The sequence below is a fragment of the Sorex fumeus genome, unplaced genomic scaffold (genome assembly GCF_029834395.1).
Source record: "Sorex fumeus unplaced genomic scaffold, SorFum_2.1 ptg000061l, whole genome shotgun sequence".
Classification (NCBI taxonomy): Eukaryota; Metazoa; Chordata; class Mammalia; order Eulipotyphla; family Soricidae; genus Sorex; species Sorex fumeus.
In genome coordinates, this window is record NW_026606118.1 from 26,496,825 (window position 1) to 26,620,483 (window position 123,659).

At 43.3% G+C, this 123,659-nt stretch overlaps 1 protein-coding gene across 6 annotated transcripts; it reads left to right on the forward strand.

The window, feature by feature from the left end:
• Nucleotides 1–34,436: 34,436 nt before the first annotated feature.
• REPS1 (RALBP1 associated Eps domain containing 1) lies at nucleotides 34,437–121,276 on the forward strand. 6 transcript variants are annotated; one of them, XM_056126150.1, is made up of 20 exons: nucleotides 34,437–34,671; nucleotides 79,379–79,502; nucleotides 82,361–82,560; nucleotides 82,690–82,846; nucleotides 83,543–83,667; nucleotides 84,192–84,354; nucleotides 84,647–84,710; nucleotides 85,956–86,110; nucleotides 95,550–95,671; nucleotides 99,035–99,115; nucleotides 103,704–103,791; nucleotides 104,836–104,937; nucleotides 108,679–108,751; nucleotides 110,068–110,186; nucleotides 110,987–111,051; nucleotides 113,955–114,140; nucleotides 115,097–115,192; nucleotides 117,517–117,665; nucleotides 119,097–119,202; nucleotides 121,011–121,276. In XM_056126150.1, the coding sequence occupies exons 1-20, from the start codon at nucleotides 34,519–34,521 to the stop codon at nucleotides 121,077–121,079; spliced, it is 2,397 nt and encodes a 798-aa protein (XP_055982125.1). In that variant the 5' UTR covers nucleotides 34,437–34,518; the 3' UTR covers nucleotides 121,080–121,276. The 6 variants fall into 6 exon arrangements, with proteins under 6 accessions (XP_055982125.1, XP_055982126.1, XP_055982127.1 ...); XM_056126151.1 differs by having other exon boundaries at nucleotides 108,682–108,751; XM_056126152.1 differs by having other exon boundaries at nucleotides 99,038–99,115.
• The last annotated feature ends 2,383 nt before the right edge of the window (nucleotides 121,277–123,659 follow it).

Below are 123,659 nucleotides of genomic sequence, written 5' to 3' on the forward strand. Positions count from 1 at the left end.
TAAAATTCTTTTAAAAATAGATCTGTCTCCATAGAAAGATTGCATTCATCTGGGGAACATAAAGTAACAAAATAAGAGACTAACACCCAAGAATAGCCGAGATAAGTACCAGGAGGTTTACTCCATGGCATGGAGGCCAGCCGCACATGCTAGGAGAAAAGGCAGCTCAGATAGAGAAGGGAGCACCAAATAAAGGGTGTTGGGAAGATCCTCCCAGGATGGGAGAAGCATGCTGAAAGTAGACTATAGACAGAACATGATTGCCACTCAATGCCTCTTTGCAAAACACAGCACCCAAAAGGAGAGAGAGAACAAAAGGGAATGCTCTACCACAGAGGCAGGGTGGGATGGGGATGGGGGGTGGGAGGGATACTGGGATCAGTGGTGGTGGGGAATGGGCACTAGTGGAGGGATGGGTACTCGATCATTGTATAACTGAAACCCAAGCACAAAAATTTGTAAGTACACATCTGTACCTCATGTTGTTTCACTAATAAAATTTTTTTAAAAAAAAATCTGTCTCATATGTGGGATATAAAGAGACAGTAGGGGAACAACAAATGACCAAAGTCATCAGCACTTGAGATTCTGACTATAGAACTGAGTTTATATGAGGGAGTCAGGGGTGCGCAACTGAAAGGGGCCCTGGGAACTGGTGGAAGAAAGCAGGCAGTCTATGATGGATGCTGTGTTGGAGTGATGCATGCATGAAAAGTATAATTGATGGTATTATAAATCCTGGTAGCTCAATAAAAAAAATGGGCTGGAGCAATAGCACAGCGGTAGGGCATTTGCCTTGCACGCAGCCAGCCCAGCCGAGCCGGGTTCGATTCCTCTGCCCCTCTCAGAGAGCCCAGCAAGTTACCGAGAGTATCTCGCCCGCACGGCAAAGCCTGGCAAGCTACCCGTGACATATTCGATATGCCAAGCACAGTAACAACAAGTATCGCAATGGAGACATTACTGGGCTGGCTCTAGCAAATTGATGAACAATGGGAGGACAGTGACAGTGACAATGAATACAGAAATTAAAATGTTCTCTTAAATTCAAGCTTAATTTTATTTATTTAGTGTTAAAGTAACATGGTTACAATAGTATTAATAGTGTGTATATATATATATATATATTTTAAAAAAGACTATTGGAGGGAAGACTAACACTTGCTTTGCAATGAGTTAGTGACCACAACCCTGGCTGGGTCCCTGACACCACACATGATCTACTAGGCACCTGCAGGGGTCACTTCTGAGCATAGAGTCAGGAATAGCATCCGAGCAGCTCTGGGTATTGCCCCAAATCCAAGATGAATAGACAGATAAAACAGATTGCAAGTTCAAATGACTCAAAAAATAGGGGAAAATAATCCGAGTCACAATTGAGGGAATGGGCACACCAAGGAGCTAAGATTTATTTCAAGATAGAAATGCAAATTCAAAGAATAAAGTTCCCCCTTTACATTTGTTTTTAATAAAAGGCCCTCCCGTTGATCGTCGATTTGCTCGAGCGGGCCCAGTAACGTCTCCATTGGAGACTTTGTTGTTACTGTGTCTGGCATATCGAATACTCTCGGTAGCTTGCCGGGCTCTCCGAGAGGGGTGGAGGAATCGAACTTGGGTCGGCCATGTTGGCCGTGTGTAAGGCGAACGCCCTACCCGCTGTGCTATCGCTCCAGCCCTTTAATAAAAGATTGCATTGAAATATTTTTTAAAAACATCATCTCAGCAAAATGCAATTTTCCTGCAGGCTACAAAAGTCCCTTCCCGAAAGGGAAATGTCCATAGAAGTGAGGCTAATTTCTCTCCTGTTTCTGCAGGAGCATTTTTGGCTTGCAGTTTCATCCTCCCCTTAGTTGCTTCATGATTCCTTCACTCAATCCTGTGGATGGCTTGAGCTTCTGTGGCTCTTTTTCTCAACCAATCCAATTTTTTCTCCCCACCCCACCCTCTTTTAATGGATCTATCACCAGTTTACAAGATCCTAGAATTTCAGGGGTTTAACTTCAGACTCTCCATCAAAATTTCAGCACCAATCCTCCACGAAGGAAAAAAAAAAGATCCTCTCACCAGTTCCTTCCTCATACTCCTCTTTCAGTCTTGTAACCACCCTCATCTTTACTGATGGCCAACTTGCCTCAAAGATCACTCATCACTCAACTGACTCTTGACCCTTCACCAGCTTCTGCTCTGCAATGTGATTTCTGCCTTTGTTTGGTGAAAGGGAGTCTCTAGTCACTCCTGTTCCCAACTAACTGACACAATGACCCGCTCCAGGTCGCTCTTTGCATTGTCACCAGTCCCTGTGGTCACAATCATGACCCAGAAAAGGAAAGGAAGTGACTCAAACTTACCATCTGCTTAAATATCTAGGCTGCTGAGGACCAAAGGAGCACGTGGAACTCTCAGAGATAAGACTGTGGGGGAGGCTGGAGAATGCAGGAGTAGTTGGGACTGGAGCAACCAGTAGGGAAGGAAGAGATGACCTCAGTCAACCCCTGAATTTAACCCAGCGCAGCTGAGACAGTTGGGCTTATGATCTGGAGGTTTCGAGGCTCGGAGGGAAGAAGGGAGCCAATTGCATACCCTGGACAGAGAATTCACTAAACCAACAGACATTGAATAGAGCCCATCCCCATCTCAGGCCCTCTTTGGACCAGAAGCAGGACTACAGGGGTGAGCCAGGAAGCAGAGATGGAAGTCAGGACCCACATGTGGCAGAGTTATGAGTCTGTGCTCCACTGGGGACCTCTAAAGCTCTCAGAGGGACATGGGTAGATATTCCTAGACTTGGTGGTCAGAGTCCCTTCCAGGGAACTCAGAGAGAAGCTAGAGGCCCTGATTCTCCACTAACTCTCATTGAGATGCGGGGAATGATGGGAAACAGCCACTTGTGTTCATGGAGAGGCCGGGGATGGAGACAACAGGATTTGTATGTGTGAGAACTCCCTTTGCCCAGTGGAAGGGGCTCCCCCACCCCAGGGTCAGTAGTCCACCAGGATCACTGCAGGGATAAAGCAGTAATATCAGTGCTAGTGTACATGATGATGTTGCAATGATAGTAACTATTCTTTTTTAAAATCAATTTTTAATTAAAACATTGTGATTTACAAAGTTATTTATAGTTGAGTCTTAGACGTACAATAGTATAGCACCAATCCCACTAGCAGTGTCATCTTCCCTTCACCATTGTTTCTAGGCTTCCTTTCTTATCCCTCCCCCCGGACCACCACCAACTGCCCTCTTGACTAGCACCTTTCTAAGTTCCTTTGTTAAAGTTTTGGTCTCTTGATTTTAGTGTTGTTGGCTCTGTTGTTTGGATATTTGTCTCTACCCTTGCTTAACATCTTGTACCTTAATCCCCTGACCTTGCCCCCGTTGCTTCTCAACTGTCTTTTCTCTCCCTCCCCTTCACTCTCTCTTTCTTCTTCCTGTACTCTGGGTTCAAGGTTGATCTGGATACTTCTCCCTTTGAAACATTGCATTTCCCCATCCAGTTATTCTAAATACCATGTATAAGTGATATCATCCTGTGTTTATCCTTCTCCTGGCTTACTTCACTTAAACTGATGTCTTCCAGTTCCATGTGTGTTGCAGCAAATTGCATGATTTTATAATTCCTCATAGTTGTGTGGTATTCCATTGTGTATATATACTACATCTTCAACACCCACTTATCTGTTGTTTCTGTTATTGGACATCTGGGTTGATTCCGAATAGTAGTTATTGTATTGAGTGCTGAAATAAATGATGGTGTGTATGCTTTCTTTTGAATGTTTTTCTGTCCTGAAGGTAAATACCCTGTCACTGTCACTGTCACTCCCATTGTTCATCGATTTGCTCGAGCAGGCCCAGCAACATCTCCACTGTGACACTTATTACTGTGTTTGGCATATCGAATACTCACAGGTAGCTTGCCAGGCTTTGCCGTGTAGGCGAGATACTCTCAGTAGCTTGCCAGGCTCTCTGAGAGGGGCAGAGGAATCAAACCGGTGTCGGCCAGGTCAGCCTTGTGCAAGGCAAACACCCTACCCGCTGTGCGATTGCTCTAGCCCTATAGAGTCCAAAAATATCAAGTGCCTAGGAATCAATTTAACAAAAGAGTTGAGAGACCTATTCCGGGAAAACTTCAAAACACTTAAGAAAGAAATTAAATAAGACCTCAGAAAATGGAAAAACATTACATGCTCATGGATTGGAAGAATTAATAGAAAGAAGAATTAATTGGAAGAAGAATTGTCAAAACGACCATCTTACCTAAACTACCATATAGTTTCAAAGCAATCCCTATCCAAATTCAGACAACATTCTTCAAGGACTTAGAACAGTCGATTTTAAAGTTTGTGCATTATCATTTAAAAAAAAACTCATAGCCAAAAACATACTGAAAAATAAAACTCTGGGAGGCACTCACAACCTAACTTGAACCTATACTGTAAACCATAGTAATAGTAATAAAAACAGCAGGGAATAAAAAAAGACTCTGACTAATAGAATATCCAGGGATAAATATCCAAGGGTCAGAATAGAATATCCAAGGATAAATTCCCATATAGAATTTTTGACAAAAGAGCTAAAAGCATGAAATAGAATATAGACAGCCTTTTCAACAAATGGTGTTGGGAGAACTGGATAACTACATGTAGGAAACTAAAGTTGGATTCATATCTCACACCTTACACAAAAGTTAACTCAAAGTGGATCAAAGACCTTGAGATCAGGCCTGATTCTATAAAGTACATTGAGGGAAATATAGGCAGAACGCTTCAAGACCTAGACCGCAAAGTAGGCTTTAATGATACAACGACATTGACAAAGGCTCCAGAATCAAAACTAAACAAATTGGACTACATCAAACTTAAAGTTTCTGTATGGGTTGGAGTGATAGCACAGCAGGTAAGGCGTTTGCCTTGCATGCGACTGACCCAGCCGACCTGGGTTTGATTCCTCCACTCCTCTCGGAGAGCCTGGCAAGCTACCAGGAGTATCTCGCCTACACGGCAAAGTCTAGCAAGCTACCCATGATGTATTCAATATGCCAAACACAGTAATAAGTGTCACAATGGAGACGTTACTGGGCCCACTTGAGCAAATCGATGAACAACAGGAGGACAGTAACAGTGACAGTGATAAGAAAAAGAAACATGTGCTAAAACTAAACAAAAGCTAAATGGGAAAAAATATTCGCACTCAACATATCAGATAAAGTATTGATATTCAGGATCTATACTCACATTTTTTTTAAATCTAAGAGTCCCATTACAAAACAGGGAGAAGAAATGAACAGACATTTCTCTGAGGAGGACCAATGGCTGGCCAACAGGCACATGAGAAAAATCACTTATTATTAGGGAAATCCAAATCAAGATGGCAATGAGCTAATGTCTTACACCAGTGAGAATGGAATATATCAAAAATACTGGAAACAATCTCTGTTGGTGGGGATGTGCTGGAAAAGGAATCCTCACCCACTGCTGATGGAATGTCATCTGGTCCAGCCTCTATGGAAAACAGTATGGAGGGTAGTCGGTAAACTCGGAATTGAGCTTCCTTATGACTCACTATAATTATTCTTAAGGATGGTGGTTCAAGAATCTTAGGTATTTTGTGGGTGTTGGAGTTTAGTAACTAGGTAAATCAAAATCATAATTATTTGGGCTAGGAAGTTAAAGAAGTTAAAGCTCTTACCTTGCACACAGATGACTAGGTTCCAGCCTGGGCACCACCTGTAGTTCCAAGTACTTCCAGGAAGGATCCCTGAGCACAGTATCAGGAATAAGCCTTGAGCATAGCTGTTGGTGGCCTCAAAACATAATCCAAAAAAAAATGAAGATTATTAGTGCAGAGAGAGCAGAATGGGTTGGATCACCTGCTTTGCAACATAGGAGGTTCAACTCAATCCTCAATTCTACATGGTTCCCCAAGAGTGGGAGTAGCTCCTGAACACTGCCAGGTGCAGATTAAAGACAGTAACAAAAAAAAAAAAAAAGAAAAATGTAGAATCTCAGACTACAGAACAAGTCAGCATTCCATTCCAGTATGTGCTTCTAGCTTCTGAGCCAACTTCAGATCACGGACTCTGGTCCAGCTCTAAGGATGCTCCCCCAGCTCAGATCCATCAGTGTTTCCTCATGAGCAGTTCAATCAAACAGACACTTTCCACTAGGTCTTTTAAAACCTTCCTCTGCTTGGCCCCTTCTACCTTCCAGATTCCTAGCCACACAACACCATCTGTCAAAATCATGAGTCAGGGGATTGAGCTCCATCCTGTTCCTGCATCTGGTCTGGAATACAGTGTGGGGAGGAAGTAGAGATTAGTGTTTCAATAAATGTTTAATTGGTGCTTCCTGTGAGCACTGCATCCATCTTATTCGGTCTTCTCTCTCAGGCCTGAAACCACCAAATCCCTTCCCCTTTGCTTTTGCTCAGACCATTCCCTCTGTCTAATGATTTCTCCTCTCCAACCCCAGCCCCAACATCTCTTTGCCTACTGAAATCCTGGGCCAAATGCAAAAGTCAGCTCTTGTCCAGAGTTCTAGGTATTGCATCAAGCAGGGACAAGCTCATTGCCTAGTCTAGCACCTGGCCTCTTTGTATGTGTCACGTTGAGAAAAGGATCAGCTGCAAATTTCTAATCTAAAAATAAGTGATACCAAAACCTTCTTGCAAGATTATTGTACAGATTTTCTCAAATGTCTCTTTATTTCTCTTTTCTTGTTTCAAAATGATTTGAAGGGATAAGAACTATTGTATGCAACATGCTTCACCTTGCTCTCTTCCTCCCTTCCATTCCCCTTGGCATCTACTGCCACATTTGCCTCTGCAAATCCATCCACACTTAGATTATCTTTTAGGACAGTTATCTCATGCCTCTTTTTTTGTTTTAATTTAATTTTTATTAGTGAAACACCATGAGGTACAGTTGTAGACTTACAAACTTTTTTGCTTGGGTTTCAATTATACAATGATCAAATACCCATCCCTCCACCCGTGCTCATTTTCTACCACCACGGGTCCCAATATCCCTCCCATCCCCCATTCCCTCCCCATCCCACCCTGCCTCTGTGGCAGGGCATTCCCTTTTGTTCTCTCTCTCTTATTGGGTGTTGTGTTTTGCAAGAGTCATGCCTCTTTTTTTTTTTTTAATTTATTTTTTATTAGTGAAACACCATGAGGTACAGTTGTAGATTTACAAATTTTTGTGCTTGGATTTCGGTCATACCATGATCAAATACCCATCCCTCCACCAGTGCCCATTTTCCACCACCAAGGATAATATCCCTCCCCCCCATTCCCCCCATCCCCCCTGCCACTGTGGCAGGGCATTCCCTTTTGTTTTCTCTCTCCTTTTGGGTGTTGTGATCAGAAAAAGAGGCATTGAGTGGAGAGTCATGCCTCTTTTTTAAAAAAATTTATTTTATTTTTTATTTGGACTGGAGCAATAGCACAGTGGGTAGGGCGTTTGCCTTGCACGCGGCCAACCCGGCTGACCCCGGTTCGATTCCTCCACCCCTCTCAGAGAGCCCAGCAAACTACTGAGAGTATCTCACCCGCACGGCAAAGCCTGGCAAGCTACCCATGACATATTCAATATGCCAAAAACAGTAACAAGTCTCACAATGGAAACGTTATTGGGCTGGCCGAGCAAATCAATGAACAACGGGAGGACAGTGCTACAGTGATATTTATTTATTTATTTTATTTTATTTTATTGCTTTTTGGGTCACACCTGGTGATGCACAGAGGTTACTCCTGGCTTTGCACTCAGAAATTACTCCTGGCAGTGCTCGGGGGACCATATGGAATGCTGGTAATCAAACTCGGGTCTGCCGTGTGCAAGGCAAAGGCCCTACTCACTGTACTATAGCTCCAGCCACTATTTATTTATTTATTTTATTGAATCACCATGAGATACAATTATAAAGCTTTCATGTTTGAGTTTCGGTCATACAATGATCAAATACCCATCCCTCCACCAGTGCATGTTCTCCACCACCAAAATTCCCAGTATCCTCCCCCATCTCAACCCTTCCCCCACCTGTGTGGCAAACAATTTCTACAATACTCTCTCTCTACTTTGATTACATTCAATATTTCCACACCAGTCCCATCATTATTATTTGGAATTCTCCCACCACCACTCAAACCTGAGTGTAAGGCAATACTAGACAATTTGTTTTGTATTGCTTGTTATGAATAGCATATAATGTCCTAGAATTCTAAAATTTTAATAATTAGGGTCTGGAGAGATCTCCACAAGCAAGCTGCTCAGTTCCAAGAGTCATTTGTGTGTCTCTGGATCATGGCCATTTAGTAACTTAATAATTAGCAAGGGGCAGTTCATGGGCATCATCTCAGAATCCCATCGGGGCGGTGGGGAGGGGAGGAAGGAGAGGGACCAGCTCCATCCCTGTCCCATGAGATCTGGCATTTGCTGCTACTGCTCCTGCATACCTGGGCTTTTCGTTGAGTTCTGGAAGATGGCGGCTGCCAGGATTCCTAGGGGGCAGGTGGATCTCATGCCTCTTTATGCAAGGCAAATGTCACCATCATGTTTAGAACTTTAAGAAAATTAATTCGGGGCTGGAGCAATAGTACAGCGGGTAGGACATTTGCCTTGCACGCAGCCGACCTGGGTTCGATTCCCAGCATCCCATATGGTCCACAGACACCACGTGGAGTAATTCCTGAGCAGAGCCAGGACTAACCCCCGTGCATCATCGGGTGTGACCCAAAAAGAAAAAAAAATTAATTCAAGGATCAGGGATATAACAGAGGATTTAAGGTGTGGACCACGTTTAATTCCCTGGTGTTGCATGTGGTCCCCCAAGCACCACCAGGGGTTTTTCCTAAGTGTAAATCCAGGAAATACCCCCAAGTATCACTGGGTGTGGTCCAAAAAAACATATTAGTCAGTTCAAGTTCACTTCTACAATCCTCTGAGAAGTCCGGTGCACTTCCTCTTGCAAATTCTCAGAGAATGCACATTCTCTTGCTTTCCACTGGTTCTCAGTTCTGCAATCCTAATTACATTGCACATTTCAAGGACGTTCAATCACTTCTACCCAAAGTAGGTATGGGAGAGCTCCATTTCTTCCCCCCACCCCCTCATCCCACCCCACCTTGTTTAAGCCCTGAACTCCATTTCTTTAACACATCACGCTCTAACCCCTTCACGTTCTCCCCTCCAGAAATAACATTTGAGAGATTGTCAAAGGCTTAAGAGTCAAGATGCATTCACATAAAGCAAGTAGCTTCTAATGGAATATGAAATATAAATGTGAAAAATTCCATCGCAGTCTTGATTAAGTCCTCTTCACAGAGCTCCAGCTTCTCATCTGCCGCCGACTGGCTTTGTCCACACATCCCCAGTTGTTTTGCAAGATCCTCAGGCTCCAGAACTTTCTGGAGGCCCTCTTCTGTGAAGCAAAAAAGATTAGCTATCCAGCCCAAATTCCAATGTCTCATTAGCATTGCACTGCTGAAACACAAACCTTCTCAACCCTCAAGTAACCTGGAAGAGTGGACAAAGGCTTCAAAACTTTCCTTTTCTCTTGTCTAGTCTTCTCTTATCTCTCTCTGCTCTCGGCTCTCCCCCTTGACCACTAATTTGTCAGTTAAAGAGAGTCTACAGTCATTTATTTTTTCAGTGACATGAATTATGCAGCCCTCTCAAGAGGACAAAAGTGGCTACAGCCTGTTGTCTGAAATACCACACTTATTAAATTTGTTTTGGAACTTGGACCACAGTCATTTTCCCATCCAATGGCTGTACAGTTCTTGAGGATGGACAATGGCTTCATCATTTTATACCCTTTGTGAGGGCTTGGCATCAAGCCTGGCAGCGAGGAGGCCTTCAACAATTGTTTAGTTGACTATCAAACCTCTTGACTCCTCTCAAAACTATTTAAAATGAAATAATGGATGTGTGTAAGTCCATTATCTAAGCTGCTGTAGACAATACAAAAAAAGACAAATGAAATTAATTTGATACATTGGCTGGAGCAATAACACAGCGGGTAGGGCGTTTGCCTTGCACGCAGCCAACGTGGCCGACCCGAGTTCGATTCCTCCACCCCTCTCAGAGAGCCCGGCAAGCTACCGAGAGTATCTTGCCTGCACGGCAAAGCCTGGCAAGCTCCCCATGACGTATCAGATATGCCAAACACAGTAACAACAAGTCTCACGATGGAGAGGTTACTGGGCCCGCTCAGCAAATTGATGAACAGCAGGAGTACAGTGATATTTCAGTGGGATAAAGTGACAAGCAATCAATGAAAGTTTCATTGCTCTTATTATTCACAGCATGATGTGAGTGTTAAATGTTATTATGGGTAAAATTCCACATAATCCTTGCTTTTTTGCTGCCAGTTACTAGTAAGTTAGTAAGGTGTTTTGGGATTTGATTTGGTTTGGTTCCCTGGGGAAGGGTCTACTTAGCAGTGCTCAGGGGCCAACCAGGCAGGAGGTGCCACTCAGGCCTGGTGCCAAGGGGGCTAACATGTGTCAGCATCCAGGAATCCTTCTTCTGGTGGGCCCAAAGGTAGATTCTCAGATCACCTGGAGAAAAGCATTGCTCCCTTAGGTCCATTCAGCTTTGGAGATAAGCTCTCAGTCACCTTTGCCCTTCCACCAGCAAACAACAATTGTTTGTAGTATAAACAACAGATCTTAAAAAAAAAAAGCCAAACATAAGCCCTGAGCACTGTAGAGTGCTCCTTCCCCTCTCCCCCCAAAAAAGACCAAAATTCTATATTTTTATAAAACTCAAGTAAAAATACAATATTTATAAACTGTAGTCATCACACACACACACACACACACACACACACACCAAGTGCACAGTTATCAACAGTATACACTTCAGGAGCTGTCAGTCTATGCAGGTCTGCTTTGGCCTCTCTCTCTGCATGGTTATTCCCACCCTAGCAATTATCAGTTTGTTTCCTGCTTCGCCCTTTGAGGACTTTTGGATCCTGTATTGATATCAAAAACTGAATTAGTATGTCATTTAACTTTGTGTGAGTGCAAAGAACCACCCTCTCCCCACCACCCTACACTGCCCCCGAGTCTTTTTCCCTAATGAGCAAATGAGACATTCAGTCTTACCAAAGAGTCCTTTGCAAACCATACCTGAGCTGGACAGTTTAGGGATCACCTCCTAGTCTTGCAAGCAACTGGTCCTGGTTTGGTCCCCAACATTTTAGACCTTGTGCTCAGGCAGGAAGTGACCCTTGAGCACAAAGCCAGGGTAACACTGAGCACCCCAATATGACCCAAAAACCAAAACACACACACACACACACACACACACACACACTCGCACACACCAAGAAAAACTGTAACAGGTGCTCGTAGACAAGTCCGACTCTGGCATAAACCCACAAGTCCGAGCTCTGAGTTCCACAGGCTCTAATTTTCTACCTTCAGAGAATACCAAGAAGTTCTTCCTCTGAAACTGCCATATAGTCCAGAAAGTTCAGGAAACTGATTTGCCTGTAATTTCGCGGGAAATGACACAGGGTTTTTAACTGGAGAGTGCATAGATTGTATATGAGTTAGGGTGCATGCTAACTTGCAGTCACCCCAGGATTGATCCCTGGTACCACATAGTTCCCCTTCAGAAAATGTAGCTCTGGAGGCCCCCTGAGCACTACAGGAGTCTGGCCTGGTTGACCAAGAATCACCAGTGGGGCCCTTGGGCCTCATGACCCCTACTCGGAAGGTCCAATCAAAACAAAGCAAAGCAAAAGGACAAGCTTAAGTGGAAACAGGGCACTAGTAACAATACCCAGACTTAGTCTCAGGGACAGAATCTCAGTCTCCCCCTTCCACCGTGCCAATAGCACAGCCCCATCAAGGGGAAGTAGCTGGCCTAGTCTCCACCGTGACAGAAAATACAGAAGCTATTGAAGTAGGAAAAGTCTTAAAATCACCCAGCATAGCTAAAACTCAACGGATAGAAGTATAAGGAGCACCAAATTGGGAGGTACAGTATCCAGGGAAAATTCAGATAAAAGATGCGTAATATAAGAAAAGATAGGCTGGGCAGAACTAAATGTCTAGAGGAGAACAGCAAGCAAGAGAAAAGAATGGAGTTCTAGAATATCTATTTCCAGTCCTAGAATATCAATGTACTTTAGAGTTTCTTATGATGGGAACTGAAGGGGTACTGGGGACACCCAGCTCAGAGGCCCAAAGGGAAAGCAGACAGGGGACAGGGATGTTAGTGATGATCTCAATGGAGCCCGTTGCAAAGATGTCTGATGTGATTGTAATCAAATATGAGAACCATCCCACCTCCTCCCAGGGCTAAGTATAGAAGCCTCACTCTCTTCTCCCGGATATGTGGGCCTTCTGGGTGATTGCCCAAGAGGCATGTGATTATACAGGGTGAGACTAAGTGGCTTCACGCTGCTGGACGGTATCTGGGAGAATGAACGGTAGTGTCCTCATGCCTAGAAAAGGGAGTCTTCAGTAAAGTTGGATTCTGAGACTTGCCATTTTACAACTCAGGGCTCCTCAAACAGTACCCAGTTGGTCATCTTTTCTGAGATCTGCTCACCTGCAATGAATGGCCCAAAACTGTCTAGGATACTTCTCTAAGATCAACCCCCTATGCTCCCAAGTAAGCCCTTCTCCCTGAAAAAAAAAATCCCTTCTTCCACTTCTTGTTTCCCTCCAAACTGTTGTCAATTTTATGCCATCTTCTGCAGTATTTTCACACTAGACCTGGATACTTGGTAAGTTTACTTATTCATTAAAAACAAAACTGTACCTTTCCTTGTGAGTAGAGTTTGCTTAATTTCAAATACTCCCAAGAAATGAGGTGGAATACTGATATTCCGTCTTTCTAGTGCAAGAAAGAAAGAAAGAAAGAAAGAAAGAAAGAAAGAAAAAGAAAGAATGGGGAACTAGCTTGCATTTGTCTCCTCAGGCATTTCAGTATAGTTACAACACAGATTAGGAGATCAGTAAATGTTCGCCTGACGTGAATTCATCTTACCCAACTGTTTTTATGATAGAAATGTATAAGTATGTGCAAGCTCCAAGGTGTCTTAAAGTACCTACCTGTCAGCTATTTCTTGAACCTTCAGAGGTTTATAGATGTAGTAAAATATTAAATGTATGCATATCAGTGGAGTTTCAAGGGACAGTTAAAGAGAAAATAAAGCAATTATGTAGAAAAACTCGAGAGTGTTGAAAACATAGTAGGCAGTATCTCTCTTATTCACTTCAGATAATTCATTTAGGGCTGGAGAGAGAGTACAGGAGTTAAGGTCCTTGCCTTGCAGGTAGCTGGTCCGGGTTCAACTCTCAGCACTGCATATAGTTCCTTGAGCACAGCCTGGAGTGGCAACCAGATGTCTTCCCCCCTGATCCCCATAACATTTAAAAAATTGAGTATTGAAGGAGGAGGGAGGGGGAGAGTTGAGAGCAAAGAAAAAGGAAGAAAAGAAGTAAATTGGTTGGGTAGTTCTGTTCATAAACAAGAGAAAAGTGTGATGCTAAGTTTGTGGAACTTTTAATTCCCAGTTCCTCTTATAACAAAATCATCATGACCAGCCCTCGGTCAGGCACTGGAATGAGTTGGCTAGTTAGTCAGGTGGGGTTGGGGAAGGGAGACAAGAAACAATTTTATAGGAACAAGTCATGTTCCAAACCATAAAGTATGAAACTCAAGCAACTGTTTGTTGTTTCAATGATGCCGCATTCTACAACTATAACCAACATGAAGCCCCATTAGCCAACCAAATAACAAACTTCACTTTGGTCATCAGGCAATGTCAGGGATGTTTGGTTTTGCCTATCTCTATTTTTTTTTCTTATTATTCTTTGTATGCATAATGATCTCATTAATTGATTTCCTCATTCATAATCCTTTGAAAAGTATTCTCTTTGAGTGAATGAACTGGTTTATTGTACTAACTTGACAAAATAGTTTCTAGTCTTGAAACCAAAGGATTGTTCCAGGAAAATGTGAATATTGTCCCTTTTGGGAGATCCAAGACAAAACTCCCAGAGTATTTAACTAACTTTTTGTTAAACTGGCCTGTCTGAGTTTACTTACTCTCTATAAAAAGTAGCTTACAATTAATTTTATAGTTTATAGTTAAGAGTCAACTTATCTGGGGAGAACCAACGTTCCTACTGACTAAGCAATAAATACCATTTTCACATTAAGCATTAAGGGCTGGAGAAAACTCCCAATGGGCTGAGTACATGTGATGTCCAATCACTGGCACCACGTGGTCCCCTCAACACCACCTGTAGCGACCCTGAGCACAGATCCCAAAGGTACACTCACTGGGGCTGGAGCGATAGCACAGCAGGTAGGGCATTTGCCTTGCCCACGGGCCAACCGTGATTCCCAGCATCCCATATGGTCCCCTGAGCACCGCCAGGAGTAATTCCTGAGTATAGAGCCAGGTGTAACCCCTGAGCATTGCCGAGTTGACTGAAAAAGCAAAACAAACAAACAAACAAACAATGAAAAGTACACTCACTGCCAGGTATGCTCCACAACCAAGCCAAACACACAGTGATGATTGAAAAGAAATTAGAGCAGTGTGAGTCTCTACTTATTTTTTAAGGGTTCTTTGCCTGTGCCCCTTCCCTTCTTTGTTACTGTTTCTGGGATGGCAAGGGTGGCACACGCCAGCTGGTGGCCCAAGCACAGTTTTAGCCGTGGCACCTGCACTTCTGGCCAAGGTGCTCACTGAGGTGTGCTCTCCTTTACATGTGGAGGTCATAAGTTCTGGCTGTGGTTTTCTTCTCCTCAGAGCTTACACTCCCTGGCCTCAGTGCTTGCATGACATTTTAGTGGCGCTGCCTGCTAGGAGGCACACACTTTTTTGTTTCTAGGCGGTGCCAACGGACGCCTGACTATGGTGCAGCTGGAAACTGCTTGTGGTGGGGGGGAGAACAGACCAGCATAGCCGCCAGGCTCAGCGCCTTCAAGTCTTAATAGAGACTTGAACTCATGACCCTCTACTTGCAAGGCAGGATGTTCTAAACTTCTGCACTACTATTTCTCCAAGTCCGTACAACTATAATAATAATTATTGCTGTTGTTATTATTATTATTTATTTTTCCCAAAGTCAAAGGGTTCTTTTAATTTTATTTACTTTTTTTTATTGAATCACTGTGAGATAGACCGTTACAAAGCTGTTCATGTTTAGGTTTCAGTCATACGATATTCCAGCATCCATACTTCTACCAATGTATATTTCCCAGCATCAGTGTCCCCAGCTTTCCTCCCATCATCCCATCACCACCCAGTCCCCCCCAAGCCTGTCTCTATGGCAGGTGCTTTTCTTCTCTCTCTCTCTCTCTCTCTCTCTGTCTCTCTCTCTCTCTGGGGCATTGTGGTTTGTAATACATACATCTGTTTTAGATCATCAAAGTAAGTAGTTAAGTTTATCTTCTACCCTGAAACTTAATTAAAAAGTTTTCTGTTCAGAACTTTTTTCGATCATCTTTAGCAGATTATTCATAACAAGCAATACAAAATAAATTGTTTAGGTTCTGCTTTGGGGAAAGGCTTTGGGGATAGGATTAGAACAATTCAAAATATCGTGGTGGGAAGGTGTAGTAGTGGTGGGATTGGTGTTGGAATATTGAATGAAATCAATTATTGTGAACTTCACTTATCACTTAATCACTTAATCACATAATCCCCGTTATTCATCGATTTATTCGAGCAGGTGCCAGTAACGTCTCCATTCATCCCGGTTGCGTGCTAGCGTAGCCCAATGGTATCTGTTCGTTCTAGGAACATGCAGAGCCTCAAACCGATCATTTAGGGTCTTGACGAAGAAGTCTGACCATCTTATAGGTGGGCGTCCATGTGATCTTTTGATGTCCCGTGGAATCCAATCAGTAATGGCTCTAGTCCAGCGGTTGTCTGTAAATCTCATTACGTGTCCAGCCCATCTGATTTTTGATGTCTTGGCAAATGAGACAGCGTCCCTGATTCTTGAGCGTTGACGAAGATCAGAACTCCGGATTCTATCTCTCGTTTGAGTGAATCGTGATATTCCAAGCATAGTTCTTTCGATTCCTCTTTGAGAGACCCGAATAGCGTTCTCATCCTGTTTTCGTAGGGTCCAGGTCTCTGAGGCATATGTTAATGCAGGAAGAATAGTGGAATCAAAGAGATGTGCTCGTAGCTGGAGGTTCTTTGTCCTTTTAGTTATTTCTTCAATGCTCTTGAAGGCATTCCAAGCCGCTCTCTTCCTCCTGCGCAACTCAGGTGCCAGGTCATTCATCATGTTGATTTCTCGACCTAGGTATATATAACTGTTGCATTCGGAGATGGTGGTTCCGTTGAGAGCGAATGGAGCATCAGGAACAAGGCTGTTTCTCATAAACATTGTCTTCGTAAGATTCAGCTGTAGTCCGACCTTTCCACATTCATTGTGGCCAGAAATTGCACACGGCACTGGGGAGCGAAGTGCCAGGATCACCATCAGCACCTGTGGGATGCTGGGGATTTTGACCTCTGACTAGATGCCTTTGAAAAGGACACTTTAGGCCCCTGTCAACTCCCTCGGGGTCCTGTCAAATAGTTTTCTAGGCTATTCATCCCCAGGGTAAATAGAAAAAGAGGAGTTAACTTGGAATCTTAACCCTAATCTTGATAGGGAAGTGATAAGAGCACAATATCCACAGAAAAATGTGAGACTGTTTGACGGAGAACAACCCAACCAATGTAACAACCAGTTGTACAACCGATGTAACCCTCTGGTTTGTTGCTTTTGTTTCTTCATTTCTCTTTTTGTCAACGATAGTATGTAAGGTTTGAAAAGACAAATCCTCTAACATGGACTTAGTCATTATAGTGAAAAACACAAGGTGGAATATATTTCTCCTTGCAGTAAAATCAAAGCTGGCCTCCATGATTCACCTATAATTAACAGAATACACTGAAATGATGCTGTGTAACTTGTCTTGATTCCATGGGATGCCCGCTCTGCAAAGTCTTCTTCAGCCACCGTGCTGTAAAACTCCCCAGCTAGCAGAGAGACCGGGAGATGCTCCTGGAACTGGCTCTGAATTGCTGCCAGGTGGCTGGCATAACTCGTTCCCCACCTGCACCTGCGTGACTCATCCTGCTCTTTCCAGCCCCTGTCAAGCTCTCAGGTGACTGTCCCCGGGAGATACCACAGCAGATAACTGCAGAGGCAAGTCCCTCCCGAATTCCTGATCCACAAAATGACTTGTGTTGCTTCATCGTAAGGGAGACATGCTATACAACAATAAATCACCAAACCACCTGCCTACATCAAGTCTCAGTACTGAGAAGCAATTTCCAAATTACCCCTCACCTCAGGTTCCTCTCTATGCCAGGGTAACCACCAGTGCCCACGGCGAATGGCAAGGTAGTGACATTTTCACTGGAGGTTAAAAGCTACAAGTGATTTCATGAGCCCATCTTGATGACCCCCAAATCAGATGGGACCAGCCCTTCTAGATTCCTCAGGCTTGACCCGGGGAGCAGGCCCCACCCGTCCTCTGGCAGGAAAAGTCAAGAAGAGCATATCTGCTCCTACCTGTAGATTTTCAGTTTTCTCTCCTGCAGTGTGGAAATTATGAGAACTGGTCGCCAACCCTCACCTCCCCACCCCGTACCCCTGAGATATCTGGGAGAAGAACAGAGGAAAAAAGGAAGAAAGGGGGAAGGCTGGGCCTTCAAATGAAAGCAACAAAATGACTTAAATGATTGCACTTTAACAGAAAGATCCTGAGACTTGATAACCAGCATGATTACGTCCCCACCCCCTACCACTACTGTAGAAATTATATTCATTAGAGAACATTAAAAAGCCACATACGGTGTGTAAAATGTTTGATCCTAAAAAAATTAAAAAGTATGCAGCTAAGTGTATACAATACCCCCCCATTACAAAAACAACAAAAGGGAAAAACAGAAAAAAATTAGAAAGCAAATTCTATGTTCCCATGACACTTATGTACCTGTATTAAAAGAATTATTTTTACAAAGACAAGTAAAATTTATTGATTTTTTTCTTATTATTGTTTCGTTTGTTTGATTTTGGGTCACATCCGGCAATGCTCAGGGGTTACTCCTGGCTATGCACACAGGAATTATTCCTGGCTGTGCTCAAGGACAATATGGAATTCCAGGGATCAAACCTGGGTCACCCGTGTGCAAGGCAAACACCCTACCCACTGTACTACCTCTCTGGCCCACAGCAAGTTGAATTTAAACCCAAAATAGTTGATGGCTCTATCCCATATTGAGCACACACATATCCCTAGATACACAGAAAGTTTTAAATCACAAGACACAGTTTTCTTTGATCAGAAGGTTTACAGTAGAGGAATAATAAAGGATATTTACAGTATAGTACAGTAAAGGCAATCAGAAAATAGGTATCAGAACTGATAAGAACATGTAAACAATTATTCCAACCTTTAATAAAGGATATCCTCTCTGGTTGTTTGAATTATTTGGACAAAGAGCAAAAACAAATAAGAACAGTACACATTTTGTTAATTTTTTTTTTTTTTTTTTTTTTTTTGCTGTTTGTTTTTGATCCACATCCAGATGTGCTCAGTGGCTTTTCCTGGCCCACTCTGTGGGCCCTGATGGTGCTCAGAGTGCCCTGATGGTACTCAGAGGACCCTGGGTGGTGCCAAGGATTCAAAAAGGGGTCAGGTTTAGAGTCTCACAGCTACAGGTTAGGCAAGTGCCTTATCTCCTGTATGATTTTTTGGGCCCCTAAACAATCCACATTTTAATTCTCCATGGTTGTCATTTGATAACAGCGGCCTATTGTTAAACACTAGTGAGGTAACAATCATTCACAATTCATTCTCTTAAAAAAAATTGTGGGAGGACCACACCTGGCATTATTCAGAGCTTACTCCTGACTCTGTGCTTAGAGCTCACTTCTGGAGGTCCTTGAAGGACTACAAACCTGGGTCAGACTCGTGCCAGGCTAGTGATCTACCCTCTGTACTATCTCTCTAGTTCCCATCTTCTTTTTATTTTTGTACAGGTTAAATAAAGCATCCCCTTTTACAGAAGGAGATACTGTGGCTGCAAGAAATTCAGCTTGCCCTATTTACATTGGGTTCTAGATGTCAGAATTAGGTTTCCAAGTCAGGTATATTTGACCTCAAAATAGGATTATTCTGCTTCTATTACAACTTGATACCTGTCTATTGCTTGTAGCTACAAAGATTTATATTCATTTTCACTTTACACCGTCTCGGTTTTTACAATTGCACAGACATAAGCTCAAAGTGACCTCTAGAATTGAGATATTGACTGACAAGAACAAAGCATGTCATAAGGTTAAAATGGAAAAAGACTTCATAAACCAGAAAGCCTATAGCTTTTCAGTACCCTGAAAGGTAATGGAACCCATGACACTATGAAATATTTTCATGGTAGGGTCACCAGAAAGTAACTATAATAAAGATTATAGACATAAAATAAAAGACAAAAAACTTTGTTTTCTTTTTGATAACTAAAAAGTTTAAAGAACTAAAGTGCTTGGAGAGAGCTTTGACCAAGCGTAAAGTTTTATTTCATAAAACACTACTATGGGACTGGAGAGATAATATAGCAGCTAAGATGCTTGCCTTGCATGAAACCGACTCAGGTTTCACCCCTGGCAGTTCGTATGGTTCCCCTGAGCCCCACGAGGAGTGATTCCTAAGTGCAGAGTCAGGAGTAAGCCCTGAACACTGCCAGGTATGGCCTCCAAACAAATTAGACCTATTAAAATAATAGAAAACAACATGCTTTTGCCATTTATTTTGCAATCTCTTTAGCATTGTTTGTATTAAAATGACTTAATTTCTATTTTTTTCCCCAAAAGTTAAAACTATCAAAGGCATGCTAAATTAAGAACATTTACAAAGGACACTAGAAACTACTTCATAAAGACAAGAATCTCTGGCACAAGGGAGATGTTCAATGGGCTGGAGAACATGCTTTCAATGTGGGAACCCTAGGTTCAGTCCCCAGCATGGCTTGGTCTCCTGAGCATTGAACCAAGAGTAATTCCCCAAGCATCATACAGGTAGCCTCCAAAACAAATCGTTAAAAAAAAAGTTACTTGTTAGTTTGAACTTTATTTGCAGGTTAATGTTTTCCCATTTTGGTTTAGTTGTTCCTCCTGAGAATTTTATTCATATGAAAAGTTGATTTACTTTTGCTGCACCATTTTAAATAGGTTTCTTTGCCTTTGCTCATAAACCAAATGCTAATACAAGAATTTTCATTTTTGTGGCATTTTCTCTCTCATTAGACCACTGATTTATAACTGAGGCATCCTCCAAATAATAATTTTATGATTCTCTCTTGGTTAGATAATGAAAACAGATTCCATAGATAACATAAGATTGCTTCAAGAGGATTCAGGAGGATGCAGTTGTACTTTTTAAGGTAATTTGATCATATAACTTATACTGACAATACCAAGAGGCAATGAAATAAGATTCATATTGAAAAAAAACTTTTTGAAGGACATTTTCTTTGCAAGAGCAAGCTACCGTTGAGTCAAAATCACCTGCCTCATAAGGTATTACAAGATGCAGGCGTAAGTACAAATATGCATGTATATGTTTATATAGAATCCATCCATTCATTTTCTGGCTTTGATTATATCAAAGCATTCATTTATAAATTATCTTTACATGTATCTTTGGCTATACAGTACAATGTACATGCATTTAAATAGATTAGAGGCATCCTTGTATTTGATATTTTATGCCTGCCTATCTTTTTCTGTGTATTTCAAACAAATAGTGTCAAGAAGGATGTTTTAGCAAAATGTTAATAGAGGTTTCCTGTGAATGGCAGGATTGCAGGTAATTTTTCATTTTCCATCATTCTTGTCTGAATTACTTTGTTTCCTTTTCATGATAACTTTTACAAAAATAATAGATTTTTTTTTTTATTAGTGAAGCACCATGAGGTACAGTTGTAGATTTACAAATCTTTGTGCTTGGGTTTCGGTCATACAATGATCAAATACCCATCCCTCCACCAGTGCCCATTTTCCACCACCATGGATAATATCCCCCCCAAACCCCCTCCCACCCTGCCTCTGTGGCAGGGCATTCCCTTTTGTTCTCTCTCTCCTTTTGGGTGCTGTAGACTGCAAAAGAGGCATTGAGTGGCAAACATGTTCAGTCCATAGTCTACTTTCAACATGCATTTCCCCTCCTGGGAGGATCCTCCAAACACCCTTTATTTGGTGCTCCCTTCTCTATCTGAACTGCCCTTTCCCCTAGAATACCCGGCTGGCCTCTAAGTTATGGAGTAAACCTGGTGTTGATCTCAGCTATTCTTGGGTATTAATCTCATATTTTGTTGCTTTATATCCCCCAGATGAATGCAATCTTTCTATGTCTATCCCTCTCTTTCTGACTCATTTCGCTTAGCATGATACTTTCCATATTGTACCACTTGTATGTAAATTTCATGACTTCATCTTTTCTAAGAGCTACATAGTACTCCATTGTGTAGATGTACCAAAGTTTTTTTAACCAGTCATCTGTTCTTGGGCACTCAGGTTTCTTCCAGTTTCTGGCTATTGTAAAGAGTGCTGCAATGAACGATACCACATTTGGATTGCTTTTGTCCCAAAGCCTACTCAGTCAAACAAGAAGCATGTATTCAGAACACCGTGCCCGGGCATTCGGGGTCTGTGTTCCTGGCCTTTCCATCTGAGTTAGCGCTAATGCAATGACAACTGTTTCTGAGCAATTTGCATCTGCATGTCTTTCTAAAGCCATTCGTCTTGGTTTTCATCAAAATATAAACCATCTTTGTTTTCATCATTAATTTTTTTATGTAATATTCAAGCCAACTCGACCAGTCAGTAATAAGCATAGCAGGTGGGGAAGCACTAACTGGCTCAAGTTAATAGGAGCAGAAGTCTGTGGGCGGCTGGGCTGAGGCTGGCTTCTCCAGGAAACGCACTGAAAGAAAGATTTGGGTACAGGAAGTTCACTGACAATGCTGTCAGGAGAAAGGCATCACCAGGGAACTGAAAAGAACTCAGAATTCAGTGGTGGAAGAGCACGCTTAGAGAGCAGAGGCCTGGGGCCAATCTCTGGAACAACTCTGAAGCCCAAATGACTCTTCAAAGTTGCTTCCAGTAATGCAAAGATCTTTAGGCACCCACATCAGCTGATGCCTTTGGAGGTGGGGTGCCCACAGGGCAGGGGCATAACATCCAGTGAGGCAACTTCCTTCTCCAGGAGCAATTCCAGGAGAGGGATTCTGTTCTGAATAACTGACATTTCAACATTCCCAGCTGCTGAGAGAATGGGAGGCTCATCCAGGATTAGGGGAGAGGGCAATGGTAAATTGAGTTAAGACTCCGCAAACACCTCTCTCTCCCAGCTCTCCCAGAGTTCTTCCTCACACTATTCAAATCAATTCCTTCATAAAAATCCATTTAACCAATTTACTTAGATGGGTGGAGGGCTCGCTCGGGATGGTAGAGGCATGCTGAAAGTAGACTATGGACCAAACATGATGGCCGCTTAGTACCTATATTGCAAACCATAACTCCCAAAAGGAGAGAGAGAGTAAGAGGGAATGCGCCTGCCACAGAGGCGTGCGGAGGGAAAGGAAGGGGGGTGTCGAGAGGGATACTGGGAACATTGGTGGTGGAGAATGTGCACGGGTGGAGGGATGGGTACCCGAAGATTGTATGACTGAAATGCAATCATGCAAGTTTGTAAGTCTGTAACTGTATCTCACGGTGATTCATTAAAATAAAAAAATTTTTTTTTTCTTAAAAATTGATTTATCCCAAATGGGACTCCAGGATTCCCGAGGTCTTGTTTTCTGGACAATTTTACAAGAGGAAGGCTGGGAGAATGAAAGAAACTGCCACCATTCCAGCTCATTTCAACACCACATCTGACACTCATTATCTCTTCTCCGCTTCTCACTGGGTTCCCCTCACTCTCAACTGACACCTCAGCTGTTGCAGGGGACTTACCTGGAGAATGACACCTACCTTCTGCTCTGAGAGGTCTGCATCCATTGTCACCATGACCTTCTCAGACCATAGCAGCTATACTTGTCCATTAACCATCAGAACTCAGCCCACGTGGGGCCGCCGAGGTGGCTTGGACAGACTTGCTTTGTGTGCTGGAGAAGGTTTCATTCCCAGAAGTGCATGGTCCTTCAAGTACTGTAGGAGTGACTTCGGAGTGCCAAACTGGGTGTGTCCCCCAGTCAAAAGCAAATGAATACTGAGAAGAGAGCACCAAGTGACACCCCAATAGACTTTCTGGGTGGGAAACATTATTTTCTTCCTCAACTGTAGCACTGTCACACTGTCCTCCCGTTGTTCATCGATTTGCTCGAGCGGGCCCAGTAACGTCTCCATTGTGAGACTTGTTGCTACTGTGTTTGGCATATTGAATATGTCACGGGTAGCTTGCCAGGCTTTGCCATGCGGGCGAGATACTCTCGGTAGCTTGCCGGGCTCTCAGAGAGAGGCAGAGGAATCGAACCCGGCCATGCGCAAGGCAAACACCCTATCACTGTTCTATGTCTCCATGACTTAATTGTGGAAGCAAGGAACTATCTCCTCCTCAGGAGGAAGGAGGTTAATTTACCCTTCAATCTGTTGTCAATTATTTTGTTGTCTACTAATCTATTGGTCTCTGGGGCTGTCAGTGGTAGGATGGCATTTACAGCTTTAAGTTCAGCGGTGCCACTTCTAAGCGTCCTAGTGGTAGAACTCGCTTTGAGAGCCAGATTCTCTTGATGCTCAAAGCCTAGAAATAGGAGACCCCCTTATGTGCCAGCTTTACTCTCAAAGCTTTTTTGCCTATCTCATCCATGTACTCACTGGGGACAGAGTGGCATACAGGTTGTCCCATGCAGGGCGAATGTCACATCTTGGAATATGGGGTCCTTCACAGGATACCATCTCCATTCTGACATACCAACAGCTTCTTCGTATATTCTCTGAGGTCAGCTACTTCTGACAGAGCCCATGGTTATCTTGTAACCACAAATATCCTGTTCTGCTGCCACTCAAGAGTTGGTCAAATAAGACATGGCTGTAGGTGGAGGAAGAGTTTTATTGGTAGCAAGTCTGATGACTGGAAGATGACGACTTGGGCCCCCAAAGCAACCATCTGCTTTACACTGTCACAAAAGGTTTTTACTAATTTGTTTTGTTTTTGAACCACATCTGATGGTACTAAAGGCTTACTTCTGGTTTTGTGCTTAACAATCACTCCTGGGTGTGCTCAGGGGATCATATGCAATGCCAGGGATTGAACTGGGGTTGTTGCACGCAACGAAAAATTCCCAGTCTCTATACTATCTTCAGCCCAAGAAGAGGTTTTTCTAGGGAATAAATGGCAAAGAAAGGATAGGTTGCAGACTAGTGGACACCAAGATAAACCATAAAATCTGTTCCTGAGCTGGTTCCTTGAGCTACTCTCCTAATCCCATACTATCTTCAAGCTAAAGTAAAGAGTTAGACTTTTGGAGAATGACAAAATGAGGAAGGTGGCCCTGATCTTTCAGCATTTTGGAGAAAGGGTAAACTGAGGACAAACATCCTTATCTTTAGGTCTTTCTGGAAAAGGGAAGTAAACCTTATGTAATACTGAGGGTTTTATTTTTATTTTTATTTATTTATTTTTTTAGTTTTAGGTACTGTGGTTTGCAATATTGATAATGGCAAGGTTTCAGAAATAAATTATTCCAACATCATACCCTCTACCAGAGTGTCAGCATTCCTTCACTATTGTCCCGGTGAGGGAGTCCTGCTGGTCCTATTCCCTCCTTCTTACCATCTCTCCTACAGTGATATGCTTTCTATTAAAGACCAGTTCTCAGTTCAATTGTCTTTGGGTATTTGTTTTTTTCTTACTATGTTTCTTTATATGCCACATATAAAGAGTTCATTCTGTATCTGTCCTCCTTCAGACTGATTTCGCTCAGCACGATACCCTCCAGATCTAGCTACATCACAGCATGAGTTTTTCTTTTCTTATAGCTAAGTCGTATTCCACTGCATAGATGTACCATAGTTTCTTTATCCAACTCATAAGTTCTTGGGCACTTGAGTTGTTTTAGATCTGACTATTGTGAACATTGCTGCAGTGAATGTAGGAGCGCAAATGTCTTTTCTGAGTTGAGTTTTTGGGCCCTTGGGGTAATTGCTAAGAACTGAAATTGTTGAATCATATGGGAGATGGATCCTAGTTTTTTGAATAGTGTCCCTATTGTTTTCTCACAAGAGCTCCTTTCCCCCCATATCTCTGCCAATACTAGGTGTTTCTGTTCTTAGTAATGTGTGCCAATCTCACTGTTGATTTGACTTGCAGTTCCCCAATGATGAGTGATACAGGGCATTCTTTTCATATACATTTTTAGTTCAAGAGCTCAAGCCTAATTCCTCTCAATTTAGAGAAAAACACTTAATTCAATCTTACACTTTTTCCCTTCCCAGAGGCCATAAAATAGTGTTTTTAGGTGGCTGTGATCCTAGAGTGGGAAGTTACACCACTGACCTCCTTCCAATGGAAAGTGGATTGATTGAAAAGCAAGTAAGATTTGAATTCAAAAATTTGAAAAATCCTGAAAGATCTTTCAACAAAGGACTATTGTCTGGTGCCCCCCCAAAGCCTAAACCCCATGCTCTGGAAACTTGCTGTAGATTTGCAGATTAGATAGAGTGTGCCTCAGGGAATTAGCCTGGGGGGGAATTTACTGACAACTGTGGTGCCCACTGCTCTGCAGCCATCTTTCTAATCACATGTTTCTTTGACATAAAAACCACTTCTTGTGACCACGTGGACATGAGGGTTACTTTGAACACCAGAGTCTGCCATCTTCTAACCTGCATGCATCAAGCTCCTCTCCACCCATCTCAAGGTCTTTTCATTGATTGGTCCTTGAGCAGCAGTGGAACTGGACCTTTGAGGTCACAGTTGATTCCACCACATGCTTTTTCCCAGACCTCTTTCTCCCTTATCCTCCAAACTGTTTCCTGCCAAGCCCTTGCCCTAGCAGCCATTTGTCACTGTCCCCAGGCTTCATAAACACTCTTATTTGGGCAACTTCCTATTCCTGCAGTGAATGACTAGATGTACTAACAGGAACTCTTCAGAGATGTTCCTTGATGCCTTTTAGGGTCACCCCAGTTTAATTCAAATTTCAGCAACTGTGTTCTATATGAGGCACTGCTAAGTAAGCAAAAAGACAAGTTGTGGTCTGCGGAACATAACTGCAAACCACTGTTTGACAAAGAGCATATAGGAAGAATCTATAAAGGAATTTTAAGACTTAATTATAGGAGAGATTGGGATGAGCACATGCTTTGCATGCAAGAGACCAGGTTCAATTCCCAGCACTACATTGTCTCTGAGCAACGTCTGAGCACTGAGCAGGAGTAGCCCCTGACCACTGCTGTTGTGGCCCTATGTCTACCCCCCCCAATATATATATTATTTTGAAATAAAATAATGAAGCACTATATAAGCAAAAATATTGATAGCTCTTAAATGTATTATGCTGTTTGAGTTTTAGTTCGGGGATTTGGGTTTTGCGTCACAGCTGGTGATAGTTGAGAGATATGCTCAATAGTATATGATGCACTATAGCATTGTCCTCCCGTTGTTCATCGATTTGCGCTAGCGGGCACCAGTAATGTCTCACAGCAGATTGTGAGACTTGTTGTTACAGTTTTTGGCATATCGAATACGTCACGGGTAGCTTGCCAGGCTTTGCTGTGCAGGTGAGATACTCTCGGTAGCTTGCTGGGCTCTCCATGAGGGGTGGAGGAATCGAACTCGGGTCGGCCATGTTGGCTGCGTGCCCTAAGGCAAATGTCCTACCCACTGTGCTATCACTCCAGCCCAGTGATATCATATTTTCATATTATCAAATATTATCATATTTTCATATATGATGCTATATGAAAAATAGTTCTGACTCAAAAAGCTTCAAATCACGCAAGTCTATTTAGATGGATCTAAATGGACTTGCGTGATTTGAAGGCAAATATCTAGAAACATTAGGGTGGTTGCAAAAAAGGTTGGGGGAGATGCACGGTGGGAAAACAGTGACCGAAGTGAGGAGAAAGGACAGGATGAAAGAATCAGTGAATCATAGAAGGGTTCTGCATCTTGATTTTGGTGGTGGTTGGTTATAGGACTAGGTGCATCTATCAGAACTTGTAGACTGATGTATACCAGAAACAGCAAATCTTCAAATTACAAAAATAAATAAATAAATAAATAAATAAATCAAACCACTAGACATTTCCAGTTAAAAAAAAAATAACAGTTTGTAGGACCACAGAGATAGTAACAGCAGGTAGGGCATTTGCCTTGCACTCAGCTGACCTGGGTTCAATTCCCAGCATCCTTTATGGCCTCCTCAGCACCACCAGGAGTGATTCCTGAGTAGAGAGCCAAGAGTAACCCCTGAGCATTGCTAGTGTGGAAATGGAAAAAACTGAGAAAAAAAAGCAAACCAGTTTATACCAGTTTATAATTGGCAGTAACCAACTATTCAATTTTAACATAAAAGCAGCATCTTTAACGTTGTAGAGACAATAATAGTTTCTTTTATTCCTTTATTTTTCAATAAAGGCTACTCCCAGCAACGCTGGGGTGAGGGGGTGACAGCAGGAATATTGCCAGCAACACTTGGTCAGCTTCAAACATATGCCAGGCATATGCTGTACCTCTTTGCGTGAACTCTCTGGCTCCTTTGCTCATCTATTTTAAATAGTTTTCTCATAAAATTATTACCTTTTTTTGAGTTCTTTTTCTTTATTGATCACTGCTAGCAATGCTCAAGGATCATGCAGTGTGAGGGACGGAACCAGATCCTCCCATATGATAACCCTTTGAGCTATCTCGCCTAGCTCTGACATTGCTATTATTATCATTATTTTGGTTTGGGGGTTATACCCATCTGTGCTCAGGGTTTATTCCTGGCTCTATGCTCAGACATCACTTCTGGTGCTACTTGGGGGACCATATAGAGTGCTGAGTATTGAACTCAGGTCAACCATATACATGCAAAGCAAGCACCTTATCCCTTAACTATCTCGCCAACCCCAAACTGTCACTATTTTTTATTGTTATGTACAGGGGATAAATTGATATGATCTCAAAGAGCCCCATAGTTCATTGTGCTTCTTTTAATTCACACCTGAAAATTGAATCTTAAACGATAGATACAGAGAAAACAGCTGTGACTATGAAACTCAGAAGTCCTCCTTTGTCAAGGCCCTCCCAGAGACAGCAGGGGACAGGGAAGAGGGTGGTTGGGTTGGGGCAGCCTCCCAGTCTCAGTGCAGTGAGCGGAGTTTGTTTGGGGAAAACACAGATGCAGTATCCCTCTCCAGCCACAAGAAGCTCAGGACTTCTCTCTGCCCGGCTGAGGTGTAGAGGCGGCGGGACTGACCGACGACCATTCAGTTGCTTCTTAGTAGGTCCTGAGAGAGTCTTGACTTGGTTGTTTGTTTCATTTCAGATCAGTGGTATTGGTGACTGTTTGTCCTGACAACAGGAAAACTTTTACTCAGTGCCCTATTACATCCTGAGAGCCTCCCAGAGCAGTAGGCCCACAGGAAGAAGCCCCCTCAACACCCTGGAACTCACACACACTGTCCACTGTCCTCCCCTTATTCATCGATTTGCTCGAGTGGGCCCAGTAACGCCTCCATTTTGAGACTTGTTGTTACTATGTTTGGCATATTGAATACATCATGGGTAGCTTGCCAGGCTTTGCCGTGCGGGCGAGATACTCTTGATAGCTTGCCGGGCTCTCTGAGATGGGCAGAGGGATCAAACTCGGCTCCACAGGGTTGGCTGAGCGCAAGGCAAACGCCCTATTGCTGTGCTATAGCTCCAACTCACACAGGGTGTGCAATTCAGTGTTCGCCTTTGACAAGGTGTCTAGAAGGAAGACAACACAAGGAGGACACAGGGCTTGAAGAGTGTCTGACTGGTTGCTGACATGCTCCCTGGAACAGCTATGTCAGAGGACAAGAGTGTGCTGTCCACTGCCCACTCGCTCAAGATGCTCCAAGTAGATTTTTGAAATATAGGAGTGAGTCCTGCAATGGAGACAAGAGCCTGGAGGTGATAATGAATGCACAGGTGTGCTAGAGAAATGGAGGTGACAGTCACCTACAGCACGTAATGGACTGAGAGACTCAGTCTTCCAGAATTCGGAAGGGACACAACCCTATTATCATGTAGATAGCTAAAGGGTAGTGGAACTAGAGATTTGCCAAGGTAAGGGGTGCAAGCTAGGAGATTAGGTTGCCAACAGTCTTCTTTCATCATTTTCTCATTGAATACATCACAGGTAGCTTGTGATGTATTAACAAATAATTCTTTTTTTAACAAATAATTCTTTTCTTTTGGGGGGGGGAAGGGGGCACACCCATCTCTGCATAGGGTTTACTCCTGGTAGTACTCAAGGGACCATCTATGGTGCTGGGGAATCAAACCAGGCTCAGTGGCATGCAAGGCAATACCTTACCCACTGCACCACCTCCCTGCCCCAGTCATTCTTTTGTTTGTTTGACTGTTTGTTTGGCACAACCTGGCGATACACAGGGGTTACTCCTGGTCCTGTGCTCAAGTGCCCATATGTGATTCCCCGTGCAAGACAATCACCTTAACCCCTGTACTATCTCTCTGGCCCCAACAAATAACCTTTTTGTAGTGCATGGGATAAAATCCAGGGCCTCATCCACATGAGATGCCACTGAGCTATATCGCTGGCTCAAAAAATAACTTTAGAAAATTTTTTACATTTAAAAAAATGTAGGGCTGGACCCCGGAAGCACAAGGACTTAGCACAGAAAGCCACCCGCTTGGAGCAGAAAAGCAAATGGACTATGTGTTAAACCGCGCCAGCATGCCTGCCCGGAGGGGAAAGGGTGTTACTCCATTCGCCCAATCCTCTCTGGAAAGAAAGATGGCGGCCGCACGGGAGCCTTGTGGACAGCAGGTTTGAGCCGGGGGTGGGGGCGGCAGGGACTTCATGGGAAGGGGGGCGTTCTGGGCCGTCCTTCACACCCGACCGAGGTCGCCAGCTGCCCTCCATGAGTGGCTCTCTGGCACGGCCATGACTCCAGAGCACAGAAACCAATCTCTTAACTATCTAACTTTTAATAGAAATACTTCCAGGGTTAATAAGTAAAATAGCAGAAATCCAGAACAATAGCAATAGCGGCCGCGCGACATCATTTTATTCTTAAACCAAGTTGTAGAAAGCAAATCATTTCACAACGCCGTTTCAGCATGTCTGATTGGGGGGGGGTCGTAAACTCTAAACAATAATTGTACATCTTCTATCGAAACAATGTATCTAGTCAAAGTAGATAGAGTATTAACTAGAACTCATCTGCCTCACAGGAATTGGGAGGGGTGGGAGGTGGGGTTCTATTGGGGTTCGCGGTTAAAAATAAGTATTGGTAAAGGGAAATGTGTTTGATACTTACATGACTGAGACCTAAACCCGAAAGCTCTGTAACTTTTCCCACAGTGATTAAATAAAGAAATAAATTATAAATAAATAAATAAATAAATAAATGTAGGGCTGGAGTGATAGCACAGCGGGTAGGGCATTTGCCTTGCACGCAGCTGACCCGGGTTCGATTCCCAGCATCCCATATGGTCCCCTGAGCACCGCCATGAGTAACTCCTGAGTGCAGAGCCAGGAGGAACCCCTGTGAATTGCCGGGTGTGACCCAAAAAGCAAAAAAAAATGTATTAGAGTTTAGGTAGTTACAAAGTTACAATACTGTTAAAGTTTTTGATATCAGTATATAAAATTATTGCTCCCCCCTCTACTGCCGAACTACCCACAATCCTCCATCACTGTCACTTCTAGTCTGGTCTCTCTGCATCTGCCTTCAATCAACACTTTTTTATGAACACCATCTATCACATAAAAATCCTTGGAAGAGAAAATCCTAAGCTAGAGAGATGGTACAGCAGAGAGGATGCTGGCCTTGCACGAGGCTGAGCTGGGTTTGATCCCTGACCCCACCTCAAGTCATTTCAGGAGTGATCTCTGAGCACAGAGCCAGGAGTAAGCCCCGAGTATAGCCAGGTTTGGCTCAAAAGGGAAAAAAATATCCTTGAAATTACAGTAAAAGAACAAATATTTTCTTGTTAATGCAGTGATGGTAGCTGAAAGAACTTGATAAACAGACAAGTAAGTCCCTCGAATATAGTAATCTTGGAGTTGAAATTGCTGGATTTAGAATCCCAGACTCAGTCACTGAACAGCACTTAATCAATTACTTAATCCACCTGTGCTTCAGTTTCCTCAGCTGCCAATAAACATACTAACAGTACTCAATCCATAGGGTTTTTGTCATTGACGTATTTACCATGACATTTCTGAACAGTGCCCCAAAACACACAAAAAGTAGAAACTCTAATGGAAGATGGAGAAATATGCCATGGAGATCTTTCAGATGAGGAGCTGGAACATGGTTTCAGGGCTGTTTTAGATCAGGGACTGAGGGCTGAGCTGTCTGAGGAAGCTGTGGACACACACAGGAACCGGGATGGCCCATGTGAGGCTGGGCTGTGCAAAGGTCTGTGGGAAGATTCCTGAAGGTGGGAGGAAGAGAGGCCCTGAGACCGGAAAGATGTCATGGCCCAGGAAAGGGCTGAGGATACCTAAGACCAGTTCCTTCCACTTGCAACTCTGTGGACACAGGCTGGCAGGGACAGGGGCTCTATATGGTGGCTCTAGAAAGCTGAAAGTTTTCTTTAGAGATGGGGAGTGTTGGGTTCCAGAGATCGCTTAGAGGGAAGCCAGTTTAATACCAGGTATCATATGGTCCCAGAACACAGAGTAGCTTCCAAGCATGCCAACACCCGCCGCCCCCCTCCCCCAAAAAATAGAGGTAGAAAAATTCTGGCATAATAGTAATGTGAGTCATAGGTCTCTAAAACTGCAACTAGGTAAGTTAGAAAATACTCAACTTCCACAGAACCTCCACTTTTAAGTCCATGCCCTGTCTCTCACTGGGAACATATTAACAACCCACAAAGGCCTGGAATAAAATGAATAAATATTGACACAGAGCTGCTTACATAGAGAGTACGTACGGCCTCATGGGAGTTTAAGATTGTGTTGCCAAAGTGTTATCCCTAAAAGTGTTATCTTTTGAGTTTTTCTTGCTCTTTGAAATTCAGGTTGAAAACAAAATGGTGAGTTTGTACTAATTTCTCCTGAAGGGTCATTTGTAGGATCAGCACTACTGGGGGGTGGGGGGGGAGGATAACTATGTATAAAAGAAATGACCAAAGGGAAAGTCTGTGAAATGCGGCCTGAGCTGGTGTATCTGAAATACATTCCATTAGCATAGAATAGTCCAGCATGATTTTCTTAAAAGAGGAACTTGGGGAGCAGAAGCTGGTGGGGTGGACTCCAGGGGCCACATAGGATTCTAGAGCCAAGGGTGCACACTAATAGCACGGGGGTTTCTGGAGACCCTGTACAAAAACGGGGTGGGAAAAATCCTTTCTACCCAGAGAGTTTTGCTTTTCCGTCAAGTGTCTTGGGGGTAAAAGTGACTGTGAGTGTTTAGGATGCAAGTCCGCCAATACACTGGATGCCCATCCCGCCTGAGGTCCTCTAGTTCAGAGCTTAGAGAAACAGTCCATTTCATCCTGGCTAACAGCGGGCACCCCAAAAATGACCTGCACTGTTTTCTTTTTTTCCAATCAAATGTTGAGAAAAAGCCTCTTGCTAGAAGCTTTGAAACAAATCCACAGGGACCCTATGGAAGTTCTGCAGATCTTCAGGAGATGTAAGCCTGCTAAGAACTGGGGGAGGTGGTGTGTGTGTATGTGTGTGTGTGTGTATTGGGGGAGGCGGGAAGGTGGTGTGTTTGTACTGGGGGGTGGGGAGGTGGTGTGTGTATGTGTGTGTGCATGTGTGTATGTGTTGGGGGAAGCGGGAAAGTGGGGTGTGTACTCATGTGTGTTGGGGGAGGTGGGGTGTGTGTGTTGGGGGGAGGCAAAGTGGGGTGTGTGTGTTGGGGGGCGGGAGGTGGTGTGTGTGTGCCTGTTTGTGCTGGGGGCAGGGAAGTGGTGTGTGTGTACAAGAGAGTGTGTGAGTGTGTGTCGGGGGATGGGAGATGGTGTGTTTGAGTGTGTACGTGCTTATGTGTGGTGGTGCGTGTGTGTGGTGGTGCATGAGTGTGCGTGTGTGTATGAGTGAGTGAATGTGTATGAGTGTGTGCCTGTGTGTATGCGTGAGTGTGTATGAGTGAATGTATGTGTGTGCTTGTCTGTTGGTGGGGAGTAGTATGTGTGTGTGAGTGACTGTGTGTGTCTGCGTGTGTGTGCATGTGTGCGCGTGTGTGGTAGTTGTGTGCGCGCGTGTGTGCTCGCGCGTGTGTGGTGTGCGCGTGTGCGCATGTGTGATGTACATGCGTGAGTGTGCGCGTGTGTTGGGGGTGAGGAGGTGGTGTGTGTGCACGTATGCGCGCGTGTGTGCGCGTTTGTATGAGTGTGTGGTGGTGCGTGGGTGTGCACGCGCGTGTGAGTGTGCGCGTGTGTTGGGGCGGGAGGTGATGTGTGTGCGCGCGCGTGTGCGTGGTGGTGCGTATGTGTGCACGCGCGTGAGTGTGCGCGTGCGTCGGGGCGCGGGAGGTGGTGTGTGCGCGCGCGCGCGCGTGTGTATGAGTGTGTGTGGTGGTGCGTGTGCGCGCGCGCGAGCGGCGGGTCTCCGCGCGGCCGGCTCCGGCCGGCAGGGGGCGCTGGGGCCCGCTCTCCGGGCCGGCGGGCGGCGGGTGGGTGTCTCTCTCTCCCTCGCTCTCCCTCTCGCGCTCTCTCCTCCCGGCCTCACATCCGGGTCTGGAGCGCGGCGGCGGCCGCTGTCAGTGCCGGTGCGGGAGCGTCGGGGGCCGGGCCGGGGCGCAGTCAATGGCGGCGGCGGCGGCGGCGGGAGGCGGAGCGGGGGCCGCGCTCTAAGCCCGGAGCCCACCCCTCCCCCCCACCGCCACCTTCTGCAAACCGAAACTTTCCGCTCCAAAAACAGAGAAAAGAGAGAAAGAAAGAAAAAACCCCACCCCCTCCCCTTCCATCCCCCCTCCCCGAACCCCGCAACTTTTCGGGAAAGTGCGGCGGCTCCGGGGGCGTGGACGGAAGGGCCCGCCGAGGCGGGAAGTCTGGGGGTGGAGGGGAAGCGGCGGGGTTGAGGGCCAGGCTCGAACCCGCGGCGGCGGCGGAGGAGCAGCCCGGCCGGACCTCGCGCCCGGGGCCTCGCGGCCGCAGGAGCCGCGGGAGCCGCCGCCGGGCCCTGTGCAGGCTCGGGCGCCGCCGCCGAGGAGGAGGAGGAGGAGGAAGAGGAGGAGGAGGAGGAGGAGGAGGCCGGGGCTGCGGGCGGCGGGGGAGGAGGCCGCGCGGCGGCGGCGGCGCGGGGGTCGTGGGGCCCGGGCTCCGCGCTGCGCCCCCAGCCCCGGGGCGGGGCGGCCCGGGAGCCCGCGGCGAAGATGGAAGGCTTAACGCTGAGCGACGCGGAGCAGAAATACTACTCGGATCTCTTCTCCTACTGCGACATCGACAACACCAAGAAGGTGGCGGCCAACGGGCGGGTGCTCGAGCTGTTCCGGGCCGCGCAGCTGCCCAACGACGTGGTCCTGCAGGTAACGCCGCCGCCCGCCCGCCGACCCCGCTGCAGGCCCCCGACGCGGTGTAGTGGGGGGTGGGGGGGTGGGGGGTGGGGACGGTCCCTTGCAGGGGCCGCAGGTGCCGGGGCGCCCCTCGCGGGGTGGCGGAGGGGGTCGCTCTGGGAGGACAAAAGTCGTGCATGAGCGATCGTGGGGTGGGGGTGTGCAGGGCTGGTTGGGAGTGGTTGGGGGGGTGTCTACGGCTGAGGTCGGGGAGGACCTAAGTCCCGCACGATCGATTTTTTTTTTTTAAATTTATTTATTTATTTATTTTCCCCCCCCCCCCCCCCCATGAGCTCTGGACGAGCAAGTTGAGGGGAAAGGAGGATCCGGGATTATTGTTGCAGTGGCTCTTGGAAGCTTAGCTGCTGGGCACCCGACGCTGGCCTCAAGCGCGTGGGTTCTTGCGGGAGCAAAGTTAAGCAAGCAAGCAAGCAAGCAAACAAGCAAGCGTCGGGCAGAATAGGGGTCCCAGTTGTGGGATGAGCACAGAGGCGAGGCCGAGTGGCTCTGGTCGCTGGAGGAATGGCCAGGAGTCTTCTTACTCTTATGCATTATTATTGTTATTCTATATTTTAAAAGGAAGCCAAGTTCTTAAGGGAGGTGAGGGGGTGGGGAAAGGAACTTTCTAGCGAGGAGGTTGCAAGTTCGATAGGAAAAAGGGACTTGGGATGAACTCTAGAGCTTGTCGCTGACGTCAGGTGGACGGTTCTGCGCGTGGCGTGGTGCGCTGCGACTTGTGGATTCCGGCGCCAGGTGGGTCTCCTTGGCAGCCCTGGAAGGCCAACGTGCCCCTCTGCTGCAATCTGGAGTACTAGAGGAGCAAGCCGAGTAAGTTTTTTTTTTTCTTTGAAGGCTTCGCTATCACGTCCGTTTTTAAAATAGGCTTCCTCGATATTCTTATCTAATGTATGTGGTGGTGCGCATTAATGTTCCTCTTGAATGATTCATGGCTGGTAATAAGAGTCTGTCTAAACAGCACATCCGGAACAGGCTTTAAGCTTTCATCTCTGTGGTGATCCAAGCCAGTTATCCAAATCTCCCAAAGTTAAGGCCAAGTGCCCATCTGTGATGGAGTGCCAGGCCGATTCCGGGGACGCGACGCATCAGTTTGGAGGCCCTGGGTCCCTGACCCTGCTCCGTCCTGCTCAGCTAATGGTGCGGCGTCTCCGAAAAATTTTCTGCCAAATGTGAAGGCCACGTAGGCCTCCGTTTTAGAACTTACCTGTTGTAACTCGGACTACAGGGAGTGAATTCTTTTTGCATACTCCTATGTGTTTTATGTTGCTGGTTTTCCAGCCTGGAGAGAAAAAGTGGGGTGTCTTAACGCTACTACGCAGCTCAAATCTATGCTGCTTGAAGGGGCCGGAGAGATAGTACAGCTGGAGAGATAGTATGGCCTGTAGAGCATCAGCCTTGGACGTGGTTCACCTGAGTTCCATCCCAGGCACCCCGTATGGCCCCCTCTCCCCTCCCAGCCCACCTGGAGTGATCACCTGATCACAGATGGCAGAGTCAGGAGGAACCCTGAGCACCACCAGGTGTGTGCTCCAAAAACAAAAACCAAAATGGACCAGAGCAGTGGGACAGCGGGTAGGGCAGGGCGTTTGCCTTGCATGTGGTGGACCTGGGTTCGATCCCAGCATCCCATATGGCCCTCGATCACCACCAGGAGTAATTCCTGAGTGCAGAGCCAGGAGTAACCCCTGACCATCAGCGGGTGTGACCCCAAAGCTAATAATGATAATAATAATTTAAAAAGGAACCCCAAAAGTTTAACAAAGTAAGTATTTTAGGTTTTTCCAGCCACTTAGGGTTTGGGTTGCATGTTTTTTGTTTCTACAACTCTATGAAAATGTGAAAAGACATCCTTTGCTCAGAGGCTTACAAAATAGGTTCAGTAATTTGCTGATCTCTTCTGAAATATGGTGGTGGCCCTGAGTGCGAGCTACAGCGTTGGGAAACCCCAGGAGGAGGTCTGGTCCAAGGCGCTCGTTATGGACACTGCTCTTCCTGGTAGAAATAAAACACTACTCAGGTCAGTTGGGAAGGAACATTAAGGGTGGAGCGCCTGTGTTCTGTTTTGGTTCATGCCTTTGGTGTGGGGGAGAGCTGAAATAAGATCACTTTACCATTTGTAGTGGGCATGAAGACTTTAGGACTTTACATGTATTATTTAAGATAGAGAAATTATAATGCCCTTTGCTTTATACATATTTGTTGAAATAGGTTTAATCCACCTTGTTTTCATGTGTTGGTCAGTTCCTACTAGCGTTCAAAAATGGATGACTGCCTTTTTGTCTAGACAGCGGAGATAGAAATGTGATGCAGAATTCGGTTACAAGTTGTAAAGTTTGGGAACTCCCTGAACTCTTGAATAGATATGGAAAATATCATCTGTGTATCTTGAAGGCTTAAACACTGACCTTGGGGCTGGAGAAATAGATTGTATAGGGGTTAAAGTGTTTGCCCTGCATCCTTGCCAACCTTGGTTAGAGTTCCCGGGGCACCTCATTTGGAACCCCGAGCCACACCAGGTGACAGTCCTTAGTTAGCACAGAGCCAAGACTAGCCACTGAGTACCGCCAAGTGTGACCCCAAAACAAAACAAAAAAGGATACGGAAATGTAAGACAAAAGGGAATATGGACTGCATTCCTCCCATAAGGAGGCTTGAGGCTGTCTCAGAACAAGGTCTTCCATTTGCTTTCTCAATGGGAAAGATTTGGAGCAATTAATATACAACGAATTATCAGCTTAGCCCTGAGATAGAGCCTTGCAGGGCTTCAAAAGAGGAAGTTCTCAAGGACCTTGCAAGCTCCTGAGATACACATATGTGAGAGCCTCAGGAGAGGTATAGAGAAGCTCGTTAGAGCAGTGTCCATTGTCCACTGTCCTCCCATTGTTCATTGATTTGCTCCAGCGGACCTAGTAACATCTCCATTGTGAGACTTGCTGTTACTGTGTTTGGCATATTGAGAGCAGTGTAGCTTTCCTAAATCAGAGCGGGTTAGGTAAGCCTGAAGGGACCGAAGGTGGACTTGGAGGCAGGAAGAGAAGATGACAGAAGGCAAACTGTAGGAGCCCTTTCAAGGACAGCAGCAGAAGGACTTCACTGACAGTGTTGCTGGTGTGATGAAACAGCTTAGAGAGCCTATTACTGAAACACACTCACAAACTGAAGATGTCCCATTTCAGTAGCGGTTAGAGACCCACCGAATAGAGTTCTTGGCTCTGAGAATGAAGGCAGAGGCCGGGGAAAGCCACTCGCACAGGGTCTGGAGTGGATTGTGGGCCAGGCTGTTCCAGCCGTAGGCGAGCAAAGGAGTGGCGTGTGGTCCAGAGGGCTGCCCCGTGGCCACTTAGCCAGGTGTTTTGTGGGATATTGTTTAATTGAGCCCAGGATTACCAAGGCTAGGAGAAGAGCTTTGAATTAATTCGGAAGATAATAGGGTGTTGTGGATGGAAGAGAAGTGACTCACCAAAGCAGTGGTTTGGGAGGCCTGTGGAGGATCAGTGACAGGCCTTCTGGGGAAATACTGGAGATGGAGTTGGGGACTGCTTCTCTTGCCATCATGGAGTGACGACTGGGCACTCAGGTATGGGGGGAGGGGCGGTGGGGAGGGTAGGGACCCCCTCAAGCATTTAGCACTCTGCAGGCATATTTGTTTGTCTTAGCTGGGGAGCAGGGAGCATTTCTGCTGGCATCTGGTGAACAGAGGTGAGGGATGCTGCCCAGCCTCCCAGGACAAACCCGACAACCAAGAATTAGCTGACCCCCAAGATGTCAGTAGCACTAAGATTCTTTGGATTCTGGTGGTGGTGGCCATGGGTCAGAAATTGAGGCTAGAGACTATGAAGGTAGACTCAATGGGCCTGGGTTGCCTGGGGTTATTTATGAGAGAATTGTTAGGATTTATTCTTTGTTGCTACCACTCATAGAAAAAGGACTGGAAGAGGGTTTTTTTTTGGGGGGGGGGGGAGTGTGTGGGGAAGTTGGGACGCATTCAGTGGTGCTTCAGTGCTTCTGTGCTCAGTGGAACCACTGGTCCACAGTGCTCATTGGCACCAGGGGCCGTGAGGGGCCAGAGTTTCTGCTTTTGAGCTCTTTGGTTTGTTTCTTGTTCATATCCAGCGGTACTCGGGGACTGTGCTCAGGGGACCACATGTGGTGCCTGGGATTCAAGCCGGGTGGGCCACTAGCACGACAAGGGTCTTAACCTTCTGTTCGGTTTCTCTGGCCTCAGTTCCTGAGTTGTGAAGACGCAGTGATGAGTTGGATTGATGATGAATTGGATCTCTGATGAGTTGGATGAGGCATTTTGAGAGGGCCACACAGATCTCTAGGAGATCCAGACCCCGGGGCTGGAGCAAGTGTTTGTGGCTTTCATACACAGATGCCTTGGGAGCGAGAGACATAGTTTCTTACCCTGTGGGCATGCATCTCTGCATCAGGGCTTTGATGGAAGCAGCACTTTTCAGCATTTGTTAAAAGTTCTGAGAAGGCTGAGTCATCTGGGGCACTAAGTATAGAGAACAAAGAACAGAGCGGACTTAAGGAAGGAGCTGGCATTTATTGAGTGCCTATTATGATCCTCTTATAGGGGCCAGTCATCTTTATGCAAGAAGCCAGTGATCTTTTGCTACATTCCTGTGAAGTGGGTATTCTTGTTGTTTATTATCTAGGAGCTTGAAAGGCAACAGTAAAAAGGCTTGCTAGTGGATAGGGAATCTGACTCTTCTATTATCTCCTACTGCCTCTCAGATCTTTTTACTTGAGTCATATGATTGGTTTGCTCATAGGTCTTAGGAAGAGTCTGCACTGTCCTCCTGTTGTTCATCGATTTGCTCAAGCGGGCCCAGTAACATCTCCATTGTGAGACTTGTTACTGTGATTGGCATATCCAACACTTCACGGGTAGCTTGCCAGGCTTTGCTGTGCGGGCGAGATGCTCGTGGTAGCTTGGAGTTTTGAAAAACTGGGGGAGGGAAGGTTAGGGGAACACCCCCAGGGTGCTCAGGGGTTGTACCTGGGTTTGTGCTCAGGCTGCAGGAGACTGTGTGTGGTGCTGGGGTTCGAACCAGCATCACCAGTGTCAAGACCACATCCGCTTACTAGATTGGAACCTTAAATCTTTGATCTATATTTTCAACCCAGTTTTCTGTGAATTTTTTTCCCTTGTATCATGTAATTGAATATACGATGTCTTGGAACACCACCAGTTTAAGAGAAATGGGAAGATTCTTGTAGTTGGTATTGTTAGCGGACAGATCCAATTTTACATTTCTACAACTGGCAAACATCTTACCTGCTCATTATCCTTGTTTGTAAGTCACAGAGTGAAATCTGTTCTGACTTGAGGGGTTTGTTTTCAGTGACTGTGTCAACAGCAATTAGGCTCCATCCCAGAAAGGATCAGGACACAGGAAGGGGGAGGGGGGTAGCTTATTGGATTTGATCACAGATAGTTTTGTTGTCTCCTAAGGAATAAAATGCTTTCACTGTCACCTTTTTCAGAAATAATATTTTTGTTTCGTCTTTGGGCCACGCCTGGCAGCAGAGTTAGGGAACCGTGTGGTGTCAGGGCTCCGTCCCGGGCTTCCCACATGCAGAGGATGCGCTCCACCTATCAGCTCCCTCTCTCGCTTTGTAATTTTACTTTTAAGAGAGATGTGTTATCTGACACTCTAATCAGTAAGTTTTCAGAGCTTTTACTTAAAAGCTTCTATTTTGGGAAGGTTCTTAAAGTCTTCATATCGACTAAGAATATATAATAGCTTCATAAAAGGTTCTAGTACTATTGTTTTTTTATTGAAGGTTATCAGCAAGCCAGGCTATTCGGGAAGCTGAAAAGACTGCTATTTCATTTGTTAAGCAGTATCTTGAAAGAGTATTTGAATAATAGGTTAATTGAATGGGGGCTAAAGTGATAACAGTGTGACCGAAGCCATTTTGTCTCTGTCTTGTCATTTTTTTTCAATTCTGCAATATGCTCATTAATGGTAGGATTAAAGTAGGGAAGTAGAGATTCACTTATATATTAGAAGTTTATAACTTATTAATTGAAATAAATGTTAGACTTCTTGCTCTGGAGTACTGATTTTTTAAATTTTTTAATTTCTGAAGCATTAAAATAATCATGACAGACTACAAAAGTATTTGTCTTTTAGTCAAGTTTTTTGTTTGTTTGTTTTTATTTTTTTACTCAATTGGAAGACTTTTGTGAAAGAAGATCTGTTTAATGGCTTTCTAGATTGTCATGTGCACTTTTAAAATGTCGCTGTTCTCTATCCTAACATGCTAGTGTAATTTTTTTTAAACTACTAGTGTAGAGTTTTGGGAGTTCGTGCCAAGCATTTTTATTGCTCTGAAGGAAAACTAAATGTGGGAGTCAAGTTCCAGTCCCAGCTCTAGCCCTGTGGCCTTGAACAGATAGTGCTCTCCCTCCCTCTCTTGCGCTCTCCTCCTCCCTCTCTTTCCCTCCCTGTCTCTCCCCCTCCCTCTCTCTCTTTCTTTCCTTCTCTCCCTCCCTCCCTCTCTCTTCCCCTCTCTCCCACCACTTCCCCCTCTTCCCCCTTTCTTTCCCTTCTCTCTCTCCTCCTTTCTCTCTACTTCTCTTTCTCTCCCTCTCTTGCTGTCTCTCTGCTCTCTCCCCACTCTCTTCCTCGCTCTCTCTCTCGCTCCTCTCTTTCTCTCTCCTCTCTCTCTCTCTCCCCCTCTCCTTCTTCCTTCTCTCTCGTTCTCTTCCCCCTCTCGTTCTCTCTCTCTCTCCCCCTCTTTCTCTCTAGTTTTGGGCCATGCCTGGCTGCACTCAGGGGTCACTCCTGGCCGTGCCAAGGTGCCCACACGGGTGCCACAGGTGGGTGTGCTGTGCCAGGAAGGCCCCTTCCCAGCTCTGCCATCCCTGCCCCCCTCCCCAGCTCTCAGTGTCTGGGCTTTAGGTCTTACCATTGAGGTGATTAAATGGAGTTTTTCTCTCTTCCCTCTTCTTTTTCTTCTCCTTCCTTTCTTTTTCACTCTAACACCATGCTTTAAAAGTTTTTCATAATCCAGTTGTTTCCGGCTCCAGTGTTCCAGCTCATGTCCCACTGCCAGTGTCCCAGCTTCTGCCCCTCCCCAAGCCCGTCCCCTTAGCAGGCACAAGCACACTCACTGCCTCTTTTGCGTGCTGTGACAAAACAGCAAGTGGAATTCGCAAAGAACAGATGAATAAAAGACACTGTGTGATCCTTGTCATTTGTTTCTCACAGTGGTGTTACCAAAGTCATTTTCTGAGGATTTCCTGGACTGCTTGGTGCTGGTTGAGCCTTCTGCGTTGCTGTTTTCACTCACTGAGCTCGGTGGGCTTCTGTGCAACGTTCCCATCCAGTTTGTTGTGCTCCGACTAGGCTGTCCGTTTGGAGGTGTCCTGTGACCGCATGCTCCAGGAGCCGTGGAACTGGAACAGTGTGGTGGCTTGGCGGCTTGATGAGGTTCAGTTGTGGAGCTGGGCTCTTTCTGAGGACGAGAGGGCACTGGGGGCTGGGGGGCCTTCAAGGGGTGTGTGTGGGGGGGTATTGGAATCTGCCCACCCCCATGCTGAGAAGACCCCAAGTGCTCAGCCTGAACTCGTCTTACCTGGGCTGATTCGATGGCTTGGGTTCTTTTTGAGTTTAGTTGTAGAGCTGGGCTGTTTTGATGCCGGAGGATGTAGGGTACGGCTGGGGGCTACCGGGCCTTCCGATGGCGAAGGTTGGTGGTTGGATTGAATTTTCCCAAATGAGAGCGTGTAAGAATGCCTTTTGTGGGGTGATAGGGATAGCAGAGCAGGTGGGGCACTTGCCTTTCCTCATGCAGCCAGGCCGGTTCCATCCCCAGCACCACCTGTGGTTCCTCAAGCTTCTCCAGGAATACCATCCAAGTGTGGAGCGAGGGGTCAGCCTTGAGTGCCCTCTGGCCCACAGCCAAATTGCGGGTGGGGGTGGTTAGGGGAGAACAGCCTTCACAACCACATGGTGGGATTTCTTTCTTTTTTTTTTTTTTCTTTTTGGGTCACACTTGGCGATGCACAGGGGTTACTCCTGGCTCTGCACTCAGGTGATCAGGGGACCAGGTGGGATGCTGGGAATTGAACCCAGGTTGGCCATGTGCAAGGCAAACGCCCTACCCACTGTACTATTGCTCCAGTCCCATATGGGATTTCTTTTACATTCATTAGGGATTTGAAGAGACTTAGAATGCTGAAGTAGGTACACAGCGGGAGCAGAGGGAAGGTTGGCAGACAGTTCATGGTGCTTCGATCTTCCCGGTGTCTGGCCAGTGAGAATTTGAAAGGGGCAGAGTTTAGATGGCAGGCCTGTGCTGTTAAGAGATTTCCTTTTCTATAGCCTTTCCTGAGACAGATGGCATCTCCATTATCTTTTCCTTTCTTTACCTGTAGTCAGTGTGTGTGTGTGTGTGTGTGTGTGTGTGTGTGTGTGTGTGTGTTGGGGGGAGGCGGGAAATGCCCTGTTCTTTTTCCTGCTGTGTTGTTCCCTTTGTATCTCACTCACTTCCACCACGTGCAGTTGGGACATTTCACATCCTGCCACCCCGATGCGTGCTCCCGACGTCAGGCTGATCTCTGCAGCTCTGGCTGGGCGGCCCAGAAGTGAACCCAAGAGATAGCATTCGTTCCCACATGTTGCACTCGAACTTCCTACACCGGGGTGAGCTGGAGTTGTCACCATTGCTTCTGATGAGCCAGTGGTAGGCAGTGGGGCTCCACAAGCCCCTCATCCAGTGCAGTCCATTGGCTGGAACTGACACTGAGCACACTGAGGAATGCTGATCCTCTGTTGAGGAAGGAGCAGGCTTCCTCAGGTGCAAGAGATGAGTGGGGCGAGGAGGTGGGAAGGGGCATGGCCGCAAAAGTGCTTGTCAGCTCACACTCCTCCTCTGGCTCACCAACCCAGAATCTCTCCGAGCATCATATTTGGGAGCTTGTGGTTGCTCAGGAGCGACTCCTGGCTGTGCGAGGTGACCACCTATAAAGCTGGGCATCAAATATGGTCATTGATTTCATCATCTAAACCTGGATCGGCTGCACGCACAGCGAAAGTCTTGCCTTCTTTCTTTGGTTTTAGATTGGGGCCATAGCCTGGCGGTGCTCAGAGCTTACTTACGCCTGGCTCTGCACTCAGGCTATTCCTGGTGGGTTCAGGGGACCACATGTAGTGCCAGGGATCAAACCCGGATTGGCTGTGTGCGAGGCAAACACCCTGCCCACTCTACTTATCCTCTGTACTTTGGCCCCAGGATGAACCATCATTAACTTCTTAAAAAAATTTTTTTGTCTTTCTCTGTTTTAAGAGGATGGGAAGTGAGGCTGATTTTCCCAGCCTCCAATCATTACTTGGTCTTTCCAGTAGCTAGCCCTTGGCAGGAACTGACCTGGACAGCTGTCAAGCTATCCATGCAGACTTGCCTCATCAGAACACAAAACTTTTCACTCAGGGCATTTCAAGGTTTTAGAAACTCAGTGTCAGGGACTATGGTTAAGGACCAAATACTAGAACAGAAAATGCCCTGAGTGTTCTTACTGTCCCGGCCCAGGATATTATTAAGGGTGGACATATGGTCACCAATTTGACTAACGGTTATCACTTTTTTGTTGGTTTGTTTTTCGGTCACACCCAGCAATACTCCTAGCACAGCACTCAGGAATCATTCCTGGTGATGCTCAGGGAACCATATGGGATGCCAGGGATTGAACCTGGGTTGGCGGCGTGCAAGGCCCTACCCACTGTACTATCTCTCTAGCACCTCCAGTTCCTTTAATGAGCCAGTATTATGGACCCATACAGTTGGAGCTGTATTTGTGTTACTTGACAAATGGTCCAGGAACTAGAGATGGTGTGTATTTATGTAGTTTCTTATTTTTGTTTTATTTTTTTGGTCTTGGGGTTGCACCTGGCATGCTCAGGACATACTATTCCTGGCTCTATGCTCAGTGATACTTCTGGTGGTGCTCAGGGGACCATAGACAGTGCTGGAGATCAAAACCATGTCCGCCTCAGACAAGACTAGCGCCATACCCGCTATGTCTGAGGCCCCGTGTTTGTTTGTTTTTGGAAAGGAAGAAATACTACAGCATTATTTTAGTTGTAAGAATAAGGAAAGGAAGGGAAAGAAAATGAGGAGAGAAGCCCTTGAGAGAAATTAAGAATCCTTTCTATCAGGAGGACATCCTTTGATAGGAAAACAGTCATTTCTGTAATTTTGTAAGGAGGGAGAATGAAGAGCATAGATATATAGACAGGTTGCCATATAGAATTACTAGAGGGAAAATGAAACTTTTATTGTAATGGCCGCTCTTTGTATAAATGACGGCAAGATCGGTAGTTTGAGGAACAATCTGAATATGGGAGGAAGAAAAAAAATTCTCACAGTAAATGTCAGAAAGAAGAATTACTCAGGAATAAACTTAGCCAAAGAATCACCAAGATTACACTATGGAGTATTATTGTTGAGAGAAGTAAATGGGGAGAGAGTCTGGTTTTTATATTGGAAGAGTGAATGATAATATGACAGCTCTCCCCAAGTTGATCTATAAATTCAGCAAAATCCCTACAAAAGTCCTGGTAGATTTTCTATAGAAGTTCTGAAGTATATCCTAAAATCTATTTTAAAAAATGCAGAGGACTTAGACTGGTCAAAATAATTTTGAAAATAGATACAATAGTCTTAACAGTAGTCTTATTATGGGCTGGAGCGATAGCACAGCGGTAGGGCGTTTGCCTTGCACGAGGCAGGCCCGGCCGACCCGGGTTCGATTCCTCCGCCCCTCTCGGAGAGCCCAGCAAGCTACTGAGAGTATCTCGCCTGCACGGCAAATCCTGGCAAGCTCCGGTGACGTACTCGATATGCCCAACACAGTAACAACAAGTCTCACAACGGAGCCGTTACTTGGGCCCGCTCAAGCAATGCGAGGACAGTGCAACAGTCTTATGATATTTAATATAATCTACAGTAATTCTATATGATTTGCATTAAAGATAGTCATGTAAATTAATGAAACAGAATTGAGACTTCGGAAATGAACCCTTGTATTTATGATTCCTTGGGCATTGAAAATAGGTGGCAATAGTTGAATGGGGAAAGGATTGCCTTCTGTATAAGAGATACTGGGACAATGGGAGATCCATATATTTTTTTAAAAAAGAAGTATACATACGTATCGTATACTGTATATCACATACATAAATTTATTTCAAAGTAGGGCTAGAGCAATAGTCCAGTGGGTAGGATGTTTGTTATGCACTCAGCTGAGCTGGGTTTGAACCCCAGCACCCCATATGTACCCTGAACCTCACCAGGAGTAATAACTGAGTGCAGAGTAGGAATAAGCCCTGAGCACCACCAGGTGCGGCCCTGCCCTCCCCGAAAAAAAAAATCATAGACTTAATTTTAAAAACTATAACTATTAAAAAAATCCTTGATGATAAAGTCTTTATGACCTTAGGCCAGGCAGGTGTCTTAGGTATAATGCCAAAAACGTGAGTCATAAAAGAAAAACATAAACTGAATTTCATTATAGATTTTTAAAATTTCTACACTTTAGATGATACTTAAACAAACCACAGACTAGGAGAAAATATATGCTATTAAGAAATGAGGTAAAGGTTTATATATTTAGAAAATAGAAACCTTATGACTCAATTGCAAAGGGAAAATCCTACTTGAAAAATGGGCCAAAGATTACAGATATTTTATGAAAGGAGGTAATATGAATGGTCTATAAACATATGAAAAGATGTTCACCTTCATTAGTCATTAAGGAAATGCAAATTTAGTCACGGGTGCTGTCACTTATTCCCTTGAATGACTGTAATTAGAGACTGACAATGCATAGCAGAGGTATTATGGAGAAACTGGAATCCTTATACTTTGTTTTTAGAAATGTAAATGGTGCCGGCATTTTGGAGAACCTTTAGACTTGTTTCTTACAAAGTTAAACATAAGCTTAAAATCAGCAGTTTCAGTCTTCAGAATCTACCCAAGAGAAATGAAAACGTGCTCACAAAGAATTGTGAATGTGCAGTAGTAGCATTAGTCACAATGATCTAAAGTTGGAAAGGAGTCCAAATATCCATCTCCTGGTGACTGGATAGGCAAACGGTGGCATATCCATTACACTGGGATGAAAAGACACCAAATCACTGATAAATGATTATAACACAAAATGTTAGAAGTAGACACAAGACAGTTTCTATTGTGTGATTGCATTTGTATAAAATGTCTCAAAAAGGCAAATCTGTACCGGAGAGCTGAGGTTGTTCCAGGCTGGATTCGGAGTAGGGATTGATTAGAAACATTCTGGAAAATAGTTGGGGTTATAAAGTGGGGGAAAAGTTCTGTAATTGACTTGTGGTCATGTACTAGTCTATAAATTTTCGTTAAAACAATGAATTTTATCCTTACTGTGGTTGGATTTTATTTTGTATTAATCGTGCCTGAAAGCATATGTTTTGGTTGGCCAAGGAAATTGTTTAGGGGTCAGGGGCCATGCTTTGTACACATTGGACCTGGGTTCAATTCCTGTCGCTGGGTGCTCCTGCCACCTAACGCTGCCAAATGTGGCCTTGTGCCAGGTGCCCATTGTTCTGAAGCTGAACAGCACCTTGCTGTTGGGTCCAGTTCAGTAACCTCCTTCTCCCTGTTGCTCCCTCGCCCTCCAGCCCTGCTTAGTGCCCCTACCCCTAAAAAAGTTATACCTTGAAAAGAAAACCAGTGATTGGAGACAAGAAGGGAAGGCACACATAATAGTCATGTTAGATCGCGTGAATGTGGTAGAAAAGAAGGACCTCTGTACTGTCTATAAAGTGCTGTTTGTTTTTTGTTTTGGAGCCACTGCTGACGGTGCTCAGAGGTTACTCCTGGCTCTGCACTCAGGAATTACTCCTGGTTGTGCCCAGTAAACACTATGGGGTCCCGGGGAATGAACCTGGGTTGGCCGTTTGCAAGGCAAATGCCTCACCCGTTGTACTATCACTTTGACCCCTCTAATGCCACCTTAATGAGAATACCACAGAAATGTAATCTGGGCATTTTATAAGGGACTTAATTTTGAGCATAGTACAAAAGATACGTTGGCGTATATAGTACCTACAGAAAACATTGCCGTATAAAGATTGTATTATAATGGAGTGTATTTCCATAAAGCTCCCGTATTGAGACGATAGTCTGGCTTACATTTACTAGCTGCTATGTACCAGGTATTGCTCTTCATGCCTTCGTTATGTATTGGTTCTTATGTAAGTACATTATTTAATAGATTTAGAAAGGGCTGAGAAAATGGCAACTTAGAATAGAAATTAGTTTCTATTGATTTTGACTAGGATTGTGCGTTATTTGTATGCTTTCAATCCAAATATTTTAGCTTTGTGGAAGTTATTAAAGTGTAGGATCTCAAAATTAATTTGAGTATAAAATGCATAAAATCATCTTATTGAAATCGTAGTTTCTTGTGGTTAGGACACACCCTGCACTGCCTGGGGCTACTCATGCCTCAGGGGTGACTGCTGGCAGTACTCTGTGGCCAGGGGACCATGGTGCTGATACCTGAAATTGAACCTGGGCCTCCTGCATGGCAAGCATGTGCTCAACCCATTGAATTCTCTCAGGCCCAGGTAATAGTAGTCTCAGTCTACAGGAAAGTTTTGGTTGCTCTGCACCATTGAAGGAATTCATCACCATCACTCATGAATCTTTTTTTTTCCCCGTCTAAAAGTTTTTTATTACTAAAAGGGTGTTTATAACTCAAATCATGGTTTTCAGTCCCAGTTTGTGTTGGTATGTAGATCTTGCACCCAGTTATTACCGTTGGGTCAATTGTATAAACATGGCCCCTGGGATAAGAAGTAGTTGCTGAGAGATCAGGTAGATAGCTTGAAAGGCAGAGCACCTACTAGCCCATGCCTTGTATGTGCCAGGGCCTGAGTTAGTTTTCCGGCCCCTGAGCTGTTTGGGTGATAGCTGGCAGGCCCCAACACTGCAGTGAGCTGTCAGTGCCCGCCAGGAGGTCAGCTTTGGCAGGGATTGCTTCCTGCCAGATATGGCTAAGAGTAGTAATTGCTAGGAGTGCTGCTTGAGAAGTAAGGATTGCTTCTTATCAATTAACTGTGTAAAAAGTTGAATGTGGAAGTCGATCTATATTCTTTTGGGGGGCTGTGCCATATCTGGCAGTACTGGGCATTGAACCCAGGATTCCCAAGTGCAAAGCAAGCATTACATCTCTTCCAGATCTCTACCCAACTTGAAGTAGTTAATTTTTACTTATTTTTGCTTACTTTTTAATTTTTACTTATTTATTTTTTGTTTTTTGCCTTTCCTGTCACACCCAGCAATGCTCAGGCATTACTCCTGGCTCTGCACTCAGAAATTACTCCTGGCTGTGCTTGGGGGACCGGTATATGGGATGCCAGGGATTGAACCCGGGTTGGTCATGTGCATGACAACATTATCTAGATGTGATTCAAGTATGACTGATTTTTCTTGAGTGCCTCATTTTGTGACTAGAGGGGTTAGAGACATGACTGTTTAAATGAGTGTTTGTTGATATTGTATATTCATAGTGGGTTTTGATGAATTCTTATATTTTTCTAAAGCACTAGATTATACTGCATAGAAATACTTAAAAGCATTGGGCTAGAGTGATAGCACAGCGGGTAGGACATTTGCCTTATAAGCAGCCGACCCGGGTTCGATTCCTCCGCCCCTCTCGGATAGTCTCGCAAGCTACCGAGAGTATCTCGCCCGCACAGCAAAGCCTGGCAAGCTTCCTGTGACGTATTCGATATGCCAAACAAAGTAACAAATCTCACAGTAGAGACGTTACTGGGCCCGTTTGAGCAAATCAATGAACAACGGGAGAACAGTACTACAGGACAGCACTACAGTGCTACTTAAAGCATTCATAAATTTCTGTGTCAGTGAGAATAGTTGAAAAAAAAAAAAGTAAGGACTTTGGAAGTGAGGGTTGTAGGTTTGACTCCGTTTGGTGCTGATTAGTTCTTGGCCCTGAGCAAATAACTTCATCACTCTTGAAGAATTCCATTTCCTCAGCTGTTGAGGTTTGGTACTTCCACTTCCAGAATGAAACAACACCTAAACATAGAGAATATGTGCCTGGTTCTTGAGATAAATTTTATTCTCTGCAGCTTTGCTGTAGATGAGAGAACTACCTTCTTAGGAATTTTGCTCTAATAGGAAACATCTCTCCGTGACATTGCCAAGCCCACTTTTAGGTGTTCTGTTTCTTGACCCTAAAAAAAGTCACTCCCAGTTTTTTGGTCTGTGCAATGATCCCTTTTGTCCCACCCTTTTTCCATGTCAGTCAAGGATTTGTCCCCTGAAGTGAAGTTTGCCATCATCGGGAGACTACAGGATCAGTGTTTGATTTGCGTTACATACGTAGCTTGCACACCCATGACGACCACAAACAGAAATAAAGTGAGGAGAGCAACTCATTTTCCTGGGGTTGGCAGTGGAGCAGGTGGCTAATTTGGGGTGTGCTGAGAGGTGTCAGTCATCTGGGCATTTGGAAACCTGAGGAGCAGCTGGATGGCTTTTAGATGCTTGTGTGGAATTGGTAGTGATTCTTAAATGAGGCCATTCTCTTCAGAGGAGGGAGGCAAACAAAAATTACATTTGGACTAGTCTGCCGAGAGTAAATGGTGAACTGTACTTTTTTCACGCCGTGAATGTTTTCACAGAAGACTTTAGACATTTTCTGAAACTGCCTGGAGGATGTAAGGGGAAGGCAAGGTCGATGTGGAAATTAGTCCAGATGTTAAACCCAAAAGAAAGGCGTCACTCCACCCCCGCCCCCACCTCCACGATGAGATTTGCACATTTCATGTAAGAGGTTTGAGCTCTCTGCAGGTAACCGCCAAAGCCCTCCACTTAACGTCATTTCATTTAGCCGAGGGGCAGAGTCTAAGCTACCCCTCGTGCCCAGTACCTCTGTGGTTCTCATGTCACATATGTCATCTCCGTAACATAGGTCATCTGTGCCATAAGCCTACAGATCACTGGTTATCTCCGCTGAGTAACATGTGTGCTCCTGTGCCACTCACGAGTTGATGGAGTCTGAAGATTCGTGGACAGGTCTCCTGAGGGTCAGTCCGCCACTGTGTTGCCATCGCCAGGGGGTTCTCCGGAGAGCTGCTCTCCCTGGATTCACACAGACCGACTGAACTGCTTCATGGCTGCTTGAGGTCCTCACTCCTCAGGAGTATATTTATGTGGGTGCTGGCCCAACTCACCTTTTCATCTTATCAAGGCACTAGAGAAATTCCCAGCTTGGACAGGGAAATGGTTCAGGTAGGGCACACGGCTGTCCCCAGCTAGGACGGGAAAATGGTTCAGGGAGGGCACATGACTAGCATGTGAAATGGTTCAGGGAGGGCACATGACTAGCTTGAGTTTGATCCCCGATGCCTGGCGTCACCTTGCCCCTAAATACCACTGAATACGATTCCTTTATAAACAAAAAAAAACTCTTTAAAAATTCCCAACAACATGGGCCATAGAGATAGAACAGGAGATAAGATGCTTTGTCTTGTTTGTGTGTAACCCCTGTTCAAATCTTCAACACCACAATATGGTCCCCTGAGCACTGTCAGCGTTTATTCCTGAGCACAGAGCCAGAAGTAGCCCCTGAGCACTGCTGGGTGCAGCCATTCCCCAAACCCCCTTCCTCCCCGCAAATTCTCAACAATGAGTACGTCTTTTTGAACATTATGGGTCTGTGACCGGACTGTACAGTTGTATAGCTCTTTCATTAAGACTGCATGTATGTTAACTAATACATTTGAAATTGTTCATCTGACTAGTCAGTTTGAACGAGCATGCAGTTACCACCTTTTTTTTTTCTTTTAAGATATTCTACTTAAGGCTGTTGTGGTTTTTGTGTTTGTTTTTTGGGTTCTGGAGCCACACCTGACAGTGTTCAGGGCTTATTCTTGGCTCTGTGCTTAGGGATCCCTCTTAGGGGATCATATGAGGTGCTGGAGAGTGCATCTGGGTCAGCCATGTGCAAGGCAAGCGCCTTATTTGCTGTACTGCCCCTTCCCCCCGCCTTTTTTTTTTTAAATAAAATGCTTGATTCAGATTTAGTAGTAAAGTTAGAATGCTTTCCTCCTTTAGAGTTCGCTTGATCACTTGACATCCCATTACTCACCAATTTGCTCCAGCGGATGCCAGTAACGTCTCCATTCGTCCCTGTCACGTGCTAGCATAGCCCAATGGCGTCTGCTCGTTCTAGGAACATGAAGAGCCTCAAACCGATCATTCGGGGTCTTGACGAAGAAGTCTGACCATCTTGTAGGTGGGCGGCCACGCAGTCTTTTGACGTCCCGTGGAATCCAGTCGGTAATGGCTCTAGTCCAGCGGTTGTCTCCAAATCTCGTTACGTGTCCAGCCCATCTGATTGTCGATGCCTTGGCAAACGAGATAGTGTCCCTGATTCTTGACTGTCGATGGAGGTCGAAACTCCAGATTCTCCAGTAAATGCAATGGGTCTCATTCCCCTGACCCTGAAAGAGCCTTTAGAGTTATGGTTTTTAATACTTAAGCTCAGCAGTAAGGTTAAGTAGGGAGACTAAGGCAAGGTGTCAGTCGTTTCTCAGTATTCTTAGCTCTTTAGAAGAACAACATAGCATTCTCGTAAAATGCGTGGCTGTCGAGAACGGATCTGAATCGGCTTGTCTATCCAGTCTCACCACCACATCCTCCCATGTCAGACTCTGGTTTCTGATTCTTTCTCTGAGTGGACTCTGTGTTCCAGCCCGGCAGCTCTGTTCTCATACAGTCTCTAGTTTTTTCTCAGCTTTCATGTTGCCCCCTTCATCTGCCCTCCCCTACTTCCCATGCTCACATCCTTCTCCCTTTAGAGAGCTGATGTTGTCTGTATGTCATGCTTTGCCTGTTTATGCCACTGCTTAGCTGCCTTCCCACTCCGTTCTCATTCCAATCGTAAGCGAAAGGAATAAAATTCATGTTCATTTTCTTTCATGACCCCAAGAAGGCTGGAGCAGCAAGTGAACATCATGGATGCTGGGCAAACAGGAACTTTTTTCAGGGCAAGCCAGTTGCTCAGCCCTTAGTGGCCACACTTTGTTCCCTAGTCATGACAGGGATGATGAATTAAGGTGATTCTGGGCCTCTCACCTAGGGGCGTAAAAAGGGCGGTGAAGCCACCTTGGCTGTTCCAGTGCTTAGCACTCCGGCTGCCCTCTACCCACCTCAGCCAACATTCTGGGCAGAAGAGAAGAGACGAGAACTGGAGGAAAGTGTAGAATTCTCTTTTTGCCCACCACCATTGCTAGTTTCTTCCCTCTCTCCATTTTGGAACATTTTCCCCCTATTTTTATTTGAATATTTTTATTTGCTATATATTTGGGGCACCATAGTTTACAGACTGTTCCCCCTATTTTTTTTAACAGAGTAGAGTGCTTGTGGGGAGTTTAGAAAGAAACAAAAACCGGGAAGTTTTTGGCAACTGTAGAAATTAATTATGGTAAAATGTGGCACTATAGCATGCACTTTCCTTGGCAAATATACTCAAACACCGCTTCTATTGAGTTGAGGTTTCATTTTTGGCTGCGAGTGTAAGCCCCCAGATCCATGTAGAGAAGACCGATGCATGCCTCGGGCACACGCTCTCACAGGGGCCGCCCATGTCCTGGCGCAGACATCGAGACTTGTGCCTTGTCACCAGTTGCTCGTTGTATTGCTTGATGTCTGTGCACCTCACCTGGCTAGAGGAAAAGGTTGGCGTTAAGTCTGAGAGACTGAGTTCTAAGCCTGCCTTCAAGCTGAGGGTTTTGTGGTTTGAGGAAGGTGAGTTTGTGCTTGGTTTTCTACTTAATACCCACAATTTTGAACCGTTAAAGAGAATTAATTTTATTTCCGAATCACATTTCTACAGGTTCCCTCCTCAAACTTGATTCTGGAATAAAATCAGGCTTGGTATTGCTCATTTGCCACCAAAGAAATGGGCAAAGCAGAATTGTATTTACCACTTACAGTTTCTACAGTGTTCCTTTTTGCTTTCTTTTTATTCATTCGACCCTGCACACCCATTGAGCTCTCTTCCAGTTTCTCCTTTTTTCCCTTTTACTGCCAAATAATGAATGACCCAGATTTCTTCTTTATTGATGTAACTCCCGATTCTCTTTAAAGCTCCAGTAATCTTTTGCATTCTCTCATTATCCTCTTTTTTTTAAAAAAAAAAATAGGATTATTCTGAAAGTTTAGCTTCTATGTTATTCCATTCCCGCTGCTTTGCCCCCTTCCCTCTCTGGTTGTTGCGTTTGTGTCTGACTGTGGTGCTCGCATCTCTCCTGATTTCCTTGCTGAGGATCAAACCCAGGGATTCCTTTTTTCAAGGCCCGAGCCCTTCCAATCTCCAGCGGGAGCTTTTTTCAGCCCTGGTGCTCCCCGAGGCTCGCTTTTCTTTAGTTGTGGTGCTTGTACAGGAGATTGCTGGGAATTGCACTATAAATTGAAGGCACAAAAGATATGGTTGTGGTGGTGTTTGCTGGTGGCGGAGGTGGGGGGGTTGGGGTGCTTGTGGCTGCTCGCACATGCATTTGCCAGGGGCTGTATTTCTGACCCTGGCACTCACAACATTTTGAGCTGTTTCCCCAGCCCGGTGACACCAGAGATTTGAACTCGTGACCATATACTTGGAAAACTGGATGCTTTAAGTCACTGCACTGTCCTTGTGACCCTGAAAGGTCACTTTTATCCTCATCCCTAAATCCAGTGACTTCTTGCTTATTTTGTTCATGATGCTGAACTCTTCCTGCCTCACATTCAGGCTTCCTTTGTCCTCGTTCTTGACTTCTTTCCTCACCTCCAGCCTGTAGCCGTTCACATCGTCATCTCTGAAAGCTATTCTTTGCTCTCTTAACCCGGCCCTGAGTACCACATTGCTCAACTGTAGGGAGCTACAAAATCAATTGGTTGTTTTTGTAGTTGCTCCGCAACAAGTCAGTCAGTTTGTGAAATGATGTGTCGCTCTTTTAGAAATGCCCAGTTCTGATTAGTCGGCATCTAGCAGCCTCCTCATTCTGCTGCCAGCTGACCACGTGGTAGCCACTGCCTCGCTGGAATGCCCACCTGGTTTTGACTTACAAAACAGGGTTCGTTTTGGTATTTGTTTAATGAAAAAGAAAACTCTAGATCAGATTTTCCCTGACTATGAGTGTCCCTCTCCCCAACCTCCCCACCCCATCCCCCAGTCTCCTCTCTAATTCTTACAGTAACAAGTGCTGATTGTATAGCCTATTTCGCGGACTCACTATTTGGCATGTTTAATTTTAGGTTTAGAGGGTCGGTATTATTTGCATTTGACAGCTGAGAAGCCTGGAGATCCAAGAGGCTCCATAAGTTCAACAAGAGCTTGTATTCGAATCCAGCCTCATTTAATGGCCAGACAGGTTTGCAAAACTTGGCTTGTTTGTTTTATAGGGGCTGTAACCAGTGATGCTGGGGATTCTTAAGGCCAAACCTGATGGTGCTTGGGGCACTAGCTTAGGGCTTTGATGTGATAGGCATGTACTCTTCTACTTGAGTCCTGCCTGACCGACCACTTTGATGTGTAAGATTATGGCTTTAGGTTCTGAAAGATAGCTTATCAGTTTGATTGCATACTTTACATGTGGGAGGTCCAGGTCTCATCCCCTGGACCACATGGTCCTGGAGCCACCGAGCACTAGTACCCCTGAGCACTTCCAGCTATTCCCCCACCCCCAACTCCAAGAAAAAAAATTGCACCTGTATGTCCTGTTTCTCTTTTTCATTTGTATGCTCTGTTTGCAACTTCTTTAGAAGTTCTTTGATAACAGGAATGTGTGTCAGAATTTTGTGTGCTTCCCTCTGAGTACTGTATGGAAGTACCTCAAGGGAGAATATTTTAATAAGGGGTTCTTACAGTATACTAATTATAATAACCTGTCTTCTGCCACCTTCTCCTCCTCCTCCTCCTCCTCCTCCTCCTCTTGTTCCCCCCAACCCCCACTGCCACCCTGTGGGGGTCCTTGTGCGGCAAGGGATCAAACCAGTAGGCCACATGCAAAGCAAGAACCTTATCTATTTATTGTATTATCTTTACTATTGTACAGGTCCCAACCAGGAAAACAGATTTTTTTTTTTTTTTGGCTTTTTGGGTCACACCTGGCGATGTTCAAGGGTTATTCCTGGCTCTGCACTCAGGAATTACTCCTGGAGGTGCGTAGGGGACCATATGGAATGCCGGGGATTGAACCCAAGTCACATGCAAGGCAAACGCCCTCCCTGCTGGACTATCACTCCAGCTCCCAGAACAATTTTTCAAACACCTTTTTATCTCCCTTCTTTTAATAAAGCGTTGGGTAGGCTTGATGTATCTGAGTCATTTCCATACATGTACTTTGTATATGGTGACACTTGGCTAAAATTAAATAGCAATTTGGTGATCATTGAATTTATTTTTATCGTAAGTTTGTTTCAAGTGATGCTGTTTTCCGTTTATATCTTTTGAGGGAGGGGTCTTCCAGCCAGTGTGCTTGGAGGCCTGATGGCCCCTCCTGGTGATTCCCAGCCAGCCATGCCTGTGTTTCCACTCAAGGACCCGAGGATACAGTGCCAGGGCTTCACCAGGGTCACTGCCTCGGTGCTGAGGATGGGGTGCTCCAGGACTGTGCAGCTTGGATGCCTTGGGGACCATGCCATGCCAGGGAACACACTGGGGGAGGCTGCAGGCATGCTGTAAAACCTCTGCACTCTCTCCAGCCCTGTCCTTTGAAAAGATATTTTGGGAGGGGGTGCGGAACAGTAGCACGGCAGAGGGGAGCATTTGACTTGCTTGTGACTGACCCGAGTTCAATCCCAGCATCCCATATGGTCCTCCAAGCCACCACCAGGACTAATTCCTTAGTGCAGAGCCAGGACCCTGAGCATCACCAGGTGTGATCCCCCCCCCCAAAATAAATTAAGTCTTAAGAAATAGGAAGTACCTGGAAGCTTAGGTACACCACAGATGTGCAGACTTTGTGAAAGCGGAAGTCAGGAAAGCCAGTGGGAATGAACAGGCCGCTCCTTGGAGCTGCACAGAGCAGGGGCCAGAGAGAGAGGCCATCGGGCAGGGCACTGGCCATGCATGTAGCTGACATGCATTCAATTTCGGCACCCCAGGTGGTCCACCGACCCCTGATAGAACACCACTGGTTAGGGACCAGAATATGAAAACAAACAAAAACTAGGTTCATATTCTGGGCTGCTGACCCCTGGTCTTTGACCTCGACCGCTTGTCTCTTTCCCTTCCTTGTTTCATTTCCAGAACGAATCCCTACTATGTTGTCGTCTTCTAGGCCATACCCAAGTGGTGCCCAAGGGCTCTTCCTGGCTATGTGCTCAAGAATGGCTCCTGGTGGCGCTGGTCCTCAACTGGGCTTAGTGGGACACAGGTCCAGGGCCTAACTCGGTACTGGCTCTTTGGTTCAGTGCCGACTTTTAAGGATTTAGGTGTTGGACTAAATTACTAGTGCCCCACTTGGTAACTTTTTCCATCATCACTTTTTTTCTCTTTTACCATCCTTCACCACTGTGCGTTTCCCAACACCAATGTCCCCAGTTTCCCTCCTGTCTTCCCCACCTCCCCCAGAGAAGCATCTTCTCTCTGCCTCTGTCTCTATCTCTGTCTCTGTCTCTCTCTCTCTCTCTCTTCCCTCCCCCCCTTTGGACATTGTAGCTTGCAGTACAGATACTGAAAGGTAATCATGTATATCCCTTTACCTACTTTCAACACTCAGTTCTTATCCAGAGTTACCATCTCCAAATGTTATTGCCACACTGGTCCCTTCTTTATTCCAACTCATCAACACTTTTTAAGGGTTTCAGTGTTGTACTAGGACACCACTTAATGTGAATGATGACTTTTTTTTTTCTTTCGTCTTTACCACTTTTGTTACCAATTTATCATTTAGTTAGCTAAAAGTCTGGAACAGAATTCTAAAGATGGCATTTATTTCATTGCTTTATGAAATTTCTTGTTTTGGGGCCCATGCATGACATGAGGGTCATGTGTGGGAGCTGCTCCCTGTGGTGCTTGAGGGAGCATGATCAAACCTGGAACTCCCTTTGAGCTGTCTTCCTCGCCCCCTGAGGTTTCAGTTTATTACAGTTCATGCCCCCTGCCCAAGCCTCCCTTTCCCTCTCCCCCCCACCCCCGCAAGCAAGTATATTACAGCTCTGCTCCTTAGTTTTGTAAAATCAATGTATTGGGAATAGTATAACACCTGACCTCACTGAGTGGTTTTGAGGATGAAATTCCTGAAATATCTGGAACAATAGTACTTGAAGAGTGGTACTATTTATATTTAACTATTACCTTATTATTACCTTAGAAAGGATGTAGCTTTGATAAGACTCTGAGACTTTTTGTCTTTGTTTTCGTGGTGCTGAGTTGGGAGTTGAGGCTGTTCTCTGATAACTTAAGGTATGTTCATTAAGTGCCTCTTGTGAATAAAGCTTTGTTTTGGGATCAAGGACTGAATGGGCTCTTAGGAAATGACTTCCTTAGTGAGCGAAATGCCAGGAAATATTTGATATATAATTTACCAGCGGTGCTCCTGGACAAGAGGGGGTCCTGTTTGTTGCAGGGATATCCTCATCATGGTTTCTCTTCTTCATTTGTCTGTAAGGTTAAATGATTTCAGAACAAACAGTGGCTTTGATTTTGTTTTGTTTTCCCGAGTGGTGCTCTGGAGCCAAGGGGCCCCTCTGTGCGGTTCTCAGCAGCCTGCCTGGGTATTCCATTCAGAGCCAGGACTGTGGATGTGCCAGGGCCAGGGGTTACCTGGCCACAGGGTGGTGCTTGGGGCCCGCTAGGGCACCAGCTCTGCAAAGGTGGTGGTGGTGGTGGTGGTGGTGGTGGTGGTGGTGGTGGTGGTGGTGGTGGTGACTCTTAGGTCACAGCAAATAAGTTGTCACTGGTTGGGGGACATGTGGGCAGGAATTGAACTAGGTCAGAGGCATGGCTGGCCAGGTACCTTACTCAATTCTTTCTCTCCTCTAGTCTGTTTTTTTTTTTTACTGTGGGTAGTTAACATTAGGAAAGTGTTACCAACAAAATTAACATGGTAAGCCAAAATCATTTCCCCACTCTCCTTGAATAGATAAATAGTTTTCCTTAGAGAAGGAAAGTTGGACCCTCAAGCATAATTTTAAAAAATCAATGAAGATATTTTTGTTACCAAATAATGCAAAAATATGATGAAACACCTTCTCCCCCCCACACACAAACTTATGTGTATATGTCTGTGTATCTGTGTCTATGTCTCTAGCAATGCTTGATACTGTTTCTTTGGAACTGGATTTACAGAGCAAGGCTTAGGAAGTGACTTAATTATTTCCACTTAATATATATTTCCTGGGCCAGGGAGACAGCAGAAAGGGCTGGAGCACGTCCTTCCCGCATGCCTAGGCCTCTGGCTGGGTCTCTGATACTGTGAGGTCCTCGCACTGCTAGTGTGACCTTTGTGTCCCAAGCACTGCTGACCCGAGCATCGCTGCATTGCTGGGGCTGAGCACTGTAGGCCGATTGTCACTGGTAGGCAGCCCCCCGAACTTCCTGAGCACTGTTTGGGGAGCCCAGTCACAAAACGATATGCACATTTGTGTTGTTGGATTGTCTTTTGTTTTTAAAAATCTACTCTCTTTTCCATCGGTAACATTATGTTTTATGGGGGCACAGATGGTGGTGCTCAGAGATCACCCCTAGCTATGCTCCAGGGACTATATCTGGAACTTGGGGTCAAACCAGGATCATTTTAATGTGAGCCAAGTGCCATATTCCTTGTACTATTTTTCTGACTCCTGTGTGTCTTTTATTTTTTTTTAAGGGGGGGGCAATACTCGACAGCACTCGGGGCTTACTCCTGATTCTCTCTGCTCAGGGATTGCTCCTGATGGGCTCAGGGACTATCTGGGGTGCCAGGGATCAAACCCAGATCAGCCGCGTGCAAGACAAGCGCCCTACCCGCTGTGCTATGTGCCATCACTTCAACTCACCATGTATCTTTTTTTTCTTTTTTTTTTTAAAGGGGGTGTATACTTAAATATCTCTCACTGATATTTTTGCAGAAATCAGGTTTTTATAATAGGTGTTTTCAGGCTTCTCTTGCAAGCCCGTGCTCGCCTATGAATGTGTGTCTCCCTCTGCTCTTTTCCCTCTGGGGAAGGACATGTTGGTGACTGTAGATTCTTCTGTCCCTCCCCACCCCCCTCTGTATTTAGGAACTTCGTAGGCTCCTAGTCCTCCCACCAGAGGTGCAGTTGTGGTGCTAACCTTGCACAGAAGGGAAGACCATGCTCTGGGTCCGTAGCTCTCCCCACTTCCTTTGAACGTTGGGTGGGGGTACTTAACTGCTGGGTGCTTTAGTTACCTGTAAAATGGGAACTAAAGTTCCTATCTCTCCAGGATGAAATTCCTTGTGGTGAAGACTGGGCGTATCTTTCAGTGCTTAGGAGAATACGTGGCCCTAGTGTTTATTTAACACTACGTCACCGCCGTCCCTTCGTCACTGCCGGTTGCTGGGGATTGCACACATTTGCTGGTGCTGCTTTCCCACACCTGCCTCTGAGATGGTTTATCTTTAAAGGTCTCTGAGAAGGCAGCTAGAAGTCTGGGTTGGCTTGACACAATTCCGCTTATCTCCTTGTTTAGGCATGATTATGAGTAAGGCCCACTTTCGCTTTGACAAATGGCCTTGGGTCAGATTTAAACTTCATTATCACCCTCAGTGCAGTGAACAGAACACATTAATTTTACTAGATGCTCCCCATGGCCTCTGCTAATATTTTCTAAAGGAAAGAATTATTGTTAAGTTTAAGTTTTAGATGGTCTGTGATATTTTTCAAATCCCCTTCGCATTTGTATTTAATTTTTGTTGATGTAGATGATACAGAATTTGCTTTTCATTGGGAGTTTGTAACTTTGAACCCTACCAATCAACTTTATATGCAGTCATAACATTTTTTCGTATCAGAGCCCTTACATTTTATCTGAGTGTTTTATTTATTTAGATTACTAATAACTGTGATGGTGATTATAAGCTCCAAGTTATTTATTAGTTTCTATGTGCTACTATTATCATAATTCATTGTCATAACACTGTTTATATTGTTTCAAGCAAGTACAGTTTATAGTAAAAAAAACTGGGAGTCAAAATATTGTTAGGCAGAATCTCTTCAATTATCTATACTACTCAGAAGTTCAAATCAATCTTCTACGTACCGTGTTCCTTCTTTATGCTAATTATTTAACTCAACACATTTTTAATTAATTTCTATGATAATCTTAGTGGTGAAAATTATATATTTGAACTTTTTTTCATTGAAGAGTTATAGAAGACACTTGCAGTTTTCCTTTGTAGTGAAAACACACAATTTCTAAATACAGCATAGTAGGAGGAATAATACTGATTACTTAATAGTTCACATTATGATTATATACAGTAAGGGGTCAAGAGAATTCTGACAGTGCTGTTTCGCTATAGTGGTAATGATAGATCGTACTCATTTATTTTTTTGAGGTGTTTTGTAAAATGTGTGTCATTTGTCAATATAACAATGTATAAACCATTTATTATTTTCCCCTGTTGGAGAAAGTTGTAGAGAATTCATCTTTAAGTAAGATAGGAATGGGGTTGAAATGAAAATTATACTTGAGTTGGTACTACATGGAAAGTATCATGCTAAGCAAAATGAGTCAGGAAGAGAGGGACAGATATAGAAAGATTGCATTCATCTGGGGAACATAAAGTAACAAAATAGGAGACTAACACCCAAGAATAGCCGAGCGAGATAAGTACCAGGAGGATTACTCCATGGCTTTGAGGCCAGCCGCACATGCTAGGGGAAAAGTAGCTCAGATAGAGAAGGGAGCACCAAATAAAGGGTCTTGGGAGGTTCCTTTCAGGATGGGAGATGTATGATCAGAGTAGACTATAGACCGAACATGATTGCTACTCAGTGTCTCTTTTGCAAACCACAGCACTCAAAAGGAGAGAGATAACAAAAGGGAATGCCCTGTCACAGAGATAGGGTGAGATGGGGGGATAGGGGGTGGGAGGGATACTGGGATCAGTGGTGGATCGAGAATGGGCACTGGTGGAGGGATGGGTACTCGATCATTGTATAACGGAAACCCAAGCACAAAAATCTGTAAGTCTACAACTGTAAAAAAAAGAAAAGAAAAGAAAATTATACTTGAGTTTATGTGTTAAAGAAAGAAAGGGACCCAGAAAATTGCCTCTTTGTTGACATTATCTTTAAGATAAAATTGTAGCAAGAGCAAAGAAACTATATGGTCTTAAACTGCAAGCATCAAATCAGAGATCATTCGAGTTGTGAAGCAAAGTAATTTAAGTACTGCAGGCATTAAGTAAGTACCTGGATAGGAAAGTAGCACTGTAGCACTGTCCTCCCGTTGTTCATCTGTTTGCTCGAGCGGGCCCAGTAATGTACGTCTCTATTGTGAGACTTGTTACTGAGTTTGGCATGTCAAATATGTCATGGGTAGCTTGCCAGGCTTTGCCGTGCAGGTGAAATACTCTCGGTAACTTGCTGGGCTCTCCGAGAGGGGCGGAGGAATCGAACTTGGGTCGGACCACGTGCAAGGCAAACGCCCTACTTGCTGTGCTGTCGCTTCAGCCCGGATAAGAAAGTAATACAGTGAAAGCAAAATGAGACGTATGCTCTAGTGCAGCTGCTTAGTATCTCAAAGGAGAGGCTAGATTGCCTTTATTTGTTTTATTATTTTGGCTTAGGTAATAGGGTTGCAGTCATGTTGAAGTTTATAGTATTGTACAAAGTTGTTGCATACCCCTACTGCTGTGACTTTTCACTCCTGTCCCTGTGTCACCTCAGGTCCAGACTTCCTTCCCCCACAAGATAGGGTTTTAGCTGAGTTTCGTAGGGCCTTGGCAGTGAACTGTGAGCAGAGTTGCCGCTTAAGTCATGTAGGAATGCAAACATGCTTTGTGAGTCCAGTAATGGATATGAGTGTCCTGCTTGTTTGGTGGATTGCTCTAAGTATTTTTTGTAACAAAGGAAAATACCAGAATGTGCTCGCATAGCTCATAAATAAGCTACCAAATGCATTCTGTTGACAGCAGTGTTTGCAAAGAATTAAAGTCATTGGAATGGCCGGGCTTTGATGTAAGCCTCGGTATTTCTTGCCTGTAACTGTTTTTCCTTGGTATTGTTTTGTTGGTGCTGAGTAGCACGTGCTTTACTGCTGCACTACGTTCCCAGCTACTATTGGTTTTGTATTTCTGTATGGGGGGCCACTTCTGGCATCCCTGGGGGCTTGTTCCAGGCTCTGTGCCCAGCCAGGGATCACCACTGGCAGTTCTCAGGGGACCATGAGGGGGTACCAGGAATCGAATCTGGGTGTCTACCTGCTGTAATCTCTGTCTCGCCCCAACCATTCATGGTTTTTCCTGGCCACACGTGCCACAGTGGCAAAGGTGATCAATGCAGCCGTGCACAGATCATGTTCACAGTCTAAGTTTGCCTTGGGTAGAGCAGATAACATTCATTTAATTTTTTAAATTTATTTTTGCAGTGTGGGGTCCAGTCCAGGGCCTTGCACATGGCTGGCAGTGTTCTGCCACCTTCTTGGATCCAATATTTAATTTAAAAAAAAAAGCAGTTATTTAAGGTATAATTTAAATGAAGGCTGATTGATCAATGTGAATTTGGTAAATACGGAGTATATGGTACTTTAGGGGAGAGATTTCTTTCGGTTTTAAGTACCTCCCTTAGGTAGAGCATAGTGCCACATCTTGTAGTGAATTCCAGCATTTCTAAGCTAGAATCTCTGCCGTTCCTCCCCAGAACGCTTCAGAGAGGGACAGGGACAGGACTTATGGGATGTGGTTAACAGAACTACACAGAGCACCCAAGTCATTCAAATGGGAGAAATCGGAGGACTCTGGTACAAAATAAGTTATTTGTTTATGGAATTGGAATAAGAAAAGCCTGTTCAAGGAGAAGGCTCATATGTGGCTCCTGAAGAAATGGTATGGTTTTTTTGTTTGTTTGTTTTTTGGGTCACACTCAAGGTTTACTCCTGGCTTTGTGCTCTGAGGGTACTCCTGGGAGTGATCAAGGGTCTGTATGTTTGCAGAGGTTCAAGCACATACATTGTTTTTATTTTTTCAGGCCGCATCTGGTGGTGTCCAGGGGTTCTTCCTGGCTGACCACTTAGGGATCCCTCCTGGCAGGCTCGGGGGATTAGATGGGATGCTTGGGATCAGACCCGGGTCAGCCACATGCAAGTTAAGCACCTTACCTGCTGAACTATCACTCCAGCCCCCTTGATCGAAGACCTTCTGTTCTATCTCTCTGGCCCCAGGAATGGTATCATTTTATAGGTGGACATACTTAGGGATTGGTCCAGTGAGTGAAAAGCAGCAGATTGGAGCCCCTAGTGAAGGTTGGCCAGTAAGACTGGGAACAATGTTTGGGGATATATTTGGGAATCTTGAGAATGCAGAACTTAAAGCTTGTTCTTTAAAAAGTAGTAAACATTATTTGAAGATAGCACAGTGGTAGGGCATTCGCCTTACAAGTGGCCAACATGGCCGACCCGAGTTCGATTCCTCCGCCCCTCTCGGAGAGCCCGGCAAGCTACAGAGAGTATCTCGCCTGCACGGCAGAGCCTGGCAAGCTACCTGTGACGTATTTGATATGCCAAACACAGTAACAACAAGTCTCATGATAGAGACGTTACTGGGCCCGCTCGAGCAAATAGATGAACAACGGGAGGACCGTGACATTTTAGGATTTTTAGTTTGATTTTGCAAAATTGATTTCAAACTCAGTCATTCTTTTATCAGGCAGCGTCTATTATATTGATAGTATGTATGCATCAGGAGTTATTCTAGGTGCTGGAAATACAACGTTTTTCCTCTTCTGAGAAATGTGGACCTTAAAGAAGTAAACAGTTTGGTGTTCAAGGAAGATCTTTGAGGTTTCTGAGGTCTCAGCCCTTGAGGTGACACCTGCATGACTAAAGCAGCCTCCCTAGCAAACGTCCAAAGGAAAAACATACAGCACACTTAGTGTTCTCAAAGCAGGAACAGGCTTGTCTTACTGAAGGAAGACGGGAAGAGGCCTTTCAGAATATCTGTATCAGACTGGATAGTACAGAGGTTAAGGCGCTTGCTTGGCATGCAGATGTGGCTGCAGCACTCATTCAAATCCCCGTGCTACATATTTACATATAGCACAGAGTCAGATGTGGCCCAGAAGCCCCCCATCACCCCCTGAAAAAGATCAGTTTTACAAAAGGGGTGGAGAGATAGTGTTGGAGTTCAGGCTGTTACCGTGCTGACCGACCTCCATTTGATTCTTGCCACGCCCTTTTCCCCCAGTATGGTCCCTTAAACACCAGTAGGAGTGATCCCCAGCACAGAGCCAGTAATAAGCCCTGAGCAATGAAGGGTGTGGCATCAAAGCCTAAATAAATACACACACATAAAATAATATTAAAATAAAATAGTTATATGATGTGTGCTGTGGCAGTGTTCACATATGTGAAGGATTGTGCCTTTCAAACCAGTAAAAGTTGAAAAAGCACTTTGTGTTTGGTTTTTGCTGGTTACTCTTCAGTTATCTCGTTATCTTGAGTCACTTTGCCAGATAGCAAGGCCTTTTAGCAGTTGTTGCATAATAGTTCATTAATGGTCTGAGAATACTTTATGGAGCGTGTTTACAGAATCTTAGCTGAAATACTCTAGGACCAATAGATAAATTGGGCCCATTAACATATTGCAATGTCTGCATATATGATCTTTCATGAAATTGGGCCTCTGCATTGCTTGCTAGAGGAACTGAAAATATAATTGTACTTTTACCATTTCTCTATTATTAATCAGAAATGCCTTCTGGGACAGAATGTATAGTTAAGTGGCTCAAATGTTTTAGTTCATCTGCATGCATTTAAAAATTATTTTGATTCTACATTAACATTAAAAATGAGAACATACTGAACTCCAGGTTTCCAGCATTAGACAAATTCAAACATAGAAACATTTGGCAAGTGTATTTTTGTAATGGTTGTTTTTTCCCCTTTTATTAAAGCAACATGGTTTACAAACTTGTTCATAATATGGTTGTTTATGGTCATTTAATTTTCCGGCACCAATCCCTTCACCAGAATGACTGTACCCTCCACCACTCTGCCCATTTTCCCAACGCCCCCTAAGCCTGTGCCCTTAGCAGGCTCAAAATAATTTTAATGAAGAAAAAAAAAAAGAAAAAAAAACTTCAGTATAAGAAAATTTTGTGAAAATTGTTGCTTCTCACCATGGGGTCATTAAGTCTTTGTCTGAGGGTTTGCTAAGCTGTTTGTTGCTAGTTGAGCCTTCTGTGTTGTTTTTGCTTATTGAGCTTAGTTGGCGTCTGTGTTACTTTATCTTTGAATTTGGCCCGCTCCTACTGGGATGTCAGTGTATGGAATTTGGAGGTGTCACTTCAGAAACTCCAGGATCTGTAGAACTGGGCTGATGGGTGACTTAATCTGGTGGCCGCTGGGGATATGGGTGTGGTTTCCAGAAGTACCAGGGGGCAGGGGGAGTCTGCCTTAGAAGACCCTGGAGTTCTCAGTCTGAAAATCAGCATCCCTGGGATTTCCATCAGTTTGGAGTCTCTGCAGAGATAAGTTGTGCGCAGTGGAGTTGGGCCCTTGGTATGGTGGCAGCTGTCAGGTGTAAGTGTGGCTGCCGGGACTTGGCCTTTTACTGCGAGCACCCCAGAGTTTTCAACTGGGAGACCAATGTACCTACCTATGAATTTTAGCTGCTGAGCTGATGGACGGGTTTCTATGGCGATGGCTGTGGGATGTGGGTCTTGGCAGGTGTGCTTATAGAAGCAGTTAGCCAAAGCTGGGTAGCAACCTTGAGGTGCTCTCCTTAGTACACAGCATCCCTCCACCTGGCCAGTCTCACTAACTTATGATCCTTGTTGCACCCTTAGCAGTTGTGTTTTCAGCGGCGTGTCCATGGCAAGGCGCATACAGTAATGGCACCAAAGCATGAGGTCATCCTTGTACTGTATGTCCTCCTGCAAGCTAGCTTGTGCTCCAGCCTCTGGCCCAGAGAGATTATTTTTAAATACTTTAATAGATACACAGTTTCCCAATTTAAATTCCATTATATTGAATAGTAAAAAAAGAAAAAGCACTGAAACAGAAGCTTTGGGTTAGTTCTCGGTCACTTTTTTAAAGCATCTGGAGACCTTCAGTTTGGGGAAAACTATAGTGGGATCTGTAGCATTGGTTCTCTGAGTGTTACACAGAACATCTGTAGTTCTAAAGCTCATTATTAGGTATGAAACCAAGAGGGATTTCTTTCTAGACTAGGGTATTTTAATTGCCTTTTATGGAACAAAAATGAATTACAAAGTCTTCAAGGAGATTGTAAGGCAGCTGGCCTTATAAATGCTGAACTTTTAACTTCACTGGTATTCTTTGGAATACATTTTGAATTGATTGCCATATAGCATCTGAACGAATTTGATTTCTGTGTCACTGTGCCTTGGAGTCAGCAGGGAATAGGTGTTCAAACAGATTTCACTTGACTTTATTCCTGCTGCTGCTGCTGCTTCATGTCCTCAGTTTCCTTTCCTACAGATGGGGGGTGATGGCAGCCAGCATTACGGGGCTCTTCTGATCATTAAGTGGGATAAAAAACAGCCTCCTTAATAATAGGTGCACAGTATAATTGTTCCCTGCTTTCTTTTAATTTCTCCAGTCGTTGAATCTATTACAAGTATTCCCATGTTAGAACAGCTCGTGAGTCATCGGGCAGCGTAAGAACTAGTCTAACAAGTTAGTGGAACAATGAAAGTTACACCGAGTGACTGGCCAGGATTGTACGTACAGTTCAAGCAGAACGCCCTGCCTTTCAGACATGCGAAAACAAAGCCAGCATGTCCACCCAGGCGCTCAAGCTGAAGAATGTTTGTAAAAATGAAAGTAACACGGCCACAGGATCATTTTTTAACTAGACAATGGTTATAAAAGGAGGCTCTCTCTGTTAGATTTCAGTATGTTGTAAAATTGTGGAGAGAATATTGACCTTTTGTTGGAATGATTCTCAGTTTTGCAGTTTTAGTCTATTTTTTTATTCCTTTTTTTTAGTTCTTTTATTTCATCGTTTACCTCATACATGCAATTTGCTTTTCTTACCTCAAATAAGATATTACTTTGAACAAGTTTATTGTCAGTCTTGCTTGTACCCTCATGTTTGAAGCATAGAATTAGAGACTCCTCCTTATGTTCTTAGGCTGCTCCTTCATTGTCATTATGTGCAAGGCAATCCGAAACGTAAAATGCACTTTAGAATTTCTTGAGGATACTTTTTCTGAGAAAACTGACATTATCCTGGGAAAAGAACAAATGTTCTGCATGCTGGTAGAAAGATTAAAAGCACATATTTGAATTATAGATCTGTACTTTGTTGACTTTTTTTTTAAGTGAAGCACTGTACTTTATCGAATAAAATTTACTTAGAAGTGAGAGGATAGAAAGAGAGAATCACGCGTTGAAGAGAAAAATGTTATTTCTCTGTTACCTTTTTCAGAGTGGAGAAAAGCCTTTCCTTTGTTGGCATTTTCAGCATTAGTTAACATCATTCTGAGTCCCTATCTCTTTAAAAATGATTTAGCATTTTAAATCATTTTTTAAAAAAAATTTTAGGCACCTTGGTTTACAAACTGTTAGTATACTGAGTTTCATACATGAAATATTTTCCTGTAACACTTTGAGTATTTGGCACTGTTTATTATTCGCATTATGTGGGTTCAGCGAATGTTAACTAATCTCCCCTACTTTGTATTTTTGGAAGTAACAAGTGGTACTACTATGTGGCCTATTGGAGAAATAGAAGTGTTTTCTGTGTGTGGGCGGGGGAGGGGGGTGGAGGGGAGTGGAGGGAGGCATATCCAGTCATTCTGGGGCTTCTCCCAGCTTTGTGCACCAGCGTTTCTCAGTGTCTTTAGGAGGGTGGGGAGGGCACAGAAACCAGGGATTGAACCTGCCTCCAGCCTGGAAAGCCTGTGCCCAGCCTTTTGAGCTATCTCTCTTTAAGTAGTTTCTAAAAACCATTCTTGTTTTAGACTGTTTGAAAAGGTTTTGTTTCCAAGTCCATGGCATAAAAAGGCAGAAGGGCTTCAACAAGAAAAACTTTGAATAGAACAAAAACTGAAGGCTAGTGACAAGAAAGAAATCACAAATCATTAAAAAAAAAATAACCAAAACTCTCTTAATAGCGTTATTGCACCAGGTGAACAAAAAAATTCTTGTTAAGGGCTCTGAATAAATAATCATCGTAGAGTGCTGCAAACAGATGTGTTTGTGAACTCTGTATTGTTGGGCCAGAGGGACAGTACGGGAGGTCAGGCTCTTCCTTTGCATGTGGCCAACTCTCGTTCCATCACCAGAACCATGTCCCCTTTCAGACCTCCACCCCCGGCACTGCCAGTGGTCACTGCTGAGCACACAAACATCGCCAGGTGTGACCCTCCTTCAAAAAACTTTGAAAAATGAAATGACATTGTCAGAAATGTATATGAGCTGATGTTGGGTGTACCCTTAAAATACATACTGTTGGTTTCTATCAAAATAGTATCCACAGGCAAAACCTTGCCTGGGTGAGGCCCTGACTTCAATACCTGGTTTCATTGCAATGCTTTCATTTGTAGCACAGCCTCTGACACCCACCCCTCTCACCATCCTTGCTTGTTTTCCTTACAATTTGCTTTCATTCTTACCCATTTAATTTTTTCTGTAGTATTCCTGCTGAAGCCTTTGGCCATTTTACTTCAGCCCAGATTAGTGGTTCTTGTCCTACAACTTTTTTTTTTGCCACTTTCTTAGTTTATATTTGCATTTACCTAGACTCTGTCTCTTGATTTTGCTGAATAACATCCTCAGATATGTTTCTAAGCAAAAGTTTTTAGAGGAGAAAGCTAATTATTTCTGCATCTATGAATGTATCTGTGCTTTCTATCATATTAATGTCAGTTTGGAGAGAGTTCTGTAGCACTGTAGCACTGTCCTGTCCTCCCGGTGAGCGGGCACCAGTAACATCTTCATTGTGAGACTTGTTGTTACTGTTTTTGGCATATCGAATATGCCACGGGGAGCTTACCAGGCTCTGCTGTGCGGGCAGGATGTTCTCGGTAGCTTGCCGGGCTCTCCAGAGGGACAGAGGAATCAAACCCGGGTCAGCAAGGCAAACGCCCTACCCGCTGTGCTATCGCTCCGGCCTGGAGAGAGTTCTAGGTTGAAAGAATATATATATATATTTTTACACTTAGGATGTTTCTTTATTGTTTTTCAGTATTTGCTGCTATGCTCCTGAGATCTTGCTGTTTGGGATTTCCACAGTAATGTGTTTAGGGATTCCTTAGCCCATTGTGCTGCGCTCCTAGTACCAACTCAGTCTGAAACATATATGGTCTAGATTTGGGTAATATCGCTTGTCCTTTCATCATTACTCTGCTGTGTTCTCCATATCCTTTTTATAATTTTAATAAAAATTTGGTCATTGTAGATTGTCTTTGTTTTTGTTTCTCTGGTTCCTCTTTCTCCTTTCAACACCTGAAAATTTTTTCTGTTTTTATCTTACAGCCATCTTATTCTTTAAGGTGTATATTTCCATATGTCATTATTCTTTAAGGTGTATATTTCCATATGTCTTATTCTTTGATTATTAACTTTTCATTGTATCCTGTTCTTGTTTATAGATGCAGTAGGTCTTTAATCTGTCAACTGACTAGGGTAATTTATTTGTGTGTGTGTGTGGAGGCGGGACACACCTGGCTGTGCTCAGGGGCGACTCCTGGTGATGCTCAGAGCACACTGTATATGGTGTAGATCGAACCAGGTCATCCCCATGCAAGGCAAGTGTCTTCCCTCCTGTTCTATCCCCCACCCCCAGCTAGATTTGCATTTGCTTCCTTCCTTCCTTCCCTCCTTCTTTCCCATACTTGGTAGTGCTCAGGGTTTACTCCTGGCTCTCTGCTCAGGGATCACTCCTGGCAGTGCCCAGGATACCATTTATGGTGCTGGGGTTCAAACCTGGGTTGGCAACATGCAAGTGCCAAACTACTGTATTACCTCTCTGGCCTTGATAAGAGTAATTTCAAATGATATTTCACTCCTGACTTACGTCCCCCTCCTTCCCCTTCTCCATTTGTAAATTTGCTCTTAATGTTTCATGGACTTGACACAGTTGCTTATTGACCTGGGGAAATCTGTTCATGACAATGAAACAAGTGGAAAACCGACAGAGGACTGTGTACTTGGGCCTAGTTTTTTCCCTTTAGGAAGAGGGCTTGAAACTGTCTCTTAGTATTGCTGTTAGTATAGTAAAGAGGCTTTTCAGCACGCCCTGTGTTAACTGGCCACATCTGTCTTTTTCATTTCAGTTTGTGGATATAGATCTTCAGTTGTTGTTGTTTTTAATCAGAGGGTAAAGTCTGGTTCTTAGTAGTCTGTGAGTTACAGTAGAGAAGCAGATCTTCCTGTAACAGTCTTATCCTTTGTCATACATAGTGTTTCTGGATTTGGTCTGAATTTTGCAAGGTCATTTGATTTTTCTATACAGATATTCTTGGCAACTGTGTGTGTGTGTGTGTTTCTGTTTTTACCCCCCCCCCCCCTCACTTGCTGGCTCTTTCTCTTTCATTTTTTTACCATACCCAATGGTACTTAGGCATAACTCCTGTCTCTGTTCAGGGAATACCCGTGGTTGTGTTTGAGAGAGTCACATGTGCTAGGGATTGAACCCGGGGCCACCACTGCCAGGCAAGTGTCATACTGTACTATCTCTCTGACCCCTAATTTTTTCTATATTAGCTCATCTGGCATGATCCCATTAGCTTTCTGATTGTTAAAGTTAATTGGCCATTTTATTTATTTATTTAGCTTTTTGGGGTCACACCCGGCAATGCACAGGGATTACTCCTGGCTCTGCACTCAGGAATTACTCCTGGCAGTGCTCAGGGGAGCATATGAGATGCTGGGACTCGAACCCGGGTCGGCTGCATGCAAGGCAAACGCCCTACCCACTGTGCTATCGCTCCAGCCCTTGGACATTTTATTTTTAAATTCTTTTCTTTTTTTTGATTACTTTTTGTGGAATTTTTCCCACACTATGATTTTAATAAATTTATTGAAGAGAAAGGAGGTTAATTCCTGTGCTCAATTTATTGTCTTAAACCAAAAGTTCGAAATATTTAAGAAGGCATAGAGCATCCTTTATTTTAGAAAACATTTTACCAAAATGATCATAAGCCCACTTTGGTGCAGCTTTAGGTGTTAGCTGTCAGCTCTCAAGAACATGACTTCATGATGGTCTCCAAACTTCCTGATATTATAAAGCTTATTGTGATGAGGATTGTGAAAAACAGTATTGACATTCGTGACCCAAACCCTATCATATTTTATTAACTGTGTCAATGAATCCTCATAGCAGCCACGTTTTATTTCCCTTTGTTTACATATGAGGAAACTGAGGCACAAAATAGGAGTCCTGTTAAAGACTGTAATTAAAAAATGGTTCCCCAGGCCACAATGAGTATGTTAGATATTAAACTGTACCACAGTCTACTTTTTCTTTTCTTCCAAGAAGCTAGTGGCTTTTAGTAAATATTATGGAACAGAGCAACTCAAAAAGTTAATACTAACTTATTTAGAGCTGGTGTTCTTTTGTGAAGCCTATGAAATCAATGCAGACTTTGGCTTCTCCCTTGCCCCAGATCAGGCAGCCAGGATTTTGTGCCTATCAGTAAGATCTTCTTGTTGGTCAGAGTTTGTACTGATCAATGGTGTTGCATAATCTGTTTCTAAAACTCTATAGTTTCACAGGTACACAAAGACACGTGCACAAAAATGTTTGATGGAAATATTTGTAATTCATATCTGGGAGAAATGAAATACCCATCAGTCTGGAATTAATCTGTTACAGATCCATGCATTTTTAAAAAAAATTTTTTTTAAAAGAAAACAACTGCCAGCAGCAAAAGATCTATAAGTGTGAAGAATATAATCTACAGTAGGATCTTACATGAATAAAAAGTGTGTTGGCAGGTGTACTCATGGATTTATATATATGTAGAACAAACCAGAACCTGTGAAAGGAATGGTTTATGGGTGTGGTACTTGGAGCCGGCTTCTGGCTCTGGGGGTTGCTCACCAGAGTGTCCAGACCATTTGGTGTCGGGGATCAAACCCGGGCCTCATGTGTGCAACGCCTGCCTTTGGTTTGCTGAGCTGTCTCTCTAGCTGCAGGAATTATTATTGCTAATGGAAATTACAAGACCTCTTAGCTCTATATCCTTAACTACCATTTTATTTATCGCACCATGAATACATCAATGTTGCAGAACTGTTAACTGGTTCAGGCTTACCTCATAGGAACATGACTCTTAAGTAAATTACCATTCCAATGAAAATGTCGGTTTGTTTTGACAAAAAATTCTGAAGGCTCCCTGAAGACTTGAGTAATTGTGTGTATATAATTACATGTGTGTTTAAGTGAATTTTCAAGTTAGTTGGAGATAAGACATGAAACATGCTCATACTGACAGCAGCAGGAGAATAATTTAAAATTAAGTGGCTATCAGCAGTAAACTATAATCCTTGGGCTTTATATTAAAGCTGTTGGCTGGTCTTGAGTTTCCTAGAGGAGTTAGAATCTAAAGGAAGGAAGGGATCTGGAAATTGGTATCTTAAGGAAGATTTTGTTTTTGTTTATTCTGGGATCATACCCAGGGATGCTCATGGTTTATTCCTGCCTCTGAGCTCAGAGGTCACTCCTGGATGACTTGGGGGACCATGTGGGGTGTCAGGGATTGTACCTGGACCTGCTGTGTGCAAGTCAAGTGCCCTAACCTCTGTAGTGTCTCTCTTGCCCCTTAAGGAGGACTTTACATGGTTCTCATGGCCAGCTGTGCTGCAGAAGGAGCAAACATGTACAAAATATGCATTATTTGGAATGAAGAAAAATTACCATAAGGAGGATTTTAAAAGAATCAGCTGTACTGGTTTCAAAATTGAGAGGTTAAAAGAGATTTTTTTTTTTAGGAAATTATCAAACGGTTAATAGAAAATTGACTGTATTTCAGAGAATCTGGAAGAAACTGAGATGCATATGTTCCTGGGGTATAGGTGACTCTCCAGATATTTAAGGGAGATATCCTTGATTTCTTCTAGTTTTTTTTGTTCTCTCCAGCAGTGTTCAGTGACTCTTGGGCCATTTCTGGCAAAACTCGTGCTTCACAGTATATGCCTGATGGTTGAGTGCTGAGGCCCATCATGATGGACTTCACCTGACAATACTCTGGGGGGGCATGAGGTTCTGGGGATTGACCTTGGGGCTCATGAATGCAACAGGTGCCTTCTGAACTTTCTCCCTGGTCCGAGGAAAGTTTTATTTTTAACCTAGTAGAAGAATTTTGGAGTAGAGAGAAAGCAAATAAGCCTTGCTAGTTGTCTTTACAAAGCCAATAGTGTCAAGTAGGTTAATACTACCAATTCCAAGCGTTAGATGCCCTGTTTTTTAAAAACTTGCTCATTTTAAGATTGTGGTTAAATATTTATGACTGTTGCTTAAAAAATTAATACACCATGACTAAGTGGAATTCATTCATGGGATCAAAGAGCGGTTTGATGTTTGAAATCCTATTAATAGAATTATTAATATTAATTTGCCATAGAGAAAAATGTTGCTATTTTAATATTTCTGGCAAAAAAAGTACAGTAAATGAGCATCTACTTGTTCATGTGTTTTTAATATAAAGCCCAAAGCAAAACTCTTAGAAGAGTAGAACTAACTAAATAATTTCTTTTCTTTTTTGGGGAAGGCATGTAGTATGGGAGGATAATTTGGGGTAATCAGGGCACACTTGGGCTGCTCAGGGCTACTCCAGGCAGCTCTGTGCTTTGAGATTACTTCTGGCATTGCTCAGGAGACCTTCTGGTGCTGAGGATCGAACCTCAGCCTGCACTGCACTGTCCTCCCATTGTTCATCAATTTTCTCGAGTGGGCCCAGTAACGTCTCCATTTTCAGACTTGTTACTGTGTTTGGCATATTGAATACGTCATGGGCCTACTGCATGCAAAGCAAACGTACAGCTGAGCTCAGTCCAGTTGTTATCTCGCTGAACCACTAATCAGCTTTCTTTTTTTTTTTATTCTTTTTGGGTCACACCCGGCGATGCACAGGGGTTACTCCTAGCTCATGCACTCAGGAATTACTCCCGGGGGTGCTCAGGGAACCATATGGGATGCTGATGCTGGGAATCGAACCTGGGTCAGCTGCGCTTGCGTTCTATCGGTCCAGCCCACTAATTAGCTTTTTAACATGAAAAAGATGTTGCAGGACTGTTAACCGCTATTGGGCTTAATGATAAAACTCATAAGAACTCGACTCTAAATAAATTACCATTCCAATTAAAAGGTCATTTTATCTTGATAAATACTTCTCAAGATTTAAGTAATTGTGCGTATATAATTGTGTGCGTTTAAGTGACTTGTCAAGTTACAGGGAGATGAGAAACACTCACACCGAGCAGAAGGAGAATAAATGACAATAATCTCTTACAAAAGCCATCCGTCACTGGCAGTGCATTTTCCATATGCGCATTCTCCGTCTGCTGCCTGACCGATGACGGGGTTGCAGTTTGATTTGTAGGTTTGAGATCCGTAAGTCAGAGCTGTACCGAATTCAAGCTGTTACGCAAACGTGACTGGTGAGCCTGCGCCTGGAGAGGAGCTGCCGTCCGAGGCCCCCACCCTGGAGAGGCCATCCCGGCGCTGGGGTGTTGCTGAATGGGACTCATGGCTCACGTGCCACTGTAGGGTAGCGGCTTCTGCACTTAGAGCCTTCTCCTTCTCGGCATTCGTTCCAAAGGATGTTTCTTGAGACTGATTTCCCCTAATCCACCAGATTACTGTTTCCATCGAGCAGTATTGGTATAAACGTGTGACTCGGCAGCTCCTTCCCTCCTTCTCTGGCCCTCAAAGGTGTGTGTGCTCTCCGGCCAGACAGTGACATGTGTCCCACTTGGCCACAGAGTGAATTTTGTAGGTGATGTCGAGAAATTCAGAGACTGGCTTTGAGCCCTTTGATGAGACCTCTGAATCTGCTTTTAAACCCCTCTTTCCACTTATATTCTTCCTCTGTATTTTACGCCTTAATCCGCTGCAAACTAGATTTTACTCTGTCATACCTCTACAACTGCTCAATAATAAGCAAAGATGTAGAGAGTACATTCCCCCTTTCAAATTTGACCCCATAAGTTCTCCTTTTTGAAAATTATTTTTTGATTAAACAATATTATTATATATTGGAGGTAGTAAACTTTATTTACTTATGTAAGTAAAACAAAAAAAATTATCTCAGCTCCATGTATCAATACTTATCTATATGTAAATTTATTAATAATTTGGGTATTATACTTCATAGCTCTGGTGCTTTGTATCCTCTGTTTAATTTCCATAACATTAATATTTAAGTGAATTTTAAAGTTTTCTCCGTTTATGGTTTTCTCGTTATGTTTATTTCACAGATTTCATCGTTTGTTTTGGAGCAACACCTGGCTTTGCTCAGGGCTTGCTTATTCCTTTTCAGGAGGCGGGGGTGCGGGACCCGCCAGCAATGCTGAGGTCTCTGCCTGAGGGGTTACTCCTAATGGGCTCAGGGAACCATAGGGGCTGCTGGGGATCGAACCCTAGTCAGCTGTGTGCAAGTCATGGTGCCCTACCTGTTATGCTACTGCCCTGGCCCCCAAATTTTATCTTCTGTTGTTGCAAGTATAGACTGCTTCTCATTTGTGCATACATACCTCTGTGTCTGCAGTCGGGTGGGGAGCGTTCAAAAGCATCTCCCACGTTGGGCTCAGGAGTGACCCTGACGGTGGTGGGGGAACTGACTGTGACTCTGGGGATCTATGGAACCAGGCCTGGAAGCTTGCCAGGCCAGGGACCTTCACCCGTGTACTCTCTCTCCAGCCACAAATCTGTGTGCAGTTTCATGTTTTTGTTCAGAGGTCACCTGCACTTGTCCTTGAGGACTCCTCCCCCGGGTGGTTACTTTAGGGTTGCTCCCAGCGGCGTTTGGGCACTTGGGAGTAGCGGTCACCGTGATGCTTGGCATCTAACCCGGGGTTCCTTGAACTAAGGTTTGTTTTTTAACACTCTCCCCCATCCCCCCACCCCAACTTTGCAAAACCTTTTTACCATAAGCTTCCCACTTCCTGCTGATGAATCTCATTCCCCCCCCTCGCCCCCACTTCTTTCATAGACTTCTTGCCTTTGTGGGGTATGTGTGTGTGTGTGTGGGGGGGGGGTTGTTCTTGTTTCCTTCTGCTATTCCATGTGCAGGCAAACTCCAGGCACCCAAACAGGGAGCTCACGCCCTGGTGCACTCCTTCCTCAACACCGCCTGTCTCTTGCTGGGTACCCGCCAGACTGATTCTTTGCCTTGTCCCTTTATTTCACAGAGATCTGGTATATTCTAGGTGTTTTCTTTTGTAGACAGAAGTATCAAACATGATCCCTCCAAGGGGTCCCACGTGGGCAGAGCAGGGTACCGGGTGGGGTTGAGTCACAAGATGATGCCCGGACGGCATGCAAGGCTATATTCCTCACCTCCTGCGCCCGAGTTCCCTGTTGTTCCCTGCGTGTAGCCTCTCTCTGTTCTCCTGCTTCCTGAAGTTCACACAAGTGATGCCTCTTGGTGGCAGGAACAAGAACTTCTGTGCTGATTAATCATAGCCCAAAAAGTTGCTGTAAACAAATGACTCTTGTTACCTTGAGACTTGCTTCCCCATTGAGAGGTGCTTTTTTTTTTTTTTTTTTTTGGTAATGACTAATATAGCCATTCCTTCTGACTTAATAGCACAACATCTCAGGGTCCATTAATCTCAGTGTTTTGGGAGAGAGAAAGCCATCTAGAATACTCACTCTTTTTTGAATATAAGTTTTTGTATTTTTCAAACAAAACTGGGCTGGAGCGATAGTACAGCGGGTAGGGCATTTGCCATGCACACAGCCAACCCAGGTTCAATTCCTCCACCCCTCTTGGGGAGCCCGGCAAGCTACCGAGAATATCTTGCCTGCATGGCAAAGCCTGGCAAGCTCCCAGTGACGTATTTTCGATATGCCAAAAACTGTAACAGTAAGTCTCACAATGGAGATGTTACTGGGCCCGCTCAAGCAAATTGATGAATAATGGGAGGACAGTGCTACAGTGCTAAGACAAAACCAGGACACAGGTCCTTAGCGATTCGTTAGTGATACCCATTGATACCAAGTGGGGCTTTTGTTGTTGCTCACTTTCTCCCTTCCATTTGTTGTTGCAATGAGCAGGGGTTTGCACTTTAATTGCAGCCCTGACTGCTTATTTACGTTCTTGGTTGCAGTGTTCGCATGCCGTTTGGTTAGTGCTCTCCTTGGCTTGTCCATTTGCTTGCACGTTTCCAGTGCTCAAATGTGCACTCAGTCTGTGGGGTGTTGAATGTCGAATGGAGCTCAGGACCTCAAACATGCAAGGCAGGCACATAACTATGGAGCCATCCATGACCCCAGTGCTTTTTTTTTCTTAAAGATCCTTTACTATTTGTAGTAGGTAACTAATTCAACTTTTAAGATTTTGATTCCGAAATTTGATTTCATAACCTGAAATTTGCTTTTCTGACCTGTATTTACAATTGCCAGTCTAAAATGACTAAAACAATCAATCTGGATCTTTGCAAACCCTATGGCTTAAAAATAATAATAATTTTATATTTTAAACAAAACTTGTATGACCACATTAGATATATTTTAGAAGATGAGGGGGAAACCCTATTCTTAATCCCAAAATTGCTGAGTTTTTATTTATCAGTTTTGTGTCTAGTGAAAAGTACATTTTGTGACATTCTTTAAACGGCTGCCTCCTTTATTCCTTGTTGTATGGCACCATCTATGAAAGAGTGGATTTGATAATCCGACTTTAGTGGAAAAAATGGCTAATAAAATGAAGTTGATTTTTCACGTGGATTTTAAATAGAAGAATGTAACGTCGGTTCCCTTTTGTTGGTTTGTTTGGGGCCACATCTCAATGCGTGTGAGCAACTCCCAGCTCAGTGCTTGGGGTGTCCGCTCCTAGTAGTGCAATCCTTCGGGCTTGGACTCAGTCCTCCTGCATCCAGCACATGCGCTTCAACCCCTTGAGCCATTTCCCTGGTCAGTGCCTTTCTGTTTTCAAGTCTATAAACCTGAAACTTCAGAAAGTTGTCAGTTGAGAGTCTAGAATGTACATATGAGTTCTGTGTTTTGCAAAAGTTATCAGAAGTTGGCTACTTTTTTTTCCCTCTCCCTTTTTGGTGGGGGTGGCACCCCCAGCAGTGCTCAGGGCTCTCTCCTGCCTCTGCTCTCAGGGATCACTCCTGGATGACCATCTGGGGTGCCCGGGATCAAACCCAGGCTGGCCGCGTGCAAGGCAGGTGCCTTACCCATTTTACTATCGCTCCGGCCCCAGAGGTGAGCTACTTACTTGAATGTAGAGTTATTGTCTTAAGTGTTAATGTTAATGTTGTGTTCTTTTACAGATCATGGAGCTTTGTGGTGCAAAAAGACTTGGTTATTTTGGAAGAAGTCAGTTCTACATTGCTTTGAAACTTGTAGCTGTGGCCCAGTCCGGCTTCCCCTTACGAGTGGAAAGTATAAATACAGGTAACTACAGAATACGTCAGTAACCAAAATGAAAATAGACTTCTAATCACAGATGAAGAAAAGCCCTGGAGCTTTTTCATTCTGACTTTTGTGGCCTTGAGTATAACGCATTGACTTGCATCCCATTCATATGTATTTTTTTTGTTTTATAAAATATTTGAATACTTCAGAAGTGCCTTAAATCTATTACTCGATACTATAAAAATTTGCAACCTTTGTGGGATTTAAGAGTACTTTTGAAATACTGATTTTTAGCTGTCTCAGGGCTTACTCTTTACCCTGCTCAGGGATCACTCTTGGCAGTGCTTGAAGGACTATACATTCATATTGGTGATCAGGACCAGATCAGTCAATTAAGTCAATTGCAAAATACCCACTGTATAACCTCTCTGGCCCCTAAAATTGCAGCTTTTGAGAATATTTTAAAAATTGCTTAGAAAAAAAAATTGCTTAGAAAGAGGTAGGGAAATAATTTTAATAAGATAAATGATGGATTGCAATGGTCATTATCATATATATCTTCCTTTTTTTTCTATTAAGATTCCTTCTGTTTTTGCTTCTCTGTTGTATAAAGCAGTATGATATATTTCTTTTTCGGGAAGGCTGTGAATGCACCATTTGAAATTAGGTATATAAGTTAATCAAAATTTTGAGGTCCAGAGAGCGAGTATAGCTGTTAGAGCTCTTGCCTTGCACATAGCTGACCTAGATTCAATCTCTGACATTCCATTTGAGTGCTGCCAAGTGTTAACCGAAAAGAAAGCAAACAAAATTTTGAGAGAGAGTATTAAAATATCTCTCTAAAGCCTAGTTACAACATCTGACCACTGTAAACGTATTACCTAGGATAATTCAATTTATATTTCTATTTTCTGGAGGTCTCTTGTTACAGAGATAGAAATTCTATAAAGGTGGAAGCTTAAATGTAGGGGCTGGAGCGATAGCACAGTGGGTAAGGTGTTGCCTTGCACGCGGCCGACCTGGGTTCAATTCCCAGCATTTCACATGGTCCCTCGAGCACTGCCAGGAGTAATTCCTGAGTGAATGAGCCAGGAGTAACCCCTGAGCATTGCCAGGTGTGACCCCAAAAAGAAAAAAAAAAGTAGAGGTTCTGTAGTTTTTTTTTATTGTTGTTTTTTTTTTTCCCCGGCTTTTTGGGTCACACCTGCCGATGCACAGGAACTGCTACTGGCAGTGCTCGGGGGACCATATGGGATGCTGAGCCTAGGTCGGCTGTGTGCAAGGCAAACATCCTACCCGCTGTGCTATCGCTCCAGCCCCGCTTCTGTGGTTTTTATGGCTCATGGTAACACTTGAGATTTTCTGTGACTTTAGAAGTTTTTTAAATAGTCTTAAGTACAAATTCTGTGTATTTATCATTTGAAGGTTCTCCTTGTTCTCCAGGTTTACCATGTATTTAGAGGTCCTCAAACTTACTGGGTTTATTGCCCCCCCACCTTTTTAGGAAAAAAATATTGCTCAACAAACAGATACAAAGAACCCTATCCCCACCATTGGACTGAGGCTACTACTGCCCCCCTGAATCAGATTAGGGTCCCCTAGGGGGGAACTACCACCCACTTTGGGAAACACTTTTTAAAGTTAAGAATGTATATTCTTGGGTCCTGAGAGAGTACAGCCCGGGATCCCTGAGCATAGAGCTAGGAGTAAGTAAATCCTGAGTGTGGCCCAGAAACCAAGAATAAACTAAAAAGGATTTTACTTTCTTTTGAGGTACATTTGAACTCTTTGATATAAATATAAACAAGCTTAAAGTTTTCCCCTCCTATGTATGAAGCATCTAAAGAAATATGCAGGTAGTCAGATGATGGGGGGAATTATACTTCTAAAACTGATTTTTCTCTGCTGCTGTTTTAATCTAAAAGTACACTTTATTGTTGAGCTGCCGAGAAATTGTTTCTTTCATCTCTGTAAAATTGAAAATTGGACCTAGTGAGATAGTGCAGAGGGTATGGTGCTTGCCTTGCATGTAACAAGGTTTCATCCTGGGTTTGATCCCCAGCACCTGTATGGTCCATGAGCACTACCTGGAGTAATTCCTGAGTGCAAAGCCAGTAGTAACCCCTGAGCATCATCTAATGTGACCAAGTAAAGTAAGGCCCTCCCGTTGATCATCGATTTGCTCGAGCGGGCCCAGTAATGTCTCCATTGGAGACTTTGTTGTTACTGTGTCTGGCATATCGAATACTCTCGGTAGCTTGCCGGGCTCTCCGAGAGGGACGGAGGAATCGAACTCGGGTTGGCCATGTTGGCTGCGTGCAAGGCAGACGCTCTACCCGCCTTGCACGCAGCCAATGTGACCAAAAAGACAAGAAATAAATAAAATTGTATGTAGATTATTTTCTTGTCCAAGTCTCAAATAGACTGATATGGGTAGTTATCTAATATCTTGTGGTATTCTTAGTGAGTGAAATTGTGAGATTCTCAGGAATTTCTGTCCCCACGATGTCTAGAATAATGTTAAAGCCTCATCAAACTTGGTGACAGCCTGTGTTTTATTTAAGAGCACTAATGCTGTAGAAAGTTAGTGAGTAGAAAAGCTGGGCTTCAGGACCTGCCTCAGAGCTTAATAGTTACTTCTAGCAATCTGGACAGCTCCAGTCCTCAGTTTCCCTAGGTATGAAAGAAGGACTTCACAGGGTTAATGTGAAAGTGATACAGGGTAATCAGGTTATCTTTATTTATATTTTTTCTTATAAGGGCCACACCCAGCAGGACCGGGAATAGTGGGTCATGCAGTGCCTGAGATCCGCTCAGCGCCGCATGTGTTGCAGACAGGAAGCAACGTGCAGTGGAGTGACAGCTATTGTCATAACACTTATTTTCTCGGTTAACAGTGAAGGACCTCCCCTTGCCACGCTTTGTCGCTTCCAAGAACGAACAGGAATCTCGCCCCACTGCGTCCTACTCTTCCGATTCTGAAGGCCAGGGCTCGTATTCCGGTGTCATCCCTCCACCCCCTGGCCGGGGGCAGGTGAAGAAGGGACCCGCGAGCCACGATGCGGCCGGCCAGCCTCGCACCTCCACCGATCAGCAGGTAAGCACGTGCGGGAATGTCAGCGGCTGTTGTCCAATGGGGACCCTGGCACTGAGACATTCACAGGGTGCCACGGTGAGAAATGTTGCCTGAGAATCTGTAGTTCAAGACGGTCGTTTGCCTCTCCAGGAGCCCTCGTCCCCCGTCGTCTCCCCGCAGCAATCCCCGCCGACCTCTCCGCACACCTGGAGGAAGCACAGCCGCCACCCCAGCGGGGGCAGCAGCGAGAGAACGCTCCCAGGACCCGGGCCCTTTTGGTCTCCCTTTGCGGGGGACGCACAGTCAGGTATTTAGGAATTCATTTTTTCCAGAACTTTCTGTGGCTTTCGTGGAGGGTTGTGAATTGGAAGAAACTTTACAGCATCCCTCTGAAAGTAGCCTCAAAGACAGTTTTTAATCATCAGTTCAGTACCTTCAGTAGAAGCAAAAGCCAGCTCTGAAATAAATGGATGCCACTTTGAGTTGTCATTGCATTTCCTAATCTCTATCATGCTGAGATTAAAAAAAAAATTATTAGGGGCTGGAGTGATAGTACAGTGGGGTAGGGCGTTGGCCTTCCATGCAGCCGACCCGGGTTCGATTCCCAGCATTCCATAGGCCCCTCGATCACTGCTAGGAGTAATTCCCAAGTGCAAAGCCAGGACTAATCCCTGTGCATCACCAGGTGTGACCCAAAAAGCAAAAAAAAAAAAAAAAAAAAATTATCAGGTTCACCTAGAAGCAAAATTAAAAAATAACTCCCATCCCACAGTATTCTGCCTCAGTATTATATTAGTCACAGTATTGACAAGAGAAGCACAATATTACTTAGATCTAAGGGAGACAAAATCTTAGGTTGACAGAAAATGTTCCGCTTAGAAATCGTTTGTGTTTCTTCAGCGTTAGAGTTTGAAAGATAGCATGCTGGTTGGTTGTAATTGAAAACAGGGAGTCCGGCCCTTTCTTCAAAAGTCAGTGTCCTGTTTGCCCGTTCTGCTTGCAGGTTCTTCTGCCGGTGACACAGTGTGGTCGGGGCACTCTCCACCTCCACCGCAAGATAACTGGGTCAGTTTCGCAGATACTCCACCAACCAGTACTCTTTTAACCATGCATCCTGCTTCTGTCCAGGTGTGACATTTTATTGGTATTGCATTTTTATTTGCTTCATTCGGAGTATCGCTGCAGTCATTGTTTTCATATTTTGCTGTTGCAAATTTTATAAATGCAAGCTCACTCTTTTATTAAAAAGCCAGAATTCTGCTCTGTGCCTTTTCTTCAAGTCTGTTTATCATTGTAATGTTTCACTAAAACTTTTGGCTGATTTCCTTTTTAAGACAACCGTGAAATCAAAAAGATTTTTCTCCATCTAGTAACAATACTTGCTTGGCTTTCTTAGCACATTTTTTCATAACTTTCTGTTGCTTACATATTGCGATCATTCAACACACTTATATAATCACTGTGCAGAGAACATTCAGTAACCTGATTGTAACAAATACTTTGTTTGCTGATGAGTTTGTGAAGACTTCTTGTAATTGTAAACATCCACAAAAAGTAAGTTTTACTTTCAAAGCTAAGTAACCTAGCAATCTCGGTCCATTGATAACATAGTTAGATCTAACTGTACTGAGGAGAAACATGTTTCATTACAGGACCAGACAACAGTACGAACTGTAGCATCAGCTACAACTGCCAATGAAATTCGTAGGCAATCCAGTAGTTATGATGATCCCTGGAAAATAACAGATGAACAAAGGCAGTATTATGTAAATCAGTTTAAAACCATTCAGCCTGATCTGAACGGATTTATTCCAGGTGAGTTGTTAAAAACAAATTCTTTCAGATGGAGCAGGATAGTAGTCTCAATTTTATAATCTCAAAGAAATGGCGTTATTAAAAAAAAAAAAGAAATGGCTTTATTGGTTAGAGATTATTATACATTTCGAATTGTCTAAAAAGAATTTAGAGTCATTTAAAACCAGAAACTTCTATATATATTAAGGTTGGCTTTTTTCTCACCGAAAAAAGCTTTAGACTCTTAACCTCCCATTGTAGTCTTGTGTCTCTCCGTTCAGAATAACATTGAGAAACACTTTTAATCTTGCAGGATCTGCAGCTAAAGAATTTTTTACAAAATCAAAACTTCCTATCCTTGAACTTTCTCATATTTGGTAAGTATGTTATATCATTGCTGGATAATGTGGGTGGTTTCAAAGGGGTTTCTAATTGGTAGCTTTTTGAGCTATTAAAAAACAAACTCTTAGAAAACCTTTTTTGAGAATATTCTTTTTATTTTTTTTTAGAATATTCTTAAAGGACCAAGTTTTACTTGTATAATACAGCCATCCTCTTTCTCATTTTTTTAGAAAGCAAATAGAACAGTAGTTCTTTAAAAATGTGCGAAAAATATTTATGCTCAACATAAGATGTTTGTTGTTGGTCACATAATGTCTGGGGGGAAAAGTGAGGCTTCTCATAAATATTTGTTAGTTTCTTTGGTTTTAATATGAGCATAATAGTGCAGTGTAGCTGAGTGGATGGATAACTTACATGGTAGAGCAGTCAGCTGGTAGAGCAGTCTGCTACAACAGGTGGTAGATACATAGTATCTAAAACTGAACAGTCAAGACCCAGCACTGTGTACAAACTACTTAAGAGTTCAGGGTGTAGTAAGTAACTAGGAAATGGAAGGAGAATATTTGTGAATTCCCTTCCATCCTTCACTCCTTTCCTCTTTCCTCTCTTCCTTCTTTTCCTTCTCCTTCTCTTGCTCCATACCTGGTAATGCTTGGAGGCCCCTCCTCCTTCTGTGCTCAAGGGCTGTGTGTGCCAGGGATGGAACCTGTATGCAAAGCATGTGCTCAGCCCAGTTTTTATTTTTGTTGTAGCATGCCTTCTAATTCTATTAAATGCCTTAAAACAGAAGAACTTTGCCTTAAAACCATAGAACTTTGATGCAATAAAAGCTAGTCTTTTGGGTTTTTTCCTTGCTTTCTTGTGTAGTGTGTTTCTTTTTGTTTTGTTTTTAAGTATTTTTGAAAATTCTCTTGTTTTTTGCAGTGTAGGGAATTAAACCCATAAAAATGAACAATTTTTTTAAAAACTTACAGTGACTTTAAATAAGCATGACTTTCAAACTAAATTTTGTTTCTGCAAAATGAATGTGGGTTAAAGGAATTTTTGGTGACCTTGTTTATTGGGGCTATTTTTCAGAATTTTATTTTGAGAATTTCAAGTAGATAGAGGAGTTGAAAGAATTGTGCATCTTTCCCAGGTCTTGATCCCTTAGTTAAACATTTTGCCTTCTCTGGGAGTTCTTTCAGTACTGTGCTTTTTCTGGTAAAGAATTTCTCTCCTTGACACAAAAAGGATCCAAAGCAGAGTATGATTGTATTCATAATAAGTTTGTCTTCTAGGGAACTCTCAGACTTTGATAAAGATGGAGCATTGACACTGGATGAGTTTTGTGCTGCTTTTCATCTGGTAGTTGCTAGGAAGAATGGCTATGATTTGCCAGAAAAACTCCCTGAAAGCTTAATGCCCAAACTGATTGATTTGGAGGATTCAGCAGGTAAGATCAGAGAAGACCTGATTATATGCCTAGTATAATCTAGTAACCAGAGGGCTTGATTCTTAAAACAAAATCAAGACTTAGCCATTCCATTAAGAGCATGTATATTTGCTCTTGATCAGAGGCTAACATGGAATTCATGGTTTAAGATAACAAATAATATGCTTTTTTACATCTATGACTTTGCTGGCATTTGAATAACATTCAGTGCCATTGTTATTATGCCATGCATTGTATTTAGTGTATCTTTACACTAAAGGGATATACTTGATTTATAATTTGACCTTTGCAATCCATAACCATTTTCCTTTAAAAAGCCAAACTCTTCTTCGCACCCTAAAGCAATCTGGAAATTTTATGTTTGATTGTAAATAATGCTATCTTTTTAATTATTAACAAAATGCTTTTGTAAATAGTTATGGGCAAGTTTCTTTAAAGAGAATATAAAGAGTAAAAAAATAAGCGTGCTTACTTTTGAGTTCTGAATAAACGAAAATCTAGTATTAAATCCTTAATACTTTTATTCCATTTTCTATGCAAATTTTCTTGTGGCTGTTTTAATGGAAGGAATTTTATACTTTTGGGAGAGGGGGTGTCTTGGGGGATTTGTAGCACACCCGATGCACAGGGATTCTCTTGGAGGTGCTCTGGGGACCATGTAGTGGCAGGGATTCAACTGGATTCGATATTAATAGTCCAGCCCTGGAATTCCATACTTTATAAAGATAAGTTAAAATGGTATTGGGGGATCAAAGGAGATACAGCTCAGTGCGTGCAGGACTTTGCATGCAGGACTCCGGTTTGATTCCTGATACTTTGTGGTCTCTTGACCTCTGCTGGAGAGTTACCCCCAGGGTGTGGCTGAAAAACAAACAAAAAAAAACCACAAAGGACAATTTGGCTTTCAGAAGAGCAGTTTATTGCATAGGAATGCATATGATCTGCTTTATGCCTATCACTGCTTAAATTAAGAATCTAAGTGTGAGGACACGAAAGTAGCTCAGGGGTTGGATGTTTGCCTGGCATGTGGAGGCCCCCAGTACAATCCTCAGTACCATATAATCCCCCAAGCACTGCAGATCCCCAGCACTCCTGGGCCTGTCGAGCCTGCTTAGCTGGACTGAGTATCTCTACAGGTGGCCTCTCAGGGCCCTGAGCACTGTTTGGCAGACATCCCCTACACCTCTTCCACTACCAAAACCCCCCTCCCCCAAATAAAAGAATCTCAAGTGTGCTTCAAGTTTCGCTACTTACTGCTGTGACCCTGGGCAAGTTCTAACCATTTATTTACTCTTCTAATCCTTCTGTTTCTCAATCTGGAGGTATGATGTCATGTTTCAAAACCTGACTTATACACTAAAAATTCACTGAATCTTTTTTTGTTTGTTTATGTTTTGTTGGGCTGGAGCAATAGCCCAGCAGGTAGGGCGTTTGCCTTGCACGCAGCCAACATGGCCGACCCAAGTTTGATTCCACTGCCCCTCTCAGAGAGCCTGGCAAGCTACCCAGCGTATCTTGCCCGCACGGCAAAGCCTGGGAAGCTACCCGTGGCGTATTCGATATGCCAGACACAGTAACAAGTCTCACAATGTTACTGGGCCCACTTGAGCAAATTGATGAACAACGGGAAGACAGTGACAGTGATATGTTTTGTTATTGAACCTCACTCAGTTGTACTCAGGGCTTACTCCTGGCTCTATTCAAGGATGACTCTTTGAGTTGCCAAGGGACCATTGAACCTGGGTCAGCTACATGCAAGCGAGCGCCCTACCTGCTGTGCTCTCTCCAGCCCTCGTGCACACTGATTTTTAAAATCACTGTTGGTTGGTAAAAACATCTAGCAGTGCTGGGCTGCAGAGGCCGTGCAGGGGGTTAAGGCATTTACCTTGCATTTGGCCTGCCCTGGTTAGATTCCTGGCACTGCATGTGGTCCCTTGAGCACAAGTGATTCCTTAGCTGAATCCAAAATAGCTCCTGAGCATGCTGAGTGTGTCCCCAAGCCCCATAATTTAAAAACTGTAAAAATTTAAAAATAAATTCTGAGAAAACGCTTAGCAGTGATTTGAGTACTTTCAGAAACATTACTGTTTGGAAATTTTCCTGATCATTTCAGGTAGTTGGGATGCTTTGAGTTAACCTTTAACTTGAATTGGAAGTTAAGGGGGCTTTGGGTTAGTTTTTTGGGATTCAAGGGTATTTTGATTTACCTACTTCAGATATGCAAAGAGTCAAGAGGTAGCTGAATGGTAGAACACTTGCCTCTCATGTGTGAGACCCTGAGTTTAAGCCTCAGTACAGCAAAGTGAAAAGTGGCAAATGTAGCTCAGAGGTGCAGAAACTAGCACTGGCACTATCCTCTTGTTGTTCATCGATTTGCTCGAGCGAGCCCAGTAACGTCTCCATTGTGACACTCTTTGTTACTGTGTTTGGCATATCAAACACGTCACGGGGAGCTTGCCAGGCTTTACCATGCGAGCGAGATACTCTTGGTAGCTTGCCGGGCTCTCCGAGAGGGGTGGAAGAATCGAACCCAGCTCGGCTGGCTGGCTGCGCGCAAGGCAAACGCACTACCACTGTGCTATCGCTCCAGCCCTTAAAAAACTGTAAAAATTTAAAAATAAATTCTTACTAAGTTTATAAAATTTATGGGACTGGAGCGATAGCACAGAGGGTAGGGCATTTGCCTTTCATGCAACCAACCTGGGTTCAATTCTTCCGCCCCTCTCGGAGGGCCCAGTAAGCTACCGAGAGTATCCCACCCACACGGCAAAGCCTGGTAAGCTCCCTGTGACATATCCGATACGCCAAAAACAGTAACAAGTCTCACAATGGAGACTGGTTACTGGTGCCTGCTTGAGCAAATCAATGAGCATCGGGAGGACAGTGCTACAGACAGTGCTATAAAATTTTTAAATTTATAAAATTCTTTATAAATTTAAAAATTCACAAGAACTTAATGCAGAGCCTGGCAGCTTGCAGCAGAAAAGTGAATGGACTATGTGTTAATCCATGGCACCATGCCTGCCCGGTAGGGAAAGGGTGTTGCTCCCTTCCGCCTTTTTCCCCCTGGACAGCAAGATGGCAGCCACCTCGGAGCTTTTTGGATAGCAGGTATGAGCCAGTGGTGACAGGGCAACTAAAACCTCATGGGAAGGGGCTCGTTCCAGGCTCGTCCTTCACACCCTACCGAGATCACGAGTTGCCCCCCACGAGCGGCTCTCCAGCACAGCCATGGCTCCAGAGCCACAGAAACCAGTCTCGTAATTATCTGGCTCTTGGCAGAAAAATCTCCAGGCTTAATAAGTAAAATATCAGAAATCCAAAATCGCACCACGCAACATCATTTGTTTTTTGTAACTAGCTGTAGAAAACAAATTATTTCACAATGCCTTTTCAGCAGGTCTATTTGGGTGTGTAAACTCTAAACAATAATGGTGCATCTTTTGTTGAAACAATGAATCTAATCAAAGTAGATAGAGTGTTAATTAGAATTCATCTGCCTCACAGGCATTGGGAGGGGCAGGAGGGGTGGTATATTGGGGTTCTTGGTGATAAAAAATAAGTACTGGTTAAGGGAAAAATATGTTTAAAAATTTAAAAATTCTATTTTCAGTTCCTACCCCTATTCTGTGAAAAGGACCCCAAGAATCTTTTTTTTGTATTTGCTTGTGAACAAAGGGAAGAAGTTGTGGTAGATTGAGACTTAGACTGTATCATTGATTTAAAAATTGAGCCTTGTGTTTCGAGCTATGACATTTTTTTTAAAAATTTTTATTAGTGAGACACCATGAGGTACAGTTGTAGACTTACAAATTTTTGTGCTTGAGTTTCAGTTATACAGTGATCGAGTACCCATCCCTTCACCATTTCCCATTCTCCACCACCAATGATCCCAGTATCCCTCCCACTCCTCCCACCCCACCCCCATCCCACCCCACCTTTGTGGCAAGGCATTCCCTTTTGTTCTCTCTCTCCTTTTGGATGCTGTGGTTTGCAAAAGAGGCATTGAGTAGCAGTTATGTTCGATCTATAGTCTACTTTCAGCATGCATCTCCCATCCTGGTAGAATCCTCCCAACACCCTTCATTTTGTGCTCCCTTCTCTATCTGATGAGCTGTGACTTTTATATCGTTTGAAAACTGACCAGCGTACCCTGACCTATGTCACTTTCTCAGACCGTGTCTGATGCAGTTACCTGTTGTATTCAGATGGGTGAATCTGATTTCTACATGCAGTCAATGATAGGGTTTTGTCCTGTTTAAATGAAACCTAGGTCTTTGTAAGTTTGATCAACAGCCTGGATTTTGAGGCTGAAGTTTGGATTTTGGAAATTCAGTGTTTTTTTTCCTGAGCTTTTGTGTGTGTAGCTTCTGTAATAAAGAGAAACTTATTATTTTCTTTGCCTAAGTATATATGTATTTTATTGCTTTAATGCTTTTTTGGATGATTAAGAATTTTTCATTGTAGTTTGGTTGGTGTTACAATAGTGTTAGCGTTTTTGGCTTTGACATACAAAGTAACTGCTCTTTCACCACCACAGAGTACACAGGACTGCCCACCACTGTTCTTACATCGCTTCTAGTCCCACCCTTGCCCACCTATTCCCGCTCCGCACTTTGATACCACTTGGTTTCTTAGTTTTATAATCGAAGGCCAAAGTCTAACCATAGTTTTAAAGCCAAAACTCTTTTATCCTGTTCCAACGTATGCACTTTGTCTTATTTACTAGAGACATTCTCATTACGCAGTAATAGTTTTAAATCTGCATTGCTTCAAAAAAAATCTGCATTGCCTCTTATAAATCATCAATTTGGATTCTTTTGATTTTGGAGGGCTGGAGCGATGGCACAGCGGGTAGGGCATTTGCCTTGAACGCAGCCAACATGGCCGACCCGAGTTCGATTCCTCTGCCCCTCTCGGAGAGCCCAGCAAGCTACCGAGAGTATCTCGCCCGCACGGCAGAGCCTGGCAAGCTCCCCGTGACGTATTTGATATGCCAAACACAGTAACAACAAAGTCTCCAATGGAGGCGTTACTGGGCCCACTCGAGCAAATCGATGAACAACAGGAGGACAGTCACAGTGATTTTGGAGTGGACAGAACTGAGTGACCCCCTCCCCCAAACCCCTTATAGTACTTCTTTGAATGTAGACATATTTAACTTAAAAAAATCATTATAAATGACTGGCTTTGGGAGTTAACAATTAAGGGGAAATACCAGTTTCTCTTGACTGACCTGAGAATGTACAACTTAAGAATAAATATCTTCTTCCTGAAGCCTCTCTGACTTAGAGCAGCTCTGACATGCTGGGTATCATGACACACATAGCGCACTGGGACTGGAGAGGAAGAACAGTCCACTAGAATTTAACAGTGCCCTTAATTATGCTTTTGCATAAATGGCTTTTTTTCCCTTTATAATTCTATTGTGAAAGTCATGAAGTAAAGATGGCCTGTCATCTGCTAGAAGGAGAACTCTAAGAAATGGGTGCCTCAACTTCTTATCCAGCACTGCACCTTTCTGTTCTGAGTAAATGTTCGCACTCTGAATTCATGCCCTTTTTAGTTCTCCTGTTCCATTACCATCTCCCACCAAGTTAAGTATCTTTAATTGTTTTTACTTCATGCTCGCCAGTGTCATTGTTTCTTTGTATAAAAATTTTGTCCTGGGGCTGGAGCAGTAGCACAGAGGGTAGGACGTTTGCCTTGGGCCAACCCGGTTCAATTCCCAGCATCCCATATGGTCCCCCGAGCACTGCCAGGAGTAATTCCTGAGTGCAGAGCCAGGAGTAACCCCTGTGCATTGCCAGGTGTGACCCAAAAAGAAAAAAAAAATAAAAATTTTGTCCTTATTTTAGGTAGATTAAGAATGGAAGCCTTCTATCTACTTGTAGATCTTTACCTAGGTCAACTACTACATTTTATATAAAATATTGATTGGTACTGCTTTAAAAAGATCATTAGTAGTTACAAATTAATCAGTATTTTGCTTGAGTGTTTTCATACCTTGTTTGACACATTTTGGCATTTTAAAAATCTGGTTTTAATTTTAAGTAGACAGGGTTTTTTTCTTAGGCTTTGATGATCTGCTTACTTGGTAAGTTTTCTTTTTTTCCTTCTTCTTTTTTTTTTATTGAATCACCGTAAGATACAGTTACAAAGCTTTCATAATTGAGTTTCAATCATACAATAAATGAACACCCATCTCTCTACCAGTGTGGCTTTCCCGCCACCACAGTCCCCAGTATCCCTCCTGCCACCCCCGCCCCACCCCACCCCCTGCCTCTATGGCAGGCCGTTTCCTTCTTATACTCTCTCTCTACTTTGGAACATTATGGTTTACAAGACAGATAGTGAGAGGTCATCAGGTTAGGTCCTTTGTCTCCCAACCCAAGTGGTAATTTTTTTAAATGAGTAATAGAATATGAAGCTTGGAAAGGAATTATTTGTACTATTCTACTAAATTCCAGCGGTCTGTTTTATACTTTTCATTTTGAACGACTCTTATATTCGTACGTGGTTTTCTCAGATTATTTATTGATTATTTCTACAGTATCAGTTTATTGAGCTTATATAGGTCTTTCAGACTGTTGGACTTCTTTTGTTCGAGATATCAAAAGCCACATGTTTGTTAATATCACAACCTATCCTAAAAGAAGTCTTTGTGTTGGAAAGGCCTTGAGATGACAAGTGTGAATACACATTTTCTAAAATCTAATTTCTGTTGGAAAGCTTAAATTTTGTCATCACAATAAAGAAATCTGTTATCTTCCGTGAAGTGGAGAATAATGCCTGCTTAATATCCTAGTTTGAATAATTAGGTTATCAGCTATTTAAAAAAAATCTCATTTTTCATGGATAAATTGACCTTTCAAAGGGAGTACTTTTTCTTGAAACAGCCATTACACTTTGATAGAATGCAAAGAGCTTTGTATATATTTCCCGTTTTGACACACAGAGTACTAAAAAGTTTTATCAAAGTAGAGGTTTTTGGCTGGGTATTTTTGGTTTTTTGCTTGTTTGTTTTGCTCCACATCTGGTGGTGCTCATGACTTACTTCTGCCTCTGCACTCAGGAATTACTCCTGGCAGTGCTCAGGGGACAGACCATATGGGATGCTGGGGATTAAATTTGGTTTGGCCACTAGCAAGGCAAACACCCTCCTCACTCTACTATCGCTCTGCCCCCCACCCCCCACCCCACATACTATCACGAAGAATTTATAATTGCTTTTATCATGAATACTTTCCATTGGTTTTTCTCTGATAACTCAGGCCAGAGTGATAGCACAGGGTTGGAGCGAAAGCACAGCAGGTAGGGTATTTGCCTTGCACTCAGCCAACCCGGCCAACCCGAGTTCGATTTCTCTGCCCCTCTCGGAGAGCCCGGCAAGCTACTGAGAGTATCCCACCCACATGGCAAAGCCTGGCAAGCTCCCCATGACGTATTGGATATGCCAAACACAGTAACAACAAGTCTCACAATGGAGACATTACTGGTGCCCGCTCGAACAAATCGATCAACAACGGGAGGGCAGTGCTACGGTGCTTAGAGTGTTATCTAAAGTCTTATTGGTTCCCTTTCATTTTGACACTTTTTTTTTTTATTAGTGAGACCATGAGGTGCAGTTTTAGACTTACAAGTTTTTGTGCTTGGGTCTCAATTATACAGTGATCAAATACCCATCCCCCCACCAGTGCCCATTTCCCACCACCACGGATCCCAGTATCCCTCCCACTCCCCATCCCCCCATCCCACTCTGCTTGACACTTTTCTTGAGAAATATATAAAATTAAGAAAGAAATTACAACAATTCCTGATCTTAAAAATTCAAGGATGATGCTAGACTATAAAGTAGAATTTGTGATGTGGTTATGAAGAAATGTGGTTATGAAAGTATGTAAGATACTCATCTAAGCAAAGTCAGATGAAGAGAAATTTTGATAACTTTAAAAAAATCAGATCATTTTGGTTCTAGGAAAATAACAAAATAGTAAGCTTAATTTAAATGAAGAATACAGAAAACAACTCATTCAATAAATACTGATCACCTGTTCTGTAGGAGGTCCCTTATGTTAGACAGTAAAATGTTAGCATTTTCTTATGTATAGAATGAAAGAACCAATACATTGCTAAATTCTTGTATGACTGTGTTTAGGTCTATTAAAATGGTACCACATGCATGGGGCATGAAATGTGAATAAATCCAAGTAGTCCAGCTGGTAGGGCTGGATTCCATTCCTGCCACCACCTATGGTCCCCCACAGCATTGCCAGAAGTGACCCCTGAATGCAGAGCCAGAAGAAAGCCCTTGAGAACCACTGGGTGTGGCCCAAAATAGAGCCCCAAAGAAGAAAGAAAATAGTGCCACCTTAAGGGAAAATGTTTTTCCTTCTGATGAAAATTATGCCATTTTATTCAACTTGCCCAATGTCAGTGAGTAGAATCACATTTTTAGTACAGATTCTAAGCAGATTATGTGCGCCTATTAATTTGGTAATTAATGTGGTTTCATGCTGGGATTTTAGTTAAAGCCATGTAAAACTTTTTTTGCAAGATTGGCAGCAGAATTTAGTTACCATTGGCGTTCCTTCTATTTTTAAACTACAATTTCAGAGATACTTTCAATTCAGCCTTAAGTCGGTAAAAAAAGATTGGATGCCACACAATAAAAGCAACCTAAATTGTGTCCTGGTTTTGTAGCCACAGATATGTAGATCTGAGCCTAAAGAGAAATGTTTGCTTCCTCTGGACTCATTGACTTTGCTTTCTGCCGGTGCCTGGTTCTCTTCTCTCCTTTTGGTGTCTGCCTTGTAATTCTATAGGCCTTTTCAGTACCAAGAGTAGCTTTGCAGAGAAATGTGAATAAATCCATATAAATCATCCATTTTCAGAGCATATTATGAGAGAATATTGAGGGATTTTTATTTGGCTAAAATGGACTTTTCTTTGGGGGAGGGGTAATAGTTTATTTTCTCTATGTAATTTGCTTTGCAGACACATCTCTTATTAGAACGTGACTCACTGTTTACTTTATTGTCAAGTGTGACTCCCTTTTAAAATATTCCAAACTAGACTTTGTTTTCATAGAAAGCTATAGCTGCAGCTAGAGAAAAAAATAGGAAGAATAAATATTGGCCTGGTTATTTAAAAATGTTTATTTTGGGAGCATGAGAAAAGAAACGCTCAGATCATTCATAATTAGTGAAAATGTTCTGTAAGGTTTTGTTTTTTGGGAACACTGATTTACAATCCTGCTGTTAAAGATCGGGTTTCAGGTATACCATGTTGCAGGACCACATCCCCACCAGATTGTCCGCTTCCAGCAGCTCACTCCATGAGTCTTTAAAAAAAAAATGTGTTTTAATATGCTTAACTGTGAAGTACACTCAGCAACTGAAATACACTTTTTAACTGTTTCCTTGTTTTTAAATTGCAGGTGTGGGGGATCAGGCAGGTGAGGTAGGTTATTCAGGCTCTCCCGCAGAAGCGCCTCCAAGCAAGTCCCCCTCCATGCCATCACTGAATCAGACTTGGCCCGAGCTGAATCAGAGCAGTGAGGTTAGCAAAACTTTCCTTTTCTATCTTTATTTGCTGTTTTAAGGTAAGATAGTCCAGATATTTTGGCATGTAGCCTAGCATGATGCATAGTCAAGAGTACATATTAAAGATGACTGAGAAATGTTTTCCTAAAACTCTTGAGGCTTATAAAGTATCTTTTCATACATATATGTAATATGTATGTATGTATATATGTATACATATATCTACATATATGTATACATATACAGTACCATTTGGTTTCTACCACTGATTTCAACTAAAACCCGGTGCTTTAGACATGGAAGATGCATGGAGCTAGTCATTAGAAGGGTGAATATCTCCTCGCCAGAGAGGGCCAGGGGCTTAATATTTACCCACAAATCCTTTGACATGCAGTCCACTGCCATCCTTACTGTGTTACACACACTGCCTCATTCCTGCAAGCAGGGGATACGGTAATATTATATGGATCTTAGCATTAGAAGTCACTTTCCACGTGAAGGTTCTGCTACCTTGTAATTTATAGTTTTATTCAGTACAAATTGAGTGATTTGATCTTTATTAAATGTTAAAGCTATGTCATTTATGACACCATTACAGCGTGCAAAACAATTTGAGCAAATAAAGACTCTCTCTCCTCTTTGCTTTGAAAATCCATTATGTAAAAAAGAACACCTACAGACTTAAAGAGGCCCAAGTCCTTTCTCCTCAAGCACCCCTGTTAAACTTTAGTGTTCTGTAAAGCTCTATTTGAAAACTACTTTGACTTGTTAGAATATTATCTATGGAAAAGTGACATTTTTGTCTTAAACATTTAAATTTTTTACTTTAAGGTAGTATATAAATACAAAAGCTTGTTGACTTTTCCAGGAAAAATTCTTAAATTTCAGTTCTTTCGGTGCCTTTCAAAGCCAGAAAAATAATAGCTTAAAGATACGCCAGTTAACTTTGAAAAGCTTAAAAACAAAGAAATAAATGGCAGGTTTAAAGTACTTGATGCTGCTTCCTGACACTGTAACAGACACAAGCATCATGCTAGTGCTCATTCCGTTGGTGTGATTCATTTATATAAACTTTTCTAAAGGGAGGAATTTTCAAAAGAATTTCCTAGTGGATAGACTTTATGAGAGAAGAAAGTCAGTATTCTTAAAACAACTTATTTTGGCATTTATTTTATTTTTAAAAACAATATCAGAGTAAATGAGTATTTTTATTTCTTTATAGTAGGTTCACAAATAAAAGCAATTTTTTTGTAAAACTTTTAAAACCGTATTTAATTAAAATGTGTAATCAATAAGGACTAGGAATGGAAGCCCCTTCCAAGCCCCTTGTTGTACGTAGTTTAATTTTCCTTTTTATATATTCATAACAAGTTTTGTTTGGTAATATCTGTTAACCACATCATGAATGGCACAATTGTTTTTACTGTATTTGGAAAAGCAAAGAAAATCAAAATATTGAAATGAACATTGATTTTTAAGACATTGTAATATTAGTAAAATTTTTATTTAGGTAAATTAGAATTAAAGTTCAGTGTTTTTTTCTTCCGCAAAGCAATAATACTCTTTCAGCAAATGTCTATTCAGCACCTGTGAATGTGTGTGAGACGCATTAGGGGATCACACTAATAATAATAACACAAATTATACTTCAGAACAATTATTGAACACTTCTACTATTCAGAAATTTACTTGTATATGGTTAACTTTTTAAGTCCCCATAGCATTCTTACAATGGAGGTATTATTAAAATGTCATATTACAGATGATGACACTGAAGCACAGAGAGGTTAAATGATTTGCTTAAGGTTGTACACTGTAACTAGGATTTCGGTAGCCTGGTTCTGCAGCCTTGCTCCTAACCCTTACACTAAAGTTCCGAAGAGAAGAGCGTCTCTTAGCTCTTCAGATAGCCTGATAGTCTTAGGAACCAACTAAAACTATGCCAACAAATAGGTAAATGTTTTCTTTCCAGCAAAAATCTCTTGCACTTAAGCTTTTTTCCACAGCTTGATAAGGAAGATTTTTAAAATGCCTTCTAGACTATCCAGCTGTAATTATTGAAGAGGTAGTTTCAGTAACAGGCATCGGTAATTCATGTCCTTGAAGTGGTTCTCATGATCAAAGTGAATTAGTATGGGTTTGCTTTATTCAGTAAACACCTGAAATCCACCAGTGGTAGTATATATTAATTTCTATAATTTCAAAACTAATCTGTAGGAAGAGCTTAGCAGGTTTTAGCCATTTTCGTACATAATTTTTATCAGTGTGTCCATTTGCTAATATTTACAAATTGAATATCACTGTTTTAAATAGTAAGCCGAACTTTGAAGCATAAAAATGTATACTTTTCCACACGGAATTATAAAAGAATAGTTTGATGGGGTAGTGTGTCTATGTGTAAACATTTGTGTGTATATATTGTATATGTGTAGTTGTTTTTCCCTCAGAGGATAGCTGATCATTTTAACCAAATTTTAATGGAAATTTTAATGTAATTTTTGTAGAAAATTCTACATCAATAATAATCTCCAAATCAAATGAAATTTCCTAAAGTTCGTATTGATGTATCACTCCACCAATTTTAAGAAACTTGATTATTTGTATGCCTCTTTGAGAGGAATAGTATTTCATATCAAAATACATTTTCTACAGATAACGCATTCTCAGATGCTTGGTTTGCTCTCCCTGTGGCCGCATGAGGTGGGCGGGGGGTGCCTGACTGGCAGTTCTGTCTTGTGGTCTGGCATGGCCCTGTCCGTAGTGCTCATTGCAGGGGTTGACTTGCTACAGATTGACAGAAGCAGCACAAACAATTCATTCCAGAACTCCTTGCATTTTATCTTAATGATATTTTATCAGATATTCATACATGCATAGAAAGTACGTGCACGAACATAGTAGAAATCATCTTTCAGGGGTGGCACTGGCAAGTCACACTGACTTGCTTTGTTTTGGCCAAATGTTTTGATGCTCAAGTTGAGCGTGGCGAATGAGTTTTAAAGGGATTTGAAGTTAAACCTTTGTCTAGTCAAGACAAACCCCTTTCCATTTTAATTTCGTTGCCGTTTACAACACCCAGACTCCATCTGTATCCTGTGTTTTGATTTTTAATTTTGCAAGACTTTGAATCTCTTATGTAGAGATTGAAATAGAGGGTTGCAGTACATTTGGTTGTGAAGCCACTCACCTTCCATTACAAGATGACCCAGCGGAGCTAAGTCTTAAGATGTTTACAGAAAACTAGAAACGACAGAATTTTGTCAGGCCTCTGAAACACAACTTGCAGTGCAACCTCTGAAGTACTTCGCTCAGTCTTCTCTAGTGATCTTCTCCTCCATCTTTCTCATCATGCTGACTTGTCTCTCCTCTGTCTGTTCAGCAGTGGGAGACATTTAGTGAACGCTCTTCAAGCTCACAAACTCTGACCCAATTTGATTCTAACATTGCACCAGCTGATCCTGTAAGTCAATCACTTAGCTTGCTTGTTTGAAATTAATTTTATTAACACAAATTTCCATTCATTATGGTTTTTTAGCTGATGTGCATGATTCAGTGGAGTGCTTAGAGGGAAACCGGCAGGCTTTTCAGTTTGTGTGTGCTTAATGGTGGAAAGAACTTTTTTTTTTTTAAACCATTCTCTGTATATTCTAGTTATTTTGGCGAGAGAAAACTGTGTTTTAAAACCTGGTACATGTGTCTTAAAAAGCATTTTGTGACAGTTGATTTAGTTGACCTTGTTTCCCTTCACTAATTTAGTGTATGTTTCTTTTAAACATATGCTACTTATTTTGGTGTATCAGCACTGAGTAAATACTCTTTTGTATGCTTAAACATCATGTAGTATGTACTATGTATGTAAATATGCAATGTCATCTTTATTTTAACAGTCCAGATGGCCTGGCTTTGAATGAATTAGTATGTTGAGTTCTGTTTAAGAGAATCAAGTTCAACAAAACAATGCAGAGTTGTTGGTTTCAGATTCCCATTGTGCAAAGGAGCCTCTGTCTTGTCTTACTGTGATCACTGTGTTGCTTCAAAAATGCTACAAAGTTCACATCCTGATTTTAAAAACAAATTCTGTTCTCATAGAACTAATTTCAAATATACCTCACCTGTCCCTCATATTATTTGAAAACATCAGAACCTTAGCTGATAATTATTCTCACTGTTCACACCCACTTTTTTATTTATTTCTTTTAAAGAGAAAGACATGCTAATAAGCACCTTTCGGAAAGAAAAGTTAATTGTGTAGGAAGGGAAAAATAAGTAAAGGTAGGGTTTTTAGTTTTTTTAACGAGTTGAGTGAGAAGATATGGAGAAAGTAACTTGATTATTTTTAGATGATTCTGACCAAATGCATAACTTATTACTAAAATATAAAATCAGTATTGTTTTTTAATGTAGATTTGTAAGAGGGTACTAATATAGCTCCAACAATTTAAATTAATGGATCTTGAATATGTTTTATGACTTTATCTCTTAAACGAAGATGCTGTCACATTGAGTTCAAACAGATAATGTATGGAATTGTCTTTTTGTTTTGTTTTGTTATAATTGAGTCACCCTGAATTACCAAGCTATTTATGATTGCATTTCAGGCATGTAATTTCCAATACCAGTTCCTTCACTAATATCCACTGAAGCTCTTTTTTTAGTTACTGTGTTTTGGTTTTGGAAGGTTCATACCTGGCATAATCAGGGCGTACTACTGTTTCTCTCTCAGGGGTCACTCCTGGCAGTGCTTAAGGGACCTTACGGATGCCCGGGATTGAACCTGGGTCGGTGTGTCCGAGGCAAGCACCTTACCCACTGTACTACTCTCTGGTCCCTGTATGGAAGTGTTTTAAGTATTTTCTAATAGTATTATTATTCAGGAGCCCAGTTACTTTGTAGGTAATCTGTGTCATTTGCTTTTCTTGATTTTCCCAGGGCATGAATATTTTTATTTCTGAAAAATGAAGGAAAATTTCTTGAAAGTACTTAAACTTTTACTACTTATTAGTAACTATAAGTGACAGGGAAGTGACAGGTACTGGAAGCTGAAAGAAACTTTCACCTGAGCTTATTTCCTGTATTCTTTTTGAGGGGTAGCAGTGGGTCAGTTTAGGCCACAACTTTTAAGAGAGTAAAAATCTTGTTAGTATTAGGACTTTTCGTCAGATCAGATAAGAAAACAACATGTAAAATCAGAATCAGAACTGAGAGGCAAAATAAACTGATTTGTGACAGATGAAAACATGCAGAAAAAAAATGTTCCACTTAACAGGGCTGTCCTTGTAACTTCTTGGGAACTGTCTCAAAATTTGTAAATTTTAGCTCTACCATTTCAAATATGTGACTCAGTACTTTCCTTTGGTAGGAGGCTTTTAGAAAGTAAAAGATAACTCACTGACATTTTAAACTTGAATTTAGATCGCTAACCTCTTAAATTTGGCGGAGTTGGCAGTCTTAAATATTTATAATCTGGTACCTAAAAATACCTTTCTTTCATTTATAGTGGCAAACTTAAATAAGAATTCTGTTCCCTAGCTAGTAATTTTAGTTTAATCTTTGACTCGCTCCCACTGAGGCCCAAATTTCATTTCAGTTACTGACACACTGAGTCTGTGTGCAGAACACAGCTGAGCCGTGGTCCCATGTCAGCCTCCACAAGGCTTACATCAGTAAGGATTCGGAAGTCGGAAGTCTATGCAAATTAGAAGAGAAGGGGGGGCGGGGAACCACTACAGTTCAAATATGAATTAAACATGTCTTACAGACTTAGAAATACTTAATGAAATACTTCTGCAGAGATAAAGTTAGACGATTTGACATTTGCTCAGTAAAATGAAAGTCTGAAAAGACCCGGCTGTTTTGGTTATGGAGACAGACAGCTACCACACAGTGTAGTGACCTCACATGCAAACTGAGATGGTTAATTATTAGACCCTCATAATTGTGGTAAAACCAAGTTAATGATGCTCTTATTTTCAGAAATTTGATTGCTTTGTTGAACTGTTCACCAGTTAATAGCCCCAGTAGAATCTACTTCTGCTAGAAAATTCTAGACTTATATAAGTACAATGCCCTAGTCTCTGTCATGATTTTTGCCTGATCTTGAATTTATAGTACTGAAAAGAGAATAAATCTGATCACTGATTATGCCTAACTCAGTCACCTGATTTAGTGCAACCTCCTTTCTAGAGCTTCTGGTATTTTCTAGGAATACAAAAATGCAAAAAAAAAAAAGTCATTAAGACTGGATCTATTAAAGATCAAATCTAATTATTATCATAAATTGATGATTATAATATAGCTAATTGTGTTATTAATCTGAATAACTCTAAAAAAACTAATTTTTCTACAGAGAACTGTAGAAAAAGCAGAGAGCTAATCTTTATTCTTTATAACCCTAGAAAAATTAAGCAGAGAACTCATTCAGATCAGTATATTTGAGCAACTCTTCACGAGGCTTATATTTATATGTAGTCTTAAGTGAAGTAGGAATTTGCAGAATGGACAGACCGTTAACCCGAGAGAGTATCATAAGCCGGATCAATGTAGTATGATAAGAGTAGATGTATATGGGGACATGACAGCAGCTAAAGGATATAGTTGAAACCAGACTGGAAAGATCTTATGCTTTTTATGCTGAGGATCTGAACTTAATCTCATCTATAGGAGGAGCTAACATAAGTACCATGGTAAGATGGGGAGATGAGGTAGGTGGGGAATGTCACTTAGACAACAGGGGGGAACACTGACGGGATCCAGAGAAAGGTAGCAGGTGACATCCTGAACCAAAACTTAATGACACAGAGTGGTAAGTAGGTTGGGTTCGATTCAGACAGAATGGTAGAAGATAGTGCACCTAGGAAGTACAGAAACTGGCAGCATAGTAAATAAAATGCTGGATTGCATAAAACTAGGTAGCCCAATACGTGATAGAGTTGCGTGATTAGTAATTGATCTCCTCAAGAGTCAGAGAGTGGAAGAGTTAGCAGAAAGTGTTTTGGACGCTTCTGTGATTCTCGTTTGGAGGTTGAGAACTTTAGTCTGAGTGCTCTGTTCTCCTGCCCATCACAGAGGGTAAGGTGCTTGCTGGTCTGGCATCCAAGTAGCCCCAGGTGTGTCCCCAGCACCTGATGGTCCCAGGAACACTGCCTCAGTGCAGAGTGTAGCTCCTGAGCACTGCTGAATCAGCGCAAGAAAAGAAAAAGGAAAATTGCCTTGTTGGGACATTAATTTACATGTTGTTGGGCAAATGAATAAAATATTCACAAATTTCTCTTTTTTGTAGTTGCACACACACACACATCTATACACACACACATACACGCACACATATATGTATATATATATGATTTTTTCCTGAAATATAAGCAAGGGTTACTTATTTCCAACTGTTTTAAACTTTTTAATTCTGATTTTATAGAAACATGCAGATGATTATTAGATATTAGATGACTATTAGATATTAGATGACTATTAGATATTAGATGACTATGGTAAGATAAATAACGTAAATTTTCCCCAACTTTGTTTTGCACCCCACTCCCCAAACAATAGTGTCACATAGTCTTGAACAGTTTAGTGAAAATTGAGCTCTCTTAATCTTTCGAATTCTCAGGAAATAGTTGTTTCATCTCAAAGGTTCTGGTTTGTATAATTTCATCTTGAACTTTGCCTTTGGATAATGTGCGAAACTGTATTTTTTTATAGAATCATTTTCCTTCATGTCTTAGTCACACAAAAGTTAAAGTGCACTATTTTCCCCCCAATACCTGGGGTAGAACCCAGGGCCTCACACATACAAGGCCTGTATTATCACATTCCCAGCCCCTAACCTGTACTTTTTATTTGGGAAAAAAAATCAGATTGCTAGACAAATTGAGTGAATTTGACATTTTAACATAATTGTAAAACTTTTAACTAAAAACTTAATTTTGATGCTTGCCTTAAAAAAAAATCTGCTCACCAGATTTTAAAAATGTTTATTTTGAACATGTCTTGCTAGCAGTTCTGTCAGTTTTTAATGTAAATTCTGTATTTCCTCCCATCATTCCTAGGATACCGCTATTGTTCATCCAGTCCCTATTCGCATGACTCCAAGCAAAATTCACATGCAGGAAATGGAACTTAAAAGGACTGGCAGTGGTAAGCATGCTGTTGCATGGGTGTATTTTAGTTTAGTACTGAGCTGGATAATACAAATATTTATTCTATCAGTTCAGATTTCATTCATCACTGCTCATTTTTTCACATAGTACTTTCTACAATACACCTGTATGTATATATTTTTTATGTTATTTTTAAAGGGATCTATTCCATTTAAATCATAAAGTTCTAAAGTATAGACACTTGGGCAATGTAACTTATAGTACCTCCATGAGTTTTTATGATTACTAGTGTGATTTGAAGTGTCTTCAAATTTTAACTGAAGCGTGTGTGTTAAAATAGATCTCGAGAGGAAATGACCCGAGTGGTAGGGAACCTTGCTGACATTTGTAGGGCCCCGAGGTCAGTGGCTGGTAGTGAAGGACCCTGATTTCACCAGGAGTGGCCCCGGGGGATTTGAGCTTGGCTGGAGATAGGCCTGGTGAAAACAAAAAGACTTTGCAGTTATCTGTTTTTTTGTTTTGTTTCTTGAACTCAAGTTTCTCTCATTTCAGGTTCCATGTTTTCGTTAAGGTTTCTCAAAGGTAGATTTATTTTTTGTATAAGGACACCAGCAGAGGTTGGGTCTGTAGCCCGAATGGGCTGAGACACATGCTTTGCGTGCTGGCACCTCATTCCATCCTGGGCACCTGTTTCCCAGCCCACCCACCGGGAGCAACTCCTGAGTGCCACACAGCCAGGGATCTCCCGGCACCGCTGTTATGGCCCCCAAAACAAAGCAGAAAGACGCCACCAAAATGATTTATTCTATAGCCATTTGTGTGGTGCTTTAATTGCAATAGAATGATAAAAAGAACTAAGGATGACTATACACATTGACCATTTCAGTATAAGATTTCTTTTGTTGTGGCAGAAACAAAATTCTTATTTGTTTTCACTAAAAATAAGACTTTGTGTTCTGGTCTATGGATTTAGCTGCTATTTCTCTGAAATAGCTAAATGAGATATTGTTCTTTGGGGTTAAGAATTTATTCGGATACTTATTTTTTTTCTTTGTACTTTTACCTATTAATTCTCTACTAGATCATACTAATCCCACTAGCCCATTACTTGTGAAAACTTCTGACCTTTCCGAAGAAAACAAGATAAATTCATCGGTGAAATTTACTTCTGGGAATACTGTAGGTAAGTGGAAGGTGATATTACATGTTCCGTTTGAAACGTATTGAATCTGGGTTTAGAGTCCGAATAATTGAATATATAGCCAATAACGTGGTGTTTACTGAAGAGAGGCCTAGCCAGCTCCTAGCCCACCCGCCCTCCGCGTGCGTCCACCATGGCCCACTTCCCTGACCTGCTTCTTGGCACATCTGCCTCATTAGTCACTCTCAGTCCATTGGCTCTTTCCCCTGCTCTCCTTTTTTTCCCCTCTTTCTCACAAGAACGTCTGTTTATATTTATTCATTACAGCAGTGTTAATTAACGCTTGTGCCAAGCTCTGTTCTAGACACTAGGGGCTAAATAGTACTTAAAATAGGGAAGGGGGCTGGGAGGAAGAAAGCTACATTTTGAAAGCAGATAAAAGAAAGAGAAGGGGAAAAAGGTATTCATATCCTAGGAGGCAGTTATCACCCTTGATAAAAATAAAGTCGGGAAAGCGTGACATTTTAAATAAGGTAGTCAGAGGCGGCCTTGCCAAGTGGTGGCATTTGAGTTAAGACTTGGAGATGAGGGATTTCGCGGTGTGCGTTAGGATCTGAGGGAAGGGCAGTTAGGACACGGTGCACTGTCTGTGGAAGCTGTCCTGCTCTCTGTTGGGAAGAAATGGCAGTCAGTCACTTGAAGCAGAACTAGTGAGTGGATTTGGCCGGCAGAGGCGAGGGCAGCGTGTGGTCAGAATGGCGGGAGGGAAGCTGGGGACCTCGGTGGCAGGAAATGTGCACTGGCGAAGGGATGGGTGTTGGAACGTTGTATGGCCGCAACGCAGTCACGATCGACTTTGGAATTCAAAAAAAAAAAGAGAGAGGAATTTTAGCCTCCATCTCAGCTCATTGTGGGACAGAAAAGGAAGCTGTTTCAGACACCCTAAGTTTGAGGTGCTTGTTTGAACTCCCAAATGGAAATATGGTTCAGCATTATTTGTACACCATATAAAGAATTCAGTAATAGGAAAAGGAAAAGCATTGGGGGTGGAGGGGCGTGAGGTAGGGGTCATACCCGGTAATACTCAGGGGTTATTTCTGGCTCTCCACTCAGTATCTCTTGGCAGTGCCCGGGGACTTTATGGGATGCTGGGGATTGAACCCAAATTAGCCGTGTGCAAAGCAAAATGCCTTATGCACTGTACTATTGTTCCAGCCCCAGGAATATATTTTTAACTGTAACTAAACCAAATGACTAGCCCGTTCAATTTAATATTGAAAGTACTTAGTAGTATAGTTCAAATTATCCCTAGAGTTTCTGTTTTAAAATTTCTTTATTGGGGCTGGAGCAATAGCACAGCGGGTAGGGTGCTTGCCTTGCACGCGGCTGACCAAGATTCGATTCCCAGCATCCCATATGGTCCCCCAAGCACCGCCAGGAGTGATTCCTGAGTGCAGAGCCAGGGCATCGGCTGGGTGTGACCCCCCCCAAAAAAAAAACAAACAAAATTTCTTTATTACACATCACAACCTTGTGTGTGTGTGTGTGTGTGTGTGTGTGTGTGTGTGTGTGTTTTGAGTAGTAAGAAAATTGAAAATGTTATTTCCTCAAGAGAAAATTGGTGGGGGAGTACTAAAATTTAAAAGAAAAAAAAGGTGGGGGGAACCTTCAGCTAATTTGATATTTTATTATTTTTAAGCATATTTTATTTCTGTCGTTGGTATTTAATCTTCCTCCCATCACTGCTGTTGTGATGACAGGTGTCACACACAGGTGTCACCCGTGTGCTTGGCGTGATGCTCTGCTCTTGGGGGCAGGGTGGGAGGGTGGGGGATCGCTCACCTGAAGCATGCACTCCTTTCACTGCAGGGCCTGCACTCTTTCTTGTGGGGATCACGCCCTCACTCAGGCACACGGTCATGGGGTTATGGTTCTGTTCCCGTGGGGCTGGATGAGGGCTCCTCCGGATCACAGCCCTCCTCTCTGTGGCGCTGACAGCCCTGGGGCTGGCAGCCCTTTAAGGCTCCAGGGATCCCACGCAGATCTTCTACCCAACCTTGCTCCAGTGTGCAGGATTCAGGGCATTCGAACTTGTGACTTGAGACTCACAACACTGGCATACTAAGCCCATACACTCATCTTCATCCAGCCCCGTGTTAATTTACTAATTGATTTTTATCTCAAATATCCTGTATTTGGTCTTCAAGAATGTCCTCATTATAAAAGTCATTCACACGTCATGGACAAATGTCATAAAAAAAACCAAACAGAAAATTATAAAAAATAGAAATTACTCGTTATCTCTCTCTTAGAGGAGTGACCATGATTAACATTTATTGTCAACTTTAATCCTTTTCCTTTGCATTTTGTGCTTTCACATAAAATGAAATTGTCGCTATGCACTTTTGTAACCTACTTTTCATGTAACTTCTTTTGTATATTTCCCTTTTAATTTTTCTTGAGCGTAACTTCTGTTTGCATGGTATTTTGTTATGTAAGTACGATATGGTTTACTTGATTATTTTCAACTTTTTATAGGTTGACTGTTGACTGTCTGGTTTGAAACTATCGTTCAGTTATACTTAGTTTGGGGCAGATAAAGTGTATAAACACAAAAAGACAGCAGCGGTCTAGCTCTCCCGCCGCCCGCATTCGGTAGTCTCCGGCCACTTCCACCACCTCAGGGAGGTCGCTAGCGATGGGCAGGCGAAGGAAGGAATGAGGGCCAGGCTGGTTGATGTTAGTTGCAGTTCATTCCAATCCTCTCTCCATTCACTCCTGTCTCTCTCTGCTTCCCCCCAGCCCACTCTTACTGTCTTATATCCCCCAGCATGAGGGGTTGGAGTAACAATTACACATAGGTGTGGTCACAATAAATAGGGGTAAAGTTCTTTCCCTCGGGGAAAGCCACTTTTAGGACAGATTCTCATTTAGCAGGTCGACCCACCCTAGAACGGAATCCTCTGAGTGTGTTTCTCCTCTTCTTGTCCAACAAACATATAAGCATTCATAATATTAATCATTTTGTATGGACACAGTAAGAGATACAGTAAGCTTATAGAATTGCTCTCCTAGGACATCTTGATCTCAGACTATAGTGCTCAGGCCAGATAGTCTTTCCTATCCCTAGCAGGATCCTAGTCTTGTTGTTACTTCTGGATCATGACAGCATTTGTCTATGATTAAGCTCTTAACTTATAGTTAAGAATCGTGGCACTTTGGCCTGGGCCATCTCCATGCCAGGGTAGCTCTACAGCTTGCCCTTGGTCCATTCAGTCTCTCGTCGGGACCCTGTTTTTGGGGTGCTTAGGAACTAAGGGCAACTGAGGCTTAAGTTGAGAAAGCAGATGCTCGGGAGTGAATAATATTCAAAGCCAATTAAATCCTAAGTTACAAAAGCATAATATTAACTGTCTTCCTGTATCTATACAAAAAGGACATTGCTTTAAAGTAAACTATTCATAAGACATAAGGAGAGGAGAAAGGCATATTAACTTACAATACAAGTTCAGTGTCCTAGAAGGATCTGACTTACAAATTAACAGAGTCTGATTAGGGGGAAAAGGAAAAGCTGATTAACTGGTTGGGGAAGAAAGCATAGAGAAGTGGTTACAGATAAACAAAGGAATGGGAGTGCCTCAAGAGCACTGTGATGGGTGTAACCTGATAAACCTAAGCTCCTTGTGGCCAGGGAGAAAGGACAAATCAGTTGTTATCCTACAATAAAGTAAAAAGTGAAAAATACGATGATTATTAAATAGGCTGTCGTCTCCCATTTATCAGCAGATGGTTACAGTAGTTCAGACTCTTTCACTTCGGACCCAGAACAGATTGGAAACAATGTAGCTCGGCAGAGGTCAGTATTTCTCTCAATAAAAATGTAAATATCTCTGTACATTTTCATATGTCAAATTATAACAGCACAAATTATTTTTTCTCAATTTATCAGTTCTTTCATTCTCTGAAGACTTTATTACCCAAAAGTATATGTGTAACAGGAAAGTAATTTTGCTTCTTTCCAACTTTAATAGGAAAACAAAAGGAGCCCTTCTTGTTTTCCTGATTTCTGTGAAAGATTTTAAAAGCTGATAACTTCCTGGCCAGGGAGAAAGGACAAATCAGTTGTTATCCTTCATAAAGTCTTTTCTCTATTGGTAAACATCTGCAAATGAATGTGCAGACTTCCTTTCATGGCCTTCTGGCAAGACCACCCCCCCCCCCAAAAAAGAAATTCTGTATTTTGAAATGCCATCCCCACGCACAGTCCTGTGCGTGCTACTCACTCACCCTTGATACCACCTTGGGGCACAGAGGTGAGGACGGGTGAGTGGGCTGAGGGTTTTGTTTGCCAGGGGGTCACCAACCACTGACGGGGCAGGGCGGGGGTCGGAGGATTCTGTGCCCCCCCCCCCCCACCGTTGCCCACGGTAAGTAGCCTTTGTCACGCTCCAGGCGGATATGGAGCGGCTGTGGAACAGAATCTCCAGAGTGCTACTGCATCAAAAGACTGCTGCCTTTTATAGCTCTTCCTGTGTTCCTTCGAGTTGTTAAGTCATCTTGGACTTTATTCTGCTTTTCATCCCTCTAAGTGAGGATCAGATTACCAAAGTCCCTGAGACTCTTTTCAGAATCTAGAAGATTTTGGTGGCAAATAAGTGAATCTCCAGGGTGAGTCCAGCATGAGTAGTCTCCTCACCTCTACAACGGGACGGCCTGTGGTAACCCAGGAATGGGCACCTCAAGGAGCTCGGCGCAGTTCCTCCTCACTAACCAAACTCCAGGCTTTAAAGCGGTTGAAAGCTAACCATATCTGAAAGTAGCGGTTTTTTTTTTCCTTTTTTGAGAATTGTTTTCAGATTAATACTACCTTTGTGGGGAAACACTAGGTTTGCAGTCCACCTTGGATTCAGCTTAATAAATAACTTTTAAGTTCTTTGAGATTTTATTAAATGTGTTAATTCTACTTTCTAAAAACAAAAAAAAATTGCCACATTAAATAGCCACTTGATTAGTGCGCATCATAGATGGTGCTGTCTTTATTGTACTGTGTATAACTACTGGAGAACATAGTTTACCTGTGAGATATTTGCTGCCTAACCAAGCTTGAATGCTGAAAAGAATGAAGTTCTCTTATCAGTGACACGACCAGTGGTAACGGGGTCCATTTTGCAGGTCTCATTCAGGAACGTCGCCCGATAACACGGCGCCACCACCTCCCCCGCCCCGGCCTCAGCCCTCCCACTCACGGTCCTCGTCTTTAGATATGAATCGGACCTTTGCCGTCACCACAGGTAGGGCGAGAGAGTCAGGGCAGACACCCTCACCTGCTACTCAGCTCTCATTTTCTCTTACCATTATTTTCTCTAACCTTTTCTTTGGGTTTGTCTGAAGATAAACTTTGAATTAAAAGAATTCAGATGAGAGGGATTTATTTAAAAAAAAAAAATCTAAGATGTGTTTAGGTACAAATGATTTTTTAAAAAAAAGTCGCTCCAATGATTTTAGGCAAATAATGTGGAAACATCAAGTAATTTAGCTGAGGTAAGGGAGAAGACTTTGAACTACGCAGAGGTCTTCATGGCCATAACACTGGTTCTTATGTTGACTGTAAGTAGTAAGTTTAGGTCAGAGAGTGAAGGTGTCCTGTTTGACGTTACGAATCTTAATCATGAGAAAAGGGACTGTAATCAACAGGCTGTTGCTCGGGCTCAGATTGATTTGTGATTTGAGAATCATTTACGTAGAAATGAAGTATTAACTGAGAGAATTTGAAAGCATTCACATCTAATAGCTGGAGAGTAATCAAACATGCAGGAGAAAAGGACGAAGGGCATCAATAGTTTGGCAGCAGGGAGGTGGCAGGCTGCTCAGGTGCCTCGTGCAACGAAGCCAGAGAACGGAGCTCTGAGAAAGATCTTTAGGTCTGCCCGTTCAATCACAGCGAGGCAGCTTGACAGGGTGACGTGTGACTTCGAGTACTCAATCAGAAACACTTAGTAGTCTTGTCACTTACTGGCATTCATTCAGCCAGTCCGTTCTTTTAGCAAAGTAATGATCCTTTTCTAAACCCAAGACTTGTGCATTCCTGCAGGACAGCAACAGGCTGGAGTAGTCACTCACCCTCCTGCAGTGCCTCCGAGACCACAGCCCTCACAGGTGAGTGAGAGAGAGAGAGAGAGAGAGAGAGTGAGTTTGATTGACTTGTGTGTGTATATGTGTCTGTCTGTCTGTCTGTCTCCTGGCTCTATGCTCAGGGATCATTCCTGGCAGGACTTGGTGGGCCATATGGAGTGCTAGGTATTGAAATCCTTTGCCTGCTGTTGCTCCAGTTCCCTGATTGCCTTTTTTTTTTTTTTTGCTTTGCTTTTTGGGTCACATCTGGCAGTGCTTAGGGAACCATATGGGATGTTGGGAATCGAACCCGGGTCATCCACGTGCAAGGCAAACGCCCTACTCACTGTGCTATCACTCTAGCCCCTGATTGTCATTTTTATAATGAACAGTTTGCTCAGGGAAATGAAGTCTGATTTTGGAACTTAAAAATTCTAATAATGATTTCTCGTTTTGTTTTTGTTTGGGTCTTTCTTAGCAGTTAAAAATAATAAGGTCTTGTCTGAGGAGGATTTTATAGGAACAGCAAAGGCGAGGGAGATCAGAGATGTCTGTTTATGTCCCGCATCTCGACTCTGCCTCCCCACCACCTCAGACTTGTTGGGCCGGCCCTACACATTTTTGTTTCAGGATACATTCCAGATTCGGCTGTTAGGTTTGTGCAGTGGATGACACCTTTTCTCATGAAAGAATTTGGCTGAGATTTCTGAGTCAGATTCTTAACAGTAAACAGTAACGCAGGGTATTTGCCATTCTTTACATGTTTTTAATCATATAATTTTTTCTTACTCATGAGAGATACCAAATTTTAACAGTTCCATATTTTTCCTCTCTAAGGGCCAATAAAAATAGCCATGAAACCCGAAGAGTTGTTTCTGTGGGGAATTAATTTGTATCATGCACAACAATCCCAATAGAAGCGCTATAGGAGACGTGCCAATATCACCCACTTTTGTTTTCTGCTTTGTTTTGTTTGGGGGCCTCTCCAGAAATGGTGTGGTTGGGACTGAAGAGATAGAACCCTACCCGCGTCCAACCCCTGGCATCCTGTACAGCCCCGCAGCCGTGCTCTCTTTCCCTTTGAACTCTCTCCCTCAGCCCAAGTGTCGCTCACTTCCTCAGAAAGTCTCTCACGAAAGATCTCCACTAGTGTCTGCTATCAGTAATTGCAGGATTTAATAGGGACCATGGCTGGCACTGTTGGGAACCACCAAGGCCGCACTGGTGATAGGGGTGCCTTGTGGTGCTGGGGATCAAACTCAGGCCACTGCCTGAGCTGTCTCCCCGGTCCAAGGGATAGTCCCTTCCATGGCAAAGTGGAGAAGCAGAGTAGAATGCGTGGTCTCATCTGCAGCTGGGCAGCAGACTTCTCGAGAAGCAGCTCCAGATACTAACCCGCTGAGTGTTACTAATGAATTTGACTGTGTCAGTGGTGTGTTAAGTTGTGTGTGTATGTGTGTGAGAGTGATTTGATGAGTTGGGGGCTGATGAGAGGGGAGTCTGGAAACAGTAAAAATTTTTTCCATAAAAATTAATGGTAAGGGCCGGAGGATAGTACAGCAGGTAGGGCGTTTGCCTTGCGGCCAACCCAGGTTCAATCCCCGGCATCCCATATGGTACCCCAGCACCGCTAGGAGTAATGCCTGAGTCCAGAGCCAGGAATAACCCCTGAGCACTGCCGAGTGTGACCCAAAAAAACCCAAAAAAATAAATAAATAAATGGTAGACTGGAGAGAGAGTGCAGTGGGTAAGGGGCTTTCCTTGCACTCCACCAGCCTGAGTTTCATCCCCACCACTGCACACGGTCCCCTGAGTACAGCCAGGAATAAGACCTGAGCACCTATAGTATGGTTCAGAAGCCTAATAATAATAATTCAGTGGAAATAATATGAAAGTAGAATGAACTTGAAAGATAAAGTGGTATTTGTTGAGGAGCAGCAACCCACAAAGCCATCGGGCTATGAGCTAAGCCTTGCATGTATTGAGTGTGACTTCAAGGGGCAGCAAATGAAACTCAAGAAAGCAAAGGGGCAGAGCATCCTCTGTATCCTGTAAGGAAGAATAGTCTTATAGGAGATAGTCCTTTCTTCTGCCTTTGGCTTTTATTTAGGGGCCATACTTGATGGTGCTCAGGGCCTATTCCCGGCTGTACACTCAGGGATCACTCCTAGCAGTGCTCAGGGCACCATATGGAGTGCCTATGATCAAACCTAGGATGACCATATGCAAGGTGCCTTAAAAGCCTTACTCACTGTACTATCTCTAAAGATGTTCTAAATTCTTTATTTAGATCAAGAATTTCTGAAGCTTAACCAGGAACGACTTCTGATTTCTTCTGGTGGCGTTCTGGGCCCTAATAAAACTTCTCGCGCTGTTGTAGCTCCAGTTTACTTATCTCATGTCTTGTGCATGGGTCTTATTCGGTCATCCCCGTATCCACAGTGCTTGGCCAAAAGTAGAGAACGTAATGTTAAATGGAAGGTTCGAGAGGTATTGGTCTGTGAGAATGGAAGACAAGAGGTGGGGGAAGCCACCAACGAGGTGGGACTCTGTTCCTCACACCTCTTCACAGCATCCTGAAACACTAAAATGCATAAAGAACCAACTGCTGAGCAGTCACCCAATTAAAAAAAAAAAATGAGTGATTGGAGGAGGGCTATATCCTCCCCTCTGTCAATACACTTTTTTGCTTGTCTTTTTCTTTTTTTTTTTTTTTTTGGTGCTCATTTTTGCAGTGTCTCATTTGTGCAAGGCATTCGCACTGACTGCGGAATTCCTTCTCCAGCTCGCACTTTGGTGTTGAGAGCTAACCTCCTGGCATCCCCCCTCCCCTCTCTGAATCCACTGATCTGCTAACAGCCTCTTTATGTTTTCTGAGGGGGGGATGCCCAAAAGCCGTGCTGTAATACCACTGCACCTGTAACCGCTCGTTCTCCGTTACGTTTCAGGCGCCTGGTCCCGTTGTCCATCGCCCAGTGGACGCCGATGGCATCATGACTCACACAAGTACCTCACCTCAGCAGATCCCGGAACAACCGAACTTCGCAGATTTCAGCCAATTCGAAGTATATGCTGCATCCAATGTAAATGAAGAGCAAGACGAGGAAGCCGAGAAACACCCAGAGGTCCTGCCGGTCCGTTTTCAAGGACTTAACTTAAAATTCCTGCTCGGACCCTGTGTCTCCGTCTTTGCTCACACACTGACCTGTAGGCAGAGGAGCCCCTTAAAGAGAAATAGTAGGAGGGACCGTGGTGGGTCAGGGCTCCACTGCTGCTCGTTGTAGAGGACCCAGCATCCTCGGGTCAGTGCTGCCTGTGCCCTTGTCCTCAAGACACCCACTGGCGGGAGTGTGATGCCTAGTGAGAATTGGCCCATCTGGGGGTGGCCGGCGGGGAGCTGTCTACCCTGGGGCTGCCTCTTACCGCTCAGCTTCTGCTTATGGGCTCTGGTCACCTTTCCCTGAATAAGGGATGGTGGTCGGCACTGACCACTTCGGGATGAACGAGAGCATGTGATTGTGGCTGGCTGTGCCACTTCGTGGGCTCCTTCAGAGTTCCGCAGGGAGACTGTTGTTCTCACGGGAGGAGCTGCGCTAAGGAGCCCCAGCGTGTCACACCTACATGTGCAGTTGCAAGGACGGGAGTAGTCCTGAAATCCCTGTGGATTCTCTCCATCCGGGTTGAGCCTTGCCGGCACATGCAGAAATCCTGTATTATCTGGCAGAAATGGGGGTTGTCTTGCAGAACTGGCCCACGGGAGGTGTCAATGTCCCTTAGACACGTGTCTCTCCACCTGCCCCTGGGACTCTTAGGGGCTGTGCTGCACCTTCAGGAAGGATGGGTGGGCAGTGACCTGGTGCCCTTGGGGTACGTACCCACTCACCCAACTCTAGAACTCCCCAGACAGCTCGCAGCCCCTCTGGGCGGCCTGGCCAGGGGAGAAGATTGTCACCTTCCCAGGCTTCCTCACACCATTTCCAATCTTCATCTCAAACTTTGAGACTTAGCTCTGAGTTTGTCACATCTGTACACATGTTCGCATATAAATTAGATTACATCTCATCGGTAATGACAATATTCTCTTCTCTAGGTTGAAAAAGCTTCTGATCCTGCTTGTTCGCTTCGGGTTGCCAAAACGGACAGTAAAATTGAAGAAAAGACAGCTGCCAGTGCTCCCGCCAATGCGGTATGCAAAAATTCCTTTATAAGAATAATGGTTGTTTTGGATATTTAAAAAAAAAAAAAAAAAGATGTGAGTGACCAGAGGAGGGCAAGCTTGAGATTTCAGCCGCCTGGCCCGGTTGGCAGAATATCACTGGGAGTGACCCCAGAGCCCCCTGAGCACTTGGTGGCATGCTACCACCCCCTCTCAAGAAATGATGATAAACCATATTTTTAAATGTGAAAGCCTATGGTGATAATGAATGCACATTTCTTTCTTTCTTTTTTTTTTTTTTTTTTTTTTTTTTTGGATGCACATTTCTTGAGGCTCCAGTTTCTGTTGTTTCATGAACCAGGTAAACATTCAGTACATACTGCATTTGTGTTAAAACTGTGACTATTACCATTTTGAGTCAGATTCAGGTGCCAGGGTGTTTACTAACCTTTTAAAAATTGTACGGCATATGTTCACAGTTGTGATACCAACTCTCAGTATTCTTTCCCGTTGTGATTTCAGTGAGCTTTTGTCACAATAAATAAATAAATTGTTTAGTAACTTAATTTTTTTAGAGCACAAACAGCGTAAAGAAAGTGAGGGAGCTCCTTCATTGAGTAGAGCACGTGCCTGGCATGTTTGATGAGATGTAATGATGTAACTCAGGGTTCAGGCCACAGCACCACCAGAACAGACAGGCCTACGCTTGGGCGAGGCAGTTAGCAAGTAGTAGCTAACTGATGACTTCCTCAAAATGCTTTTTTTTTTAAATGTAGGAGTACTGCTATTTATTCAGCCACTGATTAAGCTGATTGAGCTGGGCATAAACTCCACATTACTTTTTAAAAAAAATTTTTTTTAATTGGATATCCGTGGAGAGACCAACACAAAGCTGTTCATGATTGTGTTTCAGTCATACAATGAATAATCCAGCACCCATCCCTCCACCAGTACACATTTCCCACCACCAATGTCCCCCGTTTCCCCATCACCATCACCCACTCTCCCACCCCCTACCCCAGCCTCCCTCTATGGGAGGTACTTTCCTTCTTGTTCTCTCTCTTCTTTCCCTTTTATGCATTATGGTTTGCAGGTGCTAATAGGTCATGGTGTTTGTTCAGGGCCCTCCCGTTGATCGTCGATTTGCTCGAGCGGGCCCAGTAACGTCTCCATTGGAGACTTTGTTGTTACTGTGTCTGGCATATCGAATACTCTCGGTAGCTTGCCGGGCTCTCCGAGAGGGGCGGAGGAATCGAACTCGGGTCGGCCATGTTGGCCGCTTGTAAGGTGAACACCCTACCGCTGTGCTATCGCTCCAGCCTTTTTATCAGGATGGTAAGACTAGAGTCGCTTTTCAATTGGGTGGCAGCTTTGGGGTATAGATGTGACTGCCAAGGCTTCTGGAACTACAGGGAGGTTGGGTGAGGTAGCCCACCCCAACCCCGAGAAAGCCTGGAGATTTCAGTCACAAAACCCGCATACCAAAATTTTTAGCACGTTATATCTTGGTGAGGTCCGTCCAGAGATTGTGAGGCCGGGAGTATGGTGATGCTTTTGGATTGTGGAAGCAAGCGGCTGCTGGGGGCTCTGCTTGGGTGGGCGCGCACAGGCCAACCCTCCCCTCTCCGATTTACCCCGGTCTGTTCAGCCATGCACGGGTCTGAGCTTCACTGTGGCTTTTGATCTCTTGAGATTTATTTGTGGATCTCTGAAGCTAGACCAGTAGTAGAGCGTACAGGGTGGCACTGGAGTTGGTTCGTGGGGGTGATTGCCAGTGCTTCCATGAGTATTGGGAAGTGGGAGGAGGTACCAACTCCGAGAGAGCCTGGAGATTTCAGTCACTAAACCTGCATACCACAGAATTGTTAACAGATTATATCTTGGTGACATCTGTCCTGAGACGGTGGAGTCAGGCCAGAGGTATGGTGGCAATTTTGGATTGTGGGAGCAAGTGGCTGTTGAGGGCTCTGCTTGGGCAGGTTCCAGGCCAACCTGTTCCCCTCCAGTTTACCCCGGTCTCTTCAGCCATGCATGGATCTGAACCTAACTGCAGCTTTTGATCTCTTCTGAGGTTTATTTACGGATCGCTAAAGCTAGGCCAATAAATGAGCTTGTAAGCTGAGCCAGAGGTGGTTTGTGGGTTTAACTTTTGATAGTTTAATTTCCTGGTAAACTTGGCCCCAAGTTGGTGAGGTCTGGCCAAAGGGACAGCGGCAATTTTGGGGTGTCAGTAAGCCTGAAGGCACCATCAGGCTGCTGATGTACTCACACCACAGGTACAAGTTGACCTGCTGATGGCACCATACCCCCACCCCGAAATGCTCTTGATCCGTGGAATTCTTCTTGTCTTCTAGAGTAAAGGCACCACACCTCTTGCTCCACCACCTAAACCTGTTCGAAGAAGATTAAAATCAGAAGATGAGTTAAGGCCAGAAGCTGACGAACATGCACAAAAGACGGGTGTCGTAGCTGCAGTCCTGGCATCGCAGCCTTCTATTCCTCGGTAACCCAAGCACCTCACTCACGTGTCATTACTCGGGACGAAAGACAGTGCCCGCCAAGAGGAGCACGTCATGCTCAGAACAGTTCTCTCATTGAGCAGGGGCTCAGAACTGTTGGTAGTTTTCTCAGTTAATAGTGGGTAGAAGAATTATTTTCACTTTTTTTTCTCATTTTCTTTTTTTTTTTTTCACATCTTCTATCAAGTTAAATTCCAGTTCATTGATGCAAACTTTTGAAAAATGTGTAGAGTGACACCCGCAATTTAATGATAGTTGTTTTAGGCAGGCTGTGGGCCCAGTTCAGCATTTAGCCTGTTTCGGTGAGGCCCCTGAGCCTTAGAGGCGTTTTCGCTTTTGTTAAACTAGAAAGGGAATAGGGTTGGAGAAATAGCATAGCAGATCGAGCACTTGCCTGCCGCTGAGCTGACCCAGGTTTGGTCCCTGGCACCACATATGCCCCTAAACCCTGCAAGGAGTGGGCTCTGAGCAGTGCCAGGTGTGACCAAAAGAAACAAAAAAGTAAGCCCTGAGCTGCACCAGGTGTGCTCCCCACTGCCCCCTTAAAAAAAGGGAAAACCTGAAGATATATAAATATGTAAAAAATGGAAGAAAAACAGGAGGAAAAAAAATAAGAATCTACATCGTGGGGGCTGGAGCAGTAGTCCAGTGGGCAGGGTGTTTGCGTTGCACTCACCCAACCTGGGTTTTTGATCCCCAGAACCACATATGGTGCCTGAGTGATCCCTGAGCTCTGCCAGGTGTGGCCCCCCCCCAAACAAAGCAAATTAAAAATAGAATCTACATTGGGAACCAGTTGGCTCGGCTGAGGTGAGGGCTCGAAAGGCCCAAGCATACGCTTTACACACAGGCGCTCTGGGTTTGAGCACTGCTGACGATGGCACAAAAATCAGAAATAAAGAAAACTTGCAGCGGACAGAGCCATAGTACAGTGGGTTGCGCCCTTGCCTTACATGCAGCTGCCCAGCTCCAATCCCCGGCATCCCATGTGGTCGCCGAGACCCTCCAGGAGTGAGCCCTGAGTGTAGGGCCAAGAGTAAGCCCTGAGCTCCCCCAGATGTGCTCCCCACCGCCCCCTAAAAAATAAAAGTTGTGGTGGGGGGAACCTGCAAAATCTAGAATATTTATTACTCTGACTGGTTATAGAATTTCCTAATTCTCAGCTTAGACTAACAAACTTTGAATTCTCTGAAGGAATAATAATCAAAGTACTAGTAACAATAAATTGGGCCTCCGAAGCTTAGATACTTCTGGTTGACCACTGGAACGTGTGTGACGGAGTTATGCTAAGAAGGCAAAACATCCCTCTACTTTCTAGGTTTAGGAAAAGGCTGGGGAAGAGTGGAGAATTTATAAAAATTAAAAGTTTTGTGACTTTGATGTTTTGTTTTTGTGTTCCCTCTTTATCTTCACAGATCTGTTGGGAAAGATAAGAAAGCTATTCAGGCATCAATTAGACGAAATAAGGAAACCAACACAGTTTTGGCCAGATTGAATAGTGAATTGCAGCAACAATTAAAGGTAATGTGGTTTCTAGATCTTAATTTGAAAGCAGTTTCCTTGGACTTAGCTGGATGAGAATTTAGAGGTGATCTAGCAGTTTTGACATTTATGTGGACTTTTTCTTGTAGCAAGAGAAACATATATCAAAGAGGAAAACTTTATATTTGATTGCCTTATCCACATATATGGCATCACTTTTCTTATAAAGGTCTTAGCTTTCAAATGAAAAGAAAGGCCTTGATCTTATAGATAGCTCATATATATGGCTCTCTAACTTCTAGTTCTACTTATTTCTAACTTAATTTGAGTGTTATTAATTTTTTTTATTAAAGTCAATTCAGATGTCGTTCAAGGTCCAAAGAACGGTAAGGGCCAATTTTAGATTATCTTGTATAGAAAAAGAAAATTCTTAAATAGAAACAGTGCTGTGGTATGACTTGGTGGGTGTCGGTATGTGCTTTGGCACCTCGTCTTGGAAGGAATGGCTTTGTTTTTCCTGTTTACTATTAACCCTGATTTCTTTGAACCCAAATCTCCTAATGGAGATGAAAGCTCTCATTAACAGTGATGAAAGCTTTCTTGAAGCTTAAAGCTTTCAAGTCTTAAACACAGTTAATTTGGGATCACACTAAAATGGAAAGAGTGACTCCTCCTAAGTATGCAGTGGAACCTGAGAATTCAACCCTTCGGCAAGGCTTCCAGGTGATGGAGAGCTGCTGGACTGCCTTTTTGAACAACAAGGTTGCAGATACAAAACTGAGAAGAATCCAGAGAACTGTAAAATGAATACGGGGTTCAGTCCCTTGACATTCATTCATACTGTTCACTATCTAACATTTATCACACTGTGTTGTCATCTTTGCACGGTGGTTTCTGAAAATGGATTTGAATTCATTAGGGCTAAATTTTAATCACTTCTTTTTAGGACGGCATATAACCGCATTATTCAAACCAAGGTACTTAAGAGATAAAGGCAAAAGTGTTAATATGTAGGCCAGAAAGCTCTAGGTAAATTGGAACTCTCCTAAATCTTTTAAACAAACTTATAACCGTCTTTATCTGCCAAAGCCAAAAAGATAAAGCATTTGATAAAATATATACTGAATGAGTGGTGTTTTTGTATTACTCCTTGATCAAAGAAGATAATCTGTAGATGTTGTATAATTGTAATTTGGTCCGGTGTAAAGGAAAATATAAAACTATATTATAGTGCCATAACTTCAAAAGAAAAGTTTTGTGAACATCCCCATTTCTGAAAAACGAGGAAACCCATAGAAACATATCTATAAAAGCCTTTTTAGGGGAGAGCCGACAGAGGGTAGGGTGCTCGCCTGCACACATCAGACTCAGGTTTGATTCCCAGCATCCCATAGGGACCCTCCACCCCAGAGCTCCCTTCCCCGCTTGCCAGTGCTGATTAGTGGCTCAAAGCACTTGCCAAGCAAGCCTGAGGTTTGTTTTTGTTTTTTTGTTTTGGGGTTTTTTGTTTGTTTAGGTGAGGGAAATGGGACATACCTGGTGGTGCTCAGGGCTTACTCCTGGCTCTGTGCTCAGGGATCACTCCTAGCAGTTCTCATGGGACCAAATGTGGTGCTGGGGATCAAGCACAGGAAATCACAGTGCAAGCATGGGGACAGTCTTGAAAGCTCTGTAGTTAGAGATCCCCAGGGTGAGAGGCTGGGAAGAAGGCCCGGTAGCTTACGCAGTGCTCAAGGCAAAGTGGAGTCCAGCAGCTTAGTCCTTATTTCCTTGACGCAGAGTATACTGAGTAGCTATAATTTCATTTTTATATACTTTGAATAACCTGATTTTGCATCTTTTTTCAGGATGTTCTTGAGGAGAGAATTTCCCTGGAAGTTCAACTGGAACAACTTCGACCATTCTCTCACCTATAAGCCAACTGCCGTTAACTGTGAACATACCCATTTTTAAGCAGTTTTGGGTTCAAAGCCAAGTTGGAAACCCAGACGTTCAGCTCACTGCTTAACTCAACATTAAATTTTATGATTCTCTTTTGCTCTCTATGTTCACCATTGTATTTAAGTATCTTTTATTTTTTAATTTCAACAATAAAGGGGTCAGGATGACTTTTTCTGGAGAGTAAATCGTGTTTGTTGGTGTACAGCCTGCCTTTGCCATTCTGTGGCCTCAGTGACGTATAACATTGCTTCATTCTATTTATGTGTGTGGGGAAAACCTCACTCTGACTTGATTTACTGAAAGGACTTTCTCTTTTATTGTTGTTGTTTTTTTGCTTTGAGGCCACACCTGGGGATGCTCAGGGCTTACTCCTGTGTGGGGCTTGGGGTACCATATGGAGTGCTGGGGATAGAACCCAGGTCAGCCTTACTTGCTGTCCTGTCTCTCTGGCCCCTGGACCAAGCACAGACTTAGAAACCTTAGCAAAAAGGGACACAATTAGTCACTTTGTCTTTTGGATTTAAAATCTTACATAAAAATATAAGTCTTGAGGCTGGAGAGATAGTACAGCGGGTAGGGCATTTGCCTTACATGCAGCCAACCCGGGTTCAATCCCTGGCATCCCATATGATCACCCGAGCACCGCTGGATTAATTCCTGAGCGCAGAGCCAGGAGTATCCCCTGAGCATGGCTGGTTGTGACCCAAAAAGCAAAAGCAAAAAAAATCTCATAAAATTCTTTAAACTGACTCTTTAGTTTTCACTTGAAAGAATTCTCCTGAATAAGAAATTCTGTAATCTCAAGCTTTGTAAGAATAATCTTTTTTCTACAGTCATGTGGTAGTTTTCAGTTTCATGTCAAATGTCACTGTCACTGTCCTCCCCTTGTTCACCGATTTGTTCGAGCAAGCCCACTAACATCTCCATCGTGAGACTTGTTGTTACTGTGTTTGGAATATCGGATACATCACGGGTAGCTTGCCAGACTTTGCCGTGCGGGCGAGATACTCTCGGTAGCTTGCCGGGCTCTCCGAGAGGGGCGGAGGAATCGAACCCAGATCGGCCATGTCGGCCGCGTGCAAGGCAAACGCCCTACCGCTGTGCTATCGCTCCAGCCCCTTCATGTCAACTAGGAGTCACATGAAAATAGTTTTCATCTATTTTACCAAAAATCTTAATATTTTTATGTGAGGCTTTTTTAGTTTTGTTTTTTGGTCTGCATCCTGCATTGATTAGGATTGACTCCTGGCCCTGTGCTTAGGGTCGCTTGTTGTGATGCTCAGGGGACCATATGCAGGCCAAGCGATCAAACTGAGCTCTGCCATATGCAAGGCAGGCGCCTTCATCCCTGTATAGTCTCTCTGGCCCTGTGGAGAGATTTTAATTATCAACATCATAAAAGCTTATGAAATTTCTGTGGAGGAAGGTCTTAATTGTTCCCCAGAAGTGAAGGAAAAGTGAAGGGAAACTTTATATTGAAATAACATAAGGACTTCCACTTGCAAACATCACCACTTTGGGGGCCTTGTCGGGGGAAGGGAATACCCAGCTGTACTCAGGGTTTATTCCTATGGGTGGACTCAGGGGCCATATGGGGTGCCAGGGATGCAATTCGGGTTGGTCACTTGCAAGGCAAGCACCCTACCCGCTGTCCTCTCCCTCAGGCCCTTAAACATCACCACTGTCATGGTTTCTGAAGTGTGGCCTAACTGCACAAAAATATGATCTTTAGAATTGATTTTACATGATATATTCGATATATTCAATTTTGTTCACATTTAGAAGTTTGCATTCATTGTTAACAGTAAATACTCTCTTTTATTATTGTGTGTAGGGGCTGGAGCGATAGCACAACGGGTAGGGCATTTGCCTTGCAAATGGTTCAATCCCCGGCATCCCATATGGTCTCCCAAGCACCGCTAGGAGTAATTCCTGAGTGCAGAGCCAGGAGTGACCCCTGAGCATTGCTGGGTGTGAGCCAAAAAAGGCTAAATAAATAAATATTGTGTGTATAGTTATTTTAACACCTGTGTATGGCAGGTGCTAATCTTCATGGATATAATGACCATAGTGATTTTGCACTAATAAAATTGCTCAATATTTTACCTTTATAGGTTTCCTAATAGTTAAAATGTTTGCGTGTTAGAAGGAGAGTCAGGAAGTGATTCTAAAGACCCAGGTGCATCCTGCATGCAGTAGCCCCAGGTCCGAGCCCCTATGATACCATAGAGTTCCCACCCACCACGCCCACTCTCCCAGCAGAACATAAAACTAGGAGAAATTGGCACTTTCATCACTTTAAAAAAAAAAAGTTTTAAGTGACCTGCTTTTGGCCAGAGAGATGGAACAGGGGTTGAGGCACTTGGCTTGCATGCAGCCAAGCCCGTTAGGATCACAGGCATCACATAAGGCTCTCTGAGCACTTCTAGGAGGAGTCCCTGAGCACTGCTGGGGGTGGAAAATAAATTTTAAAACATTAAGTCTATTTCCTAATCTTAGATTTTACTGCATTTTATTTATGTACTTTGGCTTTGGGGGAAGGCCCTACCTGGAGG

What these genes read in the sequence shown, in the direction of transcription:
- REPS1 (XM_056126150.1), top strand. Translation starts at nt 34,519, where the DNA reads ATGGAAGGCTTAACGCTGAGCGACGCGGAGCAGAAATACTACTCGGAT. An exon ending in TGCATCCTGCTTCTGTCCAG is followed by an intron (nt 83,668 to 84,191) that starts GTGTGACATTTT and finishes GTTTCATTACAG; the next exon opens with GACCAGACAACAGTACGAAC. An exon ending in ACATTGCACCAGCTGATCCT is followed by an intron (nt 99,116 to 103,703) that starts GTAAGTCAATCA and finishes CATCATTCCTAG; the next exon opens with GATACCGCTATTGTTCATCC.